Raw genomic sequence first — 144179 nt, 5'->3', positions numbered from 1 at the left:
ACTTGACAAGAGGTTTGGAAAATGTGACAGAGATTGAAAATCTAATGCTGCCGAGTTCACAAAGTGACAAAAAAACATCACTAACAATCAGCTCCTTCGAGTCCAAGGTCTCACAGATGTTCCTGAGCCTGTCACTCCTGCCAGCTGTATTTTGATGTGACAAATCCAAATTTTTAACATACCAGTGTGCTTTCCCCACCTTTACTATATGTGTTGCTCATTGTTCTCTCATTCCAGCAGGCAATTGCTTCTTGAATGTAGATGTTAAAGAGCCACAGGTTTCCTGAAAACTGTAGCACAGGCTGCGAAACTAAACAACACATGCAGTACAATAAGTCATAAAGCATGTGTGAAAAATAGTTGACACAGAAGCTGTCATGGAAACCAGTGCTACCAGAGAGCACACAGCCACAGAGCTCCCATTAAAGGCTGCGGAGTTGAACACAAATGCTAATCACTAAGGCAGAATATATTACATTTACCCTCATGCCCCATACAGCCTTCACAGCAAGTTAGCTGAAAACTGCAGCCATTTCCGCTAGCAGCACTGGATGGTAGTTAGTAGTAATTAAATTACCAGAAATCTTCTCATAGAGAAATTCTTTTCATCTTGCATACCCTAGAAACTCTTTTTACTGACTAGGCACCACTCTTCTCCCAGGGAATAAGTCTGTGTAAAACAGACTACATGCATTTCCCGAGTTTGGGTTATATTCTCCAACTTGATTGTCTCCCAGCTCCCCTCAGCAACAATACCCTGTGAGAGAGAAAAAGCCAAAAAGCCCAGGATGGGGAAAGAAACATGGTGAAACCAGATTAGGCTGTTCAGGCAAGATAAAGAAAGACAGACAAAAAACTACACAATACCCTGCAAATATTACAGGTGTATCCCATGCAGTGATCAAACCTCTGGTCTTTAGGTACCAGCTAGAAGGAAGTGACCTAAAAATATTTGCATATATAGATAACTTTTGGCATCCCACAGGCAGAGGTGGTGAGACTTCTTGGTGGAGGAATCTTGCCCTCTTTTTTTATGAAGAAAAAGCCATACAGCCTTTCCTCATTCCCCAGCCTGGCATGTTTCTCAAATGGCCTTGGCTGGCTGGGCTTTGGACACAGGTATTGCATGCTCTGATGTGAAGGAGATGCACCAGAATTCATCCTTGATAGCAGCGTTTACAGCAACGCTGAGCTGTCTGGTGTGGTCTGGATGGAGGCGCAGGGTCCTATTTTTAACCTCCAGCACTTGCTTCAAATGATGTTGATGTATCCAAGGGCCAGAGCTGTGCATTTAGCGCATTTTTCATGCTCTCTCTCAGGGCCTGGTCTTTATCTCAGTGACTTCAGAGAGCTTCAGGATGGCGCTGGTTCAGGCTATGAGGAAAGCCAGCTTTTTCTGCTGGCTCTACAAACATATAAGGCTTTTACTGACCTATAAAGTAAGCGTCTAGGCCATAGTTGTCAAAAATAGGGCACTGGCAAACTTATTTCACCTTATTTTTAATCCACCTAAATACCACAGGTTGGAAAGTTCATCTAGTACTCAAATGTTTATAGGTATCTTATTTTGCTCAAGAGGCTATAGAAAGAGAAATGGTGGAGCAGAAAATAAAATCCTGATGAAGAAAAATAAGGGCTGGTTGAAAAATTTGTCCGAATTCTTTTTCTGGACAGAAGTCAGATCCTTGAGTAAGTGAAATTTTTAGAGTATATGAAAAATGTGTGCTTTCTGTAGAAAACAGAGTGTTTGTCATAACCTTTTGACTGAAAAGAAAGTGAGACTGCCAAATGCTCCTGGCTAACTTTTCTTGGTTTATAGGTGAAAAGTTGCCTCGTTTCACAGGGAGATGCAAGAGGAAGAGGAAGGGTCAGGTAGGGAGGGGTCCAGTTACAGTTCCACAAGAAAAGACTTTAAAATAAACTAGAGAATGCCCCACTACAACTGAGAAAGGAAGAAGGATACTTAAAAGGGGATGAGACAAGAAATTGTAAAATTAAAGCACAGGTTCAGATTTAATGAGGTGCATAAGAATGACAAAGACAATGCTCTTTTAATGTAGGAGTCAGAATAAGGTCTTTGGCCAAGACCAGGGCCACACATTAAATTGCCTTCTTTAATGACAAGATCACAATCCATTTTTCCTACAGTGCTGTTCATTGCATATACCTTGTTATTATGCTCCAGCATATCAAACTACAATATCCACATTCTTTATGGTATGTAAAAGGTGCAAGCCTAGTTAACACAGATGGCTACACGACAATATCTTCCATTAAACAAAAAAGCATTCAGCACATAAATACTGAAATGGGACAGGGGATCAAGCTGCAGCTCATCAGATTGGGTGCAGCTTTCCCTTAGACTCACTGAAATCTAAAGTTCTACTGCTGACTGCACATCAGCCTAGGTTTGTTTCTTCAAATGAAGGATGTGAATGCCATGGCTCCAACAAAGGCTTTATCTCTTCACTTGCTCTTTCCCCACAAGACAAGATGGGGAAGTGGCGGTATTTCTGACATTTCCCATTTAAAATTAATATACTTCTACTGGTGCTGCCTGGATCTACACAGAGCAAATTATGTTAGCTCTACTGATGTCAATATATTGGGGCAAACTTACACTGATGGAACTTGTGACCCAAACTGACTCAGGCCTCAGCATCTTTTTCTATGAGATAGACCCCAGAAATTCCAGTTTTATCTCCCAAGCTTGACAAAAACAGCTTAAAGGCTTTCCCATCACACTCAAAGTGAGAGTTGATAAGGCTCAAAATCCAGAAATTGCTTACTTTACAACTCTAAGTCTCTTTCAAGCTGACCTTCTGCCCTGAAAGCCTAAAAACCCCTCACCAACAACTATATTTAGGCAACTAAAGAACTGGAACATCTGGGAATAATAACAGCAGTCTCCCTTGGAAATGGCATTTATATACCATTGTCTAGAAAGCATCACCATACTGCAAAAGCTTTGCAAAATCCACTTTGTAGATTTCAGACTGGAAAATTACCTGCTAGACAATTTGTGTGTCACCAGAGGTGATGAGTGACAACCACATGTAGGAATAATCCATTTATTAAAAAAAAAAAAAATCTTAAGGCTCAGCATTGTGATCTAAAAAAAAAAAAAAAAAAAAAGCCCTTTAAAAAGTGTCCAGAACTTCCTTCAACCAGAATGTTTTTCATGATCTTTTGAAGATTTATTTCAACATTGCCCTTCCAGCACTGAAAACATAAAGCCATCAGCAATTGACCAATGTCTGAGAAAGAGGAAATCATACTGAAGGGTATTTTCACCTCCCAAGCTGAGCAGCATGTGAAAAAACAAACAAGCAGCCTTCAGGATCTCATAGCACTTTCTTTTGATTGCTTCCTTTTAAAGGGGGCTGCAAGGCTAAATGGAGGTCTGGGTCAATATTAGCATTGTTAGTTGTTTGTCCAGGCTGCTCTTCATCACAGCTTGCACAGGGCTATGCATGTTCAACACATAAGCAAAATACTTAATTCCTTCTGAAAGTTCTTTGTAGACATCCAGAATTCTCCTGGTCCACCCTCTGATTCCTTGAGAACCCCTAAATGCTTTGGTAGTGTTGAATAATAACAACTAACAAGCCGACTTCATACAGCCAGGGGAGCAGAAGCACATGTAGGATCTAGCTTGACCTGACACTAGATGCTCAGGACTGTAAGCTGGATACAGACAATAGCTGTTGGATCTCTAGATGTCCCCAGTAAAGACCTCTTTGCTAGACTGTCCTTTACCATCAGTAGGTGATAATTTGCTGAAGCCAGTGGCTAAGCTTGCAGCAAAGTGCAAAAATAGCAGGTTACAGTTACGCAGGACGTCATATTCATTGGCTCTCTAATGAGAGGACATACTTCCTCGGGTGAAGGGTAACAGCTGCGTCTGGATAGACAGTCAGGACAACCCAGGCAATTTCAGTATGACGGCCCAAGCCCAGTAAACATCTTCATGCTGTGGCCAAGAGTTGAAGTACAGTCAAGAATTCATTTGCATCCAGACACATCAGTACATTGACCATTTAAATGCATTTGATGTATCACGGTGATACATGCAGACATAACTAGGACCAGAATCTGACCTCCATCTGAGGCCAATAAACCCACTGCCTGTGGCTGAGATACTCATTCAGATTTACATGTCTGGCTCTGCTTGCTTGCAGTCATAGCAGCTCCATGTGATAATAAAATGCCTGTTATACTAGAACACTAGTACTAATTCCTGGACTAGAAGGAACATACTAAATATAGCAACACAGCAGCAACACAGACAGCAAACAGTGTAAGACTGTGGGACTTGCTAGCATTTGCAAAATTCAACACACAGGCACTTACATACCAACCTCTACCACAGCTGAAAGTAAAGGCTGGGCTCCTAAGTCCAACAGCATGTTCACACTGATTACTGGGATCAACATCAAGGTCACTGTTAAGCTATGAACCAGTGAGCATCTGAGTGGCAAACCCCCTTACTCTTAGGCACCATCATGCAGCGCAGTCAAGGGAGTTTCACTGAACTTCCACATGTAAAGCCAGCACCATCCTCAGTCTTAGTCCTCTCTACTGGGTATTTGGAATTTAGTCAGGAATGCAGGACATCAGCCCAGGAAGATCCCTTGCAACTCCACCTCATGCCTGCATCCCCTGCACCCCACTTCCTTCCTCTTCCACCCTCTCATAAGTAGCAGCAAGTCTGCAAGGGTAGGCAAAAGACTTTTTAAGTTAAGATTGCTTCCTTGAGGAGAGCTCTGAAAGGAATCTGAAATACATTTTTTGCATGGAACTTAAAGAACTATGAAAAATCAGCAGCATCTGGACAGTCCTGGTGTGCATTGCACAGTGCAAAGCCTGCAGAGGAAGGGCAGCTCACATACTGCTTAGCTGGTGCATCCAGGTCCACTCAGCGACCCTCGCTCCATCTGCGGTCACACTTCCTCCTCAGCTCACCTTGGTGACTGTGCAGCATCTACGTGCTTGTTACGTGCTTGGCAAGTGCTGCAGTCAAACCGAATTCCCACTGCCTCTCTGATTTCAGCTCTAGGCTCACTTAAAAACCCAAAGCTGTATCATGTAGCATGCATTCTTTAATTTTAAAATTAACTTCTGTGGGGACAAAAGGTGAAATAAAGTAGGGAAGTAGAACAGGGAAAGGCAAAGGAAATTGCTTTACTGGAACACATTTTATTAATTTTGGTACTGTCTTTTTTTCAGCCAGCCAAATAATTGTCAAGGCTGTTTCAAATCCTGCAGAGGAGTTTGTGGAGACTTAAGTGATATGCACTTGTCACAACTCAGCCAGACAACTTAAGGTTCCCAAGCATCAGCCTCTGAGCCAACAGAACACTTCATGACTCCACTAAGGAAACCAATAATCAGAATTACAGAGAGCGACAGCTATGAAAAATAAACAGCAACAAAGATTAAAGACTCCAAAGGCACCCAACCAATGGGAGCTAAAGTTTATGTACTCAGTTTAAAAAAGACCTCTTAGAGCTCCCCTGTGGTCTTTTGGCAATTTGATTTAATTTAGTCTGTCCCTCCAACAAATAATTCTTAAATTAAAAGAAAAGAAAGGGGAAAAAAAAAACCCACCCAAACACTGCAGTGCATTTGTCTGGTGCTGAGGCTTGGTTTGTTACAGCTCTCTAGCTTCCAGGAAATCTTAGAAAGCTTTAAAAGCCAAATGACTGTTACTGGATCCATGTATTCTTCTCTTTTGCAGATGTTTCTCCCTTTATTTACATCCCAGTAGGGGGTCACCACTTCCAGTCACAGTCAGCTAGGAAAATGGGACTCCCCTATCTCTGTAGAAACTTATCATAATCATATACATAGCCAATGCGTAAGCCTACAGGGCTCCACACAGGTAGGGCAGGAGGAGCTATTCCTTGTCCTGTCCCCAGCACCACTAAAGAAGTAAGGGGAGGATTTAAACACACACTTTCAAAGCACAGTAGAGCCATTACTGCTTTTAGCATCTGTTACACATAGGCTGACTAACAGCACTATTTTCTTCTGCACTTCTTTTGGGCACTTGGGCTTGCCTTCCTCTGTTCCGTACACCCTCTGATCAAGCAAATCATCTGACAGTTCATATTTGTCTTTTCCATTTTTGCCTCCCTTTTGTAGCCTTAAACCTTCACCTTCTTCCTCTGCAAAGGTCCCCTCCCAGTCCTTCTTCAGTTCTGATCATGCTAAAGGGAATTTGCAAAGCCAGTCATGTAAACCTCATCTTTCCTCTACTGCCCTTCTGGGTTACAGCCCTAACTTGCTTTAGTCCAGTCCGAGTTTGCACCAATTCTGGCACAGAGATATGCACTGAAATCTGCTGAAAGTAGATAGCAACAGCCAGGAAAACTGATCCCATCTTGACAAGCATATGAATCTCTGCAGCTAATCATCACACACTGTAGTATGAAACTGAGCTCTCCAGACACGTACTCAACCTGGAGGCTTACGCTAGTCTCAACTCATGGTGGGCTGCATGTGAGTTCTTGGTGCCTGACAGTGGACTGAGCTCATTCAGCACCACAGGTGTGCTGGCCTGCAGTTACTCGCAGATGAGATCCATGAGCTGATTGCCATCTTTCAGTCAACATAAAACTCTTGAGTTACTGAATTTTCTTCTCAGGTGCTTCTTTCCAGACAGGTGTTTGTCAAAGATTCATCCCATGCTCTCCAAAGTCATCAGAAAGGTTGGCAGACACAGGGCCAGACCCAGCACTGCAGCACTAGATTTGATTTTTCATGGAGCAAATTACATACTCACTTTCATCCCCCCCCAGCTGCATTCTACAAATAACTGTCACTCAGAGTTGGGTCAAAAAGTTTTATCTGTCTGTACTCCCCCAGATTCTCTTCCTTTAGCTTTGAAACACCTATTGGTACACCATTGTCCACCCAATATCAAAAATTCCTGATAGATTTTGAGAGCAATGTCAAAGGCTACTTGTACTATTAGTTTGAGGAAGGGACATCTAGTGCAATGAATCTGAGGAAGGAATCTAAACACATTAAAACCCTGAATTATTTATTAAGCCTTGAACAAGAACAAATAGTATCTGTATGACTTCTTAGAAAAATGGTGGTATTTAAATGATTTTTCATTTTATGCTAGAATACAGTTTTTATACTCTTCCTTACCTCTTCCTGCCAAGCAGGTTCCTCCGCACTCCCCTCCTTTTATCCCTATTCCTTGTACTGATCATGATTTCAGGAACTTGCATGTAATTATTTTAATTTTAGAGTCGCTTTTTTCGTAGAGACTTTATATTCTTGTCACTTCCTTTCATTTAACACTGGGTTTTTACATGATGAAACCACAACAAAACCACAATTCAAAAAAAACATTAATGCTGCTGGTCATCTCTTGTGGAATACACCTACTTTCTAGATAACTCAGCAGTACTTAGAAGGCCTACTGTTTTCATGCCAGCACACACACATGACTACACACAACTACACCTTATATAATGCACACAACTCTCCTGTGTGACCAGTGTGTGGCTAGGAAAGACTCAGCAGTAGCTCTATGGAATCTCACCATCCATTGATTCTTATGAATTTACCATTCTGACCTATTCAGTCAATGTTCAATATAAACATAGTCCGGCCTCTGATCTGTCTTCTGAATCACATAGCATTATTGTAGCTACAGAGTGCAGAAATCAAGAAAAAAGCTCATGAGAAAATTTACCAAAGCTTATTTGGCAAGGATGTCCAAGTAACCAAGGCTATACTTTAAAAGAAATATAGGTTTGTTTTACCAGAAAAGCAGGACTTTAGTGTTTATATGGCCACCAAAGCAATTTCAGTAGGACAGTAACTGTAGAACTTTGCTTTAATAAATAAAATATCTCAATAAACCAACACCATTTCCTGAAACACCTGTTCTTGCCTGCTTCCCTGCCAAGTCTTGGCATGATTGACTCTTGCTTAGCATTGAGATCTGATGAGATCACAGCCCAAAGCAGTGTGTTGAAAATTCAAGGGAGGAGTCAACCAACATCATCAGAAGCCCTGAATTCTCATTCAGGTCGACACTGGTGGGCTGCATGCCCTTTGGAAGTAATTATTGTATAGCTGTTGGCAAGGCACTAAAGAAATCACCTTTTGTCCTTCAATTCATTTTTATCAGGAAAATAACCAGACAAGGAATGAATTTCAGTTGTTCCAAGTCACTTATCTTTTTCTATATTAAAATGCAATAAAAAGTGAAACAGTCATTTTTGCAGTACTTCAAAGGCTGCTCCATGCAGCAAAAACCAATGCCAGCGTTTTGAGTCAATATTACCACAATCAAGTCCCTCACTGTACTAATGCCCTGCACATATCACTTTACATCCTCCTTCATATATTATCTCCCTTACACCTAATCAATCCCATTGTGATCTCAAGGTAATTTGTAGAATCCCTTATTATTTGTTGGCGGGGGAAGGGCCACAGTTTTTGGGGACTGCTCCATAAACCATGACAATATGCATCAATTGGTAACATTTAGGGACTATTGCAATCATTCTTTATAAATTCCACTCTAATTGCTAGGCTTCCATTGACTATGCTGCATGCCAACAGTTGCCCATAATAGGCTTCTTCACATGAGGAGTGAAAGAGATCTGGCAGTAAGTGGTAGGTAGTGTCAGTGGCTTTCCTGAGTAATTTCCTGAGTTCCTACAGAAAATGAACCTGTAAGACAGCTGCCTTAAAGTTCAAGAGGCATAATCAGACACAGATGTGAAACAAGGGCAGCTCTTTGGGCTCAATGAGAGGAATACATCATTTTGAACATACTCCTCCACTGGCGGTTAATTAGTTCAAATAAAATCGGGTGTGTGCTGTTTGTCAGGGCTCTGAAAAGTCATTCACTCCCAGATAACAGATAACAAAACACTCTGCCTGACCTACCTGTGTTGTCAGCAAGGCAAAACCGCTCATGTTGACATTATTTTTTAAAAAGTGTCTTATCAAAACAACTATTTCACACTTGTTACAAGTACTTCCACCAGCCTTTCTAACTACATCAGTCCCTCTCTGCCCACTAGGTACAGCCCTATCCTGCTGTTGTGACCTGTCTGGATCTGCAAAGGTCAGTCATAGCTGAGATATGTAAACCTAAGTCCAGGTTTTCTGAAAAGCCATCTCCACCTCTTCCAGTGATGTAGCATTGTAGAGTCAAGTCAAAAAGCCTCGGAAGATGGAGCACCCACTAGTAGGCACCACTGAAGGCTAGGCAGTATTAACCTTCATGCAGGTTGGCTGTTCTGCAGTGAAAGCCACCTGGAAAAGCAGCAGAGCAGACGCTCAGACAGACAGAATATACAGCATCATACTTGGGAGAACACACTTATGTTCTGAGAATATAATGACCTCAGACAGCATCTTTGCAAGCAGTTCAAGTGGCTGAGATGAGTATACATACCATTGTGTTGCAATTTTGCACCAAGTTGATTGTTTTCATTGGGGTGTTTATTTTGCCTGCCTTCCCGCCCCCCCCCCCCCCCTTAATTAAAAGGGGCTAACATTATGTCTAAAATTGTTAAATCAAGAGGAAGAAACCCACTGACCCCAAAGAATGGTGCATCGGTCTGTTTGCAAGGACATATTGTTGGTTTGACTCTAGTAGCGTGAGCAGATTGAAGATGCTTACATAATATTTCAGACTGGTTTACTCTTTGGAAAAATTCCTGAATGAATCATGTAATGCTTCCCCTTTTTGTGAATCTTAATGACAATTGCTTTGCCATAATCCAATAAAAATGGTGCTTCTTTACTAGGACAACCATATCCTTGAATGAGTATAGTGAATTTGTATTTGGAGAAGCGACAGATCTTACATGCTTTGCTCTTGAGCACATTTTTCTGGAGCATTCCTCCTCCTCCCCTTCACAAGGAAGCCTTTAAGTGCAAGGTGGGAGTTTTTTGCCAGGCTCTCTATTCACCAAGCCAAGGCACTGTTCAAGCCCAGTACCCTGGCAGTCTGGTCATTTCACTGTAGAGATAAATAAGAACAGAAGCTGCTGGCCTTCTCTTTAATCAGTACTGCACCCCCTGAGGAGGCTAGAAGCCAGCCAGGATCAGTAGAGAGAAGCTGGTCATTGCAGGTCATGGCTGTATTTGCTTTCTGGCTATCTTCCAAAACAATACCTTTTCTTGGACCAGAGCTTATTTTGCATTCTGAAAATATTCTTAACAACGCCATTTCCTTTTTGAAGTTATTTTTTGCACAGTCCTTTGGGAAACACTGTAGCATGCTGGCCAGCATGTGTGCGTGAGCGCGTGCATGCCTGGGTCTCACACCATTGCCTAGGACAGCCTCAGAGCTTTCCCAACAGCTTCTGACTTCTGCAGCCTCTATTAAGTCTTGAGTAGTTGCTCAGTGCCTAGGCAGCTGCAAACATAGGAGTGGCAATAGAAACAACTACTGGTTTAGTAAACCTAGGCCTAAACTGTGTCTTGCCCTTTCACTCAAAACCATATCTTTTTTTTCAAATTTTATATACAGTGAAATTAAACCATGCAGGACACCTGTCCCAGTGATTGAAAGAGAAGCAACCACACTACAAACACCCTGCTGACATTTAGGTTCTGTTCTGATACTGTTCCATGCTCACAGAGACAGCATACACCAGAGGCCAAAATGTAGATACCATGAAGGAAGTTGCAGAAAAGAGCTACATTCCCATCCTGCATCCTCTGATCTAGGATGTCCAGTCCAGCTGTCATAACTCCACTCACGCTTAAGTCCAAGAAGATCCAGTTTGTGTAGCATCCCCTTTACCTTCAGAAACCCAACTTAGTAAGATCTTCCAGATGACAATAACATTGGGTCACATCTGACCACTTCTTTATTTAGGAAACTGAATATTAAAGAGCACTCCGGTTCCCCCAGTAACAAAAACACAGGGTACCTCATTCAGCCCTATGCTTTAGTTTCTCAGAGGATGTTTACCCACACGCTGCCAGAACTAATGATGTACTGCAGGTTTGGGGAGTTGTGAAACAACCATAGGATGAACTCAAGGAGCAGACTGCAACCGCATGGTGTTTCTGAAGATGAAGAATAGTTTAATGAGTAGGAGCAAAGGGTGTTGATTAATCTTACTTAAAAATTACACAGCTTACTTGTCCCTACAGAGTATTTCTGTTGTACCAGAAAAACAGTAGCTTGAAACATGTAAGATGTCACATTCTGCATTTAAAAATGCCTCTCTATATTATTTCTCTCTCAGTCGCCATAAGGCTAGATCAGGCAACATTTTCCATGGATGCTGGGCTGAATGTAAAAACTCAGGGCTGGTGACTTAGCCACTGCCTCCTGAACATTGGTATGTTTACCTTTTAGAAAAGAAAGAGAAAAGCTGAGCTTGAACCAAAAATTTTGTAGTGGTCCAACCCTGACTCTGGCTTTTACGTCAAGTAGCAGGCTCAGCAGGGCTACTGTTCAGTATTCTGCTGTCAGAAAATGTAGTTTTCTTGAACTTTAGATTTTCTGTTGGAAAAAGATGTCAGTAGACCTGACCCTGGGGAGAGGACAGAAGCATGGAGGGAGTCAAGAAGAAACATTTCACTGCATCCACTCAGTTCCTCATATCCCCATTTTCTCCAACGGACCACACTAACATCCCAGCTGCCTCTTAATTTACTTGTAATTAGAGGCAGTGTGAGCTGCACTTTCCCTTATTCTTCCCTATTGAAATGACCTCTTTAATGCAAAGCTAGGAAGTACGAGTGAATATTTCTTTATACTTCCCTGGTGGGTTATGTGGATAGCATTTGTGTGAGTCACTGTACTGAAGGAGAGCACATACTCCCCCATCAGTTCAGGACACTGCATATTCTTTACGTGTGTCACAGATGTAGGTATTAGAGACCTTAACCCTGGACACAGTCCCAGTCCACTTTCAACTGCAGCTTGCTTGTGGGTTTTTTTCTGCTCTCAACTCTACCTTAAACGTGAACTTATACACAAAACGATTTTGAAACAACTGCGAAGCACAACTGCAGCAAAGGCTACTGAGTGAATGAGCTTGGTTGTTTAGCTGCTCAGAGTGCCCCAGCCAGGCCAGACCAAAAGAAAAAAGAATAACAATTTCATCAAATGAGACACACAGAATTACCACACCTCTTTGAGGGAGGCCATCCTTATCAGAATAACAGATTTAATTTCCTATGTCTGTAGGCAGCTTCCTAACAATACTAGAAAACTTTGGGTTTCTTCCCAAAGAGTGGGTGGACAAAGTGGGGAAAATATAATTTCAGGAAACAAATCTTCAGCACCACCACAAGATCTGTGATCCATTAAGCTTTCTGCAATGAATTATTTCCACAGCATGTATCACTCACTAGCTATTACACAGACTCTGCAGAGAAAGTCTCCCCAACCATGCAGAATGCCCATAGCTAACTGCTGTGCCTCCTTCACTTTCCACCCTCCCTGTCTCTGCATCCACACTGTGCTGCACAGGGAAAAGGGAAAAGGGGCACTAATGTGAGTGAAAGGATCACAGTTCTACTCATGGCCTCACCTGCAAAAATCTGAGACTTCTCAGGATCTGAGGAAGTCAGTTCCTTCTATCTATTTCTTGAGCCACTGCTTTACCCAAGTGTACAGTAGAAGATGGCTTTACTGTAAAAGTTGTTTTCCCACAGGACTCCTAAAGCTCCTCTGCTTAAATTTATGTTCCTTCTCTTAAATAAATGTAACAGCCTGCACCTCTAATAGTGTCTAAGCCATGGTTGTTTTGTGTTTCGGTAAAGGTTTAGCTCTTGACAAACAGAAATGGTCAGATTATTATCTATCTGATGTGAACTTATAAGTAATGCAATGCTAAATGGCTTAATAACCTGAAAGACAGTAAACTCTGCTTAACCACTTTTTTTGCAGGCCTGCTAATATCTATAATTCATCCAGATAATTGGCATACAGATGATCTATAGCAGCCAAGTAATTCTGGCCATTCCCACCTGAATAGTAAAAAATTTTGAGTGTCTCTGGAAGTCCCCTTATCAAGGGGGTCATGATTTCAGGATTCACCAGCAGCATCACTGGGGATTCGTATCCAGGAAGTAATTTTCTTTCACGTATCATTTGCAAGCAGGCTGCTTTGTGTACACTTTCTAGGAACTGATCAGCTGCACCAGTGATTGCCAGGGGATCTCCTCTGTCTAAAGGGTTCAATCCTCCAGCCCAATAAGCAGCCCGCTGGGTTAGGGATCATGGGGCATGTTTACCTCCTGTTGTCAAGAAAACTCCATGACCCGAATAGCCATTAGCTTCCTTTTCACTTGATTGGATTTGGTCCCCCCCAGTTAAGGATATGCGCCACACACACTCTGTTTTGGATTCTTTAGGAAGGCACCCATGCTCTCTTTTCAGCTTGGCTAGCTCAGTGGCAGTATACGGTATCTCTTTGGTTGTAACGTGAGGGTCATCATCGTCCTCATTCAGGTAAGTATATTCTGTTTTAATTAAGGGTCTCACTTGAGGGTTTTCCACAAAACATTTTCTTGCCTCCTCCAACTCCTTCTGAGGGTACATTGGGTTTATTTGTCGAATACCCTTTTCCTCCACTTCCAGCTCTACCTCACTCAGCACTTCACTCTGAAGGTGGAATGCTTTAAAGACACTGATTTTTAATAAGCCGTTTTCTTCCCTTTCTTTCTCTAATTGTTGTTCTAAGTCATAATTTGTTTTTTGCAGAATTTTCACCAATTTTCCAGGGATTCTATAATCTTGTTTTCATTACTACATTTCCTAAGGCAACCTTCAATTGCTGCGACCAGGTTGGCTCCTAAAAACAGCACAGACTATAGTTTTGCCCTTACCTGGTCTAACCTTAGCTTCAGTCTGTAAAGAGGTCACTCGGTCCACTACACACTGCAAGTTTGTCCAGTTATCTTGAGCACAATCTTCTCCGGGTACAGAGGGTCGAGCCCCATACTTTGCCAAAAATGTGTAAAATGTGTCCTGATCTTTCATTAACAAAGAGCCTTGATTATCAGCCTTTTCGGCCAGTCTCACTACAAAGGGACCAAACCCACTTCAGGGAGGCTAGACTTAGTTACAAATGTGCAGCCACTGCTGTGTCACCTTCCTCTTCCCCAAGTGGTTGAAGGGACCAAAATCTGCTTTGGGAAGGCAGCTTATAGTTACTACAAAGTTGTCCCTTCACTTTCTCAAGCAGACAATTCTCATTAATATGAGGGCAACCCCCCTTTTAGCACTTTCCCCCTTTTGCACTTTGAGTTCTTTTAGTTAGATCCCAATAAACAGAGCCCTTAGAGTTTGGAGTGCTAAGTCCTGGGCGTGTGGGGTATGTGGGAAATCCGAGTCGCCCCCCTTGCTTTCTGGGCACCTCTCACCCAGCTGGGTGTAGGGCCAGGTGCGGCTAGAACAAAACGTCCTTCCCCTGTTACAAACCACACACAACCTGCACCCCTCTGTCTCTCAGGATCCTGTCCGTGATGCCAATTTTATGTCACGGTCCACTCAGTGGACTCGTGATGGTTCGTTTACTATGATCTCGAAGTGCAAATAATCAAGGCGACCACGCTAAGGGGTTATGCTTTGATTAAACAGCACAACTTTACTGTTCACCCGTAAAGAGGTGTGAGATAAAGCGATGGGAGGGGAAGAAAAGGTAAAGTAAAAAGAAAAGGAAAGAGGATTATAGCTACCACCACAGGTCCGAGGCATCCCTATGGTCCCAGGTCCAGGCAGCGTCCTGCTGGTCCTTCCAGTAGTCGTGATCCTTGGTGGGGAAGATTTCCAAAGTTCAGTTGCTAAGGAGCCATCTTTTATGCCAAGCAACACACCTTGCTCCTCCTCTGGCCCATAGATTGTTGCCAGTCTCCGCCTTCTTGAGCAAAGTTACCAGCATGTCCAAAGAGGAGTGCCCGAGGCATTGTTTGCCTTAGAGGCCAATAGCTTCAGACCAGGAGGTGTTTTTTTGTATTATAATGAAGAAAGTTCACCTAGGTTAAAGTTTTCTGGTTCGTTGCTATGACAGTGGTTATGATCCATCTTCTGGACAGCGGTTATGTGGCCTTATTGTAGTTGTTTCTTTCAATCCCAGGGAGCAGGGAGCAGCACAGTACTCCTCATACCATGCAGTTCTCCTTCCCAGGGTCTCTGTGTCTTCGTGTCCATGAGGACCACTTTCCATCTCCAGGTCTCTGTTGGCAATGCTGAGACAGTATCATTCTCTTTGGACCGACTCTTTACAATGATTAAACAAAATGCCTGAATCTTTTGGTGACAATAAATACTTGTGTGTTGACACAGGATCTGACCTAGTAGACTCCATGGAGACCAGGGACGCTCTATGCTGGCTAGATCCCACCAGGGCACACCGTGGTTGGGCTGGAAAAACAAATAGCTACATTACCCTCGATGAAGAGAGGGCGGCAGGAAACAAAATGCTAGTCTTGAAGCATCTGCTGCTACATCTGCTTGAAGCATCTGCTTATATACAGCTTTCTGGAAGGTAGAGTTGGCGTAGCCTCCTTGGCCTGACTGTGTCAGCAGTCATGTGAAGTTCTGTCAAGACTGAGGTTTATGGAAAGATGGATATGCTCCCATGCCTCACAATTATCTTCCAGATAACAGAAAGGAGCTGTTAAGACTCTGTTGAATAAGACACCAGAAAGAAGTACGTCAAAGAAAAATAAAACCACTTTGATTTTAGTGACGTCTCTTTCTTATGGCTACCACCCACTCAGCTTCAGAGAAATAAACACTGCAAAGTGGACACACAGCCTCCATACCCAGACACTGATGGGGTGCCCTGGGATGTATTAAACTTTCTGACAAAGAACAGCAGCACCAGTGAACTTGTAAGGTAACAGCAAAAATACACAGAGCTAAGCACTGGTCTCATGTGCTGCTAAGACAACCAGAGCTGGGGTTCCCTTTCTGGCGCTGATCCAATACTTAGAAAAATGCTGCTGTTAGATGCAATTCCAAGTCAGCTGTCAACACCATCTAGCTTCTGGGCCTACACACTGTTGCTAACATCTGCCTCTGAACAGATGATCTGAGCCTCCATAAACTGTTGAATCTAGAGAGCGACCAACCTTGTGTCTCAGACCAACCCATAGTTACAGTTAACAAAACCACTAACGTGCCAATTGTGCTAAGAGCACAATTTGCCATTAGCAAGGCTCCATGGTTTAGATTCTTTCAGAACAGGTGACCAATGCTGCCTAACATGGAAATCATAACAAAAGCAAGCCTTGACAGTACAGACAATTTCCCCTCTTCACCTCAACAAACTTGTATTCTGGGTCCTTGAATCATTCCAGTTACTTCTAGGACATCACCAAGCAATCAGGTGGATATGAACTTTCTGAACATGAAAACAAGTAGGCAATAACTTGGAGGAAAAAAAAAAAAAACACAAGAGAAACAACGTGATTTCACTCTGCAGATAGATGGAAATTAAGGTATAAATCTACTTGCCTCCTCTGAGTTTATCTGTTGGCATAGGCTATAAGAACCAGAAAGAAAGTCTTGCAAAACCCAAGATAGTCTTGGTAAGAACTTTAATTGTTGGCCGTTTAATTAAATAAATAAAACCACAGTCTGTGCTCATCTGGCAATCTCAAAACAGCCACCAGAGAAGCCCATTCCAGAGTTACAACGGTGCAATCCAACCATTGTCATTTGCTCCCACATGCTGTTCAAAGCAAGGCTTTTCCCTGTTCTCAGCAGCACATAACTGTGCTTTCACAGTGGAAGGACAAAGCAGCATGGATTTGACGTGCACTCTCAATATGTTATTATTTGTTTTGAAGAAAAATGTGCACAAGGAACCTCAAGCACTTCTTCAATAGATCACAACTCTCTTCCCTCTGCATCTGGTTTACACTTGTTTTCATTCCAATTTCAAGTTAAGCCTCCTGGTTATTAGCCGGAACAAATTGCTCTCATGTTCCCTTCAGCTCAGTAATAAGGGGAAGACTTCATACCCATAAAAATGCATTAGATGGTTGTGATAACACTTTTGGGGGAAGGGGAGTTAGTAAGAAACTCTTGCCAGCTTGAATACATTGGATACTTTCTCTCAAGCTAACACAGGAGAATGTGCTCCAAACTCCAATCAAGTGACTCAAACTAGTGCTGTCCACAAAAGCCACCAACAAAGCATAAAGAAAGTCCTGACATATTTCCCAGCTTTGCATTAAACAAGTCTTTTTGACAAGGAAGAGTAGAGGAAGGAAGCTGCAGCTCACATGCCCTTGATTATAAGTAAATCAAGAGACAGCTGGGAAGTTAAACTCAGAGGTAGCATTTGCAGAACATTCTCTTTGATGCAACACATCTCTCCATTGTGATATATTGCCTTCCCGTAAGCAGCTTTGAGTCCTTTAAAATATTGCTTTCCTAGGTGACATATGCAGACAGCGGGTAGCTATTTGAAGCACATATTGGTATGCTTAACTTCAAGGAGGCACAAAACCTAGGCCTGGGCTATTCCATATAACAGTGTGCAAGACAGAAGCCCTGAGACTGCTCCTGCAGCACCCGTGACAGGCGGAATTTTGCTGAAAACCTCAGCGTGAGCAAGATCAGGTTCCTGAAGGCTCCAGCCACAGCTCCCTCTGCAAACTAAACCGAACTCTGGGCTCACTGCTGCTGAAAGAGTCCTGCTGACCCTCTCCACTGATAATTTTCACCTACATTAGTGAAATGAATCAGGTCACAGATGGACCCAGAGTGGGCAGAAGAGAGGAGATGGGATGACACAGCCAGGATCAAGAGCAAGAGACACATACACTACCTCTCTCAAGTGTGTTAACCAAAATACTATCAAGGAAGACTTTGGAAGATGAGGTAAAACTGAGTAGCAGTTGCATAGCAGCAGTGTAAGGCCAGGCTTCTGATGGCAAAAACAGGAAAGTACAGCAGCAAAATACTCTTTTATCCCTTAGGCCAGACAGCTGAGTGGCTGTGGGACAGACTGGACCAGCTTGCTGATCTACCAAGTCTGCATTTAACTGATCCACACCATCCAGTGGCCACAGAACCAGCACTGCTCACACAGGGAGGGTGCAAACACCCAGTCAGCAGCAGAGAGGTGCACAGCAGCACCTTGTTCACCCACAGCACAGCTGTCAACTGGTTTAAATTAGCTGTGAACCTCTATCTCCAATAGAAGGGTCCCAAGTGCCAGGAAGGAACTATTCTGCTCCGATCTACCTACCACCTGGTTGTATTAGCTTGTCACAATCTGATTCAAGGCTTCAGGGAGTTTAGAAGCATGTTATGTTCCTAGCTGATAGTATGTTAAAGAACATGCTCTGTTCCTACTTGGTACACATTGTGTGATTTAAGAGTCACAAGCTGTCAGGCTGCCAGCAGCACACTGTACATGGGGGACAACGTTTTTTTTCTTGTTTAACCATTGTTTAAGTTTAAATAAAATTTAATTGCAAATGGAAAAAATCTGCCTAGTCAATCAGCCCAGGTCTGCTCTGAATAGAGTTTCCAAAGCCTGTTCTGAGTTTCATAATTGGGTAGTTCAACCTAGTCCAGAAAAAATTTACTGGAGTTAACAATAGGAAAAGGGCTTGCTTCAAACTGTTATCAAACTCCCACTCAAGGCAGAAAATCAGCTGGACAGCACCATCTATTGGGCAGAAAAAATTGCTGTACTGCTGTCTTTTTGCTTTCTATAACTCAAAGCCAAATGCACTTCCACCACAGCTGAAGGCTGGATCTCCTGCCAGCAGTTGCACTAGCTATGTGCAGGCGGGTATGCCCAGCTGCGGTACAGCCCTGTAGGAAGAGGGAAGGCACTCAAAGCCATTGCACACCTATAGACCCCACGCAGGGGCAGCTCTTTTACACTCAGGGCAGAAGTTTTGCCTTGTATGTCTGCAATGCAAGGACCAGCTGCTGAGGGGAGGACAGTCCAGACAGTCCCAGTACTTTATTTCCATGTCATTTTCCTCCCTACCAACAACCTCTAGGTTTGGTGACTTTACGGCACAAACAAAGCTACTGGTGTTTTCTGATTCTGGCTTTAGACAACCACTGACTCCTCACCCAAAAGTCCATCCCACAGAACAGCAGCATGCCAGACCCATAAAACTAGTGTCAAAATGGCATCTGCCCACTGTCACTGCATAGCACCGAGTAAATTCATCAGCCCCTCGTCCTCCTTCTCCCTATGGACACAACAGCATTTTCCTGTGTGTCTCAATACAGAAGGGGCAGGAGAGGGCTAGCCTACATCAGCACCTGTATTTTTGTGACACTATGTCAACAGCCCCATAGATGGCCAGCTTGTCCAGAAAGTGTGATTTTGACTGCAGAATTCTGTTTCTGAGGATTCCTACTCCAGGCTGGTATTATCTTTAGACTACCTCTATTCAGATGCCTATGTTTAGATTTCAGGGGTTGGCCTATGAATACTACTTTCAGCTGCAAAACACAAATCCCTGGGGAACACTTTTGGCCAGAGAGGCAGGAAAGAAATCTTATGTAGCTTTTCACCACTTTTTGCCTAATTGCCATTTGTGTTTATCAGAAACACCATGAAGGCATAAAATGAAGTTAGTTATGTCCTTGCACCCAGGGAAGCTGGCCCAGGCCGGGTCCAGGTCACAGGTCACTACCATACTCCGTGGCACTGGTGCTCGCCTGGAAAAGCTCCTCAAGAAATCAAATAGGTTGAAAGGTCTTGCTCAGTGTCCACCTTCAGCAAGGTCAGAAGGACCTGACTGAGGTACATAAGAGAGCAACAGAGCCCCATAGCAAAAGCCCATAGCAAAGCAAACTCTGCAGCTAACACTAGTTCAGTTTCCCAAAGCAACACCAGCGCTCCAGATCCTGCCTGACCATGAGGTAGGCTCTGAACTGCCCAAGCAGGGACTCACAGAAGGACTATCTCCATCACATGCAGCATCTCTGGAGTATTTCCAGCTCCAGTAGTTTTCCAGAGACCTTTTGCACAAGCTGTACAGAGCAAAGTTGGATAAATAAAGTTATCAGCCTTAACTGTGAACTGAACTATCTGTTGTATCAGTGATTTAAATAGCCAGTATGGACTGTGTTTTGGTTTGAACCAAAATGGGGGTTTCCTGAGAAAAACCTATTCTAATCAAACGCGAGTATTTAACATATATTTTTTTCTAGAAAGAAATACGTAGTAGTTTGGGGGTTTGTTTGGGTTTTCTTTGGGGGGGGGATGGGACAGACAGTTAATAGCTAAATTCTGAGTGGATACAAACATCAAACTTCGGAGCAACCAAAATCCAGATCCCAGTCAGAACACCTCAGCTGAAATCAAACACTGGCTGAGTAAAATTAGTGGCAACAACTGCAGGCACAGCATCTCTGGAAAGGCCTGCCCACCATAGCCAATTTCCTGATCTAAAAATGCAGGATGAAACAATATAAAGCTAACTGGATTTCATGGGTGGGAAGAGGGTCCTTTTTTGTCAGACCTCTTCCCCATGATCTCCATTCAAATCGGCCCAGGATACAGTAAGGGATGTGGCAGCACAGACATGGAAAGGCATGCCACGGTAAACTGGAACAAGTGCTCAAATAAATCTGTACCAATAAGCCAAGCTCTACAGCAAATTTCTGCTGTAGAGAGGAGAAAATTAAATCAGAAGCAAAAATTATGGCTGACAAATAGCTTGATACAATTAGAAGGAAGACAAATCAGCCTGTTAAGTTACTTCAAAACAGGCAGGCAAGGGTATCTCCAGCAGACAACACCCTGTCTGAGCTGCTTAAGTGGAATACCCCTGGGAGAAGGCCAGCAGGTCTGAGGTCTCAGAGCCCAGAGCACAAATTGGAAAATAATGAAGCTGGTCTGCTACGATTGCTATAGAGGTGACAGCATTGCAAAACAAAGGAATTCTGGAGCCTGAATTAGGGCAGTGGGAGAGATCAGCTTGCACATACGGCAAGGGGTTGGGTTACATGTAATTGCTCCTGTGAAAAGTGGGCAGTTTGCAAGTGTTATGACAGCTGCAGAGCAAAGGATGTCTCTGCTAAGAGACAATGCAAAGCTGGACCAGAAAAAAGGGAGGCACAAATCACCAAACTTTCTAACACAGGGCAAGTATTTTGTCCCAAGGCACATGCGCTACATGGGCACTCCAGAAGCAGGTAAGTTTATTAGCACATACACTCATCCATTCATTCCCTCCCTGCATCCAAGAAGGACAGAGTGGCTCTACACAGCCAAAGAAATAAACTGCAGGGTAGCTAACAGGTCCATTCGCTGCACAAATCTGTGCATTAACCATGTGAGTGGGACTTTCTTCTTACAACTTGCAAGGCAGGGCTGGGGCACAATGATTTTTCAATTTAAGTCTGCCATCTTTATTGGGTTTTCATCCTCATCACTTGAAGGCAAAAAAGCTTTAATTGCATGTTCTTAACATGACAGGTTGTCTTGACAATATAATCTGAATTCAGAAGTTCCAGAAAGTCACAGCTGATTACGTGATTTTAATCTTTAAATAACTGATGCACAGCCTCACCTTTAACTCCATCCTTACATATTTTATTCTAGCAATGCATTTGACAACCAGCTTTTCTCTGCACTTTCTATTTAAGATGCTTAATACAAATAAGCCAGCAGCAGGACAACTAGCACATTCCTACACTATCAGCTCCCACGCACACAAGATAGCCTTAAGTCTTGCTGCTTTTAAAATGCTCTATACCTGCATGCTGGTTTGGGTGCAGTGCTCACAAAGCATCCCCTTGCATCCTAATAAACTGGGCACTGGTACCTCGTAAATGCACACCTGGGGAGCCAGCACTCTGCCTGCAACAGAAACAGGAGCAGGCCCCCGAGCTCAGGCAGGCCAGCTGGCTGGGGCTGCTCAGCCTGCAGGCACTGCCACTACCACCGGCTCATCAGCCAGCCCTGCTGCACCTTCCCCCTGTTCCCTGTCTAGCAGGACCCTGTGGGATGCTGGTTTCTTCCCTGCTGGTATCAGCATTCAAAGCCCTTTGGAAATGCTTCACAATGGATGAGTGTGTGGTGCAAGCAAGGCATTTTTTCCCCTTCTGATTTCATTCCACTGAGTCCTATTTTGCCTGTGCAGTGGTTGATCTCCTAAACTGTACCAGGGTATCATTTGAGTTTCCTGTTCTGAGGAAACTGACAAGTAAAAAATGGACTTGAACAAAAAGGGAAATAGTTGTCCTGAAGAGTAGCACAACTGTTAGCCTTTCCTCTGCCACAGGGGAGCAGGACAGCATTTTTAACACAGAGGGCAAGATGAAACTCCAGCTTAACAGCTCAGTTCTGACACTGCAGCAACAAGTGTTCTTCCTCAGTGCTTTCCATACCAAGTCCTGCCATGGAAATGAAATAGGGACCCTTACCCACCCACCTTCCTGTCATGGTGTCCAGGACTCTCAATGCTTGATGCCTGTGTGGCTGTTTCCTACCAGCCACTGTTTGGCCAGTCTTTGTTCACCTCTCTCCCAAGCCCTGCGGTCATTTCCCCAAGGGTATAAGCCCATTACAAACCTTAATTACAGAGCCCGTTTTTGCTTAGTCTGGACAGACCCAAGCGTTTTCAGCACAGGAGGTCTCTCATTTCAGTCCTGGGGGAACCTGCCTAGACAACCACTGCCACAAAACTAGCAGAGCCAGATTGTGCCTTGAAGGCTTGGGCCCATGTGGGAGCATCACTAAGCTGCATGACCTGGACAGAAGCTTGAAATGTGATTCTCCAAGAGAAGGTGCAATCCTTCCATCAACTGACAGTTATCTCTGCTATACTAAAAGCACTGCCCCCTTCCCTTGCTAACAGTGAGGGTGGTTTGTGCCTGACAGGTCCGCTGAGCTCTGAAAGTAAGACCCAGAAACCTGCTGGGGAAGGGACCAGTAGGAAAAGAGTAGGAAAAGAGTAAAGAGTCCTTGTATCTGCCCCCTTCATCAGACTTCTTTAAAAAAAGAAGACTAGGCATCTCTGCCCCATGTCCTGAAAGAATACCTTTTGGTTCTGTTGATGTACTTTCTCCTGGACCCTGCTGAGAGCTGTCTTTGATGCAGATCAAAACCACGTCCAGTGCATCACAGTTTGACTGTGCCAGGAAATCTAGGAGTGAAACAGAGAACGATGCTGCAGAAACCCAGTATCTCTCCTTCCACACCTCCCTGTCCTTGCAGAAATGGCAGACAGCTAGCACAGCTGTTTGCTGCAAAGGGAGACAAAGCAGCATACACCAGTGTGCAGTTCAGTGTGCAAAAGAGGCAGCACTTCTGCATCAGGTCACTCCCGCACATACTGCATGGAAGGGGAGGCGAGCAGCAGACTGGCAGCCTGGGGGCCACAGCTGTACACCCTGGAAGCCACTTCTTTCCCCCCAGTCCCTCCATTATTCAATCACACTATGGTGGCTCAACAAGTATAGGAAAAGCCTATTTGACCCTCACTGAGGAAAAATTCCCTTGCCTCTGATTTAACAGATCTAGCATTTTCAGTAGAGAGAATCAGGCTGTTTGGCCAGTTGTCACTCCTACTTAGTTCTCTGAGAGTGTACCTGAGTAAAGGCTGAGAAATTCAGCCCTTCCACTGTAATCCAGTATCTACAAACCATGGACAGGACCTGGCCCCGCTAAGGGCCACAGGAGCACTGTCACTGATTTTGTTTGGGCCATGATGCCACACTTAGTTTTCTATTGAGAGAAGGAAAAGAAGCTCCCCCCTCCTTCCTCCCCTGCCCCCATTCTCACTAATGCTTGCACATTCTCCAAATCTACAGCGCAATTTGCAGAGGAGATTATTTTTCCCTTCCTGTAGTAGCACAAATTTAACATGCAACAACCTTGGCCTTTTTGATGTCAGATATGACTCATGAGATAGACACTGGCTTTACTGATTAATCTTACTTATGCACGTCTTATTTCTCCCCTATGACTTGCCAAGAGCATTTATTTCTGCAACACTAGGAACAAAATCTCAGCTATGTCTCCAGAGCATTACATATTGCAGACTCTGTCTCTTTGGCCCTCTGCACTAATTTTCTTCAAATGACACCAAGGGGCCAATATGTTAAGTTTGCACTATTGGTCTGACAAAAATTTGGCTTCTATTTGTAATCATTTGTGTAAAAAGCATCAGTTTGGGTTAGCTTAGACCTATTGTGGAGGGAATTATTCTAGCACAGATCATTCCAAAACTGCTTTCACTTTCTGTACTTGCTGAGGTTTGGGCTTTTGATGTAATGTAAATTGTATCAGGGATACTGACAACTCTCTGATGTGCAATTGGAGGTGTACACTGCAAGGCTCTATTAATCCTAGCTTTGGCCTCCTGTCCTTTTTAAGAGGATTTCTTTATAGAATTAGCTATTGATCCTACCCTAGTTATTGGAGTTGACTCACAGCTGCATGACTATGGCCTGGTGGCATAAACAGTCTAAAATCAGAATACTATCAGTAGCAATACGCAAGCTGCACTAAGGGCAATTTCAATTACATACTAGGGATGGAGATTTCTGGGCCCCTACCCCAGGGTTTTACTTGCCTTACTGTTATTTTTCTTCATCATCCAGATACAAGAATCTAAGAATATTCCTTACACAGTATTCTCCCATGTTTGGTTATATCATAGTTGTATGTGACCCATGCTACAGAACTTCTGATATTTCTTTAGGCTGACTTAACTGTAATAAATATAGCTGTCATGATTTTTTTTTTTTAATATTTAGGCTAAGTTTTGTTTTTTAATGTTGTCATAAGACTTCTAGTTATAAATGAACACTGTCCCCAGCTACTGTACAGGGAGAAGGACTGTAAAATAGTGTAGCTTCTTCCAAAACATTCAGAGAACACAAAAGTTTCCCTAACAGTGGGAGGCCTAGGGTGGATTCCACTCAAAGCAAAAATCCCCTCTTCCCTACATGATTGTTCACGGATGTGTTGGAAGCTTGTGAGAATTTTTTCTTTTGATGTAGGAGCTATAAGCTCCTAGATCTGCTAGATCAGCCTGCTCATCTTGTGGACTCTTCCAGGACAATTCACTAGGACCACTCCTGGGAGCAATGTGAAAGCACACTGAATGCTGTCAAAGTCATATTGGTGTCAGCAGTCTACCCCCAGACATCTTTTCTCCAGCCCTTCCTTACAGTGCATGCATGGTGCTACCACCTACCCTCATCCAGCAGTTCTGGAAGTACTGTGTTCCCTACATGTGCCAAACAGCAGGACATATGCTTCCATGAGCATCAACCAGTCTACCCAATGGTAGAGGAAAAGCTGCACCATGCCATCATTTCTTCACACAGAAAGAAAGCTAATAACGCATCGGATAAAAATCTTGGGCTCTGTAAACCAGTCCTAGATCTACTTTATGTTATTCTTGCAGCAAGATGTAATAATGGGGAAAAGTTATCCCAACATTTCGAGTGGACTGAGCAAAGATGTGTATTTTAATGTGGAACTTACTGGCTCACTGTTCCTACTATGGGCACTGAAGGAACGCACAGCAATACCTCTTATATATACACCTAAGCGAAGGTATTGCTCTGCTTTGCCATACATAATCACGAGGCAAAATACAAACCAGAGCTCCTACATCCTAGAAGTATACATCTATACCCTACAGTGTAGCAAGTTAAAAACATGGGACTATTCACTGAGGACTCCTGATATGAGTTTTGGCTTTTGATCACTTCACAAGTAATTAAGAAAAACTGATGAGGTAACTGATTGATTCATGTTTGGAAAACAAATATTGATTTGATATATACAGCAAGGGAATATAGCTGACCAGAACTATCACTTGCAAAAACCGACCGCCATGGACAGAGTCTCAAACACCTTATCCTTTCCTCTATCTACGTTGTAATCATATTTGGCAGCTTCTGGAATTTAGGAAATACAAGGTTTTGTATGTGTGCTTCTGAAAACCCAAACAAATTTTTCCAACCTTAACCGCACCTTGCCATAAAGAAAAGCCTCTTAGCAGAGGCTCTATAGAGCCTAGATCTCCTCCATTGAAGTCTATGGAAGGTTGCTTAAGGATTTCAACCTTTTAGGCTGAAATCTAAAAAGATTCATTTACACAGAGACTCAGTGAAGCCAAATAACTGGACTTAGCCTGAGCTGCCCCAGGATATTTTATTACAGATGAAACCAATTCCCTTTGAAGATAAGGGAATGCTTTAGTCTATGGACTCTAATTTGCTTTGGCTAGATCTATGTAAATCTGGAGTAATGCCACTGACTTCATATGAACTTCACCCCAGATTTACAGCAATGTCACCATGAGCAGCATACAAGCCCTGGTTGATCAAAAATGAGTACTGAACCCTTTAATTGAAACTGAATCATAAAGTAACCAGTGGGAAGATATTTTCTCAATTGCACTTGTGATTATTTTTAATTTGTAGTTAATTATTAATGTAACCATTAGAGTCTAAGAATTCACATAAATCAGCATAATTTATGTGATGAATTGACCATACCTAATTAACTTCAATTGCCGATTATTAATTTTTTTTCCTGGGTAACTGAGGCCCCTAATGCTACAGGGTAAGCCAGAAAGTTTAGTCTGCTTTGATAATGTATAGATATCTGGGATTTGGAGCATATTGAAAGGCCCGTATTTTCTTCAGTATAACTTCCCCCCATTCAAACACATCCAAAGTGAGATGAAGGGAGAAATATGGGGTTTTGTAGGTAGATTCTTGATGTTTTGCTTCCAAAACATTTGAATTTTGGACCAAAATAAGCCAAAAAAATATATGGAAAGAGAAAAGTTTAGGCATAAAACCTCCATATTCTTCAAAAATCTTTTCTCCTGAAAGAAATGCATTTTTGAGATACCTTTTTTCCATGCTATTTAGAATGCCAAAGCATTAAGCCAACAACAAATATGTTAGAGTTATGCCATACTTTTAAATGTTATTTAATGTAACATTAAGAAATCATTTGAGTTCCTGGCAAAGTTTACTCATTCCTTTATAAATGTTAAAGGCTCAGAGGAACCATTATCATAATCTTGTCTGATCTTCCGCTAAACAGACAGCCAAGCATTGAGAGGGAAAATATTGTGGATATTGTTAGTAGCGAGGCTTCGTATGCCCAGTCTGGACATGCAAGAATCTATGGTGCCACTTGGAAGTTGCATTGCTCTTCTAGTCTTAAACCACTGGGCTAAATTGGTGGAAATTCTCAAGGTAAATTTATTTATTCAGCCATCTTAAGAAATGATATGATAGAGAGCTAGGATTATACAATAATGTAGCCACTTGCATCATAGGCAATGTTCACCTTTTTACACCACCCAAAATTGCATCCAATACTGCCTACTATTAGATCTGGCCTCTAGAGGCACTTGATGCAGGTATGGTACCTCTTAAACCTCCCAATGCATGTAGTTAAACCCTACACTGAGTAAGGTCCCTCACTGATGCTCACCTTGGGTCATTATGACACAGAAAGCAGGCTGCAGGAGCATTACTATTTCACCAGTGATGTCAGTAGCCAGGACATTTATCTAGATCTTATTTCATCCTCCAACAGGCTCCTTGCCTCAGAAAATGTCATAGGGTCAGGAGATCTGCTGAAAAGTCCACATCTGAGGAGAAGGAGAATGCCAACATCAGAATGGGTCACAGAGGGATGATATCATACAATTGTCGTCCCACAGACAATAGCAAGCCACTGTAAAGCAGCAAGATGGAAGATGTTTTCCTATTATTCCTAGAGGTGATGTTCTGGGTCTAATCTGTAATCCCAAACTTTAAAATGGTCTGATCAGCCTCATCTTTCTAACTTCCACCTCATGGATCCTAGATCTATTTAAAAAAATCCAGCTCAAATTATTTTCTTGGCCTGTTATTTGACCATGTCACATATACCAAACTTGAGCCAAAGGCAAATCCAGCTCAGGTTGTAGTTCAGGTTTGGGTTTAAATCAAAAGAATGCTTGTGCATTGAGTAGACAGAACATTATAAAGTAATAACAATGTAATAGCAAGTTTACATTGCAAGAATACAGTCACAGATGAGCCAAAAGAAGAAACTAATCCCCTGGGTGACCTGGTTTTAGGATTAATACAGTGTGAAAACAGTTAGATCTTCAGAGATGTGGAAACTGATCTAAAATGCAGTAGGGTTTGTTTAGGTACGAAGCTTCCAACTTTGACTCCATCCTAATAAAAATCAGAGTTGTATGTATTTTTGTATCTTTCCCCTAACTGATAATTTCAACCAATTTAAACAGCAAAACCTTCCCAAACTACCAAAGTTCAGGAGCCTCTATTTTTGCAACTCCAACATTTTTCCTAAGACATCTCCTACTTTGTGACATTTTAATTATTCACAGCACCAGCGCTCTGCAAATGGAACATGCTGTGTATTCTCCATTCACTCATTCATTAGTTTTAATTAAACCCTTTAATTTTATTTATGCTGTCATGGACTGATTAACAATTTGCAGCACAAACCAGGAAGTCTTAAACAGCACCTTGAGAAATCTTCCTTCTTCTAAACAGAGATCTGCTATAGTAACTACAGATCTGCAGGATTATGTTCTGAAAGGCAAAAGAAACCACATCAGCAGCTTTCCCAGCGCAATTTTCTTTTAGCTGCTTAACAAAACATATCTCAAGGCCTTTAGTGAGAATCACAGATGATGAGGCGTCCAAGGGATTCAACAAAATGAAACTGTGGACAGAACACTGTGAAAGTTCCTTTATTAGAAGCAGTATATAGCTAAGCTGGAGCAGCATGATGTAATAGGAACAGTGGAACAAGTCCCACTTCAGCAGAGACCCAGGACATTTTAAGCATTGCCAAAAGGATGAAAGGCACTGCCTGGAACTTGTTAAAAGATAAATTCATGGAACAGCTTAAGTGACCCTAAACAGGGTCTTGATAGCTGTAACTTACACATTTTATTATTCTTTTAAATTCCTACCATCCATTTGAAGTGTCTGTAACTCGCACCTTCTGACAACAGAAGTTCTATCTCTCAAGACCTTCATCACAGTGAACTTGGAGCACATGGGCCTATCAGCACATACGCGATACCTCACTTAAATCTTTGAATTTAAGTCCATTCGAAACAGCCACCCATTCGCCTCTGCATTATCATGCTCAGCAATTAATTCTGGCCCCTAGATTTCATGACAGCCCTTACCTCACCCTTCATATCTGTTCTTTCCTCTCCAGTCCCCCTCTACGTGTTTCCTTCTCACATCTGCTTCTGTTCCCACCTGCACATCCCAGCTCTGCCTCTCTTGCTCCCTTGGCAGTGTTTCACCCCTCCTACCTGAACAAACCTTTACTCCCAACAATAAGGAGTGGGGAAAAGAACAGGTAATCATACTCCCTCTCCCCCCTTGCTGGAATTAACTTGCAGAATTTTCAGCTACCTGGCCCCCTACTTTAGAAATTTAACTTCCACTGTCTGCTCAGTACAATTACATGCTTTATACAACTCTAGGTTACTGTCAACTGCTGTGGAGCCCTCAAATAACTATTCACATTTTTCTATGGTCTTTTTGTGCAACCTAGCAAAATGCAGTTTACAGACATGAAAGCAGTCCTACCATGAATGAGGAAGCTGTGCATTATCTACCCCTTAAATGGTAAAGGATCCACACTGCAATAGGAAGAGCTAATGGGGCAAAGGGGGAGAGGTCCCTCCTCAGGGACCACAACCATCCCTACACAGCCACCATCATTGTCAATTCCTATTATTTTGCTTATAGGCTTGCAATTAGGGAGAAATAAATAGCGAGGCACCGACATTTCATCTTCCTGGTCTCTGCTTTGAGTATAGAGGCCAGAGAGGGAAATCTGTTTCAGTGTGTCAGTCTAAAGTGAACAAAAACAACACAACTCTTTATGCTTTGGCACAGCCTTCAAAATCTGCTCACACAAAAATTCAGCAATGAGCTATTTATAGAGGCTGAACTACCTCCAGGCCCTGTGCATAAGGTTGTCCCAGGAGAACCCAGCTAAGACAAAGCAGAGCAGTGCAAGCTGAATCTGCCTGCCTCCTCAGGAAGGTTGAATTTCACTCTGGCCAAGAGCATTCTGGGCAACAAATGAGGCCTCCCATAATGTACTCCAATAAAAACAGAGGCTTTAAAAAGAAATCAGTGTCTTGGAAGGGAACAATACACATAAATCACTTTCAATCGCACTATTTTAGAAGCCTTCGAGATTTCTTTTAGGCGATGCCTCCCTCTAGTGTTAAAGGCAGGCGGCCACTACCAAGTCTGTCTGTCAGCCCAGTTTTTGAGGTGAAAGATTTTCGAGAAATTGAATATTTATATGCTTCTCTTCCTGGCACCATATGACAGTTCAAACGTGGTCTCAACATGACCCTGCCAGTGAGCTTGAATCAACATACGTGCTAGTCACTGCAAGGACACCTAGCCCAGGTCATCAGCAGGTGAGAAAGCAGCTCACAGGGCCTGGGTAAGATGTCAGCAGAAGATCCTGCTTCTGGGATACGAGGGCCAGAAACATGTCATAAGCTTCCCACTGAACAGCAATGAAGTACGAAAGAATGTGAAAGGCTGGTTTGCAAAGACCCAACAAACTTCCAGGTTCAACCTCCCTCCTTGCCTGCAGGAGACTGATGCAATTGCTCTGGCAATATCCTATTACCTGCTTACTCAGTACTTAAAACTGATGCACATTTGTTTGCTTTCTATATGGGGTCTTAAATGCTGTGTGCACACGGCTATAAAAGTTAGACAGCAGTGCAGTGTGAAGCAATGATCTGGCTGCAAGCTCAGGTACAAGTCCTCTATGAGTTACAGTGGATTTGGCTAGAAAGTCACTTTTTGTCTTCCCCTGGAGAAACATGCAGCCCAAATAAGCACAAATACAGGGCTTTCCTAAAAATTCAGTATTGTCAAGAACTTTCCTACATGTGAGTCCAGCAATATTTGTCGGAAACACAAAAGGTGAGCAACCTAACAACAGTAAAGTAGTGGGAGGAACCTTCACTTCTGGAATTGATTCCCATTTGCAGTCACAATTTTTCCAACCTAATAGAGCATTAGGAGTAGATTTCTGCATTTAATTTTTTAAATGCACCACAGCAGGGAGAGAGGGGGATTAAAAAACCCAGTTTTATTTCTCTGCAATATAAAGAATAAAAGCTATTGCTTGCCAACTACACAATTATTTTCAAAGAGCTTAGTATCTCTTGTAAGTTGATATATTAGCTTTATTACACTGGCATGGCTCTGAGAGATACTTGCCACTCAACTCACTGGTACAAAGAGATACAGATGCTTTATAACTGTATATGGAATTCCCATTTCTGGCAATGCTGTCGGCAATTCTGTGCCCTCCTGAGAAGTAATGCAGGCCCTAAATCACTTATTATCTATTTTCATCACAACTCGACAGTTTCAGCGTTTTGTTTTAAAAGTGTCAGTGTGCCTTAGTGTATAGCAGTTTCACCACCAGCACAGAAATCTCCTAGGGTGTTGGTTCAGACCCACAGCTGATACTTCATCAGGAAGGGATTGAAAACTACAGAAGCTAAACTGATACACACTAAAATCTGCTGCTGCCATCTGTTTTTTTAACAGAACAGTGCTGCCTGTAGGCACAAGGACACTTCATACCTGATTAACTGACCCCTCTAGCATAGTGCTGGGATTTTCAGCTTCTAAGATGGCCTCAGGCAGGACAAGTGTACCCTGCTGATCCGCTGAGCCACAAAAGCAGCATTTCTAGGAACAGCCATAGCACAATACATAACCAACCACTTATGGAAGTTTTAGGTGGAACCTGAGGTGTCCATCCTATTGCAGACCTCTAAGCAGGTATGGGAAAGTTTGTTCTCCTGAAATTCAGTCTCAAGATCTTACAAAATTGTGTTTGAGGCTTCTTCTGAAATTCTGCTGGAGTCTTTCCCTCCCCTTACTTAAGCACCTGGCTTTTTTTTAAAGCTATTGTGTTTCAGGCTACTTGAAACATGTTTTTTTAAAGCAAGGGGAATTAGCCCCTACAACAGTCTACAAAGTCATGTAGGGATTTTCTACTCTTCAGTGCATTTAAATCAAAATGTGCTGTCTTGCTAAGCCATCCATGCTGCCTCAGTTCCAAGTCACAGCCTGATGTAGGAGTTCCTGAGGGAAAATTTTTGCTGTGTGTCACACAGGAGGTCAGAAAAAATGATCTAATGGTCCTGTCTGGCCTTAAGCTATATGAATAAATGAAAATCTCTGGCTTAAGCACTTTGGGACAAGGAGCATCTTTAAATATTTAGCAAAGCACTGCATCCACTGGGACTGCTCTGTAAATAACAGTAGCAGTCATGCTCAGGCTGAACCTCAGGGTTCAGCCATCTCAGGTCACCTTAATGCATGTAAACACTTGTGTGATGAGAGCTCGAAAATGTTCAGATCCTGGGGTCACTTAACTCTGAAAATATAGTGGTTCAGATTACCTTTTTCTTAACCAGTCCGTCTGAGCTTTTCTGTGCAGTTGCTCCACTGCAATCAGTCATAGTTCACATACAGAATTTCCTCAGAACAAAATCTATATACGTTTTCTGTCACAAAGTCCTTCCTTAGCCTTCAGCTTGGCAAAACACATACTAAAATCTGTGGAGGAAAGGCCTAATTGAAAAAGCAAGACTGAAGAGTTGGTGAACTGTCAGCAGTTAACTGTCATCCTTCACAGCACAACCAGGCCACTAAGGCACTTGAAAGGATCATCTCCTGCTAAGAACCAGGGACTTATACATGGCAGGTTATTACTGGATACATCACTGGAACGTGTTTCTAATAGAATTCCCAGGCCATGACTCTCAGGATAACCTTTTAGAGTAGGAAACTGAATAAAAAGGATGGACTAGAAATTAAACCACTGCCACTTTCCCCCTCATCACTGACAATAATTTACAGAACCTGATTTTTCATCACCCAATTCAGAGTCACATAAACAAATTTCTTCTTTCCAAGTTGTTACTCTATTTGAGCTTCCTTGGAAGCCTGTTTATGTTTCCTCACAGCCCTTCAGAATTGACAGCTGAGCTCTGACCTGCTGCTTTACACACTCTGCCAGGATCTTTCCCAGTAATCCTGCAGGTCTGATAGAAAGGGAAGACATCCATGCAGTTTGATTTCCCAGTCTTGCTAGTTCAAGTAAAAAGTTTTTTTTAATTTTTTTTTTTATTACTGCATGTCAAAAGTTGCCAGAACTAGCTCCAGCAAGAATTAAGTGTCATCATTAATGCTTGCATACAAGGGGGGGAGTGTGTGTGTGTGTGAAGATTGTGGCTATGTTAGCATCATTAAAAAAAACCTAACCAAATAAGCAGGACTTGTCCTGCCCAGAAAACCACACCGCCAGCAGTTTAACAGAGTAGCTGTGCTGCAGCTAGCAGTCATCTACATGTCAAAACAAAATTTAAAAAATTGAAAGTAAATTAAATACTTCAGCAAAATACAGAGAAACATGCATGCATATATAGTATGTGAAAAGATTAGTAGCAATACGTGCACGTAGCCAAGAGCAGACTTGATCTTTCAGTTCATTGGAGGTTAATTTTGTGTGTGAAAATGACTGCATTGAAAATATAACTTCAAAGTAATTCTGTTTTACGATATGGATTTTGTACTTTCACAGCCTTTGTAATGGACAACACCAGGCAACAGCTGAGGCTGAGAACAGATTGCAACCATAGATGTCACCTGTTTAGGCAAAACAATGTGTTGAGAGAGAAGAGGTAAAACAAGGCATAGTGTTGCAAATGCATCAAGGACGGACCACCACGGAACAAGCTTTAAAGGCCTATAGAATCTATCCCTCCTATGGACTTTAGTAGAACCATACTGATTCTCAGCTGCTGAGAGATCTGGCTTCAGCAGACTTCAGTCAAATAGCCTTCATTCACACCACCTGGGGGCCTGCCCAATTTGCAACAGACCAGTTGTACAATATGCATGTGTTTTACCATAGACACAGGAAGTGATGTGTGTCTCACAGACAGATGACATTGATCAGTCAGTGCCTCCCACATTTTTATATCATGGTTTCAGAACACTCCCATAAAGATAATCTTCAGACCCATATACCCCCTCATACAGAGTACAGCAAGGGTCTTTAAAAGCAAGATCTACCATGGATCTTTGCAGTCACAGTCAGGATACCACTGTAAATGCTTTGTCCTGCAAGTACCTGCCTTAAAACTATAGTATTTAATTTTGGGTTACAGCCTCTTCTCCTGGAGTTGGTACTGACCATCTCCCACATTAGTAGTCTCCTAACCCACAGAAGTCTGTTAACTTCTAGGAAAATCTTCACTCGTTTTCCTCTTGGCTCGGGAAAGAATCAGCCTCTCATTTGAAAACTACTCTTCTAGTAAATAATACAAAGCTCTTTTGTTCTTCTTCCAGGACAACTTATCTCTTCCACCTCATTAATCAGCTTCTGGAAAACTGAGCCTACCCCTCCCTACAGCAGTTTAGTTTTGACAACAGCTTGACATTGTTCTGTCCTTAAGTGTCCCCTGGTTGCTGCCTTTCTCACTCTGCTGAAAGACTTTGCACTCCACATTTTCAATTGTTTCAGCAGTTACAAAGCATTATTCTTTGTAATTAGAACATGGCAACAAAGGTTACAAATAAGCCTCCTTATTCTAGTCATTGAATACTAAGTAAAGGATATTTGCAGTGAAAGCATTATTTGAGAGCAAAGGAAACAAACGAGCATATCAACTAAGCACTGGTCTATTTGCCTGCTAACCTTCTGAATCTTGGTCTTACAGACCTTAGAGAACACATTCTTGAGAATTCCAGACCCTAGGGGAAAGAGGGAATAAGGGAAAGGTAGGAAAGGAACATCTTCCGTCAAGGGCCTGAAACCATAGTTCAGAATAAAACCACCAATTTTGGAAGTTATTCACTAAAACTTACACCAGTGGGTGTCACACCACTATCCAAACTAGCCAGCTGTAACAAGGCCTTTACCATCCCATACCACGTTAACTTCAATAAGCAGCTCCCACGCCTTGCCTCAGCACAGCCACCAACCTCCCACAAGGCTTCAACAGTTCATTTACTGTTTGTGCTGTTTCTCCATAGTCTTCAGGTCAGTCTACCCTGCTTCTTACCTCAGCTGCATCCTTCTCCTTGGCTCTCCTACATACAGTGCACTCTCTTTCCTCCCTCTGCTTCTTCCAGATCTCTCTTCATTGGCTGCTCCTCTTCCATACCCCTTAGAGCTATTTAACTACTTAGCAGGAACCAGCCACAGCTGCACTTTATCCACATCAGCCAACCCACCGCCCCTGAAGCAAGCCCACAGCTGTATATTATCAATGTTAATTAACCTGCCTTCATTCTGCTATAATTTCTCTACAAGTGGGTATTAAAGAAAAATGGTATAATGTGTTAGAGCTGGCAACATGGAGAACTTGGTAGGATACAGTATTTTACAAAAACTGTTAGCAGTGGTGACATGAGAAAAAGTAACAGAACTCCTACTCTTGGAGCAAGGATGTAGGGATTCTGTGGGTGTGTTAGCTATGCCACAAATTTGGCAAAAAGAGTTTCAATGATTGAAATGCTTGAATCACTGGGTACTTAAATTTATCAACAGTGGTTTACTACAGCAATGTGGGCTCCATCAATGCACTGTAGGAGCACAGTTGAGAAAACATCAGACAATCAGTGTCTAGAGAGACTAGGGTTTTTCTGATACAAGAGAGATATGGGGCCTACTAGAGAGATTCCAGAAAAAGGCCACTAAGATGAGTAGGGACTGGACCATCTGCCCTGTGAGGAAAGACTGAAAAAAGCTGGGACTGTATAGCTTAAAGTAGGAAGGGAAGATCTCATCAATGTGTGCGAATACCTAAAGGCAGGGTGCAAAGAAGACAAAGCCCAAAATCTAGTAAAAGTTATCTTCTCTCCCTATACACCCTAACACACATCCTTAAACTTTCACAATTAAAACATTACATCTAGTCATACAAAACCACCACCTCTGCTATTCCTCTGTTGAACAACTATGACATTTCTGCATAGCTACAATCACAACCTTCTACATGCAGAGTTACTGATCAGTAGGATCTGGGATTTCTCTGGATCAAAGGTGCACTATAAATGTATTATTGTTACTGGACAAGTTTTCTTTCTCTCTTGGTCTGTAGCATTTTGTTGAAATTAAGTGTGAGAAGGGTGAGGTATCATGCCTCCATCACTTACACATGCCTTGTCTCCACCCCTGAAAAATTTACAAAATAGTAACACAGTTCTTAAAATCTGCATCTTATTTCAAGACACTCACTGCAAAAAGATAGCATTAAGAATACACAGAGCAGGACAACTGAAACAATTGAAGAAAGCAACTCCTGGTCAAACTGAACTACAAATTGTCCTCTGAAGCCAAGAGTTAAGCTCTATCTGCCTCATCCTTTATTAGCAAAATATTTCCAAATGTATTCTACCCTCACATGGTTATTTACCCTCACATGGTTAGCGCAAGGCTACCAGCAAATAAAAATCAGTTCTGCTGCCTGAAGAAGGAGTTGGGTCCATGGCTCTCATGCCACTGGAACAGGGAGACAGAAGGATGGGAAAGCAGGCAGAGAAAGTGAAAGGATCCCTGGAGAAAATTTAAGCTTTCCTCATTTATCTCCACCCAGAGAAGCAGGGAGAAAATAGGGAAGGTATGCAGAAAACATATGGGACTGCTGCTATGGAGCCCAGCAGGCAGCTCTGTGGCCCTTAGAAGACTGCTCCTCTCACGGCCTGATTACAGAGCCCGTAAGGATCCCTGCAGCTAAATCCCAGGCCACACAGCGTCCTTCCCTCTTCTGTCTTGGAGGAAGCTCGATGCAGTCAAACTATATGATTTGCTCAACAACACTCGTTTTTTGAGTCCAGGGCAAATTTGGCAACCACTAACGTTTCCTTTCCTAAGCCTCTCAAAGGACAGCCACCTTAAAGCATCCCAAGGAGCAGACCGCACTTTGTGAGCGGTCCCTGCCAGGAGCCCCTCTGCGCTCCGGCCTGTGGGCACTCGCGCCACCGCCCCAGCCCCGCAGGGCGGCCGCCAGCCCACGCCGGGCCGGGCCGTGCGCTGCCAGGCAAACGCGCGCTCAGGAGGCAGCTGACCGGCCCGCGGGGAAGGCCGGCGGCTCGGGGACAGCCGGGCCCGACAGCCGGACCCGGCTCCCGCGGCACCGGCACCCGCCCGGCCAGGCGCGGCCGGGAGCCCGCGCGAAGCTCCCGCAGCACGTCACCGCCCCGCCCCGCGCGCGCACCCGCACCCGTCACAGACGTGCAGGAAGTGACGCATCCGCGTTCGGCTCGTGTGCCCGGCGAGCGGCGGAGCGGCGCCGCGCATGCGTGCTGGCGGCAAGGCGTGCTGGCTGCCGCCGGCCAGGTGAGTCCGCCGTGCCGCTCCCGCCACTCCGCCGCCGCGGGGGCCCTCAGCGGCCCCTCCCTCCTGCCCGCCCGCGGCTGCGGCCCGGCCCGGCCCGGCGCCCCCGCATTTCCATCCCGCCCGGGCCCTCTCGCCAGCCGCCGGGGTGGCCCTCGGCCTGCGGGCTCGGCTCGGCCTGGCCTGGCCTGGCCTGGCCTTGCCGGCAGAGAGGGATGGCGAAGCACGAGAAGTGGGGGTCCGGTGTAGGGGGTGGGTGGGTCCGGGGTCCCTCAGAGGGGAACTGGGCGGTGCGCGGGGTTGTCAGCGGTTCCTGATGCGTAGGTGTGGGGCCGGAACCCGCGGGAGCGTTGGGAGCCGGTGGAAGGAAACCGTGAGCTGGGACTGGGGTCCACGGGCTTCCGTGCTAGGAGAGGCAGCCGATGAAGCCCACCTGCCGTATTGGTGTCTTCCAGCCACTTAATAACACTTGTTTCTCCCCGAAGTTTGCAAAAAACGCATCCTTTCAGCAAATGGACTCACCCTGAAGGCTCCAAACCATACCAGCTCCGGGCTTGCCTCGGTAAGTCAGTCCAGTGCTAATTTCCTAACAACTAAGATGCTTTACACTCTACTTCAAAGCTGAATTGTCAAATTAAAGACTACAGCCCCTTATCTGATGGGTACTTTAACTGGCAAGTCTTACTCATTTTCAAAAATCTGTATTTTTTGCTTTTGGATACCTTAGGTCACGTTTTTCTTGTGTCATACTTTGCTGGAAGATGACCATTTACACAAAAGAGTGAGTTCACTCTGGCAAGGAGAGTAATTTTTACTGGTCGTTTTACTTGTCTTGATGTCAGCATCTTCCAGGACTATTCCATATAGTTGTCTTTAAGAAGTTGTGGCCTTTTTTTCCTTTTGATTGCAGATAAGACTGTGGGGGGAGGACCCACGGAGTAGACTACTGGATGTTTTGCAACAAGAATTTCTGATGAAGAAACATGCTTATTGTTTTGGTTACTTCTATTTGGGCAGTCTTCTTGAGGAACTTTCTGTGTGCGAACGCGCTTATGACGATGTGATTCTTTGTTGCCTTTAGCAGAGGATGCCAATGGACAACAACCACCTGTCAGACAGTATCCAAGAGCAAGACCCTGTTACTACTTCAAGGAATAATTGTCTGCACAATGCTGAGGAATTGGGAATTGTGCAAGAAAATGGCATTTCTAAGAGTGAACTGAGTAATAGTATCAGAGTTCCCAACTCTGTCAGCCAGTCATCCACATCCATGGCTGTTCCTCTGGAGGTGCCCAGCAGAGGACAACCCCTTTTACAGATCAACAGACAACAGATTCAGTCCGTCTCATATAAGGCACAGGCAGCTGAGCTCAGAGGTTTAGGAGTTGATGTCTATGACCAGGATGTATTAGAGCAAGGAGTTCTTCAGCAAGTAGATGATGCAATTAACAAAGCTAATAATGCAACAAAAATAGCTGATGCAGAGAAAGAATATCAATCAGTGCTGGATGACTTCAGGTAATTTGTGTTCTTTCTTTCTTACTGTTGCTTTCTGATACTGACTCTAATGAGGCTCAGTGTCTCATGTTTTTAAAAGCTGGAAGACAAAAAGATGTTTTGAAAGCACTACATCATGTGCCCTTCTGAGTTACCTACCTTTTAAAAAAGGAGAAAATATTTTCCACATCAGAGCAATGGTTCATTGCTCTTATTTGACTAATTCAGTCATGCATCAAGGCAGTAGAGGACAGCAAATCTTTCTTTTTTTTTTTTTTGTTTGTTTGTCTCCTGCCTTACCAAGATGTCTGTCCTTTCTGGGCGGTGAGGAACTGCATCTTACTCTGTATGCTTTGTGGGGTTATCTGCTTCAAGTTATGTGCTTTCTCTAACTTGGGATGACTCCATATCCTGAGTGTACTACAACCAAAGCAACTTCATCATAAGTGCTTGTATGAATTACTTAATGACATCTTGATTAATTTACATTAATAGGGTATATTGATAACAGAAGACTTTGAGGGGTAGGAGCCACAAATCTTTTGAGTTTTGATCTTAATCTCTCTGTTTCTAGTCTCATTGTAGAGTTAATGGGTGAACTACTGCAGGTAAATAACTCTACCTGTGCATCTTTCACTGTATTGCATTAATGTTGGGGTTTTAGTGCTCAGGAGTGCTGTAGGCCTCCACTACCTATGTGAACTCTGGCATAGCTCTCTTGTTATGCATATGCTTAATTTTATGCACTTCATTAACTTTCCAGTTTGGGTGTGGAGATGTGAAACTAAGTCAGTTTGAAAAACTAGAACCTGATTTCAGATGTTATGTAGCAGAAGGATGTAATGAGCAAGATGGTCATTGAGAGGAAGAATGGAGTAGCGTAACCATTGCAATTAGACTATGTGGCTATTGAAAAAGTGGTGCATGGCACTGTCAGTCAGTTGTTAATTTCCGTTTTTTTCTTTAGTAAGTGCCCTCTGTGATTTTTCTTACCCCTCTCTTTTCACCTTCTACCTCTTAAAATGAGATTTGCATGAGGGGATGCAAATGGTTCATACAAACTTGTAGAACCTTGTCTGTATAAGATGTAATGTGCAAGGCTGAAAGTTGCTTTTGGAGAAGATTAGAAGAAATACAGCTGGCTTGTTGAGCAGAGGGACTAACAAAAGTAAAGATGTATGACTAGAATGTGACAGATTTAGTTGAAGTCCTGTAACACAGTGAATGCATGACTAGAGGTAAAATCAGGCAAGGAGTGGTTTTTGAGTAGTTGGCAGAGATCATGGTAGAAGCTGCATGATTCTATAATATACACACAAATTTAAGCAGAAGGAGAATAAAAATGGTCAAAGTTAAATCCTGTTTAAATCCCACAGTTCTGTTAAATAAGTTTGAAAAACCAGAAAAACTGTGGAAGATGGCAGTAGTGCTGTGTCAAAAGACCCTAGGGCCAAGGAAGCAAGAGCCAAAAGGTGTGAGACATATAAGAGAGGGTATATTTGGAAGCAACAAGGCAGAAGACTGAGAAGGGGGGATGGGATGGTTCAAAAGCATTGAAAGAGAATGGAGAAGTGAAGATGGCAGTGGTAGCTGGGGAGCTGATAGAATCCATCTCCTAGAACAGTGGTAGGATCCAGATTAGAGCTGGATAGAAATGTGGCCCAGCAATTTCCTCCTTAAAAATTGAGGAGATTTATGTAGTGCTTTTCTTTGCATAGAAGGGGAATAATGGCCCCTTTGCAAGTGTTGTACAGAGTTTTCTTTGACATTTTTCATAATGCTTTGAGATGCTAATTTGTATGTCCTTATGAAGTATTCTGTTTGAATTAACAAACCTAGATTTATTGCTTCTGATGGTAGGGCAGTATCTCCTTCCCTGCAAACAAATTCAACAACAGAAATAGATGATAGTATGTTATACTATGTGGTTCATCCTGAATTTCATGTTGTATATGGAAATATGAAAAATGGTAGGGCATGAGTAAGGGAAGTTTAACGTTGTTGTACTGTTAATTCTTTGAACTAGTCTGTCTTCCTGAAACTATTTGTATCTCGTAATCTATTTTTTGTGTAAAAAAGATGTTGTCAAGTGAAAGAATCAGGCTTCCTTATATAATATCATTAAACTGTTGAAGCCATTTTAGAAAATGAAAACATGGGATTTCCAGTTCAGATTTTTGTTTTGCATTTTGCTTACCTTTGAGTAATACAAGTAACCACTATCACTTGCTTATAGTCATCATTAGACGTGTAACTTCTAGGCACTAAATTTTGAAGTGGTTTGTTCAGTTTCCTTGCCTTTGAAATCAGCGTGTTAGCAAAATTTTGTTAAAGTGTTTAGTACTTCTGATGTTGTTTAAATACAAGATGACTATTTAGAAACTTACCTTTAGACCTTTTTAAGCCTTACCTTACATCTCCTAGAATTTCTAAACTGTCTGCATGGAGAATGTGTTGTGTTTCTTTCTAGTTGACTAGTGCATTGCAATCTTGTTTTTTCAGATCATGTACAACATCTCTGAAACAAATAGATAAAATTATTGAGCAACTTTCACCTCAAGCTGCCAACAGCAAAGATATAAACAGAAAACTAGATTCGGTGAAACGGCAAAAATATAACAAGGTGATTAGATTACATTAATTTCCTGCTGACAATACTTAGATTTGCCTTAGCTTAAGGTTTGGATTATGTGATGCGATTTTTGCTTAATTATACAGTTCAGACTCAGTCTACAATTGCTGTTCCCTTGCCTTTTAAATGGTTTCATTTTCTACCAAAAAATGTAAATAACTAATTTAAAGATGTGAAACAGAGCTGAATTTCTTTTATATTTTTTTTTTTTCATTCTAAGTTTCAGAACAAGCTGTTGAAGTGAAGTTCCAGGACCTGACGGGAAGACTGATTTGCATTAACTTAATTAAATCCCTCCCAGTAGTATTTGGAGTATTAGCAGAGCATTGTTAGGGTGTGATTCAATAGCTGACCTAAATTCAGCTCTCCCGGTCTTCATTCCCTACCTTCCTTTCCTTAACCCTCTTTCATTGTCTGTATCCTTCTTGTACCAGTACACATCATTCCTTTCTGTGAGCCATTTTAATTCACAAATTTGGCAGAAACTGTTCCAACTTTTTTCTGCCAGAGTAATAAATTGAAGGACCTTGGAGAGCAACCTAGCAGGTGTGTCAGGGTAGTAATCTAAGCCAGGGGTCCTCAAACTTTTTAAACAGGGGGCCAGCGCATGGATGAAGTGGCAGGCAGTCATCTGCGGCTGCTTGGTTTCCCCCCCCAACCTGCGGCAGGGGGGGTCTGTAAATATGAGAGGCCATAGTTTGAGGACCCCTGATCTAAGCAGTGGACCTATACAGCTGTGAATAGGAAGAAGATTATTTAAGAAAAGAGAAACTTCTCCTGGTAGGAATACAGCACTTTGATCAGCTCACCGCCTGATGGAAATTCACCCTAGTATTTTCTTTAATGATAAACCTGACTGAAAAACTTACTGTTCTTTGCCCTCAGACACTCCACAGTCTCAGGCCATTTGCCACTGACTCGTGCAGTTGTTTGTTTTTTAACCTTGATAATTTCAGCAACTTGGATAACATTGTGCACGCAGTTTGGCCAGTTAAAGAGACCAAGGGAGACAGTGTTGAATAGTGTCATAGTAATGAATAAGACTAAGAATGAGTAGCTGGAAGTAGTGGGAAGAAATTCATTAAACCAGATTTAATCACTAAAGAGTGATTGGATGCTGTATTTTGCTCGTTCTCATATTACTTAATTTACGAAGGTGTTAGTTGCCGGGGAAGTTCAAACATTGTTGGAATTCATTGTTAGCCATTTCCAACAGTCCTTGAAGTGTAAGAATAAATCCCTGTATGAAACCTATAATCTGTAAAAGTGGTCCTAATAACTTCAAGAGTGTTTTGGAGGCAGGCAGTATATTTAAAGCTGGTCTGGAGCTACTTACTGCAAGAAGTGCCTTTTAGTACTCTTCCTTTTGTAGTATTTTTAAAAAATGGTTAAAGGCTGAATTCTTCCATTATTGAGACAAATGGGAAATTAATGACTGGTACAAGACAGCTATTTCCTTAGAGCTATCATACAGGGAGTGTTTTATGATGTAAAGTGCTCTGGTAGCAAGGATAATAGTGCATACACAGGAGATATCATATTGTACCATACATTATTATACTTAACCTTTATGGTTTGAAAAGTGCTACGTGAAGACATGGGCAGGGTAGTGAACTATTCTTCACCAAAAAGAAAAAAAAATTTGCTCATTTTGCCGTAAAGTTGATTTTTACTGAAGTGTGTGCCTCTCTAGTTAAGGAGTTACAAATGTAGAAAGTTACGTTGCTGATGTCTTTGTTTTACTGGTTGGAATTTCTTTTTTCATAAATGGAAGTTATCAACACCAAGAAATCACAATGTCACTACTAAATATAGAGTTGAGGGTAGTGCACCAGATAAAAGGTGCAACAGATCAGCTAGCTATGAATTATTTTCATAGCAGTAATGAATGGTACTTGTTATAGCATCTGTATTGCTGATTTTTTCACTTACTTTTTACTCACGTCACTTTTTAGTTTTTGCTGATAAATTAGCTGTGACTGTTCCTGAATTAACTGTGTACAAACATATATTGGGATGAAAGACTGATTTACAATTTCAGTTTCTAACAAAATATTCTAGAAGTTCTGGGATGATAGATCTTACTAAATCTTATAGATAGTTTTAGTGGCTTATTAACCGTTGCCCAGTCTTGCAAATCATGAACAAATCTTTCGGTGTTCTCTATGCATCTCACTAATCTGCTTGATGGGCTTCCTTCACTAGGATCAACACATTCATAAAATGACCTCAAAAGATGTACATAAAAATGGGTAACGTGCATGTGAAATTTGTGTGTATAAACAATCGGATCTTACTGTATGTGTATCATAAAATGATTTTACACACAAAATTGTGTGTGTGGGCTGTAGTCCTACAGATGTTGTGATGACACCTCTTTGCTTTTTTGTTTCAAATGCAATACTGTGAACATTTGAGTAAGAAATTCTGCTGGGAAATACTGCAAATGTAGTGATTTAAGTCCTGTTTAAAAGGATAACATGTTTATGAACCAGATGAAAAAATAAAATTTGTGTCTGCTTGTTATTCAAGGAGCAACAGCTAAAGAAGATCCAAGCAAAACAAAAGCGTCTCCAAGCAATTCTTGGTGGGACAGAGATTCTTGATAAAGTAAATGAGATTGAATTTAAGGAAGATGAAGGTATGGAAGAAGGCTGGGAATTCTGTTCTACTTTGATGTAATGCCTTTGTTTTTTTGAAGCTAGTTTGCAAGGTCTTTGCCAATAAGGAAATAAATGTCAGTGGTTTGCATTCAAAGAGGGAGTTAGGAACACTTATTCTCTGCACCTGCAGAATTGCAAACCTTCGCATATTCATGTGGGAAGTTTTAAAAAATGAATGTTAATTCATATTCAGCTCAGTAGGGATGACTGAGGCACATTAGAGTATTGGGCTTAATAAATGGGAAACCCTAACATTTTTTTGCAGCTAATTTGATAAAGATGACTAACATCATGATTGAATTACATTTTGTGTGCTGGATGCTATCAATCAGCATTAACAAAATTGTTTTTTCTTACTGTTGGGAAGTATCACTAGAAATGGAAGGGGGAAGTGCTTCTCTTTTTAAGGCTGCACTATGATAAAAAAAAAAAAAGGGGGAGGGGGGGAGGTTTCTTCCAAAGCAGGGTATTTGTTCTCTCAGCATTTCACTAGGTGTTCTTTCTCATTGCTGTCTGCAAACTGAGCTTGGATTTTTCTAACTCCAGCTTAGCTGTGTCTTGACCACAATCACTAATCTGCAGTATTCTGCAAGGCAAGTTTGCACCCTGTTGACATCTGCAGATCACCTTTAGATTGTATTATTGTTTGCAGAGGTATAAAATCTGTGCTATTTATCCATTACACATGTGGCTGGAGTGAATTCCAGATCTGACAGAGCTCATGCTTCTTTCCTGATTCAATAAAACTGAGGTAAAAACCTCAGGAAACTTTTCTTAGTAGAAAAGTATCTTTAATCCTTTTTCTTTGAATGAGTTCATGCAGTAAAACTCAGGCACCCAGTGTGATGAAATATAAATAGAAGTGAATGGAGCCCAAGACCGAAGAAATGGAGTTGAGCAGTTCAAGTAGTTTGAGAAACTGAGTGTGTGGAGAGGGAGGAGTGTCATGCCTGATGCATCATTGTTACTTGTTAAACATGTTTTGGTGATAAATACAGTGCTTCAAATAGGGCTACATACAGTAGCATGCCATGCTGGCAATTCTGGTACAACTGTTTTGGAATTTTGGAGCCTAATAATAGATTTCACTCTGGAATTCCACTTCAGCTTCCTGAATTCAAGAGCTTTTCTCCCTCTTTGGTTTCAAACCAATTATAGTTTGTGTTAATATGTATAGTAATGTATAGTAATTGTGTATGCAGTTTAACTGAAGTGCTCTTTTATGGCAACATGCTGTGCAGCTAATATGACTTTTAAAGTCATAATCCTAATATTAGTATTGTAGAGTAGGAAGATGAGTTTTGTTTTCTTCTTTTTTTAAAGCATGTGGGAAGAAAGCCTTTTACGTGTTTTGTTAGATTTGTATCTGTCCTGATTTGGTAATTGAAATGTCAAATTTCAAGCTTATGGGTAGAACTGAGAAATCAATAATAAGATAGAGACAGACAATGTTGCTGCATATGGAAACACCGTGGTGTTTTGCACTGAACGTGGTAATGTTGCATTGACAGCGTAGGGAGCACATTAGAGTTCATGTGCCATGGGGAGCTGTAACTTTATGGTAGTTCTTGCTGCCATGTGTTGTTTCAGAAGTATTTGTGTTGTGATTGTAGGTGTAACATTTACTATATGAAGTCTGAGAAGTAGTTTGAAGCAAGTTACAGTCTGACCTTTTTGGCCTTCTGTTTTGTTGTGGTTTGCCTTTTTTAAACTTCAGGTATTATGTGTGATGATAATTTGGACTTTTAAGGTGTATATAAAAACTAAGCTGAACACATATAATGCTTGGGGGTGGGGAGGGAAACACAAAACACCCTTGTTCATGTGTTTGTGTTATCCAGAAGATGTTAAAGGCATGCTGGATGTTCTATTTTTTTATTGTAGAACCTGGTCCATCATGTCTGGGCAGTATGCTTATGCCTGCTCAGGAAACAGAGTGGGAAGAGCTTATTCGTACTGGCCAGATGACTCCATTTGGAACTAAAATACCTCAGAAGCCAGAGGGGAAGACACGACGGTTAATGCTAAATGAAGCATCTGATTTTGAGAAGTACTTAGCAGACCAGGCTAAGTTGTCATCTGAAAGAAAGAAGTTAGCCCTTCACAAAGGAGCAAAGAAGAAGGCACAAGCCAAAAATATTCAGTGTGTAGCTCCCACATCTACTACAAAGGAAAAAAGGGCTAAAGCCCTGTCAAAAACAGATAAGCGCTTAAAAAAACACATCAGAAAACTTCAGAAGCATGTCCTTCGGATTCAGCCAAAGGCAGAGATTCCAAAAAAAAAGAAGTATCCTGAGGCCAAGAAGTTCAGGCATGAACAGGAGGATGATAGTGGAGAGTCTGATTATGTACCTGACGAGGAGCTGTTTGACCCAGAAGCAGAAGAAGGTGAGGAAGAGCAGGCATCTTCTGCTGAGAATGATTCTGATTATGAACTCAAGAATTTGTCAAGAAAAAGAAAATATTTGGTGAAGAGGGATTTTAAAGAAGCTGAAGATGATGCTGACTTCTTTCCGAGCTCTGAGGAAGAAGAGCATACACTGGGGAAGCGCAAAGTAAAGAGATGGAGAGATGATGGAGATGAAAACTATTACAAACAGAGACTAAGGTTAGTCCTCAGCGTTTTTGTTAGTAACATTAACAAATTATGTTGAACGTGCAAAGGGCAATGTCTGTAACACACTGCTAAGAGCTGAAGTAAGGAAACCAGGACAGTCAGAATGATCATAGCCTTCCAAAAGAAATCAGACATACCTTTTAATTACAAGGACTTTGTTGTTAGATTTTTTTCTGATTGTTATAGGTCCTTCAGTAAGAAGCTATTAGTGTATCTTATGTTTGTTGTTTGCAAAACTGTGAATGTGCCCAAAATCATCGAATATATATAGAGCAACATGTTACTGAGCAGCTTTATACTTAAGTACTGCCTTAAGTCTGTAGATCGTATGCCTGCTGGGGGGGGCGTGGGGCGGGGGAGTCTTCTGTTTGATAGGAAACGTTACAGTGCAGACCGTGCCCTCCCTCTTCACAGGAATGGCACTTTTCCACTGAGAGAGAAATGATGATTCGGGATGGGGTGAGATGCTTTGTTTTCAGCCTTAAATGATTAATTGCTCATCAAGAAGAAAAAATCTGAATAAATTAGTTACATACCATTTTTGTAGAATCTGTTAGTTTATTGAAATCTCAGGCAGTTACATGTAGTCTGTATGGCTAACAGGTTTATATGAAAATCCGTATTAAAAGGATCTTTTGAATTTAAACTTGCAAAAAATGTATACTGGAAAGGACAATGTCTGTATTTGAACATTAGTACATGATATCTCTTACATAATTTATATTAAAAGACATAAGTAATGAAGACAAGACATGCTGCTCTTAGTCAAGTCTAAAAAGAGCTGCTTTGTTAGACAGTGATTTCCCTCTCTCTGTTCTTGATGAAAGTGAGAGTAAAAACATCCTTATCTAAAACACACAGTGACAGCAGTGGTAGTAGTGGTGTTTTCTGTTGTCTTGATGACCTAAGGTTGTAAACTGAGTGAAGTTTCTAAGGAGAGTCTAGTATGTTAGGTGGGGAATTAGAGCTAGGAACACGAGTTAATTTTTAAAATAGCAACTGGAACGTCTTGTGCTAATCTGTGATTTGTGAAATTTGTATAACCTGTGTGTGGACCATCTCTAGCTACAGTCTGCTGTTGAGATGTTTTCTCTAGTGATAGCATTAACTGCTGAGCTCCTAAGACTGAGCAATGCTTCCATTTTCACAACTGCCTGGAAAACATTTTGAAGGGGCAACAAATAATTTGTTATGCTGTTAAATGCTAACTAGACATGCCAGTGAAGTTGAGATACATTTCTCCACATACTCGGAGTCAAAAGATAAAATTTCACTAAAATGGTTGTTTTAATTGTTCTGTAACCACTCGCATGTTGCCTTTTTTCAAAGGGTTGAGCTTTGTGTAATGAACTACAGCTTGATAGCATGCTTACTTTTAATTAATTTTCTTTAGTGAATGTCCTTCAACTAGTTTTATAGTCCTCTAGAAAATCATGGATTCTGACTTGAAAACAGCTGCTCTAGAGGGGAAAGGTGACTATGTATAAGGGCTATCAGTGTTGTGATTGATGTAGTGAAACGTCCTAGCATAGGAACTTGGTTAATACTTGGGAGACTCAAATATTACACTTCTGCAGAAATATAAAATCTTACAGATTTAAATGAAAAGCAGTATCAGAGAAGGGGTCAAGAAGTAGAGGTATAAACACCATCTCTTCCTGTGGTGAGAGCCTGGGTTGCTGTGGAGGAAGAGGTATCTGCTGATAGCAGAGGTACTCACAGTTGTAGAATTAATATTAGGTAACAAAACCTCAGGTAGGAAGAGCTCAACTTCATTTTCACATCCCAGGTTACAAAAGCAGATCAGGAGCAGATACAAGGCAATAGGTCTGCAATCCCAGAATGCTGCTTTTTAAAGTTAAAGCGTAGTTTATTGCTCTTGAATAGAAGATTTTGGCAAGAGGCTAATCTGAACAATGTCCAAAGGGTCAAAAAGAAGTGTTTTTTATTGGATGCATTAACAAAAATTAATTGTACTTAATTGGTAAAATATTTACTGGTTTATTGAATAAAACTGTATTCTTCATATTTAAATTAGACCAATATTAAATCATTTTTAATTCAGTGTTTTCATCAAGAGTAATTTATTTTGATTGAAAGTTTTAATATGACTCACAGTTTAAATTCATTCAAACACGTTTTTTAATAACTTTAAGATTGTGACAATTTATCCTTAGCAAAGTCATATCATAGACTACATTTCTTTTGGTTACTAAAGTTACAATAAAAGCCTAAATGAATTTTAGAAATATCAATAACTGTAATTGCTACCAAAACACTACATCTCTTAAAAATTTCATAGCTACAGTTATTATGGCTGTTAAGCTGCAGCTGTCCACATTGACGTTTTTATGCTGACACCCCCAGGTAATCTTCATTATGGGAACTGCCATGAGAAAATAAAATGTAGTGAATTAAGAAACATATTAAGAATGCTACAGAAATGCTGTCATTTGCTTACATTTATGTGTTGTTTTGTGTCAGTTTTACTTTTGAATGCAAATGAATGGGTGAGATTATAGTATATTTTACCCCTGAGATAGGCAGGGGAAAGTCCTTTAGGATTACTTTAGTCTTCTGAACATCTAGTCTTGTGCTTGTCGCTGAATAACAGTCCTGTACTCTTAAAGATTGAAAATTAGTTTCCTTAACATTAAAAGTTTTCAGAGATGGGACTTGAAGAGATTGGTCTGTGTCAAGGGGAAACTACAATGATGTTGTTAAAGCATGATAATTAGCTAACTGCAGGACTGCAAAGCATCTCTAGAACAAGAGACTCTTTTCAGACCAGGAGCTGGTGTTACGTGCAGTAAACAGGGCAGGCAGGAGAGCACCCGGCTTTTTCCTTTCCTTCTAAAGGCTACTTGCAGTGGTCAGCCTAGTCACTCAAAGCAAGATGTGGTCAGTGGAACATGAAAAAGTAAAAGTTAGCTATACAGAGTTCAGCTCACACTCTCAGTAATTTCAGTTCTTCTCGCTTGTGTGAGGCTTGTCTTTCTCTAGTTGCTGTCACTGGAGCCATGTTGTTGTGCAGATGCACGGGGAAAAATGTTCTGTTCTGCAAAGGTCAACATCTAAGGTGAATCATAGCTTGCAAGAATAGTGAACAATGACAAGGAACATCAGGGTCATGGAGAGTAAGGTAAATAAGTAGAACACTGTCAGGCAGCTAAAAGGTAAGTTTTACGATTCAGTGAAAAGTAGCATATGATAGTTTCCGACTGTCCTTCATACTGGCTATTACCAGCTGAACCCACAGGATTAGGTAATCAGTCTCCAGAATGGTACTGAAGGTCTCAGAGACTTGATCCCCATCACCAGGTATGTTATCAATGGTTTTGTCGTACTCAACAGTGACCATCTTGGTCTAGAAATGTTGGCAGAATCCTAACCTGTTGCCTCATGCTTGCTGGAATGGTCAGGTCATGGTAGAGCCAGTTTCTTTGAAGACTACTGAATAAGAAAAAACGCACCTGTTTTCAGCTTCTTTTGTCTAGGATCACAAAATAAATAACATTGTATATAGATTAAATTCATAGGAAATAAACCTTTCCTTGGTTCTCAACAAGAGAACTGCAGCATAGTTTTCTTGTATTATCCTCAAGACTTTGCAGATGTGGAAACTGCAACTTACAGAGTTGTTTTTTGGTGGTTTTTTTCATATTAACCAAAATTTTCTTTTGCATGTATTAAAATGCAAAGCATAAGTATAACCAAGTAATTTTTGCTGCTTATAATGTAACACAGTACATACATATATTATTGATAATACAGTATCTGTATAAGGTAATCGCTTGGATTCAAAACTCAAAAAGTAGCAGTCTTATTGTCACTATTCCCATAGCAGTTGTCAGTATGTATCTGCCTGCGGCTTCAAGGAAGGAATTATATGTTATATTATGGGAGGTAAGTGCTATATCTGTTTTCTTCTGTACTCTGTATAGTTTGTGGAGTACAGTTGTTTGAATTGTTCAATTGTTGTCAAGAGCGCAGAGGCAAGGCTAGGAAAGCCGTTTATTTCAGTGTCTCCCAAGTGACATCCAAGCAGCTGAGTAGCTAGAAGTTGTGGCTATCAGTGCACAAAGCAGTTGATACAAAGAATCAAACAAAACAAAAAATCTGCTTAAAATTCAGTTGGTTTTGTCATCTGGTCAGTTTTCATGTGCTAGCTCTTTTTGAAATACCTAAGGCACTGAATCTCTTGATGTTTCAGACTTATAAATTTAAAAAGGATTAAATATTACCTTTCCTGAAAGATACTTTCTTAGAGCATCCTAACTGCTTTTTAAAATGACAAAACCAAGACACAAATGAAGATATATTTTGGCTCACTTGCTGAGTACACCTTTCATTCTAAGCTCAAGAGTGTAATTGTCTACATAAGTCTTAATTTACTTAAGGAGACTTGTGGTACTAACTGCATGTATTTCATCTGTTAGGATGTACCAATTAAATCCACCCATCTAGACCATAAAAAGTTAGATCAGAAAAGTAATGCTGAATGCTTCAATTTAGCAAATTAGAATAATCTGTAAGGGATTCTTAGCTGTAGAAAATAGAAAACATATTGTGCTTCACAAATGCAAACTATATTAAAACCTCAGTTTGGTTCCTGACTGTATTTAAAAAAAAAAAATAATAATTGTGCTTATTACTGTTTTGGATGCAGTATTTCTTTCTAGGGTATTGCAATAAGTGGGAAATGTGCCTAGTATCTGAATACATTCTTATATTAAGAAAGATTTAATTGTATGATATATGGCATTCATACTCCACTTTCAGGATAAAATTGTATTTATGTCAACGACCATGGACAATGTAAAATAGACTTATCAAAGGTCATGCTTTTATTTTCAAGAGACTGGCGACAGCAAAACCTGTATTTTGTAGTTGTTTAGGCATACTAATGATGTTTAACTGAGGTACGTAAGAAATATGTTGACAAAATGGTCAATACGTTCCTGTGTAAAATCAAATATGGGCTACTGCTGTTTCTCCCTCCAAAGTTCGACTTCTGAGGGAAGGTACAAGACCAGACTGACGAACTGACTGATCTGGTCTAGCACATAGTGTTTGTCCTCCCATTGCTTCAGCCATTTAGATATTTATGCTTTTCTAAAGAAAATGATGGAGTTCTAGTGTAGAATGTCTTAATACAATGTCTTACATTAAGTTCACAAGCCTTTCAAAAACTGAATAGCTTCTTCAAACATTGGAAGTTGTTAGTGGTAACAACAAATTGCTGCTTTTTCTTTAAACTGGTAATTAAGGGCAAAAAAACCCTCCAGACCTTTGGAAGAGATATAATATTGAAGGCTCTGGTACTACATACAGCTTGTGTAATTATACACTTCAGTAAAGATACAGTGTGTATAAAATAAACTTTCCTTTAGGAAAATTAAGTATGATATTTATTAGTTCAAATTCTCGATGTACGTATTTTCTAGGTCTCTAATAATTTTGAGAAAAATCCCAACATTGATCACACATCTTGCAGAAAGTGTAGCAGTTACATTAAGGTGAAGCTAAATTCCGAACGTTTCGTCTTAGTCGTTTCTGGATCACTTTTTGTAATGTACACTAGAGGGCAATCTGTTACTTCCCAGGGGAGACTGAAGCTCCAGTGTTGGCTAGTGGCAATATATGGATTCCATATTAATGGAATATTAATATTAATAAATATAGTGGAATATTAATATTGAAACGTATTAAGGATTTTGGATACTTTACCTAGCTGTCCCTTTGGAAGCTTTGTGATCGACAGTTGTTTTGATTTTAGTGGGCTAAGTAGAACTTTTCTTCCTTGGTTTGAGTCTTGTCATATCAATCAGATAAAATAATCAAGTTCTGACATGTCTCTGTTCCGGTAATGACACAGGCTGATGCAATGACAGTCAGCATTTATCAGTTTTGAAACATTGATCTTTTTCTGGAACTCAGAAGAATGATTGACCATCTGTGCCTGATAGCACAACATTGTAGTACTGAACAAAAATAGATGTGTTTTTATGCTGTGCCTCTAGAACGTATCATATCTGCCTGCTAGACTCCAGAGCGTGAATTTTCTTTTCCTAAATCAAACATTTAACAGACTCCTAGTCTAAGATAAGATTTCCATTCCTGTGCTAGGATAGATAAATAAAAGTATCTGTGGGAAAAACTGACACTTCATATATTTTTAGTAAGTTCTTTTTTTTTACTACTTAACTGGACATGATTGCATATAATGAAATAATAATCTGATTATAAACATTAACAACTCAACAGTTTTTGATCAGAAAACTGAAGACTATTTTTGTCCATCTTGGTTTTTCTCCCCTGTATATGCTGCTTTTTCCCTCCATCATGATTTTTGCTTCTGCAGACTTTGTGACTTGAGATCAAAATATATTCCAGTGGAGCTGGTGCTCTAAACCTGTCCAGTATTGTGTTGTCTTAGTTTTTCAGTGCATTCATTTCTGGCAGTTATTGTAACTTGTGTATGTTTGGAGATGGTGGTGTTTATTTTCACTTAAAATAATTCCATCATTCCAAGTTTGTGACAAGTTCTGTAAAGGCAGATTGTAGGTATTTTCTCAAAACTGGTGAAAAGCTGATCTAGGAACCTGCCATAATTAGCTTTGTTTCATGAGAAAGAGTTTAGGATTGTGTTGAAGTATATAATTTGTATATGAAGTGTTCAGCTTCTTCCCTGTTCTCTTGTTCCTAACCCAAGCTTTTTTAAACAAAATTGCCAGAGATGCAGAAACCTTTAAGTGGAAGTTCCAGCAAGTTTCACTGAAGTAAGTGGTCGGGAAGAAAAGAGAAATTAATAATGCTGGCATTGGAGAAAACACAGCATGAGCTCAAGTCTTGTTAGGAGTTGCAGATCCCGTGGAAGATGATTTTGAATGGCCTAAAGCAAGAAGAGTCTTAGTTTTAGTGTTTTCACGTTATTTCATACTAAGGAATACAGAATAGTGTCCTTAGGAAGACAGGCATCGTTGGTTTAATTGCCCTCAGAACTGCTTATGTAGTTAAAAAATATGAGGGGAACACTAGAACTTCATTGTCTGTGGTTTTGTTGGCTTTTAATTTGCTAATGTGCTCAAGATTGAAAACTTGAATCAAATTTGATTTTAAACAGTTTAGCTGACAGGCTTTTTCTCTAGTGGAGAAGGCACTTCTCATAGCAAGCTGGAAGGAGTTACAGTACTGTATGTGACGTTGTGCCAGTCATGTCTGCTCTTAACGTGACTGAGCTAGATAACAGCATTGCTGAAGTCTTAAAAGACTTGTAGCAACACTTGAGATGTTTTGTAGTGCTTTTAGGTTTGTTTTCCAGGTTGGAAGTGCAAAATGTCAGGTATGGTAGCTGTCTTATGGGCAGTTTGAGAAATTCTAACAGCAACTTCTGTCTCCCTCCTTTTGGCTAGTTAACTCAGAATATAAATCAAGATAATGAAACTCAGTTGTTATTCTATAGCTGATGATATTGTCAACTATGGGCCAGAAATTAATTAACTTTTTTATGATTATGCTTCTTTTTCCTGACGTGGATGAAACTGGGATAGTAGCTTTGAAAAAAGGCACTCAGCCCATAGGCTTATAGCACACTGGATTATGCATAGCAAGTCTGTAAATAAAATACAGTTTCTATGTCAACCTCTAGATACAGTTTATTTTTGCATGCTTGAAAATGATGCACAACTTTATAGAAAAATTGGGTTAAATAACTTTAAAAGTTAAAAAAAGAGGAAAATGTGAATTTCCTCACATTTTTAAGTAGTCCAGAAATCCTTTTTCCCAGAATAAAAAGTTTTGGGAATTGGCATTGGGGGTTTGTTTTGTTTTTTATAAGTCTGTTAGTCCATTATCCTGCTATTTTTGTTGTTGTTGCTACAGAGGCAACTTAAGCTAACAAGAAGCCGTTTGTGTAATATTACCAGGAGGGAAACAGACTGTTCACTCGCCTGTAATATGTCATTCAGAAACAAGGTGTACTGCTAAGCTGTTGCATCCTGTTAAGTCCTTCTCCGTCCAGTTACTGCAGGACTGTTCTAGAGTACATTTGCCAGGGTTTCCTCAATGCAGAGTTAAAAGACCAGACAGATGAGTTTTCCAGCATCTCACCTGGGAGGCTGTTTGTCACTTAATTGCAGCAGTGCTAGGCAGCTTAAATGAAGTTTTTTGGCCTGAATTTTCCATTTGCTCCTTTTCATCCCATCACTGCTACTTAGAGTTCTTTGGGACCTCAACCATTGCAATCTTTGTGTTTTGTATTTCAGATAGTTCTAGACTATCAGGTGGTCTTCTCCTTCATCCTTTTTATGAGATGAAATATGGCTGGTTTTGCACTGTATCCAGAACAGTAACATAAGAATGTTTTCCATCTGTTCTCTAGCTTGCCTATTTCTGTAGGGATTTTGTCAGTTTACACACCATGTTCAGTGTGCCTGCAATGAATGGCACTTTCATGGGAGAATTCCAGCAAAACCCAAATTGTCAGCAAAGTGCTATTTATTGTTCAGTACATACCCAACTGGCAGTAGCATAGACTTTACTGTTGCAGTGTTTTTGGGGCACTGAAATGCAAGTCCATCATTTTCTTGGATGTTGAAGATCCTTGGTACTTTTTAAAAAGGAGGGGAATGGTGGAAGGGGAAGGTAATTCTCTTAACATGCCTAGAGTCCAAATGAAATTAGGCTGGAGACCACAAATCACTCTAATTTCAGAACCTCAGAAAACTCATTCTCTTCATAATGTCTGCTTAACAGATGTAGAGCACATCACCCCAAAGATGGTGATGTTTCCAACAGAATTCTCTGTATAAGATTATCCACAGCTGCATGTTTCTGTAGGTGAAGGAAGTTATTTAAGTGTTTGGTTAAATTAATAAAATTGCTTTGGAATATCAGCTTTACTGATATTTTTTGGGGGGAGGGGGTATGGAAGTTTAGGAATTTAAGGTAGCTGATTTTTTTTTATGGTGTTAACTGTTAATTCCATTATATTAGTATTTCTGTCTGTAGAAAATTCTAACTAGCTGTAAAACTGAAGGCTTATAACTAGTCAGGAGTGAATGCACCTTTTAATATGTCAGATATTTTCAGCATTTACTTGCATAATTCTCTCCTGAAAAGTATTACTAATTAAATTGTGACATCAGAGAATGCATTTTTGTTGGGTTTTTACCTGATTGAAAATTCAGTGTAATTTTCATATTGTATCTTTTATGTGCAATAATTGAATGTTGACTCCTTTTGTCACTCCAGGAAGTGGCAAAAAGAACGTTTGAAGAGCAAAGAACGTGAAACAGATGAGGAACTTTCTGAAGAAAGTGACACTGAATTTGAAGAGGGTTTCAAAGTTCCAGGATTTCTCTTCAAAAAGCTTTTTAAGTACGTACTGTGTACTTTATTTTAATACTATACTGCTGTTTGCTGTTAATAATATTCGTCAGTGATTTCTAGATGCCTCTTGCTGTAACTTTTACTTCAGTGAATGATGCCTTAACTTTTACTTCATTTGTTTCTGTAGGATTATTTCTTTAAAAGAAAGGATCAAACCTCAAAGAAACTAATTTGTTATAAGCAAAAAATGCAGTTACATGAAAATACAGATGATAACAGCCTGAAGTCAATAATGTGAATACAAATTAACTGAACTTCGAATTGAGAAGCACTTGTCTATTTTTATAAATGCTTTTTTTTATTATTAAGAGCTTGCTTTTAATTCAGGTGTGGAGTGGTAGAATAACTATTTGGAAGTATAAGGTGTTGGCAAGTTTTGGTAAGTGAAAACAAGTGTAAGTGTTTCTGTGATTGGGTTGAGTGAGTGAAATTTTCTGCCAGTAAAAAATATAGACTTTAACTCGGGGGTCCTCAAACTATGGCCTGCGGGCGGGATACGGCCCCCCAGGGTCCTCAGTCCGACCCCCGGTATTTACAGAACCCCCACCCCCCGCCGGGGGTTGAGGGGGGGAAACCAAACAGCCGCAGATGGCTGCCTGCCACTTCATCCGCGCGCCAGCCCCCTGGTTAAAAAGTTTGAGGACCCCTGCTTTAACTTTTTCTTTAATTACTCCAAGTAACTGCCCATAATTCATACCATAAAATAGTCTTGAATATTTTGCCCTGTAAAGTTTTAAAATACAGAGAATGTGTTCTTAATGCCTTTAGTATATAGGAAACACTCCACAACTCATTCTTTAGTTATTTAATGCTGGATTACAGGTTTGGATATGACTGCTTTCTGTTTCAGTCTTTTTGAGACCATGGTGCCCAGTGACACTTTCAAGTTCATCTCAAAAAGCTGTTTACAAAAGGTAGTCCAAACAAGCTAGCAGCTGACAAGTTACCTTCCTCCATAATTTCTCCCATAACTTTCATGCATAATAGGCTTGAATTCAGTTTTGCTGGCAACATTTGCACATCAGGAAAAACATCCTCTCTTTCAAAAGCTAACTCTCCAAAAGCTTAAAATTAGTGTAGTAGAAAGCCCTGCTTTATAATGGGCATGCGTGATATCCCTTCCAACAGGACCACTTAGTCTTAACCTCAAAGAAATTATTACTGTTGTCCTGCAGTTCCTCAGAAGGAAAGCACTAGTTCTGAAATGGAATTGAATTAATGACTTGGTTGCCAGGACCATACACAGCCAATATGTGGTCTCCAGTTGTTTACACAAAGGTACTGCAGGAGTAATCCTGAGAACGGATGTGTGGTCTGAGCAGCACAAAGGGAATTGAAATAAAGCAGACAACTAAAAATTAATCTTAGCTATATCAGCCTCACTAATGAAGGGTATCCCTGCAAGCATGAGTCAGTTGGCAAAACTTCTTAAGTGGTTAGAAAGATCAATTCAGTTGAATGATTCGTCTGACTCGTAACTTAATTGCTGAAATCTCCAATGTAGGAAGGCCCATAGTCATTAGGTATTAAACTTGGAGTTCTGAGCAAGTTTAGTACAAAGCATCGAAGTATATTGACCCAAGGAGGTGTATAGCAGTATACTGTAAGTGATCTTCCCGCATAGTTGAACGTAATTCCAAAGAAGTTAGCTTACGCTAGAAACAGTAGACCCTTAAGTTTGTTCTCTGGTAAGCCTGTTAATGTGGATGATTAGTTTCTTCCCTATATACTTGTCTGCTTTGAGGGACATTCAGCAAGAATACCATTGGTGCTGCTGTAGAACAAAACCAAACATAGTGAGCAAGACTGACTTACAAACATTGCCTTAACTGTCTGTGCTTAGCCTGAGAGAATGCTGTCTGTATGAACAAGAAACCAGGTTTCTTCAGTATTTGCTTTCAGTGCATGATTTGCCAGATACGTTTAAATACTTTTTTTTTTTTCTCAGCAACAACGCAGCTAAACTCTGCTAGTTACTATGGTGAATTTTGAGGGATGCATCACAGCATGATTGCTCCCTCATGTGAAATACAGTCCAAACATAACTATTTTGAAAGACCTGGCAACATCTTTATTTTCCTTCTATGATATTTTTAGACTGAAACAAAAATTGGTGCAATGAAAGCGTAAGATTAAAGAGAATTTATTACTTCTCCATATAACCGTAAAACATTAGGGAGGGGGATTTTTTTTTCTTTTGCGTAGTTGCTATTATTGCATGTTTATATGATTATTCAAAGAAGGTACTGCATCTTTTCCATTTTTAGGTAACCTTGGAGCAGAATTTTTCACAAACTTAATTCTCTAAAGTGGAACTTACTCAGGAGAAGGGGGAGAGCAAGGAAGATGCTTATAAATGTGGCTACAGTGATTACATCACTGGGTGTAATCCTGAGAAATAATAGAACGTAATATCAGGAATTTCTTGAATGGTTGTCTTCTGAAGAGACATGTTGGACATTAGTCTGGGGGAGCAGCTTCTGACTGGAATTTGGGTTCTCTCCAGTTCTCTAATTTCTCCCAGAAAATGCTTTGTCTTGATAAAATATAGTAATGGTAGCATCTTAACCTGATTATAGCTAATCCTGTAAGCCATTTCATAGTTGTTTTTAGGTTCCTGCATTTTTAAGCTGAATTAATTTCTAATAAAAGGGTTTTTTAAGTTTGCCTTGGTATGATGCATTTGAGACACCAGCAGATAGTATGACGTCTGAACCATTAGGTGTGTTCTTTGATCATCTTTTTCTAACTGCTCAAGCCATTTGTTTGTCCCTGTTTAGCACTCTCTAAATCCATACAGAACTCACCATAAATTCATTTTTAATAGTACTTTGTAGACACTAGTGTCATTGTAGTCCTAAATATTATTTGTTCAGAGAATGAAACAGAATTTTGAAATGTACATGGCAGTGCCCTAAAATGAAAAATCCCTGTTAACAACAACAACAACAAAAAGTGTTTTGCCTCTTTGCTGTGCTCTGCACTCCAGGAATGCATGCCATCAAGAAAATGAAATAGGTAACCTTGTTCTTCCTCTTAAGTTACAAGATGTAGAAGTGCTGAAATGTGTATTTTATGTTTTTAATTGTAATTTAAATATACTGTTTCTTCATTTCTTTCTGTTCTGTTTTGAGTTTAACCCACACACATGATGTGTTATTGCTGCTGGTCTCTCTGTTTCATACATGTCCTAAAGGGATTCTCAGTCCAGCATCTTATCTCCACCTTTTTAGCTTGCCATGGTAAATCCTGCTTTCCAGTCTGCTTCTTTTAGTTGGAATGTATTTTGCATTGTTGCCTATATAGTTTCCAGTGAATGACTGTGAGTAGAAACTGCTCTGATACTCTCACATAGTAAGGCTCTGCCGCATCCCATTCACTGGAATGGTTTCTATTGTTTTGCCTTGCAAAACATTTTGCCTTGTTGGCTTTTTCTTCTTTGAAAGAGACTAAATGTTATTAAATGAATTTATGTAAAAAGAAAGCATGCTTTGGCAGGTATGATCAGTTTTCACAGTGGAGTGTGAAGTCTGTACCTGTTGTAAGTCAAGCTTTTCCTTCAGTTCAGGGTATATATTCCAAATGATATAGTTTACTAGACCCTTACATGTCATCTTTTTTCTGAAAAAATAATGCTTTGTTAGAGTAGCTTTCCAAGTTGCTTTTAACACTTAAAATATACATGAAATAAAATACCCTCTAATTATCATGACTATCAGTTTAATTAGAAATGTTTTAGTGTTGCATAAAGAATGACAGTCACATGTAATGTCTGAGTGCATCAAAAATGTATGACCTAGTAAATACAGCACTCATGTAAAACACACATCCAGCATGTTACTGTAACTAGTATAAGAACCTGACCAAATGATTAATTCATGAGTACTTTCTGTTATGCTCTGTATTATCAAACATTTGCCATCTTCTTTTTCGTTGTTTTAGGTACCAGCAGACAGGTGTTAGGTGGCTCTGGGAATTGCACTGCCAGCAGGCAGGAGGAATTCTGGGAGATGAGATGGGATTGGGCAAGACCATCCAGATAATTGCCTTCTTGGCAGGTCTGAGCTACAGCAAGATGAGGACTCGTGGTTCAAATTACAGGCAAGTGCTCCTCTGCAGACTGTCAGTCTGTGGAGCTCAATGAATATTTCATCAGATGTATTGCTAGTGGAGGAGGGTCCTGTGAATTATTAATGACATTTCAATTACAATATTCCTTTAATTCTTTTAGTGGGGGACATCAAAGGAAAAATTTTACGAGACAATGGAGCTGTAGGGCAGGAAAAATTAAACATGTAACACTTTTAATGAATTCCAGGCATTGATGCTTCATTTTGCAGATGAGCCGCTCTAGATATTTTGGGTCAATACAGTGTCTAAGGTTAGCTTCCACAAATGGATTGTTTACAAACTCAATTACATTAATATCAATAGTTTACACAATATGGAATTTTAAATTAGATATAATACCTTTAGTTCCATTTATTAAATTTTACATCAAAATATTTGTTCTGGCAAGCAACCAGGTAAATGCTTTACAGGAAGTAGCAAGCTGATTTTCAGTGAAAATTAGAGTTTCTGATAGTCAGGGAGTTATCCATGCCAAAAAAAATAGTGAGAATGGTAACTTGTACAGAAGAATTTCCAGCTGCTTTTTTTAATTGTTATTTTTGTTTTTCAAAACTATGCTAGAATGACTGGCCTTTCTTACAGGATAGTTTATGTTTTGTTGTTACTTTTTGTTTTTCAAAACTATGCTAGAATGACTGGCCTTTCTTACAGGATAGTTTATGTTTTGTTGTTACTTTTTGTTTTTCAAAACTATGCTAGAATGACTGGCCTTTCTTACAGGATAGTTTATGTTTTGTTGTTACTTTTTGTTTTTCAAAACTATGCTAGAATGACTGGCCTTTCTTACAGGATAGTTTATGTTTTGTTGTTACTGAGCAATGCTTTAAAATTCTTTTTTCACAGGTGAAATTACGGGAAAAGATACTTGTTGGTGTCCTTGGATTTACAAATGCATGCATGAATAATCCTTGATTTTTCTAGTTCTGTTGGCCTGTTTACCTGATACAAATTGCTACATGCAATTAAGCAAATATCATAGTACTATACTAAACAAAAAAACTAACTTGATATAGAGGCATATTTAAATTATGTTCAGCATGTAGATGAGCTGTAAAATAATGCTTTAAAGAGAAAATATTACTGTCTTTTCTTCAGTTGCTTCCTACTGTAGCTTTTATATAAAAAAACCCCTCCAGATCCTCCATCACTCGGGCTGGCTGATTTACTTTGACTATGGCTGCCTGATTTAAGGATGCTACTGTACGGATTATTTTGTGTAGGGTTGGAGAACCACTGAGTTGATGGAAATCCTTCAGGAACATTTCTTGACACTGTTAAACAGTTGCAGCTTAAGTCCTAAGATACTGCAGTGACACTACAACAAAACTTTGAAAAGGCCAAAATATAATGGCAAACTTAAGTTGCAGTGTTCTTTCTGCATGTAAGATAATGTGTTCAGCTTCATTGTTTGGCTGGTGCAGTCATTAAGTCCATCACGATAGTAATTCCACAGCTGGAGACAAGGTTTAATTTTTTGGTGAAATTGCTGGTGAAATTAGTCAGATTTTACTCGTGTGCTTTAAGGCAGAAGGTCCAAACTAGCTTGCTTAGTTGAGCATTTTCCCCATCTGCACTCTGACCTAGGAAGCAGTAACTCTGGCTAGCTAGCTTCTGTCTGACAGTCATGTAGTCAAGTAAGCAGAAGACTTTCTGGTCAGTCTGGCTGAGAGGCAGGGATTGAGTGGACATAGCTGTGTTGTCAGCATGTTTAAATGTCTTCCAGCCTAGCTCGTATCTCATTACCTTGATGTGTAGGTGGAGCTAGCATACTACTGTATGATTCTGGCACTGCAGGCTTTTCCAGCTTCAGCTGCTCTTCTGTAAAATGAAGGTAATACTGTCATCCCTGTGCAGAATTGGAAAGGTTGTTATATTTGGAGGCACTTGAGTATAGAGACAATAGGGTCACTTTTGTTGATATTCAAAATATTCAGCTGTATTTTCTGCCAGTGAAATTTTCTGCACAAATATTCTTCAAAATAAGGTGAATAGAAAATTCCTTTTGTAAACTGCTTCTGATTTCAGTACTACTCGGATTTTGAAGGCGCCTGAAAGCTAGCTGGAGTAAGGAAGTACTTGTTTCATGGAGTATAACTATTACAAAAATTAAAATGTCTCACTTTTAGCAGTTACTGAGCCATACATGTGGGGAAAGCCAGATGTCATATCCAGAAGTGTTGCAGCTACGGTGGTGTAATATAAGGGAAGTAAGGTTTGTTATAAATCTGTTCTTGGAACCTGATGAAGGACTTGGGAGGTCCACAAGTTTGCTTGGTTCCAAATACATTATTTTAGCAAAGTTATTGCCTTTCACTACTTTATTGCATTTGAGAGATCAGATGAGAAACTCTGCTATACAACATTTATACACTGATTATTTACTCATCTGTGTTCTTCAGGATACTGAGATATAATCATACACATTACACATTAAGGCTTAGTCTCTACTATGAGTGGCAGAGACATTAATTTCCGTAGTGTTTATATAAATTAAAATCCATTGCCCCAGAAAACTTGTATTGTTCTTGCTGCCCTGTACTTTTATTTTCACTAGGATTTAGTTATCATTTCAGTTTCATTTTGAAGGCATGATTAGCCAGTGCTTGGCAGTAGAGTTGGTTATAATGCAACATGTTTTCCTCTGATATTTTTTTTAGTACTCAAAAATACTAAATATAATGTGAATAGAGCTTCCTTTTTCTTACTACTAAGTTGTAGGAATAGATCTTATTTGCAATTCTAATCATATCCAATTAAATAAGGACGAATAATGGATATTGCTGTGAAATTGAATTTTATAAACCAGAAGCAACAGAAAAAAAAGATATTTGAGTATATTGATCATATGTGATATTGACCATAAGCTTAATAGCTTATGATAGTATGATGCAACTGTGAAAAAGAGACAGAATATGTCATGACGTATATTTGGGATAGGAACAGGGCGGCATTATCATTCTGGTAGAAGACACTAGCAAGACTTTGGTTTGGAATGTTGTTAGTGTCACCTTTGTTCAAGGAAGACAAATATAAATTGGATGGGCAGCAGAGCAAATCTGTTGCAGCAATTGGGAGAATCAAGGATGCCTCCAAAGTGTAGCAAGCAGAAGTGCATGGTTTGTTTAGTTTTGTCAAACAGCATAGACTGGAAGTTAGATGGCTCATATAAATAAATAAAAGCTCTCAAGAGAAGAATAAAATGTTGGCTAGTGGAAAGTGGTTGGAGCCAGACTAGACACTATAGGAGTTTCACAACAGAGCAGAGGGGGTGTGGATTTTTTCTGAAAATTGATCAAAGGAAGTGTGAACTCTCTGTTTAAGCTGAAGGAAGGGAAAAATCCAGGTAAACCCAGGATGTGAGCTTGTTTGATACAGACCAGGGGAATAAAGAGAAGTAATTTGTTACTACCCCTGAAGAATTGAGGATCTAATACGTTCTGGGAAAGTTGGCTTTTTTGCTGTAGATATTAAGAGCAGTAGCAGTGGTTGTTTGGATTCATAACATAGTTGAAGTTATTGCATCTCCAACTCCTAACTACCCCATGGATTGCTGGGAGGTTTTTAATTAGACTATATGAGGTTGTTATATAATACTTTTTCCTAATAAAAGAGATAAGAAACATCCAGGTTGTTATTCTGCATATGTATAAGCTTTTAATAAAAAATATTATTTCTTAATGTCAGCAGTTTCTGAAGGCATTAACAGGGGTTTTTTTAAAGCAAGGTATTGCTGGTGTCTGGGAAATCCTTCTTTATTGCTGTATGCTTGTGATCTTGAATGTATACTGTGATCTTTTAAATTGTTTATGTATTACCACTTGAATAGTACGGAGTCAGCCAGACACAGATCAGTATGTGGTAACTGTAGCTATTGCTTCTGTTTGCAAACTCATTTTGTTCTGTTTTTTAAAGAGCAAATGAATTTGAAAAAACACTACCAGTAACCACTACTTAATGTATCGCCTATATGACTGTTGTTATTTGTTTGTCATAGTAATATTTCTTGTTTGGCTGTTGTGCAAGTAATTTTTCGCTTCTTAACCTTAAGAGTAGCTCTGAACTTAATATACAGAAAGACTTTGTTTCAAACATTCTCAGTAATTCTCAGAAACAATCATATGATTATGAATAAGAAACTTACGAGACAGTTTAAGCCCAGCTCAGACCTCAGCTTCCATGGATGATATATTCTGCTGCTTTAGAGTCCTTGTCTTATCTGTAAATTATGGTGATAATAGTACAGTACATTACCAACATGAAGTAGAACACCTGTGTGTAAGTCCATTTGTGAGACTCCAGCTACATATTCTTTTTAATAGAAGTAATAAAATAGTTGTTTGTTAATGATTTCATCTCTCTTATAGAAACAGCAGTCACCTAAACCTGATTTGTATTACCACAGGAGGAAGTTCCCTTATGCCTTATTGTTTGGAGCTTTTCTATTTCTGTGTTTTATCTTGATAGATGCATCCATTAACTGTTCAGTGGATAGGTTCTTACAGCAGTACCCCTTTCATTTTCCTTTAAAAAACACTCGAAGAAAACCAAAGTGCCAATTAATTTCCATAGCTCTCATATTCCACTTGAACTATAAAGTGTGTCATTTTAATATGTGTGTATTTTAATGAGTCACTTAATAAAGGGTATTTATTTCATGTTAAAGTTTGGGTTTTTTTCTTGAATACTTTATATAGGTATCAGGGATTGGGTCCAACAATAATTGTTTGTCCAGCTACTGTGATGCATCAGTGGGTAAAAGAATTCCATACGTGGTGGCCTCCATTTAGAGTCGCTGTTCTCCATGAAACTGGCTCGTATACCAACAAAAAGGTAATGATTGACATCCATTTTGTAATTCCAGAAGCTTCTCTTTTTTTTTTTTCCTTTTGTGCTAGCCAAAAAAAAAAAAAAAAATCCTCTGCCTGAATGTTTCTGTGCAAGCTTGTGCTCTTTCTCTGATGGTTTTTGAAGAACAAAAGTTCACTGTCTTGTATAGATTTGTTAGGAAACTGGACAAAAAAGAGATTACATGGAGTACATTTGTATTATGATATAGACTAGCGTTACCTGACCAAGTTACACATAGTAACAGGTCTCTTGCTCTGATACTGGTGAATTCTTTCCTTGCACTTCCATGCATCAGTATGTCATTGAACTAATATTTAATATGTTTTGCTTGCACAGGCGATTTCTCTTAGTTGATTGGTGTGTCAGATGATATCACCTAGTCTCATTTTCTTTAATGAGTGTTACTTTGTTGGTTTTCTTTCTTTCAAGCAGTGCCTTTTCTGTCTTTTAATTTTCTTGGCCAGTCTCTTAATATGCATGTTCTTATTCCATTTCTTAAGTTGATAAGCCTGACTTGTCTGAAGTTTCAGGCCTTGGATTGGAAAACTTAAATTTTTGTTTTCCCTTGGCCTCATCTTTCAGATACTTAAATGGATTTTTCAGGATTCAGCAAAGCATTTTTAAATTTCTCTTTAAATATTTATTGAATTTCTTGTAATAACATTAAAATGATATGGTACTTAATTGCACTTGATTAAACGTATTCTGAGGTAATTGATGCAGTTACAGTACATGGCAAAAAAGCAACAGCACGTTCTAATGTGCTAATAGTTTCCTGTTGTTCAATCAACTCGGTATGTTTTTAAACCATAAAAGTCTTGTTGACCTCAATAACATGCTCACGTGTCTTCCTAAATTAAATGATGTGTGCTTATTTTGGGGTATTTGTTAATGAATGCACTTGACAGACTGGCTTAAATTTTTCCATCTGCAGGAATAGTCAGGTTTTCAGGACTTTGCCTTCTCGTTGTCCTTCCACAAATGCCTACTCAATAACTTAAAATTCAAGGAATGTGGATGCCATATGATCACTTTAGATAGGTTCAGTTCTCTAATTCTACCCTAATGCCTCATCTTCTGAGAGATGCAGCAGTAAGCTTTAAACAGTTGTCACTGGTGATGTAGTCTTCACTTCATGCATGTTTTTTCCTAGATGCCTCTTAATCAGAGAAGAGAAAGCCTATGACTGAAGTAAACAAAACAAAAGACTTAACAACCAAACTTTCCCTTTCTAGTTGTTCTTATGCCTGCAAGAAAAAGTTTACTTCTAAGTTGTTAGCATAAATAACACGTGTATACTCTCCTAGTATATGGATCCTGCCTAGAATTTCTTTTTGATATATATTCTTTCTATGAATATGTTTAGTGCTGATCTGATCTCATGGCAGTTCCATCTTCTGATAACCTATGGCATTACAGGAGACTAATTTTGCATATGTTAGCTTTATAATACTCATCGAGGGACCATTCTGCCTTTATGCTTATTTAAGGTTAGGAAATTAAAATTATGGTTAGACTACATAAGAACATACATTTGATCTTTGATAGATATTAATTTTATATGGCCAAAACTCAAGTCACTGTGCACCTGTAGTCCCGGTGTTGCACAGACCTGTTTGGAATTAAACTGAGAATTCCAGGATTCACCTGTTCTGTTTAGTATATCATGGTTTATCACAAAGTAAATGAGAAGAGTTTTGTGCTGGACAGCTAGCTTGCCAGGAGAGACAGGACTGGGGAACTGAACATCGTTACCTGCTTTTGAGTGAGAAAGGTCACTTCAGGTTCTAGATTAACAGGTTATAATGGTCTGGACTGGTGGAAGAACTGTCCCCCAAACTAATGGGACACCAGACAGTGAAGATCTTAATGGATTTTGAGGGATGCATTATCCTACAGTAGCTGGCCAGCAGGCTGTTTGTGGTAAAACACAGTATTGCATCCTGTTCTGTACAGGCCTGTGAAAGAACAAAGGATCTCTAAGGAACAGATAAAGACTGATCTTAAAACTATTGAGGGAGAAGTCTGGAGGAAAAAGAGTTAAGCAATGACAGGTGTCCATAAGGCAAGGCAGTGCTTTGTAGCAGAGACAACAGATGAAGTTTCATTTGATAAAAATTAAGTTGATCTTTTAGGTTAGATGATCTGTGTAATTATTACCGTGACATTGTCAGAAATCCTGAAATATTAGCAAACATTAAATCTTTCACTGCTGGTGAAATTACATGCTTTTATGAATAGGTATTTTCTGTTGCAGCTTCTAAGGTACCAAAGCATCAATGCAAGATCCTGTCTCCCAGTTCCTTTAGACTTACGAACAAAAGTATTTGCTTGGTGGTGAAGAGTGGGGAAGACATCTGTTCGATTACTTTATCATAAATTGATACTAGGCAATACCTTGTGCATCTTTTTGGTTAATGACACTTCAGTATTACAAAAGGACTTCTGAGCAATGTGGTGACTGAAAGGCTCACCAGTTATTACATTGGCGTATCCTCTCTTGCCAGTCCATTTTCATTTTCTTTGCAAGCAACTTTAGGATTTTCCCAATAATAGAATGAAATAACAGCCTGAATTGTGAGCACCAGATTTGCTGCAAATCTGGTCAGCCTGTTTCAGACAGGTCATTGAGACATCCTGCTTAGATATCTCTGCTGCTATAGTATTGTGTAGGTTTTTAGCGTATGTGATGCTTGGAAAGAGAGACTACTTCATTCTTGTGCTAAAATAACAATGGCAGACAATTTTGGCATAAAGGGAGAGAAGTCTAAACTTCCAGTTTCCCCTTTGAAATAGACTAGTAGTTTAAAGTTCTTCAGCTAGCCACAAGGGAAGGCAGATTGGTATTTTAAATGATGGAAGGAAGACACAATAGCAAGTTGGATAGGTTTCCAAGACTTCAAAGCTAGTTTAAAGCATTTTAATGAAATGCAAAACTTAGTTTCTTTAATTATTATTTGTGATCGCAGAAGATCATTGGTTCTCCTATAATAATAAATGTGCTTAAGTTGGAAGCAGTAGGAAGAACCAGATTTAAGTAATAGTCTTCCCCTATGAAGTCAGCTTTCAGTTTAGTATTTGTGGCTAAATATGTCCTGTGGTGCTGTCTTATGCTACTAACCTCCTGCTATGGTTTACACTCAAATCTGGTGTAGCTTAAAGTGACTTGTAAATATCAGGTGCTCTGAGATCTCTAAGGATAAGAGAAAATGAAGTAGTAAATCTAATGTCATGTATTACAAATACTGTTTTATTTATGGCATAGAACAGAAGATAAGGGGAAGAAAGGTCTAAATATAGGAAAAAAAACTTTCTGTACAAAGAGCTTGTCCTGTTTCAAAACTTCTGATGGCACATGAGCATTTGTAAATCATCTAAGAGGCAACTAAAATATCTCATACAGAAGGAGGCTGAATTTTTTAAGATCAAGGCTGAACTTCTAATTTCTTGATTTTTAGAACAGGTATCACTGAGCTTAGCAATTCTTTCTGGTGGTATTTACATACCATTTGTAATGCTGTAACTTTACATTGCCTTATTCTGGTCAAATGCTGGACACACAATGCAGCCCTCAAAAGCAGTTGTCAGTTCATGATGCTTGCACATGTGGAACCATCTATTTGAAGGTGACTTTGCACGCTGAAGATTTTAGACCTTCCACCCTCACAGTAGAGTACTCAATCTACATGTAAAGAAAATAAGATTCAGAGGTTACAGTTATTGGTATGACTGCCTATGGAAGCTCTGTTTAAACCTATGTATTTCTGAGTTAAGGACCAAACTCAGATAAACTTAGTATCATGCCAGAAGAAGTAGCATTCTTGTTAAATATGTAGTAAGTGCTTTAGCTCTCTTTATTGCAACTTTTACATTATTAAACATTGTAATGTGTTCTTTTGAAGCCTTTTCATGGTGCCATTTAGATTGTTGGGGGCAGGGAAATAATGAAGAGCTTTTGTAGGTTGAATTTATGGATCTCTGGGCTTAATCATTGCTTAAGAGATAGTGATAAGCCTGAATCAAAAATGCATTCTTCAGCAGAAGTGATACACATTTGTGTAAGTCACTAGATACTCTGTAAGTTCACGCTTGCGTTAAAGGTATCTGAATGTTTAGAGAATTTTGTAGTTATCACTGCTCTAGTTCTTTCAGTTCAGTCTTAACACACACACATTTCTGTTTAAGAAAATGACCATTTTTAATACCTAATATTATAGGAGAGTTCAGGTCCTTTTAAATATTTTTTAGAAGACTACTTTTTGCAAAAAAAATATAAACCTTATTTCTGTAAGCATCAGTCAAAAAAATTGTCCTGTTTTTGTAACTTCATAAACAAACTTGTAGCTACAGTGAGGTACCAACAGGAAAAAAAAATAATTTGCTTAGAGGTGTGTCCTTAAGAATATATCATAAATGTTTTAGCCTTAAGAAGTGGTGCTTGCCAAAAAACTTATAGCCTTTGTAACATCATATGTGTCCCAGTGAAGACAAGGCAACACAACCAACTTACCACTCTAAGTTAGGAGAAAATACTGTCCGTGAATTGTAAAGGCCTCAAATACTGTGGTGAACAGAACTACAAGATCAGAATTACTCAGTCTACTTGCATGTTCCTGTATTCATTAGCATCCTTTAAAGGCCAGAGTTCAGAATTTCAAAGCTGGTAACTGTTGTGTAATCTTTTGGCATTAGTAGGATTTGTCTCTCTTAAGCTGATAGGATCTTTTTTTTTTTTGTTGGTTTGGTTTTGGGGTTTTTTTAGTTCAATAGTGCATGCCCTGAAATAATTCCCTGAAGTGTATTTCCTGGGGCGGTGGTAGGGTAGGGGAATAAATGTGCCTGAACCTAACCAAACAGGAATTAATGTATTAAAGAATATATGATAAAATAACATAAATTCAGAAATACCACAACCTTAAAACAGTGTGTATCCAATATTAGATCTCTTATCATATTTTCAAATATTTACAATTATTCCAAGAGCTGCAGCTAATGCAAAGACAACCTCCAAGAAAGTACCCAACGCAGTAAAATGAGAGTTAATAAGTGTTGTATGTGAGCTGATAAAATTGTGGTGGTGTATTTCTTCATTGTCAGCACAAATCCTTGTTTATTAAAAATTTAGCTTGAAGGAAACTTTAATTAATTACAGGTTCAGTAAATCCTGAGTAGGATTCTGCTGTGGTATGTTTACAGTGAATGGCCTTCATGTGCCTGTGTTTCACTTCTGTTCTCTCTGCTACCTGACAATGTGATTTATGGCTGTTGTTTTCTACTAGTCCACTGTTTGCCCTCTAGGAGGGATTGGTCTCTTGAGCCTCCATAATAACAGCAGCACTTTCACAAAACATCTTTTAATGACAACAGTGTAGCATTCTGTAAGTCAGGCTAATTGCAGACATACCCTATTAATTGCAAAAACTCGGAGAGGTTACATATTTTACAAGCTTTTAATTTGAAATCGCCCGAGATGATTTGTCTTAAGTGTTTGGGTAGAGATGACTACAATACTCTATAATAGGCCATTGCTGAGACTCTAGGACATGATTGCAAACTATGGGCAGTGTAAGTGTACCAGGTAAAATTAAGCTTTGGGTGTCCACCCCTGCCTAGAAAATGTACCCTGTCTGTAACATAAATTGTTCTAAAGATTACATATTTTCTGGAGAATAGTAATGTCAACATTAAATAATGTGTCATGGTTTTTTCAGGAGAGGATAATCAGAAAGTAGAAATTCTTGAACAATTAAATGCAGAAGAGCTTTTTGGATCTTGCAGTATGTCTGAGCAAGAAATTTTACAGGAAGAGATCATGGACTTTTAACACCATCTGAGTCTTTGAGATGGATATTTCCCCTTCTTTTTTGTTGGGTTTGTTTTCTTTTCTTTCAGGCACTTCCAGTAATAAGGGGTTTGTCTTTCCTTTAGCAAATTCTCTGGTGGCTCTACTTTTTTTTTTTTTTTTTTTCTTTTACATTGGGTATGCATGTTTCATCCAGAATTGCCAGCCCTCCCATCATCTCCTGTTTTAAGTCTTCTAGATTTATATGTGGGGGATAAATATAAGAAAGATGAGTCTTGAATACTGTCAGTGCTGTGGAGTGTTACATCGACTGTCCCTGCCCTACATCATTTACAACTATAAAGGCTAGTAAAACTTGGGGAAAGGATATAGCTTACAAAAGAAAAACAAAATTTGAAGATTTTAAATATATTAATCCTATTAATGAGAAATGTTGAACAGAATTTAGGATTAACCAAATAGATTCTTGTGATTGTTTTTCAGTTTTTCACTTGTTTAATTTTCTTCTAACATTCTAGATCTTGCATGCAGTACACAAAGCTAGGTTTGTGAGGTGAATATAGAAGAACTTGAAGAAACCAGTTATTTTAATCAAATTTGTTTGTTCTTTCAGAGATTGCCTTTAAAAAGAAAGAAAGAAAAACAACACCCCACACACAAAAACACTGTTTCCTTCTGGTTGATTTCTGATCTGTTATAACTCAGTAGTCAAGTGCTTCATTCTTTTACAGATGAGCTAAGAATCGTATAATTAAAATCTTGCCTATACTTTTTTTTTTTTGCAAAGTAAATTATGTATGTGCTTTTTCAAAACTTTCTGTATATATTGGACTGCAAACCTGTAGTTCAGTAGGTCTGAGTTTTCTGTCTCACTATTACTGACAATGTGCACTTTTTGCTTTTAGGTGAAACTAATTCATGAAATTGCTTCATGCCATGGAATTTTAATTACATCTTATTCATACATTCGACTGATGCGGGATAACATTCACAGCTATGACTGGCATTATGTGATTCTGGATGAGGGTCACAAAATCCGAAATCCAAACGCTGCAGTTACACTTGTATGCAAGCAGGTACTTTATAAAAAATAAATGAAAGACTTTAAGCGCTCTGGGGGGAGGTTCCATAATCTAATAGCCTGTATTTATCATAAAGATACACGTTTGACCATTCATAAAGAATAAAAGCATAAATCAGAATGGTCTGTATTTGACTTTTAATTTACTTAACATATTTGAGTTTACATCAGTAAAGTTACAGAAGTATGATAGAGAAAAAAAATCAGACAATTTAAATTGTCTAGTAATTTACTGTCAGGGATAAATTGTGTCAGATTGCTGGTATTCATTTTCTGCTAACAGTTCATGGACAATATATTGTAGAAGGCTGTTTATTTCAGGAATATGAGGCCACATATTTTAAACTGAAAATTAGTTGATGGTGATACTGAATATCCTGTGAGACAGGAGGGAGGTTAAACCATGAACCATGAAAATAACTTTCTTTTTGTTTTGTTTTTAATTAATAGTTCCGCACACCCCATCGAATTATCTTGTCTGGCTCCCCTATGCAAAATAACCTAAAGGAGCTTTGGTCCCTCTTTGACTTTATATTCCCAGGGAAACTGGGAACACTACCTGTATTCATGGAGCAATTTTCTGTTCCGATAACCATGGGAGGATATGCCAATGCCTCTCCTGTCCAGGTAAACGCATCAAAAATATCACCTTGCTTGAAGGAAACTGTTAGGTTGTTTTTAAACTCACTTTTAAATACACATACTACTGGATGTTATAACTAACTCAAAAGAGAGTGGCACATGTGTTTTACTGCTCTGTGTGTATGAAAAGAACTGCTCAACTAAATGAGACCATTTCATTTATACAGGGATATAGCTTATACAAGGTTTTCTTGTCAAAAGCCCTGAAGTTTAAATCATTAGAAGTATTTTATATAAAGATAAAGCAAATTGGGGTGGGAGGTGACTGATCTTGTATTTCGATGTATTTAAGTAGAACTTTGCTGTTTGATATCAAGCGTTGGCAAATTATGCAACAGAGAGCTGAAATAGGTATTGGAAGTCTGAAAGTAAATAAACTACTTAATTTTGAAAGCACAAATTCTTTGGAAAATTATTTTGAATAAGTATTTCTATTAGTCTTTGTCGTTGTGGTTGTCAGTATTTATGCCTTTAAACATTTTTTTAATTAGCTGGTAAATAAATTATCTGCATAATAATCTGCAGACTAAGTTTCATATAAATGCTAATAAACTTGTATTCTTTTAAATATTCTTTGTAATGTTTTGCACACATAATTTCTAAAGTTTTATTTTCTTTTCAAGTACTTCTCTTGTCTAAAGCTTCCTAATTTACTAAATTGGACATCCAATTTGTTTTTTACATATCAATAATTTATTATATTCTTTGTTTTACTTTAAGAGAAATGAAGGTATTTTTAGCCATTATGTACAGTTAATACCCATCTCACACATCCATTACCCATTATAGAACCATATGCTCCATTTAAGGCCAGAGTGACCTTTAGTTTCTGTGATCATGGGGATTTTCTTGTACTGATTTTTTTTTTTTTTAATAGTCTCAAGCGAGCACTAATCTTCACTTATTGTCTAGTAACCACCATTGCTGCAGGCTTCTTTGTTGATCTTCAGTATATGTATTAGCAATTTTTCATGAGGATTTTGGTTCTGTGCAAGTTTATACTCAATTCTTGGATTGGTTTCTAGAAGACATTTCATTTCTGGTCTCTTTTAAAGTCCACTAAATTAGGAAAGATAAATTAGTGGCATCTGAGGAACGCTTACTTATTCAATGTGATTGTTACTAACATGAATTTTATTGCAGTTCATGTTGTGTTGAATATGTAGCTGTACATCCACATAAATCATAAACAATCTCATTTTATTAGGATTTTCCTATTACTAATTATGGAATTTTGCTTGTTGATAAAATTAATATCAAGAACCAAAACACAACTTTTGCTTTTTCTTCATTTTTCAGGTTAAAACTGCATACAAATGTGCCTGTGTGTTACGGGACACCATAAACCCCTACTTGCTGCGAAGAATGAAAGCTGATGTAAAAATGAGCCTTTCACTTCCAGATAAAAATGAACAGGTTTGCTTATCTTTAGTATTAGATCTGAGCCCTCTCCCTCCACAAAATCTGGTCTTTCATGGACATTTGGAAATAATTTGTGCTAACAGCAGATTAAATACTGTTTAAACTAAAGATGTAGAGCTTTCAAATTGCATGTGCTTTTCACCTGTGTTCTAAGTATTAAATGGTCATAGTTTTGCAGAGTCTGTACAAGTACACTCATCCAAAACACAAAGTATACATGAAGTGTAGTCAGGTCTGCTTAACACTGTCCTAGGTCACAGGTGCATACAAATGAGTTGTCTGTGGCGGGTTTCCTGTGCTGTATCTCTTGGACACTTTAATGTGTTTCCTGCTGTTAAAAGGTTAATTTGGGCAGCAAATAGTAAAGAAATACTTGATGGCAGTTGTTCATGTTGCAGGCTAGCTGGCCTGCACATTCTAATAAATTTCCAAAATATTAGCCTTTGATCTAAAAATTATTTGCTCTACAAAGAGGTGGGATATTATTTAGGAAGCATGTTGATTCAAAGTAGAGGAGATTGATTCTAAGACAATTTCAGTTGTTTAAAAAATATTTTCATAGAATGGTTTGTGTTGGATATGACCTTAAAGATCACCTAGGTCCAACCCCGATGCCATGGGCAGGGGCACCTTCCACTAGACCAGGTTGCTCAAAGCTACATCCCACCTGGCCTTAAACACTTCCAGGGATGGCACATCCACAGCTTCTCTGGGCAACCTGTGCCAGTGTCTCACCACCCTCACAGTAAAGAATTTATTTATAATATCTAATGTAAATCTTTCCTCTTTCAGTTTAAAGCCATTCCCCCTTGTCCTGTCGCTCCATGCCCTTGTAAAAAGTCCCTCTCCAGTTTCCTGTACCCCCCCTTTAGGTGCCGGAAGGCTGCAATAAGGTCTCCATGGAGACTCCTCCAGGCTGAAAAACTCCAACTCTCTCAGCCTGTCTTCGTAGGAGGGCATCTCCAGCCCTCTGATCATTTCCGTGGCCCTCCTCTGGACCCAGTCCAACAGATCCATGTTGCAGGCCCTAGAGCTGAACGCAGTACTCTGGGAGGTGTCTCACGAGAGCAGAACAGAAGAGCAGAATCACCTCCTTCAACCTACTGGTCATTCTTTTGGGTACGGTTGGCTTTCTGGGCTGCAAGCACACATTGCTAGACCATCATGAGCTTTTCTTCAACCAGCTCCCCTAAGTCCTTATTCTCAGGGCTGCTCTCAATCCATTCTCCACCCGACCTGTATTTGTGCTTGAGATTGCCCCGACCCATGTGCAGGACCCTGGCCTTGGCCTTGTTGAACTTCATGAGGTTTGCATGGTCCCACCTCTCATGCCTGCCAAGGTCTCTCTGGATGGCATCCCTTCCCTTCAGCATGTCAGCCACACCACACAGCTTGATGTTGTTGGCAGACTTGCTGAGGGTGTGCTCAATCCCAGTGTCCATGTCACCAGCAAAGGTGTCAAATAGCAATGGTCCCAATACCGACCCCTGAGGAACACTACTTATCACTGGTCTCCACTTGGTCATCGGGCTGTTGACTGCAACTCTTTGAGTGTGACCATCCAGCCAATTCCTTATCCAGTGAGTAGTCTGTCTGTCAAATCCATGTCTCTCCAGTTTAGAGACAAGGATTTTGTGCAGGACAGTTTCAGACGCTTTGCATAAGTCTAGGTAGATGACAGATTTCTTACAAATACTCACTTGTAGGAATGATTAGATTCTTCTGCCATTCAGGTTTCAGTGCTTCAGGTTTTCTTGTCCTCTCTTCAATGTTTTCTTTCCTGTCTTCTCCCTCTAAAAGAGAAGTAGACATGCTAGTCTGTAAGACAGTGCTGAAAAGTACATTATAAATGAGTAGGCCATACTCAGTTTCTGCTGTGCAGTCTAATGATCTCTTTTTAGTAAAATTTTGAATTTCTATATACTTTTTAGAGTCTGGGATACTTGCTCTAAAGAGTGCGATCATAAACAGATTAAATAAATTTGATTTTTGTTCTTTCAGTCATAGGACACTACATAAACTTGACTTAGCATAGTTGGGTGCCTTGCAGAATGTGAGGAAGTGATTTTGTTCCATTTTAGCCCATCATACCATCTGAAAAATCATTATATGCTCACACTGAAAGTCTGATGACAGAACAGATTACATGTGCTAACCTTCCCATGAGGTAGTAAGAACTTGCTACTTGTGAGGGATATGAAAGACACAATGGGAAGTATTTCCTGTAAACATAGCTTTGAGAGAATGCTGACATTGCATAGTTGCATCATTAAAACTGGAAAATGGCAGAGTTTCCAAAATGAAAGCAATTTGAGGGGAAAAAATAACAACTGGGAAAGGGCACAGAAAAACTCAGGAAACCCATCCTACATGATTATATTCATTCTCTAAAAACTCTTCAGGTTTTTTTAATTCTAACAATTTCTGCCCTGTATCTTTTCAGCATTTTAGTGTGTCAGACATCTTTAAAACTTCATTGTAGCACATTGTAAAACTTCAAAATTCACTCTATTTGGCGTTTCAGGTTGGGCTTGAGTGGTTAATTTGTTTGTTTTGGTAGGTCCTCTTCTGCCGTTTGACCGATGAGCAGCGTCAAGTCTATCAAAATTTCATCAACTCTAAAGAAGTTTACCAGATTCTCAATGGAGACATGCAGGTTGGCATTAATTAAGGTTAATGACAGGTAGTTTGGTGGATAAAGTCATGGAGTGACCTTTGCGTTCTTGTAGCTGCATTCTGAGCAGAAAGGGAAGCACACACACTCAGCTCAGTTCTGCTTTTGTGGATGTCTGCTCTTTTTTTTCTCAGAAATGTTTCATGGAATATGTAGTTAGTGATTCATATGTAGCGGCATGACCAGATAAAAATAGGAATGGAACGGGCTTTGCAACATGTTTGTGATCTTGGGAGCAAATTACGGATCTTGGGAGCCAAAAATGTGGATGACCTGCTGTAGGTAACTTTATGCATGCTTTTAACCAATTGGAAAAAGTGAAGCAAAGGAAGAATAATTTCTCCTGAGACTACAGTTCAGGTATGATAACTTCATGTTGCAACAGCTGATGATTTCACAGAGTCTTAACATACAGCAGAGCAAATAGCAAGCATATTTATTAATGTCTTGCTGGTCACTTCAACATCTTTTGCCTCCAGCCTCACAACCTAAGTGTTGAAATTGCTGTGGCTGGGATGACAGTGGTAACTGAAATACAGTTTCAAATGCCTGTTGTTGCCTGTGTAAAAAGCCTGCTATTCCCTGTGACTCCTACATTGCACGTGTTTGGTCCATTTGACTTTTGTATGCATGCAGTGGACGTTTTTCACTCCCCTTTTTAGCGCCAGGATACAGATCTATTGTTTATAAGAGGAAAAGTAATATGTCTTAGTTATTATAAGTGATCTACCACATTTCCTTGTCTTGTGAACTGTGAAATCCCTTCTCCCCTCACCCTCAATGGCTCCAGCTAGTTGTATGATCAGTACAGCCATGTATATAGCAAAGTGGATGTTGACCTTATCACTGTTTTGACTTTTTTATTTTTCTGTATCTCACGAAGGTATACTGGCCGAGTTTTTTCAATTGTCTGTCCCTTTTAATTATCTCGATGAAAGTCATTTTAAGTAGCTTGATCTTCAAGAGAGGGCTTGTACAAGCCTATCTGCAGGAACTTCTACAAGATGTTACAGAATGGGCTATCATGTTTGCTAGAGTTTTGAAAGTTTTGAATGGTAAATGTGAGTGCTTTTATTAGATGTTTTGCGATGACAGCAGTGAATCCCAGCTGAAAAACAAAAACCCCATTGTACAAACAAACCGTAAATTATGTGTATGTTCATCCAACTTGTAGTGATAGAAGATTGAGGGATTTGCTGCTTCAAGCTAGTTCATTTTTATGAGTGCCTGTTATATCAGAAGAATAAATAACACTTGTAATATTATTGAATGAATAACTGAACAGAACCCTTCAAATGTGGCATCAAAAGTGGCAATTTTCAGCTTCATATATTTTTCAAATATGTTTACTCCATCTGTTCTTTGTTACCATGCATTCTGATAGGTATACTTGCTGTCCTCAAGGTCTGGCTTAAGTTACCTGCTAACATGGTGGGGATTCGCAGGAAGGACACGGTAATTTCAAGTAACAAGCTTGGTGTAATTTTTCCTTTTGGGTAGGAAAAATTTGACTTTGAGTTACAGCTAGGGACTGCTTTTGCTAATGTGGAAATCGTTGTAGAATTCTCTTAACATCATCACCAGAATAGGCTCACAAGAACATAAAATTTCATTGACTTTCTCTTGTACTAATTTTTCTGAAAACTTCCCGTGAAACAAATACTGGTGTCCATTGGCTTCTCTAAATAGCAAATCACTATTAAAACCAGACTTCTTGATGATGACTGTATTAATCCACTGCTGATTATATGGGTTGTGGTTGAGAAAAATAGATACAAGTATTTGTCAAGAAAATAAAAGTATTTTTCTCCTGTATTCTTTAGATTTTCACAGGACTAGTAGCTTTGAGAAAGATTTGCAACCACCCTGACCTCTTCTCTGGTGGTCCTTGCATTTGTAAGGGTGTACAAGATACTGAAGAGGAGGAAGCAGATCAATTTGGATATTGGAAACGTTCTGGAAAAATGATAGTGGTAGAATCCTTGCTGAAAATATGGCACAAGCAAGGTCACAGAGTATTGTTTTTCACTCAGTCAAGACAGGTAAGATGATCAGATTGTTTTTAATTTTAGTTGCTACTAAAACTACAAAAGTGCCTTTGTGTGTCCCAACAACACTTGTAATTAGAGCCACCTTTTGTAGTGTCATTCTCAGAAAATTAACATCTTTTGGAAAAAAAAATCCAAAATGACTACTGTCTTTGGAATAATTGGAGACCAGTTCCAAAGCTCAGTAAGAACGATAGTGTTGTGGCGCTGTCCAAATTCAATATGATGCATCAAAGTTTATATCAGTTGTACCCATGTTAATACCAGGCTGAAGCAGTGGTGATGTATTCATTGTCCCTGCTGTGTGGTTTCAGGATAGAATTAGTAGTCAGTGTGCTTGCTGTGTTTAGTGCATGTGCACATCTAATCCTCAGAATTGCGTGCTTTGGGCCAGTAGCACGGACAGTGATCTTCGTTTGTTTTCCCTATGTATTCACCATTTTATCTTGCTTCTGTGGATTCCTTTCATATGCTGCAGCATTTACCCAGTTCATTGTCTTGAGACCATGGCTCTGGGCTTCTCAAACCAAGCAGAAACATTCCACTCATGTTCAGCAGTGAAAGAACTACTTTCTTCTTTTCCTCCAATTACATAAGTTAATGAATTTTCTGCTCATTTAAGATTCAGTTGGTTTTGGTTGTTACCTTGTTTGTTTGATTGGCACTGCAGTCAGTACCAGAAATTCTTATGACTTGATCAGACAGTTGCTCAGTCTTTTATGTCTGGATTTCATTAATTTTTTTCCATCACAACAGATGCTGCAGATACTTGAAATCTTTGTGAGAAGCAGAAACTATTCCTACCTCAGGATGGATGGCACCACAACGATAGCTTCCAGACAGCCCCTTATAACAAGATATAATGAGGTGAGATGTTGCATCCCACACACTAATGCCTATTAGTGAGTATGGTTCATTCCTCTTTGGGCTGTTTTTAAATAGACTACTTCAGGTTTGAGACACAAGACTGGGGAGGTCAGTCAAATGAACCCACTTTCTTTGTGAGAGGGTGGTGAAAAAGTCATCGCTCATTTCACACCGAAGTTGGGTTTTCTGCTAAGAAAAATGCTGTTGAAAAGAGGGAAAATAGAAATTTTATTGGACAACAGTAAATGGGATTTAGATCAAACTACTTTTATTTGTCAGAAGAGAGGCAAACAAGGAAATACGTTGCTTCTCTTGGCTTGCTTTGCACCTTTGCAAATAATGCTGATAATTTTTGTTTCCTGAAATCTTTTATCTTGTACTTTGTTAATTCTTGCTTTAGTAAAGTCTCTCTTGTGTTATAGGACAAATCCATATTTATTTTTCTTCTAACGACTCGTGTTGGTGGCATTGGAGTTAACTTGACTGGTGCTGACCGGGTTATTATTTATGATCCTGACTGGAATCCCAGTACAGACACACAGGTGAGTTTGGCTCATTGCATTCCATTTACCAGCTAAGTTGAAATAAAACTGAAGACAGAATGACATTTATCTCCTCAAATAGTATTAAAGCACTATGTTGTTCTTCCCTAAGTTGCTGCTCCCAGCAATGGTCGCTTAGGGTGCAGTTCACATTATGATTACTCTTGTGGCAAAACCAATTTAAGTGGTTCCCACCACATCCTCTTTATGCTGTTATACCTTACCACTTCAATATTGTCAATTCATATAGTCTGTTTAGAGTGCAGCCAAACAAACAGTTGAAACTGCCTGGGTTTTTTAAATAAATAAACAAACTAGATGTTTCTGAAGAGAGAGTACAGCTGTGCCAGCTCTTGATTAAGCATGGCTGTTCATGGTGGCAGTGCTGGTTAAGAAAAGGAGAACAAGCATTGCTTAAATTGGCTTTGTCTCTAAATAATGATATGTCACTACGCCCTTAGAAGCTGTTAAGCCAATACCTTAAAGAAGTTGTTCTGTATCTGATGGTGTGATGCAACTGTGGTTTATCAGATCTCTTAACAGTATATGAGGCTTACATGTTTGAGAGGAAAGAACTATTTTTTATGGAAATCCTACATGGCTCTGACATCTGCAACTGTGTAGTCTGACCAAGAGTGGTTCATTTTAGCGATCGGTTCAAGATGTTTGTAGGAAAGCTTTCAGCTGAGAAAAAGAAAAGTTCAATGTAAATATGTATATTAAAGCTCTATTGTGAAATAAATCCCTTTTGGAATAAGTATATGAAGTACATATCCTACATACGAGTTCTAATTTTAATATAATCTATTTTCTGAGATTTTTTTGCATAGATGTCTTGTACAATTAGAGACTTGGCTTTTTACATATGTAAGCTTTCTAAATTGTTTTCCTCTTCTCCCAAGTTAATTGTCCTAATGCTGTAGAAATACCACAGCTATGTGACTTCTTGAACTGTTTCTTAAATGTCCAAACTAGGTATGAAGAAGTGGTATCAATAGCTCTCTGTCAAACACATGTCTGATGCTAATATCTGGTAACCAAACCTTTTGTGTTCCAGGCTAGGGAACGTGCTTGGAGAATAGGCCAAAAGAAACAGGTGACTGTGTATAGGCTTCTCACTGCAGGTACTATTGAAGAGAAGATATACCACAGGTCAGTCAGAACAATTTCTTGGATACAGCTGTATGCTCAAGAAAATGCTTATAGTGAATCTGAGGTGGTGTAACTGGCATTCCTGTGCATGTGCACCCATGGCTTCTAACCTCCAACCCTGGTCATGATGGGCATGGAAAACTCTTTACAATATCTGCTGAGAAATGGTCCTTCTTCTAATATTAGACTCCCAGCTGCAAGGCTGTGCTGCTGCCTCCTCAATCTGTTCCAGCAGCTGTGTCCAGCCCATCCAGAATTCACTGGAAATAAGAGAGTATAAGGCATAGACAGGAAAAAATGAGCCCCTTACTCAGAACATGAGACTCAGCAAGTCTGCAAATTGAAATCAACAAGTTCTTTATCCTGTCCTTAGGATATATAAAGATGAATGTGGTACGTACATCCATTTACTACTCTGTACACCCAATTTGATTTTATTCCAAAGTAAGAGAATTAAAACCCAAGAACCACCAGTTATATTAACATTATTTATTTGTGAATTCCAAATGAATATACATGGTGATCCTCTGTCTAGGCATTACTCCTTAGAACTGGACGCAGATGAACGAAAATCTCTAAATAATGAAATACCCACACTTATTGAATGCCTTTTTTAATCTGTTTTACCTCATGGACACAAAGCATCCACTGTTGGTTGGCTTGTGTCCTTCTGGCATACTTCTGTTTGAACAATGCTGACCACATCAAGGAAGTGGGCTCTTCTGACAGCATCAGATAGTCATTTATTTCCAGAACAGTGCAATGGGCCCTGAACTTTAAACAAGTTGTCTTTTCTCTTGGCATGTGTGTTCTTCCCTGCAAATATGTGATCATGCTTGCAGGAAGATAAGAAGCTCAGTTAATTCTTAAAAACTTCATAGTCTTCTTATGGGTGCATTACAGTAACTGGCACCTATGTGTGAACTTAGTTTTTGCCAGTTGGATTTAAAAATAGTTTCCCCGCTTAATGCCAGCAGAGCCAAAACCATCATAAAAAACTTGTGAACTAATTTCCAGCTTTATTTAGGGATGTATTTTTTGTACAGGGAAATACTGCCTAGATCTCGCAGTCAAAAGCTGTGTGGTACAAACATGGCATAGAAGTAGATTTACTAATACTAGAAGACTTTTTGCAGCTTAGTTCTCCCCTAGATTTATTCCTTTTAGTCCTCTGCAGATGGGCTCTTTTTTCCCCTCCCTCTCAACCACAAGTCTGATTTCCCTTTTCAGTGGTTGTCATCCAGGCATCGCCATCAGACTGAGCTACTCTGCTGCTTTTGATTCCTCCAACCAATCAAGCCATTAAAACGTTATCATTTTAACAAGTTCTTGTTTTTGTTTCAGGAGCTTTCTGATAGTTTTATTGTAATATATGCACGCTTTTCAACTTCAAAGGACAAAAAAAAAATCTAGCTGTGAAGTTATTTATTGCTTAGTTAAGGGATGTCTCATAGGACATTTCAGGATGGTGGTTACCTGTTGTGTTATAGGGTTGTTGCAAAACAATAAATCCATGTGTTTAACAATTTAGAGGGTTGTTTGAAAGTTACTAACTCAAGATTGCTTTTTGGAAACTAACATAATCTTTCCACTGCTTAATTGTTCTGCAGGGTAACGTTTGTGCTTATACAGTTTTCTGTTTAAGTACTGTATTCAGTACTTAAACATAGCTAGACATTGTTTCATGCACAAAGTACTTTTTTTTTTTTCTTTTTTAGACAAATCTTCAAACAGTTTTTAACAAACAGAGTGCTGAAAGACCCTAAGCAGAGACGCTTTTTCAAATCAAATGACCTTTATGAACTTTTTACACTGAGCAGTCCAGATGTGTCTCAGGGGACAGAAACAAGTGCAATTTTTGCAGGTACATATTTCTTTCTATTTGTTTAAAAGAGAAAATGTTTTAAATGTTTGATAAATGGACGCTAATTTAATTCATCCCTCAGGTACTGGTTCAGATGTTCAAGTCCCAAGACACCAATTGAAACGGAAACTTGAAAAGCAACCTGATAATGACACTTCTAAAGGTGATCTCCATCTTATGGAAAGCAGCTCACCAAAGTACAGCAAGCCATCCAATTCCTACTCAACCACCTACATGACAAGTTCTTCTTCTAAAGCAATAGAGGCAAGTGAGGACACCAAAGGAAATTTGGAAGCCTTTGACCAAAATAGCTATGCAAAAGATAATGCACAAGCTGATACTAATATAAATTCATTGAATGGAAGCAAGGAGGAAAGCTTGGAAAGAGCTGACAAATCTATGTCCCAGTCATTGCGAGGTGATGCAGGGTCTTCAGAGAATGCCAAATGTCCGAATGCCGTGGTGGCTGATGAAGTACGTGGAACAGCTAATGCAAATAACAGGGGAGATTTTAGCCTTATATGTGGTGCAGTTGGATCTCCAGAAAAGCATGTTGCTAAAACTGAAGATGGGCAATTGGATAATAATCATTATAAATGTACCTCGAAAACAAAGCACAGGGTGGGTATGCTGTCACATGAAAGGCACAAAGATAAGTCTAAGAAGAAACATCACAAAGATGCCAAATTTGAAGGAGAGCGTATTCCTCATCTAGTAAAACAAAAGCAGTACAGAAGGGAGAACAGTGAGGCGAAGGAGGAAGACTCAAAGAAAAATGATGATTACGTGTTGGAGAAACTTTTCAAAAAATCAGGTAACCCTTGTTATTTGGCTGCTCAACAGTGACACAGTTCTTAGAGAGGTATATAAGATGCAAGTGACTAAAGAGCAGTTCTGGTACTGTAATGGTTAGAGCTACAATAAAAAACGGGGTTTACCTGTTCTGTTACTGTAGTGAAACATTAAAATACTCATCATTGAAATCCTCCAGTTATGAATGTGCTAATTACCTTGGCACACACATGTCAGAGATCTACAGCATTCCAGAAACACTTCTGGATGTAGAGGTAATGCAGTGTTTCTTCTGGAAATAAAGACATAACCAGCCTTCATTTGTACAAGCGTTTCGCTTCTGTCCTGTCCACAACAATAGAAATTATCAATTTACCCACATAATTGTCAAGTCTGTTGTGAATAATGACCTCATCAGCACAGCAGAGGTGGTTTGCTGTCAAATTGGTTGCCTAACTGGTAGAAGGGATTGCCTAACTGATAGAAGGGTGTTCGCTTATTAGAAATAACTGTACTGAAGTGCTGAATATAATCAACCTGCAAAAGTAAAAATGTGATTGAGGCATTCACTTAAATGGTGAATATTTAGTTTTACAGATAACCATGTAAATTATCAGATGTCCTGCTTCACCTTTTCTTGTATCTCCTGGGTTTTAGGCGTACACAGTGTTATGAAGCACGATGTCATTATGGAAGCTTCCAGTGCAGACCATGTGCTGGTGGAAGCAGAAGCAGACAGAGTGGCTCAGGATGCCTTAAGAGCCTTAAAAGTCTCTCGACAGCGATGTTTAGGAGCTACTTCTGGTGTGCCAACCTGGACAGGCATGAGTGGTCTTTCAGGTGCACCATCAGGAATAAAGTAAGTTCAATTCTCACACTGCTTTTCCAAAAATAGAAGGGTTCCTTAGGATGCTATGGATTTATCTTTTTTTTGGTTTGGTTTTTTTTTTGGGGGGGGGGGGGGTTTGGCACTTGGTAGTTGCAGTCACATGTATCAAAGTGGAGTTTTATGGGTTTTATTTAATAAAGACATGAAGGCATATTACAAGCCTAGGAAGTCCATTCTGAAGTACAAAGAAAGCATTATTGTTGCACAGCTGAGGAGAGAGAGTTTGACAGAGGGCTCTTGAGAACCCTAAAGCGCAAACCCAGTCAGTGTCTTTGGCAAAACTATCCTAATCGTTTTGAGACGGATGTTTTATGGAGTTAATTCTTTTGTGGGTTTTTAGGAGTCGGTTTGGTCAAAAAAGAAGCACCATGATGCTTTCTTCACATCCCACTTGTGCATCACCTGCAAAGAAGAGCAAGGTAAGAGACACAAGCTAACATTTATCTTTTTTTAATAGCTAATATATGTGAAATTTTTAAATTTATGCAACAAATATGATTTATACTGTAGATGTTTCATACCCATTTGTTGTATGATTATGTATAATTCTAGAAATTTTAGTCGCCCATGAATTTGATATTTCATGTTTTAGTACAGCATCTTGCTGAAGTTTGATTTAGATACAGCAGTCAGAAATTGTCACATGATCGGGTTGCCTCTCAAGACCAGCAATGCTTTTCTTTTGCTTGCTCAGTTCTAAAGTTGAAACTAGAACGTATCTCTTTATTGTGTTTCAGATGACAAGCTTCTGAGTGTTCATGTTTGTTATTTAAGTCAAAACAGCAGGCAGATACTATTTTTTTTAAAACAGACTCTGTGGATCTCAATATCCAGCTTTCTCTATTGTATGTTTATTTGCAGGATGCAGATACAATAAAGAACGAAAACATAAAGAACTGTACTTCCAATGGGTACTTTGATGGAAATTCTGGAAGACCATCATCCAGTGCACTAGATTCTTCATCTTTACTAGCTAAGATGAGGGCAAGAAACCACTTTATTTTACCACAACCCACGGGGAATGAGGGAGATGAGAATCATCAGCAAGCACCCACCCCAGCCCTGAGTTCAACAGAAGGCGGTGAACTGCTCGTGAATATGCGTAACTTCATAGCATTCCAGGCCCGAGTGGATGGCGAGGCTAGCACTCAGGAACTACTGCAAGAATTTGAGTCTAAGCTGCCTGCAGCACAGTCCTGCACCTTTAGAGAACTTCTCCGCAATCTCTGCACCTTCCATAGGAGCCCGAATGGTGAAGGTGTCTGGAGGCTAAAGCCAGAATTCCGCTGAGCTTTGCCAAGGGAAGGCACTTGTCTGTGCATTCAGCCACCACTCTCCTTTCAAAGACTTGGTGTTTGTCTTTTAAAATGAGGAATAATTTCATATTAATGATTTAATAATTGACTTGAACAGTCGGTGTCCCAACACTTGCTGCAGGCTTAGAGCTAACTTAATTTCTGATTTACACTATTTATATGAAAGTGCCATCTACCTCATAGATGAAACAATACAAAATATCAGCACCTTTTCTTTAGAAGAAATCTTAGTATGAACAGGATGAAGAGTACATACCGACTTTTTATTGCAATAAGAACCATGGATGTCGCCATGGGTTGTAAGACTTTTATTTGATTTCTGTGAAATTCCAAGAACGTCTTCCTCAGTTTTCTGTTTGTTACTTGAACGGTCATGGGGTACACAGTGTACCAGCAAAAAATAGAGATTATAGTGGTCAGCATGAGAGATTCACTTCTGCCAAAGTGCATCAAAATCATTATATGACGCTTACATCAGTAGTGAGAATTTTGGTTTAATGTTGATGCCTTCATTGTTGCCAGCATCTAGCAATATGCTATGTAACTTAAATCGCTAGCTGACTTTAGAAATAATTCTACTGCCATGGAGGTTTAATCACAAAAAATGGAAAATCTGGTAGGACATTGAGATAACTGACAGTTAATAATTATGGAAAACTGATTTACACCATAATCGTCAATTTGGTTATAGTTCCATACATCACTGGCAGTTGCTTGGTACATTTCTTGGCGTATTTTTTACCACTGAGGTGAAAGTAACTGTTATGTTTGACACAGGTTGTGGACAGGTAATTGAAATCCCATTATGTCAATTCATGTGTCTCACTGTAATTTATGTAAAAAAATTTCCAGTTACCACTTAAAATTTTAAACCTTGACAAAGACTGAGGTGTTAGTTGGTCAGAGGGGGAATGGTTTCATTGTATTTTACTAACCATAATCGCTTTAGGCCAGAGACATAATTAGAGCATATACGGAAGTTACAGTTCATACCTATTCTGTGGACAGGGAAAATGTCATTCTTCCTGTCAGTCAGACAAGCTCAAATACCCATTTTCTTCCAAGGAATGAAGGATTGGATTATTTGTAGCAAACCAGAGTACTCCATTGGGTCTGTCTTCAGGGTATTAGTGTGCTACGTAAGGAAATCTTAAGGCGGGGGGGGGGAAATGGATAGATTTTGAGAAGAAAACAGTGTTCATGCAGCAGCATTAAATTACTGTATGGCTTAAACTAGGAACAGTTAAATATGCCTAATGTCCTTCCTGTCCCTAGGCTATTGAGAAAGGGGAAAGCTGAGCTACTTTTACTTCTTTGTTCAGTGTGAAAGTATCTTGTTTATTTCGAGTAGAAGTACAAATATTGAAAGATAAATGGTGAAGCGAGAATATAAACTGTTACTTTGTTCTCCTAAAAAAAGTCTTTAAGATAATTCCAATGGCTTTTCCTCTTGATCTTGCTCAGGGCTAAACAATCTGTGGAAATTTGCAGGAATTGGTGCCTCACTGTTTCACTAATGGTTCACTTGGCTTTTCACAGACTGGAGTTTGAGGGCAGACAGTCCAAGAATTTCTTTTCCTCGTGGCATTTGGAGGTGGGAGTGTTGCACCTTTTCCTGACATCTCTTTTCTGATCCTATCTGTATTCACTGACACTCAGTCTTTCAGGAGAGAGATGAAACCAAGAACTTAGACGGCAATTACAAAACATTTCAAAAACTGTGTGTCTTGATATGACTTAAAATGGAGCAGTAGAAGAGTAAAAAAAAAAAAAAAATGAATTTTGCTGTTCTCTCCAAAGCTATAGGGAATTTTAATTGGTTTTGAGTGTCGTGTCCCCATGCATCGCTATGTCCCAAGAACAAACCAGGAATTCAGCTGTAAGCAAAGCTGCTGTTGTCACCTCAGCTGTCAGTTCTGGTGTCCTGCTTTATTTACTACTTCCAATCTTAAATACATAGTTCTTGTACTAAGAAAAGCTTGCAGCTTCCTGCTGATCTGATAATGTAAATGGACTTGCATGTGTTTTTTAAAGCTCTTTGGCTTTTATGGACTTATTAAAAAAGCAAAACTAAAAGTCTGTTCTAGAAGTGTTCTTTGGGGATGAGGGGAAGAATGGGGTGGGAGAACCATCTTTTCCTGTATAGTGTGGCTCTGACTAAATGATTTGCATTATCTTTAAGTATATTTCCATATTTTATACAACTTCAAATTATGCATCCTAGCAACTGGATTTTTTCCAGTACTAGCTTTTGTTTAAAATCTTTAAAAGACTTAAAGAATATTAGCCTTAATACTAAAAAAAAAAATATTTTTAAGTATTTAAGCTCAAAAGTGTGTGATTAAAGGTCTGCAGGCTGATTTATAGATAAAAGTTGTTCTGGAATATAATATAGCTGCTATACATTTTAAAGTAGAAGAGTTATTTCAGAATAATCCTAATTTTATTCCATAAAGCATTATCTGGGGTTTTTTGTTTGTTTAGCTTTACTTGTCGCAACCCAAAAGGAGCTATTCAGGACAACCTCCCTGCCCTCGGGACTAATGACCATCATGATGTGAAACACCAGCCAACCACTTTTATGATTTATTAATACACAATATGGCATGTGGGTAGATACAGTAACTCAATGGCAATTACTTAACTGGATAAGCAAGTCCCATGCCATGGGTTTCTAAGAAGGGGGGGTGGGGGGAGAAAGGAAGATTATGGAAAGCGGTATCACCACCCATGGATCTAGCGGCATCCCGTTGGTCCTCTTCACTCTGGGTATGTTGGGGGGGGGGGGTCCCACCTGAGTTTCTGTTGGTACCATTTTTATACAGTTCCAAGTCCCAAAATCTCTGCCTGGTTCCAAGAAACTTCATGCATGTGTGTGGTGGGTGTGATGCTAGGCAAAAGTAGGTGCGTCTGGTTCTGCACAGGCTCGGTGTTCGCAGGGGGACTGTTTCGGGGTCACATCAGATGAGGCCCTCCCCAAGGTCAATGACCTAGTACCCTTGCAGATGTGCAGTTAGCTGTTTACAGGCACCAAAACCAGGGGATGTGAGGGCAGAAAACACCGTCTCCGACCTGCCTCTGCAGGGCTGGAAACCAGTGTCTCGTTTGTCCTTGTGGTTGTAACACCTGCTACGTGCCCGAGTCGGCAAAGTTCATGTCTTTTTGTACCAAGAAATGTTTAAGGCAAATGTCCACTCATCCGTCTGCCACACCTGTGTAAATTCCTTTGACATCTTCAAAGAATATCTGAAACAATTCCTAATGATACTACATAGTCAAATACGTTTACAGTTAAATAGCTTATAGATGCGTAATACTTCTAAAAGCTTGTATTTTAGCCTTCTCAGTTTCCTACTGTTCAATACTGCAGTTGGTAGTTGTACTTTATTTGTGCGTGACTCCAAAAATCACTTACGTGGAATACTTGTGGTTTTACTGTTTCTTACCTCGGTAAAAAGGAGATAAAGAATGATCAAAATACAGATGTTAATTTAAGAATCAAGTTGGAAAAAAATCATGACATCTTATTAAGGAAAGACCTTGCAGCATGAAACAGTGAGTATAATCTTTACAGGAAAGAAATTTTCGGTAGTTCCTTATGGTATACCTTTATTTTTTATTTTTTAATTTAAAGATGCTAAAAGCTAAGCACCATGCTGCTTCAAAAATGTCATGGCAGTGTAAATTTATCTGCTGAGCAGACAAATAGCAAAAATGTGAATTGTTCTGTAAGTGGGTATGAGGACTGTGTACACAGGTAAAACATGCTGCACTGGTATTTTAAGAGAGAAGTTAAAACTTACTAGAATTGTTCCTTCTCGTTTCAAACCATATTTGTAAAGGGGGGGGGGGGGGGGGGTAAAAAACCTCTTGCTTTGTTTATTAGATGTTTCCCCCGTTCCCCTCATCCCATCCTCCTTTTACATTTCTCCAGGTGTTTGTTCTGTGTTTATCCTTTTGGTGAACACTTAAGTCTTGTGTAGCAAACCCACTGATCTCTGGTGTAAGAAATAAATCCTGACCCAGAGAAAAGAGATTCTGCTAAAGGTTGTAGGCATTTTACTTTACTTTTGTGGTGGGTCATTATTGTTCAGAAACATTAGCAAGATGCTGAATTGGATAGATTGATAGAAATGGTGATTTAAAATGGAGAGGAGTATTTTTAAATCCATAACTTCATCCTGTGGCTCAGCCTCTTCTCAAAGGGCTACACCATGTGGAGAATTGAGTCTACTACAGCTAGTAAGTGTTATCCTTCCAAGTAAATCTGTAGCGAATTGGGCTTTTTATCTAAGTTTTGGCTTCAAGTGGTAGTCACCTATAGACAGTTGTACTCAAGTGACAAGGTCAACTTTGCCTTTGATTCCAAGATTGCTAGACCTGGAAAATTTTTACTGTCTTCTAGTAGTGCAATTCTCTGCCTTTCAAGAAGCTACAACGGAAGGGACAAAACTTACAAAAGGACTTGATGGGATTTTTATTGTTCATAAAATCCTGCAGCAATTCCCTTGTTTGAGCTACTGAGACATTAGGACTAAGAATTTTCTAGTTCCTCAGCTGTTGTAAATGCAGCTCAGCTGACACAGATGGGCTGATGCTCTTCCTCGAGGACCTAGCCTTCTGATACTAGCCATCTTCAGAGCCAAACAGTGTATCTGGGACGCTGCACTTAAGTGATTGAAACAGGCACAGAACATTAGCCTTTCTCCAGTTTCTCTGTGTTTATTGAAAACTGCTATATGAAAAGGACAATTAGAGTTGTGTTCCTGAAAAGGCATAGTCTGTTGCACAAGTTTTTGGTTGATTTTCACAAAGAATGGTCTTGGGGGCTCCATTTTTGGCTGAACTCCAGATACAGTTTGAGATGTGCTTTTCAAAAATCATGGAGATAGGTGATGGCAATGACTTTAGTAGCCATCCAATGAAACCTTTGTCTTCACTCTCCAGTTATAAAGTTATGTATGACTTTACTTTGCAGTTGAATCAGGGCTTTTTTCCTCATCTACCAACTAACTCAGCCTGGTAATGAACGAATACTACCACGACTGGTAATGCCCCATCACTAGTATGTAAGGAACTTACGCAGCAGGAGAATGTTTTGCATTTGCTAAGAGTGAGCAGATACTGCAGTTCCTGAGCAGTTAGGAGGAATCCTCCTAACCACATCGCTGGGGAAGGAGGGAATTTTCCAGTAGATTTTAAAATGTTACACATTGAAATCTATTTAAAAAAAAAAAGAAAAAAAAAGAAAAAAAAGTTCCACATATTATGATATGCCATACTTTCTCAGTAACAATATCCATACAGGCACTGTGTAGCTAGAAAAAGCCATGCGAAAGTTACTGCTACAGGATGTGTCCTTCAGCGAAAGCTGTCACAGGGAGTATTAATTTCAGCAATTTGACAAAACAGCCTTAAAGAAAACAGTAACTTGACTAATGGTCTTCCAAAAGGGTGACACTTGTTTCCGACATAATTTTATTTTTAAAAGAAGGAACTGGGTAGATTAATAATAACATTGGTAGAATAATACCTGATTTGCATTCTTTTTACATACTGCTATGATTCCTATGTCAAATCTAGTAATAACAGTTTAAGCAGTTTTGTCTCTTGGAGGGAGGAGGTGTTGTGGAACAGCCATACCTCAGTGGTTCAGCAAGGAAGGATGATGCAGTGTCTCTTGTGCTGGTGGTAGCTATGCTTTCTCAAATGATAAATAAAGGTGATGAAAACATTTCATGTGAAGAGACCCCAGAGCAGCTTTATCCAAACTCAATTTACTCCCAATGTATGGGCCAAGAAATTACTTAAACCATGAAGAAAAATGAAGGAATTAAGTTAGGTAGCATAGTCACTGAGATGGTTTAAAATGTGGAGTAATCTGCCTGTTTGGCCTTTAGGAGCAGGGAGATCTGGATTCTCCTGATACAAACCTCCGAGTGACTTCGGATGTGGTGCTACATTGCCTGTTGCATTGGTTTCCCCCATCTGATGGATGCAGTTTTTCAGAGAAGGCAAGAAATCTTTCAAGTATTTTGGAAATGCTTCAGGAAATGACAGCAAAGAAGTCCTGGTTGAAAAAACAGAATTAATATGGCATCTTTCTGTCTAAGTCATTAATTCAGCAACTGTAGTTCACCACAACACTTGCTGAGAGTCCAGTTTTTGAAGGGCTTGAGTAGGGCACATGCCTTAGAGTCAGGATGTGCCAGCAAGTCTGCGCTTGGGAGTTTATCTCCTCTGGGAGAGGTATTTATATATTAGATATATGGTAAAAACACTCTGCTACTTAGGGCCATTTATAATTTCCCTGTTCCAACATTCAAGCTAAATGCTGAATATACGGTTACTAACTCAGTGGCTCTCTCCATCTACCCAGCCCTCAAGGGATTGCTATTCTAGGCTCTGGGGTGACGTCAACACTCGCACTTCACACAATATCGCTGATGTGGTAGAGTCCTGTTCCTTCAGCCGAGACTTAGAAGATGAAGCTTTCCATACTAATTCTTAACTTCTCTTGGTGATCCTGGTTTTGCTGCCTCTGCTATCATTAAAAGTAAAGAGAAGACTGACATCTTTCATGCAATGGTCATTCTTCTTTTTCAAATGGGTCTAAGACAGCTGCTATGAAGTGAGTGAAATACCCTATGTTCTTGCTTCCTGCCTGCGAGAGCTGCAGTGAAGTCTGCAGTGCACAATTGCTGTGTTCAGGGAGCAGAGAACTACTCCAGGTTTTGTTCTTTTTTGGTTGGTGTTTTTTTGTGTACACCCCCCACCCCCCACGCTCCCCCACCCCACCCCCCAAAAAAAAAAAAACAACAAAACTGTTGTGAGTCACTAAACCAGAAACTACAGAACCTGCACAGAGAGTGTATGGAGAAGTGTCAGGCAGCTCTGCTGGAAAAGGAGCAACTTCCAGCCTGCTCTGTCCACTAGTTTCTTACTGTTTGTGCTAACATGAAATTAATAGCAGGAGGGAGAGTCTGTTCTGAGCTGAATGGCAGGGTTGGAGTTGCATCTAAGACCAGTCTTGCTAAGGTTCTGAAATGCACAACGAAGGCCCCCAAGTAAATTTTGGTCTGTCCACTGATGATACCATGTGATGACCATGCTTTTTCAATATTGTTGACCTATGATAATTATAATGGCATCAAAGATAATATAGTAAGGCACATAATAAATTCCACCTCTCTTACCCATAAGCTACACTTGAAAGCCAGATAATTTTGAACTATTTCAACCCTCCAAGCTGTTTATCCAGTCATTTCAGAGAGGAAGTGTAGGAAAAGCGATGCCAGTGCTGAACTCTTTAGAGAATCCACCTAAAATTTTAAGTTATTAACTACCTGTCTTGGTTCTCTACAGATTCCCTGCTTTTCCTGGGTTCCCAAAGCCACACTGCTCACAACATGTAAGTTGAGAGAACCTATTTTTATTGTACAGAACAGGGAGGATTGAGCCTTGCACTAATTGCAAACCAGTACGTAGTATCATCAGTGGAGCTGTGACCAACTCCTGCATAAAAGCTTACATAAGTGGTGAGTCATACAGTCTTACGAAAGAATAGGGAGCAAGGCTTTCATTATGTTGTTTGCCTAATCAGAAATATGAAAATAAAAGAACACAGCACTCAGTGGGTTATGTTTGGCTAACTGTAGGCTGGAATTTCTGCAGTTGCACTACTATGATTGAGGCATTTTGTTGTTTGTGGTCCCAGCTTATATTAAACAGAGAGGATTTCTTCATAAATCTTTGCCTCTAGGGCAGAGTTAAGGTTGTTTGGGAACCCTAGCTATGTGTTTCCAGACATTAATGTCTGGAAGCAGCACCATGAGAGTAAAAATGGAGGTATATGCCTAGGGAGGATACTAGGAGCAAATGAAGAGGCCCAAGGGCAGGGTAGGGTTTGTGAGGATAAGCCTGTGAAGAAGCAGTGGAGTGGAAACAAAGCTTTTAGGATGACTGAGAAACACTCTGATGATTTCTCACATCTTACTTGTCTCTTTCTATGCTCGCAGGCAGGTAGTTCAATGGATATTACTTAATTCAGCACTGCTGTTAGCCATGAGTGGAGATACCTGCAGCCTTTAGAAGACAACTGGAGGGTTCTGAGGATCTCAGTTGGCTGTAGTTTTATGTGCAGCAACAGTGCTGTTTACACTGGTCTGATTAACCCATCGCTGCTTCTCATTTTCCTCCATCATTCCTCTGCACCTCAAGTGGCAAATGGGATCAGCAAGCTTCTCTCCTAGTGAAAAAAACGTAGCAATAAGAACTACACACATTTTTTTCAAACATGTACCTATAATAGCTGAAGGCTGGAACGAGTGACAGTAGGAGGAAGTCTGGAGCTGAAGAGCTGCGTGGCCAAGTGCCCCAGGAACTCCAGCTTTAGAGCAGCAAAAGGTGAGCAATTCCTGCATCACAGCTCTTTGAACAATCTAGATAAAACCTTTTAATTTTTCCCTTCCAACAGCTAGTTTGGGAGCATGTGGAACTGCAGCCTCTTTGTCACTACCTCGTTCCCCTATGGGCCCACACGCTTGCTCAGTGCAAGCGCCCCTGTCTAACATAAGTGTGCCTAAGCAGGGCAGCCAGAGGACAGTTCTGCCTGCCCAGTATCCCACCTCCCTCTGCTTTCCTGCCTGGAAAGGGGACATGGGGCCGTGTGACACAAGCATGATAGGCACTGCTGTGTGAAACCATCAGCAATGTGGAACTGCTCCTTAGTAAGTTGCCAGACTGCCTTAGGAAGGACTAGTACAGGGGATGCGTAGGATCTGGGTTTGTTCGGCATTGGTGCTTTGCTGTTTTGGCTGGGCTTTCTTTGGGGTGTGTGGGATGGTGGAACTCCATCGACCCAAGGGGTGAAAACGGCAAACTAGGACAAGCTGGTTCGGTTTGGGCCTTAAAACAGCCTTTCAGGATGCCTGTGCCCGCCCCTACCGCTGGTCACTCCAGAGCCCGGCAGCTCCTGCCGCACCGCAGGGCGGCCCCAGGCCCCGCCGCGCACCCTGGGGCCGGGGCCGCGCACCCTGGGTCCCCCGCGGGCCCTGTAGCTGCAGCGGGCGCGGCTCACGCGCATTCCCGGGGGCACGGTTTATTGCTGTGGCAATGACAGAAAAAGCGCGCCGGGGCTCAACAATGTCCAAATCAAAGCCCCCTTTTTTTTTTTTTTTTTTTTTTTAAACATCACAACAAAGAACCCAAACAAAAAAATAACTTGCAGAATAAGCGTTCCGTAAGCGCGGTTTCCTTTGCAGGCTCTCAGCTGCCCCCGAAAGCAAGAGCCGGTGCCCCGGGGCCGGCCGGCGGCCCCCGGTGCTCCCGAGCGAGCGGCGATGCCCCATTCAGCCGTTAAGGGCCCTTAATGGCCCGGGCGCGGCGCACCCGCCCACCCCCGCGGGAAGCGGCCGTCGGGCTGCGCACCCTGCCCGGCGCCCCGCGCACTCGCCCCGCCGCCCTCAGCTCGGCGCCCCCAGCCCCGTGCGGCCACCGCCGCGGAGCGGCACGGGGCACCCGGCCATGGCGGAGCACCCGGGCACGGCGGAGCACCCGGGCACGGCGGCCCGCCGGCTGCGCCTGGGGCTGGGGCTGGGGCTGGCCTGGCTGCTGAGCCTGCCGGCGGCGAGCGGCCTGCCCCTGGTCCCCGCGCCGCGGGACGGGGTCCTGGCGGCCGCCCTGCAGCGGCTGCGGGAGGTCTTCGACATCGAGGCGCTGCCGCCCGACGTGCTGCCCCGCAAGCGGCCGCCCCAGTTCATGGTGGATCTCTTCAACGCGGTGGCCGACGCCAACGGCATCAGCCGCGCCCCGGGGCTGCTGGAGGGCGACGTGGTGCGCAGCTTCGAGGACCGAGGTGGGCCGGGGGCGGGCCGGGGCCGGGGGCCCGACGCCGGGGCAGTTCCCCGCAGCGGCGGCACCTGCCGGGCGGGGGGTTCCGGTGCCCGCCGCGGGACCCCGGCGGGGCGCAGCGGGGCCGGCGGCCGCCGCGGGAACGCGGGTGACAGTGCGGGGCCCTGCGTGTGCCTGAGGGAGGCTCTTTTCCAGTCCCCCTGGGCGCGGACCTGCACCGCTTCCACTTCGACGTCGGCGCGGTGGAGAGGAGCGAGCGGGTGCTGCGGGCCGAGCTCCGCGTCTTCGGGCTGCGGCGGGGCCGCGCGGCGGGGGCCGGCGTGAGGCACTTCTGCAAAGTAAGCGGGAACCGCCTGTCCAGCGCAGGCGCCTTCGCTGCTAACCGGGCTGCAAACGGGGAGGGCGACCACTTAGCACGTCAGCCTGCGTTATTTTTACTTTTATTTGTTTGCCATACTCACTTTTCCTTCGCGTTCAGCGTGCCGAGCAGGCGCAAGGCTTGGCTGTGGCAGCGTGCTGGCCGCTGCGCGCTGTGCAGGGGGCTCCCCCCCGAGGTACCGCCGTCGGACCTGGCTCAGGCCGGACCGTGCTTTTCTGGGATTTGAGATGTTTTAAAGTTTAAATCGAAATTTATCTGTTTGAGCGGCTCCAGAAAATAATAGTAGCCCTCAGGGATTCATAGGAAAATAGGGCAGGTGAGGACTCTGATACTGAGTCTGTTCTTTTGGCAAAATGCAGGATGGGGCTTTTTGGAAACCTGAAGACAAAGATGTGGGGAAGCAGAAGCCTTTCATGGCAGCAGATATTCAATATAGAAAGAAAAGGGGATGGTCAAGATATTTTTCTGTAATATCAAACAGTCTACTATCCTGCACGTGTAGAAGTATGTGTACAGAACACACCTAGATGTATGGAGCGATACTTGGTTTTCTGTTAAACTGTCTCAAAACTACTTTTTGCCTGGTTTAGAATGACGGAACAGTTTTACAGCTATGACGTGGCAGAAGTGTGATAATTTTCATCCTCCTTATTTTGCTGGAAAAGTAGTTGGTTTCATTTCTTTACTGTTTTGTTTTATTGCTCTCATCAAGGTGGAACTGTATGAGCTTTTGGAGAATGGAAGTAAGCCACAAAAAAGACATCTCATTGCATCAAGATTGTTGTCCATGTACACAGAAGGCTGGGAAGTATTCAACGTCACGGAGACAGTAAGCAGAGAATTCTGTCTGAATTTTAATTCTACATCTCTTAAGATTACAGACAACTCGTAACTCCAGCATTGTATTTATGCTAGGTATTGCGGTCAATTCAAACTGAAAGACAGAAGCAGAAGGAGAAGTTTCTAACACTTAAAAGTACACCTGGTGCTACCTGAAATAAAGGAGAAGTGTTTGTATGCCACTAGCAGCACAGGCATGATGAGAAATGAGTAACCCAAACCTAGTCCATAGGAGGGACATCAGGCCAATTATGTCATTGTGATTAAAACTTGTTTAGGCTGCCAAAGGAGATGCCACTGATTGTGTGCTACAAGTAGGTTTTCATTTCTCCTTTTTATTCTGGTGGCATTACTACACAGCAGTGTGCTTTAACGTTCTGTTTCTGGAATTTATCATGGTTCCATTGTTTTTCATTTAACTTCTGCTGTAGACTTCTTCAGTTTCAAGATTTGTTTTATAGATATCCTTAAACTGTAATAGTATGTGAGTGCCTTTCCACAGCAAAAAGCCAAACGTGGTTTAAAGCATACGGTTTCTTGGATTTAAATCTGTACTCTCGGACAGTGTTTTTTATTGCCTGAGCTTTATGATCAGACTAAACCAGCATGCTTTGATGAGTGGTTGAGTTGCATCTCAGGTCATGATAGCCCTGCTTGAGAGTGGCCTAGCCTTATCTATTAGTCTGCAATTATAACTATTAGATAAACTTGCTCAGTTGCAGGGTTGGTTTCTTCAAATGCAATGTTTGTTAGATTTAAATGAGTTTTAATAGTGTGGAAAGTCTGGAGAGTTCATATTACTTTGTTATTAAGATTGCTATGAAAAATAAATTCCTGACTAAAGTCAGAGAGGATTTATTTTAATGTTAATTTTAACTCCTGGACTCATCTGTTCACTACTAAATTTTCTGAAATTAATTATTTTCCTGTAAATGTAGCTTTGGGGAATGCATATGGTATTTTGTATTTTTAAATGTTGAATTACTGGTTTAAATATTAAACTCAATTGAGTCTCAGCTATACAGTTACCTTATTTCTGTCATAATGTACGTTCTTATGCTCTCCTAGCTTGTTGCCTGTTCCCTTTTCCTAATATAAACATTGCTTAATCATAATGCTGTAATAAGAATATTGAAACAATATTTTTTCATTTCCCTGTCATTACCAGGTTTCCAAGTGGGTTGGAAACAGCAGCTGCAACCATGGCTTTTTGATAACTACAACACATGTATTCAACAACAGAATTGAGCACAACGTGGTTAAGTTTGCTAAGAGCCAGGGTGCTTTGCAGGCGACTAGAAATGCTTTCCTTGTCCTCTTCACCAACAGTAACAAACGGAGGTCTTCCAGCTTTGCGCCCTCTTCCACAAGTAAGTTCACGTGAGAGCAGCAGCTGTGTTGTAGAATATGAACTCCCTGTTCATCTTCTGTTATCTTCTGCCTCATGTATACCTAATCTCAGTATTTACTTGCAGTGTTGAACAGGTTTGAAGTTCAGCTTTGTCACTGATCAGAGTTTGATCTGATAGCTCATGCTAATAGGTCACCCAGCACCTTAAGTTGCCTTTCCCCTCAGAAAAAACGTGTTTGCAGGACATACTCATAAAGCCTAGGGGGAATCTGGTTTGTTTTGTTTGTAAAGGGGTGGAAGTTCTATTAGGTTGGGTTGGGGAGGAGGGGGAATTAATTACTGTTTATATTTCTTTTTTGTGGTGGTGAAGTGTGCATGAAAATTGTAGGTTATTTTTAGGCTAAAAAAACCCAGTGACCTGGAAAACTTTGTGAAAATGCTGGTAAAGTAACTGTAAGTAGAGTTATTAAGTGCGGTTTTCAAGAGTAGAAGAGGTTGTTAAATAAGCAATTTAAGCCTCTCTGTCCTTGGCTTGGTTTTTAAGCACCTATTTAACTTCAGTGACTAATTAGCATTGTGACTAAAGGCTGCTTTCATCAAAGACAACGCCTCGTCCTTTAAATTACAAAACATAGTGCCTTACCTCTCCCACTGGTCTTCCAGTAAATCCAGCTGTAGTTGGATTTTAGAGCCTGATAAATCCAAAGAACAAAAGCTGGAGGAGGGGCAGAAATTATTCTCTTTTGGGGTTGCAGGTTTTTCTGGTAAATCATTGCATTTTCGTACTAGAAAGAAACTAGGTAGGACTTGCATCAGTATTAAGAAGTAGGTGATTAGATTGATTAAAAACAAAAATGAGGCTGGCCTGTTTGTTTTCCAAATAAAATTTTTATAGTGAAATCCTGGATCCAATGAGAATCAAGCTCTATACAAGATACCGAGCAAGTAGATACCCATTTCTCATTGAAGAAGCTCCGTTGACCTGCTTGTTATTTGTGGTCAGTGGATCTGCACAGGTAGTTCTCCCACCAGCCTGTATATTAGTGGTTTGCAGCCTCTGTACATGGATCTTGTGGTCTCCGTGGACATTTATCAAGGCTTCTCAAAAGATACTTTAAGAAAGCAAAACTATTATCGGTAAGCTTCGTTCTCTAGCAGAGCTCCATAAAAGTGGTGGTAGTGTTTTCAGATCCAAAATTGAATTTATTTTTTTTTAAATATTACTTTACAAGAGCACACTCTGTTTTGCAAGTGTATGGGTAAGAAAAAGGCATTATTTCCAGCCTCTGTTAGCACTGCTCAGCGTGACAGCAGTTGAATACACACCCCTTCTGGTGCTGTCACAGTTTAAGTGTAATTTTAAAATCTCGTCTGAAGACTTTGATGTAGATTTGTGGAATAGACTTTCATACAGAATACTGTACTTAGGAAATTAATTTCTTTTGAGAAAGATTAACATGCAACTTCCTTTCAGAACCAGAGATGAACCCTGACAAAAATGATGCTTCACACATGCCTCGTGAAACTCAGATCATCGAAAGCAGCAGTGCAAGCATGAGCAGGAGACCTCGAGCTGCTGCACTCCCTTCTGCCGAAAGCCAGGTAACAGCATGTCATCGAAGGGAATTCTACGTTGACTTCCATGCTATTGGCTGGTCAGGATGGATTATTTACCCAAATGGATACAATGCATTTTCTTGCAAAGGATCCTGTCTCTTCCCCTTGGGGGAAAGTCTAAATGCAACAAATCATGCTACAGTTCAGTCCATAGTCCATACACTTAAACTGTCTCAAGATATTAGCACGCCCTGCTGTGTGCCAGATGAATTGAAGTCCCTCAATCTTCTCTACTTTGATGACAAAGAGAATGTGGTCCTTAAAAATTATAAAGACATGGTGGCAACAAGGTGTGGTTGTCATTAGCAGGACCTCTTTTGTCTGCATTTGGTGTGCACTTGGATTCAGTTCCCCATTTGCCACTGATAATACCAAGGGAGATGGCATTTCAGTTTAAAGGGCAGGAGAGCCAGAAACTCAGCTGTGCTTCAGATCTTCTTCCCCTCACCGTGGCTCTGTGGAACCATGTTTAAGGCTGGCTGTCAAAGAGCCATGGGCTTCTCTAGGGTATGGTGACCTGCGTGGAGAGCTCTTTGAGTGCCAGTACACCAGAGGAAACCATTAAAAACAGGAACTTGCTATGTGGAAGAATTGAAACCCAGTTAGCTGACTGTTCAAATTAAGGTCTTGTTCTGTATATTAAGACTCAGAGTTTCCTATCATTTAACAGGCATGGTATCCTGCTTCCATCCAGGACCGGGTGCAGGTCTCTTAGTAACACAGCCTTACTCAGTTTTGATTGCATGATCCAGTGGGTATGTACACTCCTGCGTAGAGCTTTCAGGAGCCCAGGATTAGCCCAGAGCTAATGTCAGAGGCCTCTATTATCTGTAGCTCATGCATTACCCAGAAATGCACGTCTTCCCCCTGTTCTTTTGTAGCCTACCAAATGCAGAGACCTTGTAAGTCCCCATGGGACTTGCTAGCCAGTCTGAGGGAACACATACATCAGTATTTGTCTGAGAATCAGCAAATCTGGCTTCTGATGCAGGGCCACACCTCTGTATGATAGAGTCAGCCAGTCCCCTTCTTTGTAAAATCATTCTCTTCCACCATGGTCTGCTGTGGCTGTTAGGCTGTGTGGCCGCAGAAATTGATTGCCTTTGTGTATTTATACAGTGGCTGTACAATGGGATCCTAAGCTTGGGTCAGAATCCCCGTCATTTAGCAGGAAGAAAGAAGACCACTAAGCTTTGGAGGCTTGTGAGAACATACTGGATGCTGGCCTGGTCCTGTATCTGAGGCAAGTCTGATGGAAGGTGCTCACTGTTCCCTTCCATTCTTCCTCAAAGTATAGGACATAGACTTGGAAGGGGGCCTCCTGAGGTCTTTCAGTCTTGCTACAATTTAATGCAGGGAACCAGCCCATTGCAGTTCCTCAGTCAACTCACAGAGTTGTAACTTAAACCTGGTTAGGTTTGTTGCCTCCATTAATCCTTGAAGGAGGCTGACTTCTCACAGAACGTGATGCCTCCTGTGAGTAGAAACTTCATGGAGAATTTTTTTACTCCAGTGACATTCTTTAAAAAAAAAAAAAGATGAAATTATGTAAATTTTTTCTTTCTGTAAATACTGATTTCTGTAATAAATCTATTTTATTTAAAACCCAAACACTTGGAGTATTTTAACTTAATTTGTAATAGAAAATTATAATTTTCAAATAAATGTAATGTAACACTGGTCTGGGTTTTTGTTTTGTTTTGGAACATCCTTCCTAGAATCATGAATCAAATACTTTTCCAGAAGAGAGGATGTGCCTATTGGCTTCAGAGGACACTGTATCCAGTCCTCTGACTCCATGTCAAGGAGTACAATGAATAAGCAGAATGGGTGTGTCACCCTTCAGGGAGGAGGGTCCAGTAATTTTTCCTGAAGTGAAACTCACATTGAAGCTTCTTGTAACTCTCACTTGAGTTAGGCACAAAGACTAAAGCCCTTCAGGTTGGTCACACATTGTGCTGGTAACAAAGCCTAGCTCGTGGAGGTCCCAAACTGAACATACCTGAGATGGTTTCAGTTTTCTTGGTGCATTATTTTGATGCATGTTGTAAATCTTAGGATGCCTTCATTAAAATTTCACTAAGTTAGGAAGCCAGGACAAAAGAAATAACTGTTCACAGGTACAATATATGCTGTGCCATATGTGTAGGGCATGTGCTTATCAGAACTGTAGCCTGGAATATGTGGAGTAGAGGAGCCTGAGCATGACAAGGATTTGGAAAGAAAGGATGGCATCCGTGGGTCAGTGTGGACAGAAGGGTTTTCTGCCATTATTTTTTTTCCCTGGAATGGTATGGAGGGTAAGTATCAGCAGAGCCGTGATACTCTGTTGTCAGAACAGCTCCAAAAGCAGGTCTTGCTGCTGAGAGCAGTGGTTAAGGTGAGGATTTGGTGCTTAGTCCAGACTGGAACAGGCAGTGAAGTGTTCAGAAAGCTCAATTTTGTTAGGTACAAAAGGCTTGATTCCCCCAAGCCAGGGAAACAGGCTGTGATACAGCTCCTCTATTTCCATTCAGCAGACCATGTGTTGAGCTGGTGGTGTGGAGCTATACGGCACAGGCACAGGGTCTTCAGTACGACTGAATGTTTCAAACCTGCTGCATGTGCCTGGCATAGCAGAAAAAAAGTATTTATCCTTTCCACAGAACAGCCCGTCATCGCCGTGCTGAGCACACTGCCTCGTCTTCAGAATTCCCAAACAAATGGGCAAAATCTTCTATGTAAAACTTCTGAGTTGGGGCAGGGAGAGAGAACAGGGTGTTTTGATCTTGGTATATGGTCACCCTGGTAGAGTGGAGTATAAATCTGGTAGCAGGGTGATGCTAACTGCTGCATGGGCTCAGATTTTTGCCTTTGGCAAAAAGGGACCTTGGAAAGCATAAAGGGTCACAATCTCACTTTGCTGATTTATTTTCCATGCTGCTGTTCCGCAGTTTTCCCTTTTAACTGCAGAAGTATCTGTGGTGGTTTAAATCTGTAGGAGCCACACCTTGGGAATGGGGAAATGTGAGTGAGAGTCCGGACAAGGTAATTTCGGAATGGTGACTTCTGATAGTTATCTATGCTTCTTTTGGTAGGGGCCCCAGGAACCAGAGCCAGAAGTTTTCACTGCCAAACAATGCTTGTAGAAGGACTGCATTTGGAACGGAGTGGCTGAGGCAGGTTCTATGTCCGGCACACTCCAATCTTCTGTCCATGACATGACAGATGCTTCTAGCACCATCAGCTGTGTATCAGCTGCATCCTTCATTGCTTGACTCAGAGAACTGCCCATTTTTACCAGGACTTTTTAATGGCTTTCTTCTTGTTTCAGATGCCAGGGGAAAAAAGGAAAAATTTCTATTGAAAAGCAAGTCTGATTAATAAATAAATGATGGGCAAATTGCATATTAGCTAACATAGTGTTGCCCTACAATAGGTGAATATGCACAGCCAAGCTAGGAGCACTCAGTAGTTCTGCACACATTAAATTATTTTTTTCTGCACCACTCAACATACTCTCATTATGCCCCATTAAACCCTGATAATTAAAACAAAATATATTGGAATTGTTTATCCTGGACTTTGTAAGGAAATGAGGATCATAATAATGCCAAGGGAAAAAATTTACACTACACCAGAACTTGTAATTAGAATAACAATTAAGCACAAGTATGCTTCTCTCTCTCCCTGACCCCTCCCCATCTCTCTTTCTGTCTCGTGTTAGCATAAAGGTGTATTTTCTTGTTCATTAACTGAAATAAGTAAGAATTCCAAAATTAGAAATGCCACACGTTGGAGTCTTGGTTTAATCAGAAGATCATATGTTTAGGTGGCATAACAAAAAGCAATAGCTAGGGTTTTGGAGGGAATAGGAGTAATCTTCAGCATGGGCAATCTGGAAAAGGACTGGTGGCTCAGATTGTGCATTGTTAATACATGTTGCATCACAACAGCAGCAAGCAGAAGCAAGGCTGGTGGTAAACCCTGTTGTGAGAAATACTGTACTGAGACCAATGAGGAGTACACCTGGCCCTGAAGACCTCTCCCGTGTAAAGAGCAGAAACAAAAAGGAATGACCACAGATTTTATATGCAGGATGCCACCAAAAGCATCAACACCCCAGAGACTGAAATTTGGAGGTATACAGAGGAGAAGTCCCACATTAAAGGACTGAAAGCCTTGCAGCATCTCTCTCCTGTCTCCAGCTCCAAGCCTCACTGAAGGCACAGCTACAGCAGGTGTGGGGCTGTCTGAGCTGGCTCAGCTGGTGGCTGGCAGTGGTGGAGTGCCCTATCAGCCATCCATGGTGGTACATCTGTACTGCACTCAGCTCTTCAACTGAAGGGCTGCAGGCTTGGATCTCTGACAGCTCATGGATCTCTGTATCCTCTCCGTAGCATGAGAACAGTGTGATTCTCTTATGGTAAACAACACACCTTGCATTTCATACCCACAAGCATGTGGAAAGCAGGATTTCAGAGGCAGAAAGACTCAGACAATGCCTGGAAAGAGAATCCAACCCCCTGGTAAAGCTGCAGGGTTATGCTTAACCCCATGATAATGAATTTGGCCAGGGTTTGCAACCAAAGAGGTCCAGGTATGTGAGGTATGTGCAGTTATCACATAAGGTGGGGACAGCACTAAACCTAGTCCCAGGAGCACTGCTGTGGGATGGTAGTAGGATCTGAGTATGTTGTGGTGGAGAACTAATGGTAAAGAGCACAGATCCACAAGAGATCAGACTTGCACGGTCTCCTGCTTGTAGAATTGTTTGTTTTAAGGGATTTCTGTGGTGTTTCTGTCACAAGATACAGATGATGGAAAGGTGCTTCTGAGCACTGAAGCGGGAGGAGGCATGTGCTGGGGATGGCCTGTGGGGGTGGGTAAGGCAGAAGGGATGGGCTTGGGGAATTTGGTTTGGGATGGTTTCCTTTGTGAAGGGGAAGATAACTTAAATATGCCTGCCCTGAGGAAGCTGGAGCACAGCAATGCTGTAAAGCAGCTGAAAGGCCTCAGGTCTATTCTGTCTGCTTTGCAGGCTTGAAAATGATATTCGGTATGAGGCATCCAGTTAGGAATGCTCTTGAGTTGTTTCCAGACTGCCAAGAGTAGTTACTATAGTTCCTGTTCTTCCTGCAGGAAATGGGACATTTCTGTGCTTTACTTGAAAAACCCATGGTACTTGATTCATAGCCCTGGAGCTTGTCTCCTAAAAAGAGAGGAGAGAAACTGGGTGCCTATCGTAAATTCCAGGGATTTCCCAGAGAGACTGAACCCTCCAGATTACCTCCAGTCCCTTTAAGATCACACATGCAAATACATAAGAGCATATGCATGTATACATGTGGGTTCTTTCTTAGGTGCACACATGGGCACATGCCTTCATGTACAGAGGCAGCCTCCCTCCTGGTTCATCCCAAACTGCTTCCCAAAGCAGTTACTACTTACTTACCAATAACTGAGGTGGGGTGCTCAGGGCTAATTTGAGAACATTGTCACATCCGGAGGGTGCATTTCAATGGCTTCATGCAAAAGTATGTCACACCTAGGCCTATTCTCCCATTCTGGCCTTGAGTGTAGCCCACCTCCAAGGAGAGTAGTTAGCAGGTGTGAATTGACCTTTGGTGAATGAGACAATTGTGCCTTAAAGCAGCTAATTAAATGTTTTCTTTCTTTCTACTAGGTTGATTGCTAGAAGCCATGAACAGAATAAGAGGGACTGCTAACTTTCTGTTGCCACAAGGATCTATAGATCAATGCAGATACTAACTGCCCTATTTCAGAGCTAGATCACAGCCTGTCTTGGTTTTAGGAAACAAAACCTGTAGTTTTGCCTTTAAGTGGAAAAATGGCCTGTTACTGAGATGTGATTGGCCTTGAACTGAAACCATGATTTGGTGATGCTGTGCATCCAGGCCTCATGACAGAAAGCGGTGTTATGGCTTAAATCCCAGTACCCTGCTTCAGATCTGCTTGCAAAAACCTAGCTTGGTAAACTGACATATATTTCAGGGACCAGTTCCTGAGACTTGCAAGCACCTGAAAAATTCCAAATAAACTGGCAAGTCCATGGAAGAATAAGGACGACTCAAAGAAAGTGCAAACCTAAATATGAGATACCATGTGTCTCAATTTTTCAACTTTGACCTCCACAGCATTCAATCTTCTAGTAGCTTTGGGTACCTTTTCTAGGCAACAGGAAATCACTTTTCTGCCTTTGACCAGGGTAAATAATGTCAATAATCATAGCATCCACATTCATTTGAGATCTCTTCAATTTTCAAAGACATTGGATTCTGGTAAGCCGGAGCAGCTTCTTCTGGGAAAAACTTTTCTCCAAAGCCAAGGTCAAATGTTTAAGATGTTAACTTACACAGTCTGAGTTTGCTGCTCTATTCTGCAGTAGCTGTCCATTATGGACAACTTGAGCAAATCAATTAGTCTTCCTGTATCTCATTTTCCTACCTTCAAGTAATGCTACTACTTTTTCCTCACTCTTATAGCTGATCCCTTGAAAGTCTTTTCTCACAGATCTTGGTTAGAAGACTCTTTTTAGTGGGAAAGAGCACATCTGGGAAGAAACACCTTTATATGAAGTCGTCACTAAAAAAACAGACAATCCTCCTGAAAACCAGTGCTGTTTTGCCCCAGCAAACCCTGGCATAGTCTCAGCCTGCACTCTGAGTCACTTCAAATGGTGAGCAATGCAGGGACCAGGCACAGGTTTTGTAAAGGCATGACTCTGGGTAGAGAACTTTTGCTATTGAATAAGGCTTCTGGCAGCCTAACCCTCTCTGCCACTAGAGACGCCACAAAGTACCTTGTTGTTCTTCACAGGGAGGGAGGGCAAAGTATGGTTTATGGGCTGTCTTCTGAGTGTTCATATAGTTCTGGCCATAGGACTGTAGTTCTGGCCAGCTCTGAAAAGAAACACATTGTTCTTTTAGACACAGTAATGTGTGGCAGATGGAGAAGAAGATGTGCGTGTGTCTACTTGAAGCTTGGCGTGACCTGAATGGAATGAATATAATACTTGTGGGGACATCAACTTAGGAGGTCATGGGATCAGGACTGGTGCAATGAATGACTTCTCAGTGGTATGTAATTTAAGCTAATATCCTTTCCTTCTCATGTGCCTTCTCTGCCATGTCATGAAATTTCTGTCCAAATCCATTGTTGCTCAGCCCTGACCCAGGCTTTGATTAGAGACTTTCCTCTTCTATGTTGCATGTTCCCACATCTAAGGATCATATAATTTCAGTCCAGACAGCAGCTCTCAAACGAGAAAAAAAAATAATTCAGTATATGCACTGCCCATTAAAGGGAAGGAAGAAAAAAAAAAAAAAAAAGGCTTACTTTCATTATAAATGGGACCAGGAATGTAAAAGTTCAATTACCAGAATGCATTTGCTTTGTACATTTTAAACCTGCTGTAGCTAGTATAACCAGCACATGCAGTTGGGTCTAATTGCTGCTTTCCAGCTTGACCTAATTGATGCTCTGATTTGCAGTCACCTACCTCTACAAGCCCATGTTTCATTACATTTTGCCCCTGCTTCCGAAATCCTAAAATTCCCATGGGGAGAAATAGATTACAGCAACCCAGAGCTTTTGTGTGTGAACTGACAATTCTTTCTCCCATATAATTTTCTTCATCTACATGTGAACAATAGAAATACAGTCGATTGACAGAGATGTATTAGTTACCCCAAAATACTCCGTATTTAGGCAGCATAGCTCCTTTTAACTCACTAGGCGTTTTACTTAAACTCTGAATGAAAACTGCAGTGGTATAAAATCAGCTTAGAGATATTTGGGATGTTTATATTACAAAACTGTGTTATTCTCAGTCTCTGCTTACAATTTAAAATAAGTTTTTTGCTGAAGAACGTGTCAGTATTTTCCATGGAAAATTATTTAGATAAAAGCTTTTGAAATATGGAAGCCTCATGGTTTTAGCTTGAAATAAGCATTTCAGTCATCATAAAAAAAAAAAAAAAAGGAAAACAACACCTCTAATGTCTTTTGCAGCTTTGATTTCAAACACATCACATTCTTCATTAAAGCAATCATTGTTAAAACAGAGGGACATAAAGCAACATAGAATTTATTCCTTCATTAAACTGATGATCCGTATATGAAGCCAATTAACATTATGAGTCTGGTGAACATCAAGTGTAAAGAGGTTACAGAAAATTAAAAGCAGTCACCTTGGTCTTTAGATAAAGAAAGAACACTTTTACATTATAAATTATAAGAGTGTCCAAGCGGGACAAATCGGCAAATTTGGTTAATTGGAAAATACATTTTACTGCACATGAATTAGGGTAAAATAACCTTTTAGCTGCTAGCCTTTTTTTGTGGTCAGGTATTGGGAATCATGGGAAAGGAAGTGCTTGGACATGGAAAGGCTAGAGAGCCATTTCGTCAAACTTGAGCCACTTAGACTTTCTTGAGTTTTACAAATGATGCCCTCAAAGCTGAGTGCTCTTAAGGAAAACGTCCATTCAGTGATTTTGTTCATCAGTTCAGTCCTAGGTTTTATTGTCATGGGTGAAAAATAGGAAGAGGTATGTTTGTGTGTGCAGCACAGGGGCAGCTCTGCTTTAAGACAGACACAATCAGCAAAACATCTATCCAGAATTATATTTACTTGGACTTTTGCTTGCAGTAACTCATACTGAAGAAATAACAGTAATAGTAATAATAATAATAATGATGATGTATGCATGTAAGACTTTAAGGACTTTGCATTAAAAGGGATCTTTTGCTGAAATATTATAGCTCACCTCTATGTTATTTCATTCTGCAGCCTGGTTTTAGTGGTTGCCTACTAGCCGGGATCGAAAGCAATGTACTGAGGTTTTTTCTTTACCTGTGGTCCCAGCTTCGCGGGAGAGTGGCTGCAGAGAGGGGACACGGGGGACACGGAAAGACCAGACGCTGCCCGAGAGCAGCCTTGCCCGGGCAGGGACCGTCCCCGGCCGCATCCCAGCCTTGCCCGGGCAGGGACCGTCCCCGTCCCCGTCCCCGTCCCCGTCCCCGTCCCCGTCCCCGTCCCCTGCCTCAGCCCAGCGGGCGGGCGCGGCGCGCTGCCAGGGGCGCGGAGCGGCGGGCGCTCTCCGTGGTGCTGAAACGCGCCGCGCCGCTGCCGCCGCCCGCGAACGGCACCCAAGGCTCTCAGGCGCTAACTTTTAATTATGTCGACCCCACCTTTCGTGCATTAAAATTAAACAGGGACCGAGCTGGCGAGGGGTGGGGGGTTGTATGTTGCTTATTTATCTCCTTGTTTTGCAGCTGCTGCTTCTTGGGAGAAAGTTGAGCCTTGCCCTTGTTGAGGTTTGGGGTCCTTCTGCTTCTATTTAAAAAGCAGCGACTTGGAGCACTTCCCCGTGCTCCATTTCACCCTCTCTGCCTCCTGCAATGCGCTGAACTTGCAGGCTTCAAACTGCTGGGGAAAGTGAGTCTTGGAGCCAAAAGAGCAATGCAGCCCCCTGACTAGAGCAAGGCCTGTAGAGCGCCATAATGAAGTTATTATTATTTTATTAGGGGTTCTTATGATAAAACACTCTCTCACTCCTCTCTTCCCAACATCAGAGAAAACGCACATCTGTCTCTCTGCAAAGGGATCCTGCCGTACCAGCCCTGCATGGATTTTAAAGCTTGGGATGGACAGGCTGGCAGGGAAGATCCAGCCGGCACCTCTGGGTTATGTTTTTCCTTTTAAGGTTAATTGACCTAAAGCTTGTGCTGCTATTATTGAGTGCAGTCAGATTCAGAACATTGGTCTTGGGTCTTGTACAGTCCTGTAAAATCTGCCTCAATTCATAGTATATTTGCTGTTCAGAGACTTGCCTGGATGGTAAGTCAGTATCTGTTGTCAAACACAGGTATCCCTAAAAGCATCTATGTATGTGTATACGTGTAAATATATGTATGTGTGTGTGCATGTGTGTGTGTGTGTATATATATATATAAACACGTTTGAATGCGGCTTTCTGAATCTATCACTAGTATGCTAAAATTATAGGTGAATGGATAAGATCAGATCAAATCAATTTGGATCATGGGTACAATTAATTCTTGCCTTGCTTTGCTAAAACAATACTTTACAGTACTGAAACATAACTTCAGCTTGAATACACATATGGCGAATTTCCGCATCTGTGCCTAGTGTGAAAGGCAGATAGAGCAGGTGATATTTCTAGGGCTTATTAGTCTTTATCTGATGAGATCAGATATGCAGAATAACTTTCAAAAGATATCTTCTCTTCAAAATCTCTGTCTGTTTCTGGACCTTTATCGCCTGTATCCATCTCCTTTGCTCTGGTATGAACGTGCTATGTCTTTAAACTCCCATCAGATCTAAGAGCGCCTGTGTAGATTTGCTCGCCCTTCCTGCACAGAACATTACAATGTTTATAAAATATTAAATTTGTGTAGTCTGCCGGAGCAGCAATTGTTCCAAAATAAAATCAGCAGTCTAGACGAAACATAGACACCAGAACTTATCAACAGTTGTCTGACTTACATCTTCTGATGCATCTTGAGTGGGTCATAATACCAACTTTATTTTCAGTGGTGCATAAATTAATTACACGCATTTAATAACCAAAATATCATTATATTCCCCCTTTAATATCATAAAGGCTTTACGCCAGGGAAGCACTTAATGTGCAGGGGGCCATAACAGGCTATTATCCTTGTGTAATGCTATTACAGAACCAATTATGCGCCATTATACTTGCTTTTTTTGCAGTTTATGCGATTTGATCCAATCCCGCGTCCCTGACTTGAAAATTTCATCTGGGTACTTTAAAGTCTAATTTTCACCCGGGCTGAGGCAAGGGCCATCTCTCTCCGCTGAGCCTATGTCTCGGATGCATTTTAAAAGTAATTGCAAAGGGTCCCGCCGCATATCATTTGCAGACGGGAAGCGAGCATAAATCCAGGGACCCCTCGCTGTGAACAAAATCAAACTTTGCTGCGGTACGATCGCTTGGAAAGGCAAGGCGTGTGCAGAGCGGCCCCCCAAAACCCATCCGGCGGCAATTATCCGGCGCTTTGACAGAGCCGTGGTCCAGGCGGCACGGCACGGCAGGGCACGGCGGGGGCCCCCCCGGCCCCGCAGCCCGGGGCCGCCCCGGGGAGGCGGGGGGAGGGGGGGGGGTTGGGGGGGGGGGACCGGCGGGGACCGCCGAGACCCGGAGCACCAGCGCTCAGAAAATAATGGGATTTTGTTGCTGCTGTTCACATTCCTGGTGTTTGCTGAGAAATGACGGGTTTTTTCTTTCCATCTTTTTTTTCTCCCCCCCCCCCCCCCCCCCCCTTGCTCTGCACACCACGTGGGCCATTTGTAGGGCCCAATAGACCTATCCAAGTTACTCACTGTAGACAGCGCTGGAAATAATCAGATTAAGGCCAATTATGCGTGAGATTATAAAGGCAAGTGCTGAGAGGCAGAGCATGCTGCAGACAGATATAAAGACATCTGGCCACTTCCAGAACTCCACAGAGCCCTTCTGTCTCTGCTGCCAGCAACTCACAGCGCCTTATTCCAGTGCAAAATACCCACAAAACTTACTGGTGATTTTTACTTCGGTTTAGGTATGGATTACTATTTTTATTTGCCTTCTGGATTTTTTATATGACTGCATATAAATTTGAATAGTTTGTTTTTCTTGCCGAGGACGTTGGTTTCCAACCCGAACACGATTCCCAGTGTGTTGGATGCTTTAAAAAGAAGACAGCTTTTAGGTTTTATTGCTGTTTCATTTTGGCAGAATAATTTCGAGGGGGTTTAAACTGCTTATTCTTAGCTATAAGCTTTTTTTTTTTTTTAATATGTAATTATTTGCTCCGGAAAGGATTATTTGAGATAATTAGATAGCTAGACAGACAGATAGACAGATGAATGACTATAGATGGATGGATGGATGGATGGATAGATAGATGGATGGATGGATGGAAGGAAGAACAAGAGATAATGTGCTATTCGTTTAAAAAAGAAAAGAAAGAAAGAAAAAAAGAAAAAGAAAAAAAACCCCAAAGAGCAGCAGCAAAGTTTTACTTCTGATTACTTGCACCTACCATGGAGTTTTCTGCCTTTGGCTTTTGCAGTTCGTTGCACGGGGTTAGCCACTACTTTCTCTGCTTCCTCTGCTGTGGGAGCTGGGACGATCAGTGAGTTTCTTTAGGTGCTTTCTTCTGGTTATTCACCTATTCTGTTCTTTCCCTCTCTCTCCGTCTTTAGGTCGGCAGGAGACACCCCGGCGGTGCGCGGCGGTGCCCGGCTGGGCAGCTGGTGCCGGTGTGTCGGTGCGGGGGGTGCGCGGCGGTCCCACGCCCCGCGGACTGGCCCCGGCCCCGGCCCCGGCCCCGGCCCCCGACGGCTTCGCAGCGGCGGGCAGCGGGCGCCCTCCCGGCCGCAGGGCCATGTTCTACTTCCACTGCCCCCCGCAGCTAGAGGGTGAGTGTTGTCGCACGGAGATGTGTAAGTACAAGGGCTGAACTTCCAGGTGCGGGGGTGTGCGTGTGCGTGCGCTGGGGACGGAGGGACAATCCGTGGTCCGACTTGCTCCAAGACTGTCGGGGTATAGACATGTGCTAAGGTGCAGATCTATAGAGACAGCTAAATATAAAACATAAATATAAAACCTTTTTCCTTGAGAAAGCGCAGCCCTATCCCCCCTCCCCGCGCCCAGCTTTTCCCTCTTGTCACAGGATGGAAAGAAGGATTGCATGATTATTATTATTTTTTAAAAAATTTGATTCTTGTTGGAAAGGCCTTATTTTTACACCCCCACCCCTGTCATTTTGCCACCTGCCTCCCCTCTGTGGATAGCGATCCCGCAGTTGAGCCTCAGGCTACGAAAGAGATGCTTTTCTCCCCTCCCAGCACAGATGTTGGTGTCATGGCTGTAATCGGGACACTTTCAGGACGTGGTCACGCCTCCTCCCTCCAGCCAAAGGGACCGCATAAATCTTTAATGCTATTTTACAAACATTCTGCGGGAGGATGGGGAAAGACGGGGCACGACTGGGAAAAAACATAAAAATGTTTGGGTGGATTTTTTTTCTTTATGTTATTGATTAGAGGGTTTTGTTTATTTTTGTGTGTTTATTTGTTTATTTTTTTACAAGTATGGCACCCTTTGGGATTTCCCCGTGTCACCCCCTATATGTCCATGTCCCTCTGCACCCGCTGCCTCCGGCCGGCAGCCAGTGTAGGGATCACCCCCGCAGCCTCAGCCACACAACACCAGCCGCGGGCGGGCTGCCCTGCTCTGCCTGCCCTGCCCTGCCCTACCCTGCCCTGCCGGCCCCCGGCGCGGCGGAGGGAGCGGCCCGTCCCTGTTAAATTCCCCCCGCTCCTCGCATGGGCATCACCGGCGAGCGAGGGGTTTTCCCCGCTCTGGCGCTGCCGGGAAGAGGTGGTCCAGCCGCTTCGTCCTCTTCCAGGGAAGGGCCACCCCCCCTTAAAGCACGGCTGCACCCGGGCCAGCGAACCCGAGCGGGTCTGCGCGTCGCCGGCTGCAAAATTCGCTCCCCCAGGGTGTCCCCGGCGCGGGCGGGGAAGCCGCGCTGGGCAGGGCAGAGCCGCGGTCCCCCCGCGCCCCGGAGCCTGCCCTGCCGCCCCGCCACCCGGCGGCTTTGTGCGGTAGTTTTTGGCAGAGAGCTTTGGGAACGTGCTCTGGCTGGTTTGCTTGCTTGCTTGCTTGCTTCTCCGGTGGCAGTTTGGGGCTGGTGGCTGATCTTGGCGGCCCGAGATGGGGAGCGGTCCCCACAAGCTGCAGCCTCTCCCGGTGCCGTGGGCTGCGGGCGGGGGGCGCCGCGCCAGGGCCGGCCCCTCGCTTTCCCGGCATGGGCAGCAGTGGGGTGGTGGGGTGGCTGGTCTGCCCTGCTAAAGGGTGAAAACATCGTAGAGTGTCCCGAGTAAAAACCTCATCAAACAACAATAACCCCCAGTACAAAAAAAATCCTCAGCAACCCACCCACCCATCACCAAGCCGAAGTGGCAAGAGAGAGCCAGTCCCTTTTCGGCCGGCTTTTTCGGTGGGTTTTGGGCAGGTGCCCGGTGGTGCCGGAGGTCAGTGACTGCGCTCTGGGGCTCACCAGGACAGTACGCTTTACTCTCCGATGAGCATCTCCCAGGGCCGCAGCGAGCCTCTGCCTGTGCGAGGAGGGGGACTGAGGGCCGCGTTTATCTTCCAAATGATGCTCCAAGATGAGCGGCGACCTTCAGCCCCGGTGTCCCCCTGCGCTGGGCACTTCACGGGCAGCTTTGCCAGCCCAGGGTCCCAGAGACACTCAACAGCGTTTCTGTGGGCATGGGGACTTCTCTGTTCCGTGTTCTCTTGGTTTGGTTTAGGTTTGGGTTGGGGTGCTTTTTGGGTTGGGGTGCTTTTTTATCAACTGTTTTGTCAGGGAACAAAAAGGAAGAGAAACAGGGGCGTCGGTGATGGGGGAGCGGCGAAGGCCGGGGTCTGCCCCCGGGAAGGTGGTTTGCATCCCGGCGGGTCGTCTGCCTTCTCTCGGCCTCCCACCAGGGACAAACTCCCAGTGCCTCAGTCTCCCCCTCGGGCCCCTCGACCCCCCCAGGACAGGGTTCCCTCTCCCAGCCCCGCTGGCGGGTCCCGGCGGCCCAGCCGCGGCCGAGCCCCCCGAGCACTGCCCCGGCCGCGGTGTTCGGCGCTGTGCGGAGCCCCGGCCCCTGCTGGCGGCTGGGCCCCAGGGGCGAGGGCGAGCACACGGGGACCGCTCGGCCGCTGCTCGGAGGGTGTGTGGGAGTGCGGGGAGAGAACTGCCAGCGGCCCCAGCCCTGCTCCTGCCGGGCACCGCGGCTGCCCCGTGCTCTCCTGGCAGACTGGCAGGGCTTTTTCGAGCTTGACCTGCCGTCACCACGCATAGGTCAAAGCCTCGTCTCTTGGTCCTTTCAACCCACAAATGGCCCGAAAAAGACCCTCACCGGCGGCAGGGTGCCCCCCACCCGCGGCGGGGTGAGCTCGGGTCGGCAGGACCCCCCGATGCCGGCGGGACACCCCGGCCCGGTGGGGTCCCCGTCGCCCGGGCGGCTCCGGCTGCCGCGCCCGGCTGAGGCGCTCAGGGCTCCGCGCCCGCTCCGTCCCGCTCCCGCCCGGCTCCGAGCGCCGGTCCCGCCGGGCTGGCCCCGGCTCCGGCCCTGTGCCCCAATTCGGGGCGCGGCGGGGGCTGCGGCTCCGCGCCCCGCGGCCCCTAACGCGGCTGTCCCCCCGCAGGCGCGGCCCCCTTCGGAGGCCACTCCGCCGGCGACTTTGACGACGGGTTTCTGCGAAGGAAGCAGCGCCGCAACCGCACCACCTTCACCCTGCAGCAGGTAGGAGCCTGCTCCCCTCTGCCCCCTGCCCTGCCCGCCGGCTGCCCCCTGCCCGCTGCCCCGGGCGGCCCCGCTCCCCGCATCGCTGGCAGAAACTCCCCGGGGCAGCCGGACAGACGCCCCCCGAGGGGGTTGCTCCCTGCCGGGGCCGTGCCCGGCCCCTGACAGATGTTTGCTCTCCTCCCCTCCACCAGCTCGAGGCACTGGAAGCCGTTTTTGCTCAAACCCACTACCCCGATGTGTTCACTAGGGAAGAGCTGGCCATGAAAATCAACCTCACGGAAGCCAGGGTGCAGGTAAACATTCTGGGCAATTATTTAACTCTAGGGTATTCAAACTGGCAAACTTTTTTTTTTTTTTTTTTTTTGACATCATGACTGCAGAGTGCACATTTGGCCAAAGAACGCAAATGAAGACGATCTGTCATTTTCATGATGCACTTTAATAACATCAACATAATGTGGAATATTAGATTAGGTTGATTAATCGGTCATTCATAATTAACTAGTGATAATGTTCTACACTAATTTGTCCGCGTCTCCAAGGTACTAAATTACATCAATGCACATCCATTTCCTTGCTTTTGGAGGGGGTGTGTGTGGAGAAAAGAGCTGAGACGTGATTCTCCAAAGCAACTATGACCACTGTCGAGCAATGGGGTTAGTCAACTGCAGGGAGCCCAGCTGCCAGGAAGAAATCTGCACCTCTTCAACTTTTCTCCCTTTCGCCCTCTTTCTAAACACTGAGACAGCTGAGGAGCCTGCAGAGCGATTTCTCACACCATTGATATAGCCAGTAAATACCATTGGCCACGATTACCCTCTTTCCATCCCTGCTCTTTTCCACCCCTTCCTTTCTTCCTTCCTTCTCCATTCCCGCCCCCCACCCTTTTTTTTTTAATCCAGGTGTGGTTTTTTCATATCCAGCGATTAACTTTTGTCAACAAGCTCTGCTAAGAACAGCAGCCCTGCAGTTGTCAGAGATGGATCCCTATAACTCTGCAGGCATCCACCGCAGAGTTGCAAACCATTTTTTGAACACAATTATATACTCATTTTATTTATGGGGCTTTTCTTCATGCTGTTTTTGTATTTTTTTTTTATTTGGGTGCTTGGGGTTAAAACTATGCAAAGATCTAATTGTAGGAAATATAATAGCTTGCCTTTTGTTCCCTAGGGTCATGTTAGTATCTCTTAAAACCCAATGGCTGAAGAGAGATAATGGAATTCACCGCAGTAAATTGGGGATTGTAAACAAATTATTTCTCCTATAATCAGATTATGCGATCCTGATTATTAAATCTGAACATGAATCATTGGTCATATGCGGGCAAATTAAACTGATTATTATTTGGAAATGAAAATCTCCTTTTGCCACTGCATTGTAGGTACTGGCTTAAAAAAAATAATAAAAAATGCCATTTTGGCTATTGGTGCCTAAAGACTGAACTGCAAATTGAGATAAATGGGACAATTATTGAGCATTCAGAAGTGGAAGATCATAACTTCTTCCTGAAAGGTGCAAGGGTGAGATAGGGGTGGTGACAATTAGATTGCTGAGGACTGGTGTTTAGCCTTGTTGTTGGCTATTATGCAAACAGACAATAGATGCAAGCATTTGTTTAGCCTGCTTTCATGCAGGGACATGGGGAAACACAGAGGATGGGAGATATGTTTACATTTATACCCCTTGCTCATTCAAATATGATTAATGTGCTATAAAGCAGAGTCTTAATCGAAGATGATGTTGTCAAACAATAACTAAATAGGGAAATAAACGACTTCATCATGCTCTTTCCTCAGAAGCAGGCGAACTGTCAGTGCAAAGTCATTAAAATATGATAATGAAAAATAGCTCAATTAAATGTTGTTATAGCTGTGACCTTCATTCAATTAAGACACAAGAAAGTGTCTGCATTTTGCTTTGCATTTAACTGCTCTAAATTTAGAATATAGATAAAATCATTATTCAACGTTTGCTGATACACGCAATTAAAAGGCAGCTAACTAAAATGGAGTTGTAGGAGGAGAACAATAATAATAATAACAATCTCGCCTATACTTGAAGTCATGTATTAAAATGTGGATTTCCTGACCTCAAGAGAGGCTTGGCATTTTCCACCTCAAGTAAGGTGCTTTCAGAGCATCTGCTCCAAGGGAAAAGGGGGAAAAAAAAAAGTGTTTGGACTGAAAGTCAGGGGATAAAATCAAGAACCTGAATACGTGTATTGCATTACAGGAAAGAAATAAGTTTTGGAAACTGGTGTTTATTAAAGTGCAGAATGATCTTCTGAAATTAGTATCTACCACCTTTTGAGTTTTCTAAATGCAGACTGGAAAAATATGTTGGAGGAAAAAGAGCAAGTATCAGTCCTCTCCAGGAAACGGGCTGGACAAGATGGCCTAATACATACCTTTTCATTTCTGACCTCTCTGATTCTAGCAGCAGCTCACTTAAAGACTTTTATAAAGTTTCATCAGAGTGCTTAGATATGTATTTAAGTCCATCTCTATAATAGAGGCTTTTAGACATGTGAAAACATAGAAATCATTGAGAATTCAATGTATGCATAAAGGCAAGGCCACATTAAAATATTTTGCTAACTGGCACAATAACATTAAAACTCTTTTTTATTATTACTTTTTAATAAAAAAACTTTAGACATTCTTGGCTTGTTTTCCAGACACAGAAATATTCCAGATACAAATGTAATCCTAAGGCTCAACTAGAATAACAATGGTGACACAGAAGAAGAGGAAGTTTTAGCCAAGTTTCTAACTGACTGATTTCAGCAAAGTAACAATTTACAATTTCCTTGCTTCGCATTTGGCTAGACATGGTATTCAGCCTGGATTGCTCTCCTGCTCCAGGTGTGGTTCCAAAATCGAAGAGCTAAATGGAGGAAAACAGAGAGGGGTGCTTCTGACCAAGAGGGCTCTAAGGAAACAATGGCTGAGGTGGCACCTCCTGCGAGGAATTTAAATTCCCCTTCTCCAGCAGATCAAGCCAGGAATAAAAAAGAGGGTCTGGAGGTCCAGCAGAGGTAAGAGTAATACTTGTTATCAACTATCTTTCTTTGAGGCGAGCATACATACTTGCTTGCTGCTAAGTCTTGACCTACGCAGTATCATATTCAGGTACAGCCCAAATCATTAGAAGATACGCTGTCTCTTGTTCAACTCACTTCTCCCAGTGGAGATGCTGAGAAACTGGTGGCTGTGGGAGGTTAATGTTATCTAGGCTTGGTCCTGTCTAGTTGGATGTTGAGAAACCAAGGTGTTTGTGTGCATGCACAAATGCTGTCTTTGGCATCAGCTTGTTCTGTATTTTAAGGACATTGTTTTTTCTTCTCCATCAGCCTGAGTCGAGCAGTGGGTCCTACAGGACCTTTCTTCCCCTCCTGCCTCCCAGGGACTCTTCTCAACACAGCCACCTATGCACAAGCTTTATCTCACGTCGCTTCTCTAAAAGGTAAGTGACTTGGTTTAACTTCAGGGGTAAGCTCAAAGAGCAGCTCTCTCAAGCTAAGCAGCATGGTCCCACTTGAGGCAGTGGGGAAGCCTTTGGGAAATGATGGATCCTTCTTTCTGTTATGATTGGCAGTAATTGCACTAACCAATGCTGCAGGTACAGGAGTGAGTCTCCTGTTGTAACCTGTAGCACCATTTGTGGTGAAGCTCCTTCATTTCACACAGTTAGTTTTAGTGGGGTCAGGGTTTGTCTCAGGGAGCAAGGCAGGCAGGGTTTGATCCTTCAGAGCCTTCTTTGCATATGCTTTTATTTTCAGACTAGAATTTATACTAATAAATTAGTTATACACATCCTTTTGCATTATACATTACCTGGCACCGTTACTGATGCCTCATCCGCTCTTTGCATACGGTTTCCTTTGCAGTACATCTCTGCACAACGCCAGACTTTTCTCTTCTTGAACAGTAGGTCCCCTTTGAGAACTTGAATAAAGCTTGTATGTGGGGACAGGGGAGGATACAAAGTAATTCCTCATTACTTGGGACCCATGCTTCAGGAAGGGTACATCCAGTGTCCATATCTTTTCCAGTTCCCAGAAAGCAGCAGTATGCATCTTTTAAAAATAAATCGCCAGCTGATCCATTAGCTGTTCCTAGTCTAACAATTTATAAGACTAAGGGTGTAAGCAGGATGAATTCAATTTATAGATTTATAGGATGTTAAGCCTCATAGCACTGCCAAGCACAAAGTGGCACATACATTTATTCTATGCCCCAATGTAGTGCAATAATTTGTGAGGAAAGTTTCCCAGTTTAAGACCCTCTGCTATGAACACAAATGTCCTCTAATACCTCTCACTATGTTCTCTGGCACACCTCATGCTCTTTGTGGGTATTTCCAGTTAACTCAGGATTGCCAAGGTATATTCCTGAGGCAAATGCTTGGAAATGCTGAGTTCTGCATTAAGTCCAGTGTCCAGATCTCTGTTCCCCCTTCCTTTGTGTCTTTCCAGAAAAGCTGAAGTCAGGCACACCATACAGCTACTGCTATTTTGATAGGTGTGGGATCTGTGATTTTGAATCAAGAAAAGCCGCACAGGAGTGACCTGAACCCTAAAACTTAAAGATGACTGTCAACCTAAACCCCGTAAGCAGTCAGGGGCTGCTGGACTGCATGAGTCCTCTTGTTCTCTGCCCCTTGACTGCAAAGTCTTGGGGCAGAGACTTTTGCCTTCTGTTGGGCAGGAACAGCATCTCTGGTGTAGATACAGGTGAAACTCTTCATGCAATAAGATTGTTCATTGGTAAATGTAGTCTCAGGTGGGTGTAAAGGTGTGGAAATGGGGTTGTGTTCAATGAATAATTTTGGATGGAAGTAAGGGATTTCTTTTCCTTAAAATTTACATTTAAGCATTTTCAAAATTGAGTGCATCAATACATTGTTCTCACTTGTTTCATGTTTAAATGTACCTAAATTTTAAGAAGAATAACCTCAATAAAAAAAACCCAAGCAAAGTGAAATAGAAATGAATGGGAAAAAATTGTCATGAGTTTCCCACCCCCCCTCTGTTTTATTTATTTGGAAGATTTCCAGATATTTTTTTCTGATTTTACAGCTCACCCGCTAAACTAAGAAATTAATAATTTGCTCCTTTTTGCTTGATATCAGTTTTACAACTTAGGGGCAGGAAAAATCCTATTCCTGAATCTCTTATAGAGATACTTATTAGATAGTCAGTTGCCCAGGCTAAAAGGCAGCGCCCCTGAAAAATTTGTCCCCACTGAAAACTTAGGTTTTTTATAATTTGTATAATGATGGTCAGTTATTAGATGCATGCATGTGATCTTGACGAATGTTGTCAGCTACGTGTGCAGTTCATTGCTGAAATGTCTGGTTTATAATTCCTGCCTGTTACCAGAAATCTCCAGATACATGCAAGGGGACCGGGATAACATAGTATATTCTGATTTTAAGAAATCCAGCTACAGATGTTCATATCTGCATATCCACCTACTTTGTGGAGCTTTGCCTATACCTGTCAGCATATTGTTACACTTGCAAAGAACTGGTAGGCTGAGCTCCTGCTTTGTGGGGAGGTCTTTTTCTTCTGCAGCTAGGTCTCAGGTAATGTCAAATTTTGGCTTTGAGGTTAAGGGGGTAGAATTTCTTATTCTATAAGGTGGCAAATGTGATCGTTTTTTCAGCAGAGGATAATTGTAGCATCTTTCCTGTGGTATTTTTATATGGAGTATTGACTCCTCTTTCCTTGGCTCATCTCCACAAGTTCCTATTTCCCTCTATCTCCAAGAGGAATTCACTTGGGCTGGGGTAGGGACTATGCACCTCAGAACCTGAGCTTCAGTCTTGTTAATTGTCAATGATGAATAGGATGGTCTCTAGAGATTCTGAGGGGACCAAAAGTATCACAGGCCTGATTTGTGTGTTGTTTTTCTTTGGTATGGAAACATGAGGTGAATGATGGCTCATCTAAACCAATGCATTTGAGAACACGGCCAAGCTCACATGCCAGTCTGGAAGAAGAGATAAAGGTTGTGGGAAGGAAGGGAAGGACAGGGAGAGACACAGTGTTCACAAAACCTTTATATGACCTTCTTTGTCTTGCTCAACTCTGTTTGAATTTCCCTTCTCATTTCCCCCTTTGAGCTAGAAGCTGACTTGTACGCTTCAGGCCTGTCAAACAAGAACTAACCCTGCACTGAGGTGGGCACTGTCTGTGTCCTTATGTGTCTTAATCAAGTGACCTAAGCCTTGAGGAACCTTGATCTAAACCTTGAGAATCTAGTCGTGTTTTGCAGTGGAAACTCTGCCACAGTGTTTCTGAGGGCATAGGACTTCATGTTACATGAAATCCCATCAAACTCAGCACAGGGAATAAAATTCTGAGCTGTTTCATTTTTTGATTGCTTGGATGAGGACAAATTCACCAAGTAGGAAGTCTTTTCAAGATTTTGCAAGTTTTATTGAAGAGTGAAATGATCAAGAGCTCTTCCTGGTATCTCTCTTGTGCCAGCCATGTTTTGAAACTACCAGGATTTCTCTGTGCTTTTGAAAGCAAAATAGTTGCTCCAGAATCGAAGCACCACTTCACTACCAATGGATGCATAACCCCACTTTCTTCTAAGCAAATGTCAAATTAAATACAGCTCCTCTACGTGGATCCCCTAAATAGATACGTATTCCCACCTTTGGGAGAATAATCCTGGCCACTAAAGGGGATCTTATCTTCAATAAGGCTGTAAAAGCTGCCTGCAGACAAATGGGCACTCTCAGCACATCAGACACTACTGGGAAGTCTACGTTGTTTTCTTACCCTTTTGAGGAGACAAGACATGCTTTGTCGGGCTTGTGAGCCAACACTTTGTTGGTGTCAGTGAGTAATATTTCACTGATGCTTAGAAGGAGACAATTAAAATCAATACAGTGGATAACAAGTGATGATGGTGATGTAACTAATTAATAATTATTTTATGCTCTCAGGGACCATTTTCATTCTGCCACCTGAGAGTTCTGTCTTCTGTAAAGAAACTAATACCTCTCTTTCTCCTCTGACTTTGATTGCTTGGCTCCAGACCCAGATTTCCAAGGCTACATAAACTGTCTAGGACACATGGCTCCTGGATCTAGTTTGTAGTATAAGGATATAGCAGTTGATGGTGAAGTTGGTCAGACAAGAAATCTCTGGACGGCCTAGCGTGAGGCAGGGACTGAGCCTGCAACTTTGCTTTTGGAAAGACTGTGCAGTGCACTGTAAGCTTGCCTTATGCTTTGTGTGGCTCTGGGCTCTCGGTAAGTGCTCATCCGAACCCCACATGTGCCACTTCCAGGTACATGGGGGATAGTGTTGGAGACTGAGACTAGGTCTGCTCTGATGAATGAGGAGAAAGCTGTTCTCCCTAAGCACTATGCCCCATGAACCCTGCTATCTCTGAAATGGAGATTTTTATGTTTCCCTCAAAGGGATGGTGTTACCATCACAGGGTGTTCTGTGAAGAAAGCAGGCTGGCTATACAATAGCAACCGTAACTGCAATTCAGAGCTTAGACTTTTCCAAAGAAGAGTATATTACCACTGGACAGTTTGTTTCTACCAATCATTCTCTATTCAGTAATACAACAGACCTTCTCCTTTCCTTAGCTGAGTCCTCTCCCTCCCTGAAGTTTAGCACATCGGCGGCTGTACTTAGCAAGCATCTGTCAGCTACCATAACACCTCACTACATACTATTCTTTCAAGAAATACGATTTCTCATTTGAAAAATTAGCATAAGATTATAATTTCTGTGGTATACAGGGTTTCCTGCTTCAGGGTTTTAGTTCTTTATCACTGTCCATAGTCATGAAGAAGGTTGGTTTGCATAAATGAAATTTCTGGTGTTTGTTACTCTCCGAAATTGCCCTAATTTGACAACTATGCTACTTCATTGTGGTGACTTTGACATTTCCATGATCTTCCAAGATGCATCACTTACTGTAAACCATGCATCTGCAGTCCATTTAGTGGATTTAATTGCAGACCTCAAATATGAAGGGAAAATACTTGTTTTATTTATGGGCTGTATAACAATAGAGTCATCAGGAGAAGCTAGTGTTCTGTGTAGAGAGAGACCTCAAAGTACCTTCTTAATGGATGACAGCATGAATGCAATTCATTAATGTAGAAGATGTTATTAATGGGTGTAAACAAGAATCTCCATTTTTTAGCGGAAGTATTCTACCATTCTGGTGGCTGAGGCCAAGAGTGTGTCTGTTCCATTCCACTGAAATTTCCCTAGACCCCGTGATGAGTGAAGTGTATGTGGAGAGAAATAATTACACTTGCCAGGGAATTACTTTCATAATTCACCCACAGCTCTTCTTTGTGCAAGTTATAGCTCAGTTGGTTTTCACGGCACATCCACACCGCTGACAGAGAAGCAGGACTGCATTATGCACATCAAAGTGGATATTCCAGGGTACCATTGATTAGGCTCTTTTATGGTTTGTTGCTGCTGTGGTTGCTGTTGTTCATATTAGGGAGGCTTAATTGCAGTATCCAGGAAAAAAACCTCGTAACAACTAGAACTGCCCACCCATTACATTTCAATTTCTATTATGGAAAGATGAAGAAAATTTGCCTGATTCCATTGGGCAATTCCCAGGGCCAAAGCTGAGAAAGAAGTGTTCAAGGACCTAACTTACCCTTGAACTGGTGTTTACTGGGTTGAACTCCCACTGCTTACCATAAGACTGGGAAATAGGAATCAAAACTCTTGGGGTCCTTTATTTTCTCTGTCATTCTTGGTTATGTACTTCTTGACTTTTCTCAGGTAATATAGCAAATATATCAAATAGGTTCTGTTTTTTCCCTAGTCTACCTGCTACTTTAGAGGATTTATAACATTTATTTAGTCTGCTGCAGATGCACAGACCTTCAGCAAATTACTTTGATTCCCATAACATCAGTCCTCGACTCCAGCACTGCCCTACCTTTCGGGTAGATTTTTTTGTCTTTTATCGCAAATATTAGAGAATATGCAGATACTAGAAGCCCTAAGAGCCGTGGGAAGGAAAAGCGTGATGACTTGTTCCTCCAGGAAAACTCTTGATTAGCTCAGTAAATCTTAGCTGGACAGTGTCTTGGAGTGACATGTCAGCAGTATTTAGGGTCAGATCATGTTTCTGATGTGCAAGGGAAGAGTGGTAAATCGCTGAGCTGACAGTATTCAAAGGACTGGTTCTGTTCTTCCAGCTCTTATGGGTTTTGCTGCCAGCTTTCCTGTCCAAACAGGCAAGGTCCTGGCTTCTGAATTATTTTTTGAAACAGTACTAATGGCACAAATAAAGGAGGACGAAATCCTCTAGTTCCAGTATCAAGTTATTTACACAAAAAGACTCCTGCTAGAGCAACCGAACCAGATCATCAGCTCTCTGTTGTTTATATTGGGCATGTAGGCTTCACAAGCCAAGGAGATGTGAAATTATAAGATTTGGACTCTGCTGTCAGCTCTGAAGTGTTCTTCCAGCCTCTGGGAAGCACAGGGTGCCTTCCACACTTAACCAACTTAGGCACTAGAAGGAGGAACTATCTAGCTCAACTTTAGCAGCCTTGAGGCTACCCTAAATTATATGAGGAACATCTGGCGCTTCTCCGTATAAGGCTTTAAGTTCATGCCTTTCTTGCTTTTCTGAACCTCCTGTTTCAAAGCTCAAGAAGATTTGGATAAAGCCACTTATTCTTTTCCTGCTTGTGCCTCAGACTTTATTAGACGGAGTGTTGACATCATGTATGAAGATCAAGAGGGAGCTCCCTTTGAATCAGCTCACTGGTACATGACAGTATGAACTTGAGGTTGTTGTTGACCTTCCAACCTTTCTGAAAGGGATTTCAGAGTTTATGAGGATTTAGAGCTCAAGCAAACCAATGTGATTACTATCAGAAGAAAACAATACTTAAACGAAGCATAATATTTTCTCTGAAAACTAAACAGCATGCATTGACAGATGAGGATTTTAAATGGAATTTTTTCCTTTAAACCTCCATGAGAGGTTGCTATTCGGCTGTCCACATCAAATGCTGATATGCACAAATACTGAAAAAGGAAAGGAACTGGGGTTTTGCTTTTTGGAAAGGCTATCTAATCTAATAAATTCTTTAAACTGTTGAGTTGAAATACAAACCATATATTTTAAATACTTATGTATCAATATGGGCCCTGCTCCCACCCCACTCTTCTCAGCTGAAACTGAACCTTGAAACTGAACAAGAGGGTCCACAACCAAAATTGTAGATCAAATATTCTTACAATTGAAATGTGATGTTGGCAGACACAAGACAGAACTAATTTAATTTTTCCTGTCAGTCTCTGTAGTAGATCAATTAAACTGCCAAGTGGATCAAATATTTCAGACTGTATTTATTACATTAAGTATTTATGTTCAGGCTGAGCATTTAAAGTATGATCTCATATAGGAATACAAGGAGGTTCAGATCAATTCAGCAGAATTTGCTGTAAGTTAATGGAAATCTAATTGTGTATTTTAATTTTGTGTACAGGAGGCAGTAAGTTCCTGAAAGAAAGAAAATGGTACCCTGTCAGTATTGTAGCAACTTGATCCAAATCCCATTAAAGTAATATCAGACTGTTATAGGTGTTAGTGGGAGCTGGATCAAGGTCTAGGGCTAATGGCTAAACCCTCACTAATTTTGATGGGAGCCTAAACCCCTTTGAAGATCAAAATAAGTAGGAGTGATTCCTTCCCCACTATGGACTCAGGGTTACTGCAATAAGATGTAAAAAACCCGCTGATGTCTGCTGTATGTGGATGCTTCTTTCTTGATGTAAGTCACATCACTGTCCAGCGTGGTCTGATTGAAGGACAGGTAGAGACCTCGGGCTCCTCAGTCTCCCATCATTTGTTTTGGCTATTGTGCCAGCAAAGGCCGATAGATTTCACTGGAGTTACTACTCACAGACACAGGCAATTGTAAGGTAGATTCAAATTGCCTTACAACCTGCATTAAAAAGAAACAGGGCTAAATCCTACTGTCTTGTATTCTAGCTGGACCCTGGGACAAATTACACTTGCTACTTTACATTTTATTTTGGGTGTGAACACTTGTTTGCAAGTGTTTTAACCTCAGTGAAAATGAAAGGAATGGTTTATAGGTGAATTATTGCTAGAGATAGCCTAGTTTCCACCACAGGTAGCTGCACCCTCAGGTTGCAGAGCCACTAGGTAATATCAGATCTAATTATTAAACAAAGAGCTTAGATTGGTACTGAATACTGATAAATATTTTATCCCTCTCTAACAATGGAATGAAAATCACTGTTAGGGGATAGAGATGATTCCTGCTCCTTTGAAAAAGGGAAGACTCTTTTGCACTTCTCCCCACCTCCCACTAAGCAGATGATGTCTGTGCTCAGTCCTGCGTTAGGTACCACCGGTGGGGCAGCCCTCCCCTCAGCCTGGGAGCTGAACAGCCACACTCAAAAGTCTCACTCAGTTTGTGTTAGAAAGCAGCAGTGCAAAACCAGCTGATGCACAGGCAGGCTTCCATGCTCCCCCATTGCAGAGCCTGAAGATAGTGGGGATTAGCAGTAGTGAAAAAACAGACCTCTGTGTGGCTTCTACAGCTAGAGACCTGCTGCATACCATACGGACTCTGAAGTGCTGATCTTCCTCTCCTCCCCTTTGTTAAAACAGTGGCTGTCCAGCACCCCTGAAGTGGCTGCAATTCAGCAGAGCGAAAAATGACTTTATGAGCATGGTTGATGGTGGCAAGAACTGTTAAGTTGTGTTCCTGAGTGGATTTTGTTATAAACCCTCCTTCTGACCTGCTCAAAGCAGCCACAACATTCAAGACTGAGCTTTCTAGTGCTAAAAGCAAAAATGGAGGATTTTAGCCAAGTGTTGAAACTTGCTTGTGCAATTCACTTGAATGGCTGGACCCATGGAAGGTTGGTCTGCTGCTCATATGTTCTGTCAGAGGAGTATTACAAGAGAAGAGAAGAGAAGACTTTCCAGTTATATTAATAACTTGTCCCTTGTAGATTCTGTTTTTTAAAATGCAAAGAGTACTTTCTCCTGAATGTTACTTGCAAGCTGCTAATCTCTGACAATTGCTGTGGAGAAGTCTTGCCAACATCCTAAAAACAAACAACTGTCTGCCTTCATCCTTAGCAGATGGGTGCTGACCCGTTGCTACCGAGAGCAGAAGTGTAAAAGAAAGACTACCTGCTCCCTGCAGGTTATTAGTTCCATCACTTAGTCATGAGCCATTTAACTCAAATATTAATTGCAGAAATTAAAGCAAGTCCTTGGCTTGGAAAGATCAGAGGAAGACATTGCATTGTGTCAGGATGTGTGTGGCCAGGCTGTTTCTTGTTGGGAGGCAGTGTATCAGCAAAGGACAGGCTTTTGCTGGGGCATAGAAGAGGATGTGGCATTTGTGTAGCCTCTGAGACCCCTGGAAAAATGGTGTCACCCAACATTTCTCACCAGAGAGAAAAATAAAGCAGGAGCTCAGCCATCCCACCCTGCCTCCCCTCCCTACTCCTCTGACACATTCTTTCATTCAATAGATACATCTAAGCTAGGTATGAGGGTGGCTTTTCGGATGGACTGTATGTCCTGTGCAGTGGTCAGCCTACACTTCCAGATGTGCTCGCTTGGGAACTGTCCCAGGTCCCAGGGTTATCAAAGATAAGCCAGAGGAAAAGCATGCAGTGGTCCAGTTCAGGAAGGCAGCTGGTGGAGTGATGACTGCTTCTGTCAGTGGGTTGCAGGGGAGCCTTTTGGTTTAAAGGGAGAGAAATACCCACTTTACCCTCTCTCCAGTGTTTTATTGCCTGCTTGGAACAACCTATGTGTCTCAGATGACAGGGCAGAGATGGTCTGGCCCATCTTTCCATATGGAAAGATGGGACCCTTAAGGGACCCTTAAGCCAAGCAGTAGCTTTAGGTGGCCCTGGCTCACTTCTGGAGGCCATTCTTTATGAGGTGCCATCCTCAAAGCAGCGCAGATGTTGGGTGGGTGAAGGCAGAACAGACACCTGCAGGTAGACATGACGCCAAGTATCTGGGAGGGGCCTGGCCAAGGAAAAGCATATCTCATCCTACAGTGAGACAGGAAAACATCATTAGTTCCTGCATAATAATCAGGATATTTTCACCTTTCTCTCCACAATAATCTTTCAGCTGTGGGGCCTTTTAGGTGATGGGACCCCCACACACCCAGCAAATGCAGCTGCCCAAAGTGATCAGGCTTCAGTGTGCAGGGGAAGGCAGGGATGCCTCCAGCATGGGGCTGAGGGTAGCCACAGTGCAGCAGCTGGGTATGAGAGCAGGGGACAAGCTCAGCCTTGCTTGTGGGGAAGTCTCACTCGTGGTCTAAACTTCCCTGCTCCCTTCTGGCTCTGCTTACCCTCGCTCACCCTGTTTGCCACCCTGGACGACTCATGGTGTAAGGTCCTTCGCAGTGGGCCTCAGCAGAACAGGATCTGCTGTTTTCTAGCCCTGACCCAGAGAACCTCTGTGCACCCACTGCAGGTCAATAGGAGAAGGGGCTGTTGCCATCTGAGACTCCAACCCTGACTCTGCCCTCTCCAGACTGACCACGGAGGGAACAGTCGGACAGTGCCCATGACCTCCCCCATCAGTGATGCTGCCTTGTCTCCTTCCTCCGCAGGGAGCCCGCTGTGCTCGTGCTGCGTTCCAGACCCCATGGGCCTCTCCTTCCTGCCCACCTACGGCTGCCAAAGCAACCGCACCGCCAGCGTGGCCGCGCTGCGCATGAAGGCCCGGGAGCACTCGGAGGCCGTGCTGCAGTCCGCCAACCTCCTGCCCGCCGCCAGCAGCAGCCCCACTCCTCCCGCCAAAGCCGGCCTGGAGGGCGGCCAGGACAAGCAGCCCCCCCCAGCCAAGGAGCACATGGAAGGGGAGAAGAGTGTATGAGACCGGCCTGGCACAGGCCCCTCAGCTCAGGGCAGGGACCTGCCACAGGGAACTGCAGCGTGGCCGTGCCCCGGCAGGACATCACGGGCCGGCAGGACATCACGGGGCTGCCAGGGACCCGGCAAGTCTGAGTGGCCTCTCAGGCTGCCTTTCACGCACCCTTGCTTTTCTTGCGCTGCTGTAGGTTCATTCCCCTGATTTATCGGCACTATCTGTGTTTGGAAACGTTCGTGAAACTGTTTTTAGCTCTGCCTCTGCATCCCAGATAAAGCAAACCGCCCGGGATCCTGGCTTGCTCCCGCACGTCTCAGCTTCCCGTCCCACATGAGCTGGAGGGCTGGCAGCGGGGCAGCGCTTCCAGAAGTGAGGTCTGGGGCAGCAGAGGCATCCAGGCGCCATTTACCCCACTGTGCGCAGCAGAGGTGAAGGAACATGCAGGTATATACCGATTTGGCCTACTGTTTTCTGATGGCATTTGACTTCAAATCTATCCCAGGCAAGCCAGGTGTAAGAGGTAAGAGAAGCAGCAAACAGAACAAAACTCTTCATAATTTTCCCCTTCTCCCTTCTTTTCCCCAAAATGGAAACTTTCCACGGAGTAGGTTACCAGGAATTTGCTGAGATCAGTTTACCTGTGAATAAAATCCTTGCACTAGTCTCTATGTGAACATTATTAGCCTGTTACTCTTGCTATTCCCTGGGTTAGACGTAAGAGACATGACTCCCGAGCAGCGTTCGTAGCTCCAAACGGTAATGCTGGTAATTAATGGGGAGTGCAGTTGTGTCTAGATCTGCACAAATCTGGGAGTAATTCAGTACCATTCTGTCGGAGAGACAGACTGGAAAACAAAATAATCCTGCATTGCAATACTGCAAATATGTCCTTGCATGTTTTGTTTTTAATAAAGAGGAAATAAAGCTTGGAAGGATATTCCTTTATGTCATCCAAAATCAGACTATTCTATTCACTGAAGGCTTGTTGTAATGAATCTAGATGGGAAAAATGTCTTAATTATTACAGAGTGAGCACAGTGCAAAGGAGAAATTGATGCCTCAGGAAATACAGTCTTATCTAGACCCAAAACTCACCTTTGCCCAAAAAGCAAAGCAGACAGATCTGATGCTGGAGCAGGCATTTTAATCTGGGTTGCCCTACATTTTTTCACATGGGAAATGCACATGCAGATTTAAACTTAGTGACAAGGACTTGCTTTTTCTCAGGTGTCTTTTCAGATTCCTTAGGTTTGTCTGCAGGTGTCCCCGGAGGACAGAGTGAAAACACTTCTCTTGAGACTTGGCCAAGTAACATGGAGACTAGTGGAAGGACTCCTGTCAGCTCTGATCCTGCACATTGTGCTGAGGACCTCCTGCAATGTGCTGAGCACATGCTTTTATGTGGGGTTCTGTTTGGCTACTCACAGGATCTGGGCTGGGGGATGTCCTTGGAAAGGCAGTTCCAAGTGAGGTTGGCAGCAAAAATGTCTCTCCCCCACCTAGGTGATCTCAGACCAGGAATTTCACAGAACCTGAGACTTCTCTGGGGCTCACAGGACCCTCCCGTACTCCCTGGTGTTGAGGTTCCTTTCCCTGAGGCAGGGCGCGGTGTCAGCACCCACTCAAAGGGTGGAAGCCCTGGTCTTCAGGGAGTAGCTTGACAGCACCTTGCACCTTCATTGCTCCAGGAGTGAAGGGTACCAGGCATTCCCCCACGGTGGCGTTTGCACCTTCTGGGCACAAGCCAACAGAGAGGGCATTGTTGGGTCTGCCCTTGGATCCAAGTACAAATGAAAGTCTGACAGGGCCCACTTTCATCAAATGGAGTCATTTTGCTTTACTTTTGCCACACCGTGTGTTTCTTTTGGCAACCGTGAACTGTCCTAATGGCAGGGAGGAAGACGCAGTAGTCTGTGATCGGCCTTTGTGTTCCAGCCTCAGGAGCTGCTCTGCTGAACTGTAGGTGGAGGTGGCTTCTTTGGCTGCAAGTTATGGCTTAGTTTAAACAACAACGACAACCTTTTTCTTCCACCAAAACAAAATCAATTGCTGTATGCTTTGTGATGAGGAGAGAATCACTGTTTTCTTAGTCATCTTCCCAACCGTAATTTATTTGTGCGCCCCCTCTCTAAAAAAAAAAGACTAAAAAAATATTCCATTCCAAAGAGGCAGGCCCAACTTCATTTCAACATAATTACCTTGCATTCAGTTGAACTTCAGCCCTTCTGTACACTAACTCTTCAATCTAATTGTTTGATTAAACTCGTATTTCCTCCAGAAAGGTACATAAATAAGTGAATTGTTGAGCAAATTAAGAATACTTAACAGCATTGCATCTGAAAAGTAGTTACGCTGATTAAATTTTCTGTCCTTGAGGATTTTCAGGAAATTACTTTTGATCATCAATAACACAATTAAGTAAACTACACACACATTAGCATGAATAATTGATAAGAAATTATGTATTACCACGAAGCACTGATTTAATAATTCATGATGCGACACTCTAGTGACTGTGCAAAACTAGTCTGCCTGATGTTGCTGGAAATGCTGCAAATACAAACAAGTCCATAGTTTTGTTGTACAATAAAAAAAAGTATCTGATGCATGCTGTAGTTTCTGTTTGTTTAATAATTGAATAAATTTAGAAAGAAGACCCTGAAAAGTTCCTGTACTGTTTTCATTCAGAACAATTTCTCTGTCCAAGCATCTGCTCTCACACCGATGACTGTCCAGTTCTGCTTAGACCACAAAGATGTTGCAGAGCTGGGGAGGCTCTCAGATCCACAGATGGAACCTGCTGGGTGTCTCAGAACTTGCAAAATTAGGGGTCTTGAAGTTTTGCAAAGCTTCCTGTTCAGAGCAAAGCAGCATTAGTCCCCCTTAAACCTGAGCCCTAAGTCTTTTAGACTCTTCAGTGTCTGATGTGTCTGTGATTATAATTAGTCAGTATGATTTTTATGGGTGGTTGCTCTAAGTCCACCATAAATGAAGCTTTCAGATTTGTATGTTTTGAGTCTGCATGACATACGTTAAACCCCAGTCCAATTCACCAACAATTCTCACGACTTCCCTGGGGGAGGCAGATACATATTTGCATTCTCATTAGCATGTTGGGAAAACCAGGGCATGGTGAGCCACAATTTCCTCTCAGATTTTGGTCTGAGACTTGTCTGCTCAGGGCAGTACAGCCTGAGGGAACTTGCTCGAAGTCAATGAGCAGTAGCACAAGGGCAAGAGCAAAACTCAGAAGATCTGCGACTCAGTTGTGCCCACTTCCAGCCACCAGACCCCTCCCTTCCAGACAGCCTGCTCACTGTGGATAAGCCACCTACCTTCTTTCTGTGCTATCATATATCAGGGCTGTGCCACTTAAACCGCTCCTGTAATGGCCATCTCGGTAGCTCTGATTAAGTCTGGCATTTAAAAGTTTATAACTCAGCTATAAAAAGTCACTCAGGCTGAACTCCAGCGTGAGAGGCCCAAGCCCAAGGGGATGATTTACATGCGAGCTACTCCAAAATCAGCCTGCATATTTTTTCAGTTCTGTGAAGGAAAAATGGAAGCCTGAGGTTTGAGGGACGGATATAAGACAAAACCGTTTTGTTTAAAGTCTTACTGCATTGTCACTAGAACCTATGCAATAATTCTCTGTGAATTTCCATGCTAGCATGAGCCACGTGTAACATGAATGGCCTCTGTGCAAATGTCACTTGCATGATTTTGGCAAAGCATCTCCAGTCCTGGACTCTTTTCTCAAGAAATAACAGACATCCACAGTGCCCAGATTTCTCCTCACCCTCCACCTTCCCTGCTCGGATCATGTCCCAACATCCTCGCTCACTGCTCTGCAGCAAGCCTGCGGTCCTGCCTGCAGCTCTGGTACTGACCCTCAGCCTGTGCCACCCCCCCGCCACAGCCCCTCCTGCCCTGTGCAGAGCCCTGCCCCAGCACCGAGCCCAGCACCGGGAGGCTGTGGAGCCAGCCAGGCAGTCGGTGCTCAGAGGGGGTGTGCGGGGCTGTTGCAGCAAGTTGGTCTAGGTTTTGTTAATGAGGGTTGATGCAAAGCTCCAGGCCAAGGGACCTTCTTTATAAAGTTGCATGCCACTCTCTCAGCTCTCCATGCTTTTCGCCTCTTGCACATCTATTTAGGCCTCCTTATGCCTACATACATTATAGCAGGAAACGTGCAGTCGAGAATGCATCTTCGCTCAGTCACGCTGTAGGCTAGTTCTTCCTACACTGCATGCGGGATAGTAATGAGATTGTTAGGCTAATTGGCTCTTTATTAAGAGTATTATTTACAATGATGCTGAAGGCCATGTGCATGCAGAAAATGATCTTGGTATACCATTAAACTTCTCCTTCTTGCAGTTGGTGCCCTTCCCTATGTGTTCCCTACAGGTTGCTGCCCTTGGTGAGTTTGCATTGACCTTCTCTGCATCTCCCAGAGGACTCCCCATCCCGTGTCAGGGGCAGGGAGAAAAGCCTGTTGGTAGGGCTGTGTCTCTGGGAAGTTTGCACTTCTGCTGCATGCTTAATCTTTCTGCTTCCCTGCAGCAGAAAGAAGCCAGCACAGAGCAGGAGGAAGTCGTTTGCTGCCAGGCGGACCACGAGGGAGCAGGGGATGGAGATGAAATGCTTGTGGTGTGCTGCTGTGGCACATTCTCCCTCTAAAAGAGCTGTTACTCGATAAAGATCCTGTTGTGTCTGGCTGTTTGTGCGGTAGAAGCAGTGTGTGAAGCAGGGGAAGTGAGAAGCCCTGAATTGATAATCGAGCTCCAAGTACATAATTCAGACCTCTCCACTGAATAGTTTGACACCCCTGCCATAAATAAAAGAGCAGCAGAGTACAATAAACAATGCTTTATTCTTTCGAGTTAAAAACTTCCTTTGCACTGTAGTAAAATATTGACTTCAGGTGACCATATTACCACAAAATATGATCTTTTCCTGATACCAACCAAAGAAGCCTTTACATGGATCATGAGGCACCTAAGACTGAGACAGCTTTATTTGTACAGAGGAAATACCCACTTCTCTGGGCTAGTCTAGTGGCAGGGTGGTTGTTACTGGCCCACTTTCTAAGCCCCAGCATAAGCCAGAGTACTGTGACCTTAATACTGTATACAATTGGACGCCTGGAAGTATGTCATCCTTCATGACTTACCCATCTTCTGCCCCATGGATGGCCTGGACATATATAGCTCATTAGCTGACAAGGTCTATTCTGGTATTCAAGTTCCTGTGTACTTGGAGCAGTGCCCTTCAGCCCAGGTTGGGAGACCTCTGATAGTATAGTCAGAAAATGCATCCCAAGAGCAGCCATCAGAAGGCAGCCCAGACACAACCAGTCTGAGACACTGGGAGAAAACTTTTAATTTCTAATTAAATTGTGTTTGCTTTGTCAGCTGAACTAATTTACCATTTGTTCTCTTGCTTCAGAATTTTTGTTTATTAAACTCCAGCATCCAGTATTGGCCCTAAAGACTAATACTTGCTATAGCGGCAAATTTATTAGGACTCCCCTAGGTATTGAACAGGCTGAATTTTTTTATTATATGCACATAGCTTCTTTACACCTGCACTGTACATGAGCCGATGTGTTAAATAAGATCCAAAGCCCATTAAATGAAGAAGCCCATCTCTGAAAGAAGACTCCCCAGAAACCTGAACTCTGCCTGTTATATCACAGCTGGCTCACCCTTCCTCTGTCGTGCTGGCTGAAGCCATCAGGTTTTGGCAGATGCTTGAGAACCAAGATGCTGATGTGATCACCAGTCCTTGGCACAGCAAGGTATAGGAGTGTCCCTGGGAGTTGTTCATTTTTATTAGAAATATTTCTGTAGCATTGCACAAGAAACCGGCTGCTGGCAGGGAAGGAAGATGTACAGTAGAAAAGAGCTAATCCTATTTCTCCTCTGAACCATTACTTGTGTTTAGAGCTAAACTTAACTGGGACTGAGCCAGAGGTTCTCCAGGAAGGATTTCACAATCACCATCTGACAGGGGTCAGAAAGGAAAGTTTCAAAATCCCACTTGGAAAACCAAATACCTGAATACTTCTGTGGGGCTGAACCTGGGAGTAATCCAGATCGATGTTGCAGCTTGTTGTTCAGACAGATAACACAGACAACAAGCAGTCAGGTTTGTGTGTGTGCATGTGCACATGTGCAAACCACAGCTCCATCTCTTTTTCTGTGGGGTTTTCCTCCACAGGGCTCAGCCCCTGTGGGTCAGCTTCATGCACCCCACAGAGCTGTTTCTCTGCCAGGGCTCACTGCACTATGTTTTGTCCCTACCTCCACTATGAGGCCATGGGATGGAACTCACAACCTGGGTCCAAGCTGGAAGGAAAGGAAGGAGAAGGGTTTCTTACTCAGCGCTCTCTTACTAGTGATCACTTTGCACTTTGCCCAGCCATCCTGAGCCCTATGTAACTCTGGTTTTTTTCAGTGCAGACATACCAAAGGGAGGCATTTCTTGCTAAGTGGTCCCCTTTTTCGGTAATTGAATCAGCTTCCATAGCTTGGGAGGCTTCCTGTCCTCTCAGTGAGGGCTCATGAGCCATCTGGAACCCCTCAGTGCCTCAGTGTGTCACCCTGCTGCTCAATGCCACACTGCCTTGGCTGCATCACATTGTCACCAGAGATGAGGAGCAGTACAGCTGAAGGTACAAGTGATGCTCTTTGCTCCACACAAAGGAATCACTAGATCTGGTCTGAAATTTTCTTTTGAGGTAGTGATGGTTGGATTCAGTTTGTTTTGTTAAAATGCATAGGTCTGCTGCTCTGTGCAAATGTCAAATGTCTAGAGAGCTGCTGAGGCTAGGAAGCCTCTTGTTTATGGGAAACTCTGGAAATCTTCCAATTTCTACCCAGTTCAAATGAAATCAAACTTTAAAAACAATAATCCAGTGAGCTAAGAGCTATGCCTTTGCACCAGGTCAGTGAATGAGATACATATTAAAATTACTTTGGTGACACTGGCACTTTTCTGTTCTGCAATACATCATTTGCCAGACACTGTGAAAACAGGAAAGGAGTGAATAAACATTGAATAAATGAGTCATTGCTATTAATTAGATTTTAGAATTATGTTAATGAGCCAGGAAAGGAGGAGCCAAGGTACTGGAGACACCTTGTTCCTACTGCCACTGCACAGGCAGGTGATTTAGCCTTGGTTTCATAGTCTCTGCCTCTGTGACTTATATGTGCTCAACTGAAATAATTCCTGCATGTCATGGTGGATATATCTGGTCCACAATTTACCAAGGCTCATAGGAAAACAAACCTTAGCACCTGCCACAAAGGGCTCGTGTGTTGGCCAGATGCTACAAAGATGATGACACCTTTTAAGCACATTGCTCTTTCTTTACTCTCTCCCCCTGCCCTCTGCCTGGGACCTTCTCTCTTCCTGAGCTCAGCTCCTTACGCTTCTGTTAGTAGGAGGGAACGTTTTGTGCTTGCTGCAGGTGGACCGGGAAGCCCTTGTGAAATGCTTCTGCTGGCAGAGACAGCAATAAGCAGCAAGGGGCAGAAAAGTCTTCAAAGCGCCTAGCATGGTACGGAAGATGATGTCTGCTGTGTGCCGTGTTAGTTAACAACGTAGACACAGCAAGGTGGGCATTAATTTGGGGTAATGAACAAGGGTTTAGTTTTATTCAGGCTGGATTTGGGATTAGTGGGAATAAAAAGCATATGTTGGGATCTGTGTGGTTTTATCTATGGCCTCTGAACATCACAGGCTTTCTTCTGCTCAGCCTTATCAGGCATACATGACCTTGGCCGACAATGCTGTTCCAGCAAAAGCCTGTAGTACAGATGCAGTCAAGTGTATAAAACCTTTGTTTTACCACTTGAGTCAGATTTATTTACAGGTTGGTCTTACTGCCATGGTACTAAGACCAGTTTTACTGGCAAAACTGTGCCCCCTGAAGGAGTGCTTCAAGTGCAGTATGGATATACAACTGCTCTTACATTAGCCCTACTCTCCCAGCATGAATGAGGCTAAGAAGCTTTTCAAGGACCAGGCTGTTGTTTAGGTTTTTCAGCTGAGAAGTGTAAAAACTGACAAGTGTAAACCACGTGGTTAGTGTCCTACTGAGCACAATCAGATAACCCCTCTTAGTATACTCCAGGGATGCAGATATTTCACACCATTAAACATGTCTTGGATGCCCAGAAGGATATACAGCTACTGCCAGCTTCCTCTACCACTTGAAAACACACTTAGCAGCAGGAATAGCCCCCCTCAGCGTTAGTAACAAGACGGTCAGCATGCAGCTGATCGCATGGCAGCTGTATCCAGAGATATGGACAGTCCAGCAGGAGAGGGTGCTCCACAGTGGCTCACGGGTGGCAGCCAGCCCTAAGAGCACTTGTCTGTGACTGGATGAGAAACTGTTTTCCCCTCACATAGCCATTTTGGTGATGGTGACGTCTCTTCCTCATTCCAAATAGGACAAAAAACCCCCCTAACCCAACAGAAAATTGTGGAAAAATGACTAAAGTTATAACATTAAGGAAATTTTAGGGTAAACCTGCAGCCGCTACCTCCAGGGTGGAATGCAGTTGGTATGCACAGTATCTACTCCCCAGTAGTTCCCCAGGCAACACAGCCTGCAACCTTAGCACAGGCTAAGAGGGACTGGAATGGTCTTGGAGCTTGGAGCGGAGTGAGGGCACTGTGGGCAGGCCCTGTTGTGTCGCTGGGGGAACTTGGTGGTACCACATACTGATAAACCACATCACAGCTGTCCAGCCAGGAAGGTAAGGGAAGATGTCGGCTGTTGAGCCAGCAACTATGGTGAAATTGCTTCCCTCGGGTGGACTTTGCTTATTATAATTTCATTGTAACACCAAAGCACAGCTCTACCCCAAAGCTGCCTGCCCCCAAGGTACGATCCCCCCTTGCTGAGCATGTGCTTTGTATTTTTATTTGACTGTACCTTTAAAGGTAAAGCGAGAGAATTTTACACCTGTCAGTGTGTGTACACTAGGGTCACTCAAGCTCCACCTAGAAGCAAAGAAATAGCGTAAAAGTAAGCTTGGAAGGGGAGAAGTGAGGGAAGAGTCCACTGTAACTCTTGGGCCTAGCCAATGGGCCAGCCCTGTCTCCTCCGTGCCCCTTGGGACACCTGTTGGGTAAGAGCCACGCTGACTGCCACTGCCTTTTATCAGCCATTAGGTTTCGTGTCTGTACTGTTTCACACTCGTTCTTGCAGTCAGTGCACTACCAACAGCAACCTCAAACCTTCATCTGTCACAGCCCAGTACAATAAAAAATTCTCAGCCAAGACCTGTTCTGTGTGAGTTTGTGGACATTTGAATAGTTGCACTTGAGCAGTGACTGTCATCGTGAACCCCCGACAGGCCGGGCAGGCCACCTGGCTGCAGCGTGCTGCCCAGCAGAGCCTCCGTGGGCCAGGCTGGCTGAGCGCAAGGGTCTCGTCTTGCCTGGGATGTTGACAGACCAGTTGAACATAAAGGGTAGGAGGGGAAAACCTCCTCCTTAACATGCCAAAAACCAAACACCGGAAAAAGAAAGCCAAAGCAATATTCAGCCCAACAAACTACAAAATACTAAACCAGCTTGGACTACTGGAAGATTTTGAGATATTTAAAATCTTTTGCTTTAGTTTCAACTTCTTAATACATATGTTTTAATGAATGATTTATTTAAAAAGTTGTTTCAGTCCAAAATAAAAGGGCTAGGACTACTTACTTATGTAAGCAAATGAGGACTTCTCAATAAATTTTCAGCAAATTTCCCAGCTCAAAAGATAGGGGTTGAAAAAAACCATGCCAAATGTGCCTTTTTTTTTCACCGGTGTTGTCAAAGCAGCCTTTAATTTTTCAGTGGAGAAGCTATTTGATTGGAAAATTCCTGCTAAGGTGCAGTCACATGATTTGGCTATGTTAGTAGGTTTTTGGGCCAGTACTCCAGCTGGTATTTGATCCTGCTTGGTTTATGTTCTCATCTGGTTGCTAAGGTAAGGAGTTTACTGTTAGTAGGATCAGTACTAGGGCCAGTTATGCTGCTGTGATGGACTGTTGGGACTGATCCTGTTGCCAGGACAAGTGTTTGTTGTCTCGGGTCAATAATGCAGTGGTTTCATGAAGGGAGAATATTAAGCAAAAGGGTCTCTCCATCTCCCTTTAAAGTCCCATCTGACCTAGCCTGGGGGACTGCTCAGGACTCACCAGCTGCACCACCTTTAGCAAGAGGAGTCTGTGTGAGGGTGACCATTCACTCCTCCAGCAGGAGAGATGGAGATATGGGGGTATCCCAGGTACACCCCCTGGTCCTGGTGAGAATATGGAAAGAGGCGAACATTTGTCTCCCTGGGGTAGTGGAAGATGGGAAGCCAGGGGGAAAATGGAGCTCCCCCGGGGCAGACCCTGCAAGTAACAGGACACAGGGACTGACAGGTGTGAGATGCAAAGGATAGCTCAAGGGCACTGTTTTGATCATGTCCAGACACTCCAGTAGAACATTAATGCTATATCTATAATTATACATAAATATGTAGACATACCTAGATACGTCTCCATTTAGGCATACAAGTGTGTATGGATGTATTATCAACGCTAACATCGTCTTACATTATAATGCAGTATGACATCCTCCTTTCATTTCTTTCTGACTTTTCCATTTGCAAAGTTCATAAAGCCACAGCCAGTTTTGGCATGGAATAATGCTGAAACATTTTCATCCACATTCCTTGGGAAGGGACGCAGTCTCAGGAGACCTGATCCAGGCAGGCAGTGCTCGCCAGCAGAAACTGATTCTGCCAACAGACTTTCAGCAATCTCAGTGCAATCAAAGAAAGGGTGTCTCCTGGGCCAAATCCAGTTTGCATCCTCTGCAGCTTATCAGCACTGGGAATAGAAAGAAGGATCGCTGTTTATCTCAGAGTCTGTCTGCCATCTGTGGCCTGTCAATGTAAGGAAGATCCTGAAGAAGGCCACCTTGTCTTAGCTGGAATACTTCATGTTGTTGGTGACAACACTGGCATTCCTCACATAGCAATAAGCAGGGGGGGCATTTTTGTGTGCTCTTATTGCTGCTATTCCCTGTGCCAGTTTTAAGCAACTGGAGGGGCAGTTGTGAAGAAGATGAGGCTCTGACACTGAATGTCAGCAAGCTGGAGTATGGACCCACTGGGGAGCTCCAGGACAAGTTAGTCCAGCCCAGCATAGTGAACAGTTAGCTTGTCAGGCAGCTTGACTTTGACAAGCCCTGGCTTTTCAAAGCGTATCTGCAACTCCAAACATCTTTCACTTTTTGCTGGAGTTCAACTTCTTTCCATTGCTAGAAGGATTTCAAAGATTGTCCCTGATTCTCGCGAAGTCTTCCCCCCCTCCTTCTTTCAAAGTACCCCACTTCTCAATTTATTCAATATGGACTTTGACATAGGAAAGTGCTTGACTTTTAGCACTGCAAGCTGCTTCCCCAAAGGCTTGAGTTAAATCTGCTTTAATAAAAACACAGAGCTCTCGGCAATTGGGACATAAATGATTTCTCTCCTGCACTATTGAAATGCTGCTTTCAAACTATGTTCAATAGTATATTAGAAACAAATCTCTAATTGGCCATAGAGTACTGAAGACCTGACTATCTAATGTAAAAAATCAACATCATGAAAACTTTGAGAATATCAAAAAGAAGCAAGGGAAGACCACAGGTCATTTTCAGCTATTCCCTACCCATTTAAACCCCATAATTACAATATTATTTTTAATATCAGGGGACAGTAGTGAATGTAGGATCATCATAAGACCAGAATAATCATTCTAAAGACAAAATAAATTAATCATTGACCTCTGTTGCTATAATGAGCATTTAACAAAAAAAAACCCACAATGAAGTTCAATTTACTCAAGTGTTCCATGTTCTTTCTGTCTCCTGTAAGTCTCTGAAGCCGACTTTCTTTAATAAAAATGACTGATGTTCACCAGTTGCTCCAAATTACACATTTGTGTGCATTCACTAGAGCCCATGTAACCGATCATGTACAATATCACCAGCTTCTCATGCTTCTTTTCAGCGAGACAGAGGATCAAACTTAAAGAGTTGTTTCTTTACTCAGAAAGGAAACAGTATATCCCCCAGATACAGATATGCGAATCTGTCAGTGTATTTCTGGTAAAAACATAACTAGCTATCTTTTCTGTTTATGTGCTCTTATATCCAAACCACAGTAACACTTCCACTGTCAGTAAGAACTGCTTGGCTAGTCAGGGATCAAAGCAGAGCAGGTCTAAATAAAACAGCCGGTCTGGACAAGGACTGAACCAAGATCACTTTGAGAAGAGTCTCCACCGTGTTTCATAATGCAACAGACAATAAGAGAAACTGAGGAGAAATGTAAAACCATCTCTGACAAGACTTTAGAGACTACATACAGTCTGCAGGACTGGTTAGTAATGAAAAAGACAAGTTACACCAAATTACGTGCTTGATAACTTCCCCCAGGTGGATGGGGCACAGGGAATGCAAAATCCCTGATGTCCTCTGCAGGGTGGCGAGAAGGTGATGCCCTTCCAGTGCTGCTGGACTGGGTGCTGACAGCACATCCCCAGGTCCTCTGGCCAGACTGCTGGCCTCACACAGCAGGGAAGGGTGGGAATGATTGCAGGAGTCTTAGGCCACAGTGTTTCTGCCCAGCTTCCTGCTCTCTTTCTTTAGGAGGCGGAGGAAGAGGGATGAAGCCCACATCCAGTCATCGAGTAGATCTTTTAATTGTGTACCACACATGTGCACGCATGAACAGACAGTCCCATGTTGTCAACTTCTTCTGCTGGCATAACTTGAGATAAAATTACAATGAGACATAATTACAATGAAAAAGCTGGCTAGAAGTCATTCCAGTATTGTAAAACAAGTCCCATTTATTTTGTTTATGAACTAATAAATAATTACTTATTTGCAAATACAGTTGCATTGATGGAACGTGCCGATGACACATATTTTCTTGGACAGATGACTTAGGAAGGCACTTGAACACCCAAGGGGGACTTGATAAAAATCCATGCATGTAGGGCGTTTCAGTTAAACAGCACTCTCTGAAACAAATCCAGCATTTTGCACAAGGAAATTTGAGCTCTTGGGACAGCCATGGCTGTGGGATGGCAGTCCAAGTCTGCTGTGTGGCAACAGGACTGGAAGGCGTTGCAGTTGCCCCAGAAGGAGAAAGAGGTGATTCTGGCCCTAGAGCCAAAGCCTAGGTAAGTCAGGTTTGGCCTCAGTCACATCTGCCAAGGAAGAACCAGCACTGTAAATGAGCCTCAGGGCACCAAGAAATGCAACATGCAAAAAAGGCCACCTGCAGGAGAAGGGAGGTGTGAAAGCCCTCTCTTTCCTTCAGCCTGCTGTGCTTTTGTGTTTGCAAGGAACCTGCTGTGTTCTTTAGTTCTAATCACTGTCTGCTGGCAAGACAAAATTCAGCTTAATTTGCCCCAACACCTCTTTAACCTATGATTTAATGTCACTGTCATTTGCATCATGAAAGAGTGCTTTCCTACAACTGCTTTCATGACAATTGCACATTTCCCATAGCCTCCCCCCCCCCCCCCCCAAGAAAGAGGTCAAGTCACAGCTGTCATTTTGCCTAGTAATGACCACTTCCATCCCAGTTTCCCACAGCAGCAATGGAAAAAAAGGACCAACAAACACAAACAGAAAAGGTCAAGGAAAGAAAAATATTTGTTATTTGAAAAGGTGTCATTTGCCTTCCTTTTAAAGCACAAACATTTTGTGTTCACCATCACAGGCATTACTGCTGTCTTATACTGATAGGCAAATGGCAGTTTTATAGGTATATTATATATCTATAATTTTTTTATATATATAGGGTGGTTTCTGTGTGTGCATGTGTTGGTTATACACACACGCACTCCTATGGCCTAGGAAGAAATTTGCCATAGGTTTGCTGGTGGGTTCATACTCAAATGAAGTCAATAGCAGGCTGGGACCTGGAGCAACACTTTTATAATACCATTCACTCATTCACTCCCTGTGGCAAAGCGCTGTAGGGAAAGCTCTGGGTACATGATGGGAGCCACTTCCTTTTTTGTTTTCAAAACTCCCCAGTTCTGTCTGTTTCATTTAGCTACAAGTTCTCTAGGTCAAAACTCTCTGGGGCATGTGCGTATTCAGAGACACAGTTCACTGTGGAGGCAGCTCCCTTAAGCTAGCAGAAAGGATTAGCCAAAATAAAGAAGTCCTACTTGAAATGTATTTGGTATCCAAGTTAGGACTGGCTCCTTTTCAGATACCCACATTTCAGTTTACCTTCACAGTAGAGTAAAAAAATACACTCTGCTTTCCTCACGTACCTAGAGGTAGTATATTGGAGGATCCCATTCTCTACAGCAAGAATTTAAGAAGCCCCTCAATAAAAGAGGTGCAGAAGGACAAGTGTGCACATCCACCAAATGACAGTTAACCAAGCAAAAGGGATTTTTTTAAATGCAGTTGTATATTTTGCTTATCAAATTACCATCTATTTTCTATCTGTGCACTTTGTATCCACAGTCTCCCCTTGGAAAGGAGCTTTTATCCTGTCCTCTGAGAGCCTGCCTACCTCTTAACTTGTGGCTCTTAAAGGCATTTAAATTTA

At 41.9% G+C, this 144179-nt stretch overlaps 4 protein-coding genes across 5 annotated transcripts in view; 3 read left to right on the top strand and 1 right to left on the bottom strand.

The window, feature by feature from the left end:
- The first annotated feature begins 37314 nt into the window (after positions 1–37314).
- On the top strand, positions 37315–88331 carry ERCC6 (ERCC excision repair 6, chromatin remodeling factor). Of its 2 annotated transcripts, XM_037399704.1 has the most exons (22): positions 37315–37385; positions 37868–37944; positions 38464–38900; positions 41382–41502; positions 44044–44152; positions 46059–46782; positions 56047–56172; positions 60127–60285; positions 65010–65145; positions 71872–72042; positions 72498–72674; positions 73989–74105; positions 76672–76767; positions 78609–78827; positions 79590–79700; positions 80123–80242; positions 81300–81394; positions 83113–83258; positions 83341–84072; positions 84708–84909; positions 85280–85358; positions 85801–88331. In XM_037399704.1, exons 3-22 carry the CDS (start codon positions 38470–38472, stop codon positions 86227–86229), a joined length of 4500 nt encoding a protein of 1499 aa, XP_037255601.1. In that variant the 5' UTR covers positions 37315–37385; positions 37868–37944; positions 38464–38469; the 3' UTR covers positions 86230–88331. The 2 variants fall into 2 exon arrangements, with proteins under 2 accessions (XP_037255601.1, XP_037255599.1); XM_037399702.1 differs by lacking the exon at positions 37315–37385 and having other exon boundaries at positions 38467–38900.
- Positions 88332–95780: 7449 nt separating this feature from the next.
- On the top strand, positions 95781–100600 carry LOC119153503 (bone morphogenetic protein 2-like). The gene is made up of 5 exons (XM_037400081.1): positions 95781–96111; positions 96303–96445; positions 97199–97315; positions 98495–98696; positions 100152–100600. Exons 1-5 carry the CDS (start codon positions 95781–95783, stop codon positions 100598–100600), a joined length of 1242 nt encoding a protein of 413 aa, XP_037255978.1.
- An 11935-nt stretch (positions 100601–112535) lies between these two features.
- On the top strand, positions 112536–132152 carry DRGX (dorsal root ganglia homeobox). Its single transcript, XM_037400272.1, has 6 exons — positions 112536–112745; positions 115534–115631; positions 115826–115927; positions 118502–118674; positions 118990–119102; positions 129294–132152. The coding sequence occupies exons 1-6, from the start codon at positions 112712–112714 to the stop codon at positions 129557–129559; spliced, it is 786 nt and encodes a 261-aa protein (XP_037256169.1). The 5' UTR covers positions 112536–112711; the 3' UTR covers positions 129560–132152.
- A 9868-nt stretch (positions 132153–142020) lies between these two features.
- Positions 142021–144179, bottom strand: part of C9H10orf71 (chromosome 9 C10orf71 homolog) — a 22550-nt gene continuing 20391 nt past the window's right edge. The window contains exon 3 of the mRNA XM_037401358.1: positions 142021–144179. This exon is cut by the window's right edge and continues 7295 nt beyond it. The gene's annotated coding sequence lies outside the window, so the exon portion shown is untranslated.

The sequence above is a fragment of the Falco rusticolus genome, chromosome 9 (assembly GCF_015220075.1).
Source record: "Falco rusticolus isolate bFalRus1 chromosome 9, bFalRus1.pri, whole genome shotgun sequence".
Lineage (NCBI taxonomy): Eukaryota > Metazoa > Chordata > Aves > Falconiformes > Falconidae > Falco > Falco rusticolus.
The sequence above is the reverse complement of the archived record's forward strand: the minus strand, read 5'-3'. Positions and strand labels throughout refer to the sequence as shown.

Excerpts from the sequence above, each read along its gene's own strand:
- ERCC6 (XM_037399704.1), top strand. The coding sequence starts at position 38,470 with ATGCCAATGGACAACAACCACCTGTCAGACAGTATCCAAGAGCAAGAC. Across the intron at positions 81,395-83,112 it reads GAAGAGAAGATATACCACAG|ACAAATCTTCAAACAGTTTT; the intron begins GTCAGTCAGAAC and ends TTTCTTTTTTAG. Across the intron at positions 84,910-85,279 it reads GGTGCACCATCAGGAATAAA|GAGTCGGTTTGGTCAAAAAA; the intron begins GTAAGTTCAATT and ends GTGGGTTTTTAG.
- LOC119153503 (XM_037400081.1), top strand. The coding sequence starts at position 95,781 with ATGGCGGAGCACCCGGGCACGGCGGAGCACCCGGGCACGGCGGCCCGC. Across the intron at positions 96,112-96,302 it reads GCGCAGCTTCGAGGACCGAG|TCCCCCTGGGCGCGGACCTG; the intron begins GTGGGCCGGGGG and ends GCTCTTTTCCAG. Across the intron at positions 97,316-98,494 it reads TATTCAACGTCACGGAGACA|GTTTCCAAGTGGGTTGGAAA; the intron begins GTAAGCAGAGAA and ends TGTCATTACCAG.
- DRGX (XM_037400272.1), top strand. The coding sequence starts at position 112,712 with ATGTTCTACTTCCACTGCCCCCCGCAGCTAGAGG. Across the intron at positions 112,746-115,533 it reads CTGCCCCCCGCAGCTAGAGG|GCGCGGCCCCCTTCGGAGGC; the intron begins GTGAGTGTTGTC and ends GTCCCCCCGCAG. Across the intron at positions 119,103-129,293 it reads TCACGTCGCTTCTCTAAAAG|GGAGCCCGCTGTGCTCGTGC; the intron begins GTAAGTGACTTG and ends CTTCCTCCGCAG.